The sequence below is a fragment of the Pelobates fuscus genome, chromosome 5 (genome assembly GCF_036172605.1).
Source record: "Pelobates fuscus isolate aPelFus1 chromosome 5, aPelFus1.pri, whole genome shotgun sequence".
Lineage (NCBI taxonomy): Eukaryota > Metazoa > Chordata > Amphibia > Anura > Pelobatidae > Pelobates > Pelobates fuscus.
Genome location: NC_086321.1, coordinates 121,067,708 through 121,211,886, shown reverse-complemented (window position 1 = coordinate 121,211,886; position 144,179 = coordinate 121,067,708). Strand labels below are relative to the sequence as shown.

Here is a 144,179-nt window from a genome sequence, read left to right as displayed (position 1 = left end):
ACTGAGCAATACTCTCCTTAAACTGGTATGCCCATGTTCACACAGATCCGTTGGAAAATCCTAATCATATAATAGATTACCCTCATCATACCACCTGAAGGGTATTGTAACCATGGGCACTTCCAGGAGTAGGGCCAACGATAGCCAACCCAATGAATTCCCCCGGGGATCTGATAAAAATGTATGGCATCAGCGTAGACTGGTCTCCCATACTAGTTTGAGTCAGAGCCAGTGCTGTAGTGAGAAATATATGCCATGGACAGAGAAATCATACCAGAGTAGTCTCAAGAGACCTCCAGCTGGACAGAAAAAATATATATACTGAGAAGGAGATGAATCCTAGAGCTAACTGGCACTGTAAACACCCTGTACAGAGTCTGTGTAACAGAGTTCATATACCTGTTACTCACAATAACCTGCAATATATCCCATCAGGCACTCACAAAACCTGTTAATATACACTGACAGTAAAAAACTCACAGCGATCCGTGACATACACTGTCAGCAAAACTCACATCAACCTGCGATATACACAGTCAACAGAAGCACGCAGCAATCTGTGATATACACTGACAACAAAAACCCACAGTAAACCACGATACACACTGTCGGTAAAAAACTCACAGAATCTGTGGTATCACAGTCAGCAAAGCAAACCAACATGTCATGTACACTGTCAGTAAAACAAATATGTGATATACACCGTCAGTAAAACTAATATGTGCTATAGACTGTCAGAAGACTAATATGTGTTACACACTGTCAGTAAAACTAATATGTGTTATACACTATCAGTAAAACTAATATGTGTTATACACCGTCAGTAAAACTAATATGTGTATATACTGTCAGTAAAACTAATATGTGTTATACACAGTCTATGTGATGTACACTGTGGGAAAACTAATAATGTGATACACATTGTCAGTGAAAAACCACAGCAAAACAGAATCTGTGCCAATAAAATTCACAGCAGATAAGCAATATATTCCACTAAAAGGCTCAGACTACTATATATCCGACATGAAAAATGCCCCAACACACACAGAAGCTGTGGGGTACAAGCTGTAAATAAATAGCACATAGGAAAAGGGATAGTACATTGCCTTCCGGCAAAACTGAAGGCAATCCGCCGGGGAAAAAACAGGGCAACAATAGCCGCGATCCGACCACCGTGGGCGGAGGAGGGGTCGCGAGTAAGTGCGTTCTCCTCCACCCGGTCGGCCGCCTGCAGCTCTGTGAAGAAGTTGAGCGCGGCGGTCGACCACGTGGCGGACGGGGCGGCCACGAGGGTGAGCGGAGCGGCCGCCGGGTACTCGCGTCCGACCGCGAGTACCTCGGTTGCCGGTATGAAACTAGGGGGTCGGGAAATCAGGAGGCAGCCAGAGGCTAGTCTCCTGAAACCCCTATACCGCGCAGGCAGCCCGCGGAAAATGGCGGGCAATGAGAGAGGGCAGGGAGGGAGCGGGGGGGGAGAAAGGCATGGCGAAACAGAGAAAAAAACCCAAGACTCCCCTAAAACTACCCCCTGAAAGGGAAGGAATCCCTAAGAAGACAGGGGAAGCAAATGCAAGGCGAGTAGTAAGAATGTGTAAGCAAAAGTAACACAAAATATAACCAAAAAATATAGGAGTACAGAACACAAGATACTAGATAAAAGGTACAAATAACAAATAAGAAAATATACTGAGATATCAAAATAAATCCCAATAAGTCATAATACAACCCAAAGCCACCCACTATAAGCAGGAGGCAGAGGTACTCTGACCTGTACTGGTGCGGAGCAGCAAAGAAAGAGGAAATGATGCATGGGGAGGGGAGTTTTATAGTACCTAACTTTTTTCTGATTGGTTGTTTTTTCTGTGCTGCTGTGGAGTTCTAGTAAAGAGAGACTTAAGCAAATACGAAGCCTCCTGTCATGTTATAAAATTAGATGAGGATGATGATGGGCTGCAGTTTGGCTCCACTGGTCTGGTGTAGAACAGGACCTCTGGAGGCTGTTTGCAACTGTGGTCACAAAATTCAATGTTCTGGGAGAATTGGAAGCAGCTCCATTTTTTGGTGGCCTCTTACACAGCTCAAGGTCTGGGCCCCAGGGCCTGACGGTTAGTATGCCCATAAGGTCCACTCATAAGTCCACTTATATGTTCCACCCACCCATGAGCTCGCCCACAGGGAGTGGAGTGTGTAGGGGATGTGTTATGTGTTATTTAATATGTGTGCTTATGATATGTAGTGTATAGGGATACCAGTTTGTGCAGGTGATGCAGTGTGTTTGTGTGTAGTGGAAGCAGTGTGTATTTGTGTATAAGGGATGTATTATGTGTTTCTGGTTGTGTGTGAGGGATGCATTGTGTGAATCTGTGTTTGTATGCATAAGGGATGCAAGATGTGTGTCTGTATGTGTGTGCATTGAGTGTAAGAGATGCATTGTGTTTCTGTGTGTATGTAAGAAAAACATTTGTTTGCATGTGTGTGTAAGGGTTTGCATTGTATGTTTCTGTGTATGTGTGCAAATGATGCATTGTCTTTGTGTGTAAGGGTTGCATTGTGTGTGTGTGTAATGGATGCATTGTGTGTTTCTCTGTGTGTAAGGGAAGCATGTTCTGTTTCTGTGTATGTATAGGGATGCATTGTGTGTTTCTGTGTATGTATAGGGGTGCATTGTGTGTTTCTGTGTATGTATAGGGATGCATTGTGTGTGCGTGTGTGCGCGTAGTGTTAAAGAGCTCCCTGTCTTGCCCCCTGTCCTATAGAGCTGTCCCTTCTGTCCCTTAGAGCTCTCCCCTGCCCCTTAGTGGTCTCTCCTCTCCCCCACCCTCCCCTAGCGGTCTCTTCTCACACTCACCCACCCTCCCTGTGCTCTTCTCATCCCCCCTCCACCCTCCCTGTGTTCTTCTCACTCCTCCCTCTGTGTGTTCTCACCCCCCGTGTTCTTCTTACCCCCCCTCCTCCCTGTGTTCTTCTTACCCCCCTCCTCCCTGTGTTCTTCTTACTCCCCCCTTGTTCTTCTTACCCCCTTCTTCTTATTACTCCCCCTTCTTCTTACCCCCCTTCTTCTTCTTACCCCCTTCTTCTTCTTACCCCCTTCTTCTTCTTACCCCCCTATTCTTCTTACCCCCTTCTTCTAATTACTCCCCACTCTTGTTCTTACTCCCCCTCTTCTTACTCCCCCCTCCCCTCTTCTTACTCCCCCTCCTTCTTACTCTCCCCCTCCCCTCTTCTTACTCTCCCCCTCTCCCCTCTTCTTACTCTCCCCCCTCCCCTCTTCTTACTCTCCCCCTCCCCTCTTCTTACTCTCCCCCCTCCCCTCTTCTTACTCTCCCCCTCCCCTCTTACTCTCCCCCTAACCTCTTCTTACTCTCCCCCCCTCCCCTCTTCTTACTCTCCCCCCTCCCCTCTTCTTACTCTCCCCCCTCCCCTCTTCTTACTCTCCCCCTCCCCTCTTCTTACTCTCCCCCCTCCCCTCTTTTTTACTCTCCCCCTCCCCTCTTTTTACTCTCCCCCCTTCCCCTCTTTTTACTCTCCCCCCTTCCCCTCTTCTTACTCTCCCCCTCCCCTCTTTTTACTCTCCCCCTCCCCTCTTTTTACTCTCCCCCCTCCCCTCTTTTTTTCTCTCCCCCCTCCCCTCTTTTCTACTCTCCCCCCTCCCCTCTTTTTAACTCTCCCCCTTCCCCTCTTTTTACTCTCCCCCCTTCCCCTCTTTTTACTCTCCCCCCTTCCCCTCTTTTTACTCTCCCCCCTTCCCCTCTTTTTACTCTCCCCCCCCCCTCCCCCTCTTTTTACTCTCCCCCCCTCCCCCTCTTTTTACTCTCCCCCTTCCACTCTTTTTACTCTCCCCCTCCCCTCTTTTTACTCTCCCCCCCCTCTTTTTACTCTCCCCCCCCCTCTTTTTACTCTCCCCCCCTTCCCCTCTTCTTACTCTCTCCCCTGTAGGTGGCCGAGCTGCACTCCAGTCCGCGGTCCCGGCCGGAGTGATAGGAAGGTGCTCAGTGTGCACCTTCCTGTCAGTCCGGCCGGGTACAGGAAACAGAAACTCCTGTTCCGCGCGGAACAGATGTTTCTGTTTCCTGTACCCGGCCGGACTGACAGGAAGTGCACACTCAGTGTGCACCTTCCCATCACTCCGGCCGGGACCGCGGACCGGAGTGCAGCTTGGCCACCTACAGGGGAGGGAAGGGAGGGAAAAGTAGCTGCAGCCGTCTGAGCGCTCTTTACAGAGCGCTCGGCGGCTGCAGCATTTAAAGGGCCGGCCCGCCGCGGCCGGTCCTAAAATATTTTCGGGCGGCCTGGGGGGCAATTGCCTCCCTGCCCCCCGGCCCAGCCCGCCCCTGCTCTCCTGTGAGGACAGCACTGTATCGGAGCGCTGCCATGGTAACACGCGGCAATGCTCCGACCAGCCTGCTCCAGGAGGAACACAGAGTCTCCCAGGCCCTTCCCTCCCTCTGCTGGAACTAAATGCCAGTGATGGAGATCTTTGATCTCCTCACCAGTCCAAGAGAGCTTACAGCAAGGCTGGCTCTGCATGGGCTGGTAGGAGAGATGAAATGATCTCCCCTGCTAGCCTTGGTGCATGGCTATCGAGGCCCACTGGGCATCTTCTGCAGAACGCACCACCTGAAATCTCAAACTTCCCACTAATGGGCAGTAGGGACCAGGTTGACTACCCATAATATACATGTACATTACACACATGCACAAACCATGTTATAAATACAAATTCACACATTGTTACACTCACACTCGAATACTTAGACACAGGCAAACTTCTACACATACTCACAGATACACATGGCTTACCCAAAGTCTTCTGTCCAGTGCTGGACAACTCTGCCCGCAAACGTCCATTGCACTTCAAGTCTTCAAACCGCTCCACCCACACCCCTCCCCTGCCGACGTCAGCCGACGGGGAGGCCTAATGCGCATGCAATGCTTTCCTATGGGGAAAATCTGACACTGGAGGTCCATGAGGACGACCAGCGTCAGATAACGGACAAAAAGTCTGTGTGGATTCTGGAAACCCTCTAGTGGCTGTCTGTTACAAGACCATCACCAACCAGCTTGGTGAAAAGGTGACAACAGTTGGTGCGATTATTCACAAATTGAAGAAACACAAAATAATTTTAGTCCCCCTCGGTCTGGTGCTCCATGCAAGATTTCACCTTGTGGAGTTTCAATGATGATAACAGTGAGGAATCAGCCCAGAACTACGCAGGGGGGTCTTTTTAATGATCTCAAGGCAGCTGGAACCATAGTTACCAAGATAACAATTGATAACACACTACGCCATGAAGGACTGAAATCCTGCAGTGCCCACAAGGTCCACCTGCTCAAGAAAGCACATGTACAGGCCCGTCTGAAGTTTGCCAATGAACATCTGAATGATTCAGAGGAGAACTGGGTGAAAGTGTTGTGGTCAGATGAGACCAAAATTGAGCTCTTTGGCATCAACTCAACTAGCCGTGTTTGGAGTAGGAGGAAAGCTGCCTATGACCCCAAGAACACCATCCCCACTGTCAAACATGGAGGTGGAAACATTATGCTTTGGTTGTGTGTTTCTTCTAAGGGGACAGGACAACTGCATCGCATCAAAGGGCCATGTACCGTCAAATCTTGGGTGAGAACCTCCTTACCCTCAGCCAGGGCATTGAAAAAAGGTTGTGGATGGGTATTCCAGCATGACAATGACCCAAAAAACACAGCCAAAGCAACAAAGGAGTGGCTCAAGAAGAAGCACATTAAGGTCCTGGAGTGGCCTTGCCAGTCTCCAGACCTTAATCCCATAGACAACCTATAGGGAGTTAAAGGTTTGAGTTGCCAAACATCAGCCTCGAAACCTCAATGACTTGGAGCGGATCGGCAAAGGGGAGTGGGACAAAATTCCTCCTGAGATGTGTGCCAACCTGGTGGCCAACAACAAGAAACGTCTGACCTTGATGATTGCCAACAAGGGTTTTGCTACCAAGTACTAAGTCGAAGGGGTCAAATACTTATTTCACTCATTGACATGCAAATCAATTTAAAACATTTTTGACATGCGTTTTTCTGGATTTTATTTTTTTTTTTATTCTGTCTCTCACTGTTGAGATACACCTACCATTAAAATTATAGACAAATCATTTGTTTGTCAGTGGGCAAACGTTCAAAATCAGCAGGGGATCAAATACTTTTTTCCCTCACTGTACACACACACAGACAGTGGCGGCTCTAGACTTTGTGAGGCCTTAGGCGAAACTTTTTTTAAATAGGGTTTGCATTGTGTGTAGTTGTATTTAAGGACAAGCTTGCAGCACTGGATATAGAGCTAGTCTCTGTATTCATTATTCAGAGGCTTGCAGTGTCGCAGCTCCCTGTGCCCCGGCATTGTGATCTCTCTGACTGTAGTTATGGCATAATATTCAAACTAACTTAATTTGCAATAAACTAATTTAAATAGTAATTATGCCAATAGTTTATACATGACTGAAGGGTATGGTTACATAGCCTTGCAGTCGTGCATACATAAGTGCCGGTGTGTGTATTTCTGAGTGTATCTGGTATTGTCTACCTATGTGTGACAGGATTTGGTGTGAGTGTTGCACAGTTGGAGTACAGGATTGTAAGGGTTTATGTGGTAGGGTGCGTGTGGCAGGGTGAAGGGGGTGGGTGGGACAGACTGATAGAGGAGGAGTGTGACAGTGCAAAAGAAGGTGAGTCTGACAGGGTTGATGGGGGGTTAATGCGATATGGTAGGTGTGGCAAAGCAAGGGCAGGTGAGTTTGATATGGTTGAAGTGGGTGAGAGTGACAAGGTTAGGAGGGATTATGTGAGTTTGGCTGGGTGTAGGGGGCGACAGTGTGTGGGGGCTGAAAGTGTTTGGAAATCGTGATAGTGTGTGTGTGAAAGGGGTGTCAGTGTGTGTGGTAATGATAGGGTATGGGTGGGGAATGACAAGGTGTGCGGAGGAAGGCTGTGACAGCACGTGTGTGTGTGTTCTGGGGCTGTGTCAGGGTGTGTGTGGGAAGGCTGTAATAGGGTGTGGTGGGGCTGTGACAGGGTAGTGGGGAGCTGTGACAGGGTAGGGGGAGCTGTGACAGGGTAGGGAGCTGTGAGAGGGTGGGTGGTGTGACAGGGCAGGGAGTGGTGGGGGGCTTTGACAGGGCAGGAGGTGACAGGGTAAGAGGTGGAAGGGGAGCTGTGACAGGGTAGGATGGCAAGGGGGCTGTGGCAGGGCATGGGGTGGTAGGGGGGCTGTGGATGGCAGGGGGGCTGTGACAGGGCAGGGGGTAGTAGGGGGGGCAGAGGGTGGTAGGAGGGCAGTGACAGGGTAGGGGGTGGTGGAGTGGCTCTGGCAGGGGTGGTAGGAGGGCAGTGACAGGGTAGGGGGTGGTAGGAGGGCAGCGGGTGGTAGGGTGTCTGGGGCAGGGGGGCTGTGACAGGGCAGGGGCTAATAGGGGGCAGAGGGTGGTAGGAGGGCAGTGACAGGGTAGGGGTGGTAGGAGCCTGGGGCAGGGGGTGGTAGGAGGGCAGTGACAGGGTAAGGGGTGGTAGGAGGGCAGACAGTGGTAGGGTGGTAAAGTTTTAGACTTTAAAAAAACTGACTTTTCTAAAATTAGAATATGTGTAAAGGAGTCATTATCAGACTGGAACAATTTAAATGGAGTCCAAGAGAAATGGGATTATTTAAAAGTTGCTCTGCTGAAGGAAACAGAAAATTGCATTAGGCTTGTCAGTAAAAGAAAAAAATTCAAGAAACAACTGTGGTACTCCACAGATGCGGCCAAAATAGTAAAAAACAAAAAGTTAAAATTAAGATCAAAAGAAACTGAATTGGGCTAGGCAATAAATCTGTGGAATGAGGAAAAAGAAACTAGTAAGAAGCTGCGTCACATACAGATGAGCGACTAAACTACTAAATATAATATTAAAAAAGCAAGGGTATGTGAGCGCTCCAAATGATAAATCATGACCACTTGAACACTGTACTCCAAAACAGCAGCTGCTGAGCACAACTAATATAGATCAGATAAATAACTCTGGGGTAGTTTAGATTAATGTATGTATATACAAAATTTACTTATTAAACATATAAAAACAAATGAAATCAATTAGATATGGATACAGTGATAAAAAATGTATCAAAGCAAAAATATATCCAGATCAAAGTCCAGAAATGCACAGTGTGGGGCCCCCAACACTGATACAAAATGTGTACCAATAGGAACTTTATGTGCACATAAAAATTAAAAGTATAAAGGAAATAAAAAATGAACGATACCCAGACACATATACTATCCCTGGGGGAGGGAGCTCTTAAACCTGCCAACCAATCGGGTCTAGGTTGAGGGTGTTGCTGTGAACAATCTCCCCGAGTTAGAACTCTGGGGGTAAGCCAAAGCAACTTACCCTATCCACCCGACCTTCGTGTGTCGTTAGAGGAGCACGCCAACTCCCTACCACGAGATAGGATGTGTAGGAAGATCCGATCACAACAGCTGCCGAAAATCACTCCCGGACCGTAGATGAAACCGGGCTGGAAATACAGAGGAGACGGAAAACAGATCGTCTGCGCGTTTCGTCCCCTTTGGAGGGCTTTCAAGACTAGGATCTGCTATCCACAACCTGGGTATATATACCCTACATGTAAAAAAGTGGCCATGATACTTAAATTGAGGATAATTTTACCAGGGGCAAGTAGCCTAATGAGTGCATTTAGAATGCAAATACGAAATGCAATACTGCTAAATAACAAACCCTAAATAATACTAAATTTTAATCCATCATAAAAGATAGATCTTATAATACAAAACATAATATTAATAGCCACCATCTAATCAGTGGTATAACTCTCTCAATTGAGTGATATTAAAAGGTAAGACATGTAGAATCGAAAACTGCATGCACCCAAAAAAAATGTAAGGCTTAAAAATACCCATATGATATAATTCTTTATATTTTTATATACATTCATATGAAATTAACAATAATCAAATAAAGAAAGGGTTTTTGTATGTGAGTGAGAACAATCACTACTTACACATTATTAGCTTTCGACCAACAAAAACTCTAAAAATATAAAAATAATAAAAATAAAAACGGGACTAATGTTACATGTCTATGCTTTATATCATTATGTTGCATATATACATTGTTTGTAGTCTTCATATATATCTTATGTCTTATCCTCATAATAAATAAATTTATGGTGAATAATGGATATTACATCTAATATCACTCAATTGAGAGAGTTATACCACTGATTAGATGGTATAAGGAAGGTATGTAGAAGAGGATAAAGGTCTAGCTGACTGCCTCAATTAATATTTTTGTTCAGTATTTACAGATGAAAATGAAGGAAACAGACCTTAGTTAGGAAAAAGGACAAATGAGTAATTTATTACATGTGAGTTTACAGAGGAAGAGGTTCTATTTCAACTGTCAAAAGTAAAGACAAATAAGTCAATGGGACCTGATGGAATACACCCAAAGTTATTAAAAGAGCCAGTGGTGTACTAGCAAAACCATTAACATATTTATTTAACAGGAGTAGTCCCAGAAAATTGGAAGTTAGCAAATGTTAAGCCCATTCACAAGAAAGGTTGTAGGGAGGAGTCGGGCAACTATAGGCCAGTAAGCCTTACTTCAGTAGTGGGGAAAGTAATGGAAACTATGTTAAAGGATAGGATTGTTGAACATCTAAAAACACATGGATTTCAAGATCAGAGACAACATGGGTTTACTTCAGGGAGATCATGCCAAACTAATCTTATTGATTTTTTTGATTGGGTAACTAAAATTATAGATCAGGGTGGTGCAGTAGACATTGCTTACCTAGATTTCAGTAAGGCTTTTGACACTGTTGCACATAGAAGGCTTATCAATAAATTGCAATCTTTAAGTTTGGATTCCAATATTGTTGAATGGGTAAGGCAGTGGCTGAGTGACAGGCAACAGAGGGTTGTAGTCAATGGAGTATGTTCGAAGCTTGGGCTTGTCACCGGTGGGGTACCTCAGGGATCTGTACTTGGACCCATTCTCTTTAATATTTTTATTAGTGATATTGCAGAAGGTCTTAATGGTAAGGTATGTCTTTTTGCTGATGATACTAAGATATGTAACAGGGTTGAGTTGTGGCAACTGACATTTAATGATAATGCATCTTGGACGTAACAACCCAAGGGCAGAGTACAGAATATTTGATAGAGTCCTAACCTCAACATCTGAGGAAAGGGATTTAGGGGTGATTATTTCTGATGACTTAAAGGTAGGCAGACAATGTAGAGCAGCAGGAAATGGTAGCAGAATGCTTGGTTGTATAGGGAGAGGTATTAGCAGTAGAAAGAGGGAAGTGCTCATGCCATTGTACAGAACACTGGTGAGACCTCACTTGGAGTATTGTACAGTGTACTGGAGACCATATCTCCAGAAGGAAATTGATACTTTAAAGAGAGTTCAGAGAAGGGATACTAAACTACCACAACAAGAGGACATAAGCTTAAATTAGAGGGGCAAGGGTTTAAAAATAATATCAGGAAGTATTACTTTACTGAGAGGGTAGTGGATGCATGGAGTAGCCTTCCAGCTGAATTGGTAGAGGTTAAAACAGTAAAGGAGTTTAAGCATGCATGGGATAGGCATAAGGCTATCCTAACTATAAAATAAAGCTAGGGACTAATGAAAGTATTTAGAAAAAAGATGGGTCGAATGGTTCTTATCTGCCGTCACATTCTATGTTTCTATGGTAGGGGGCAGGGAGTGCTAGGAGGGCAGTGACAGGGTAGGTGGTGGTAGGAGGGCAGAGGGTGGTAGGGTGGCTGGGCAGGGGCAGATAGGGGGCTATGATAGGGCAGGGGGTGATAGGAGGGCAGAGGGTGGCTGGGGCAAAGGGGTGTAGGAGGGCAGTGACAGGGTAGGGAGCCGAGACTGTAACAAGGCAGGCATTACCTTTATTATAAAATTATTCCCTTCCCTGGTGGTCCAGTGGGCAGGCCAGGCCGTATCCCTGGTGGTCCGGTGAGCAGGCTGTAGCCATGATGTATCCCTGGTGGTCCGGTGGGCTCCCTTTACGGTCTGCAGCTCCGCCGGGTGCAGAGCTGCAGACCACGTGGTAAGTCTAGTCTCACAATCTCAGTCTGTCAGAGCGTTGCCGTAGTAACCCATGGCAACGCTTTGATTGGCTAAGATTGCAAGACGCCCTCAGTCTGCAGCTCTGCACTCGGCGGAGCTGCAGACAGGCTGGCTCTCTCCCGGGCAGGCATAGGAGGGGCATAGAGGGCAAGCCGCCGGGCCCCCTCCTGTGTCGTGGGGAGGACCCGACATGTCACTGCCCTAAGGCGATTTAGGCGTCCGCAAGGCCCCTGACAGCGCGGTCGCCTAAATCGCCTAATTAGAGAGCCGCCTCTGCACACAGATACCAATACACAATGACACACACACAGATACTCACACTCTGACACAGATACACACATGCACTGACACACACAGATAAACATACAGACTGACACATACAGAAACACACACATTTAAGTCACATTCAAGTAATAATGTTCATATTTCAGCCACCCCCTGAGCTGAAACCTGTAATATGTATGTTGTTTATGACAAGTAAACAGTATATATGAAATTTCCATAAGCATTGGTTATAAATAATATGAATGTATTAAAATATATTTATTTATTCAATTTCACAATACATATAATTCTCCATTTGTTTCGATTAAGACTAACAGCTATAAATTAATACTGGTATGTGTAAATGAATGTATTATTGAGCTTCAGGTTTTAAAATAATTTTTTATTGCTTTAGTACTTAGATTCAATGGACTACATATTTAAGACATATACAGTCTTTAAAATTGTAATTGTGTAAAATTAGATGATATTAGGAAAAAAAGACATTATGCATACTGACCACTAGAGGGTAGTGTTAATGCACTCAAAACACAGACTGACTCATCAAGCAAAATTACAATTATAGAGTAAAAAAAAAATTGGAGGCTGTAACGGACCGTTTCAGCATGAAAGGGGAAAAATCAGTTTAGGCGATAATCCCCTTTTCTGGATACAGGCACAGCTACTGCAGAACACCACACTCCCGATCTGGATACGAAATAACACTCCGAACTGGAACAGCTGAACAAGAAAAGCATACAATCGGCTTACACTCTTGGCAGTCAGCTTACAATCCAATCCCCCCCAAGAACGAGACGACACTTCATTTTGAGGGTTAAGCAGGAACTCAAGACTGGGACACCCAGTCTGGCTTTTATTTCCAACTCACACATACAGGCCACACCCAGGGGGAGGCATAAAAGAACCAATGACATAGATGTTACCTCCCACACATCCCCTCCCCTTAGTGTGACACATAATCCCATTATGCATACAGAGTAAAATATACTTTTACACAACTTTCATAACTTTAAAACCATACATCACATTCACATAAAAATACATATCCACAATCAATCCATTCAGGGGAACAACATATTAAAAAATGGCATGAATCCGACCAGGGGTTTAAAAGTTACTAAAAGTATCTTTTGGGCCCTTGCTTGCAGCATGGCACAATCTGGCCCAAACAGAAGTAAAACATCCCCCACAATGCATCCCGGCTTCCTCCCTTCTGCCCTGGAGATAATTGGAGAAGTAATCCAATTATCTAGGACTAGAGTCAGACTCCATTAACCACATGGTTGCAAAAAGACAGTAAAAGACATAAAATTACATACTGATACATTTAACACATAAAACACACATTTCTACATATCCCCAGTTTAACTGAACACAAATACCTACATAATATTTAAGACAGTATTACTGTGATATGTTACAAAGTCTTAAAGGGACATTAGTCCCAAAATGTCCACCGCTGATTTTAAAGGGCCAGTAGCAGCAATATAAATTATACATGCCCAAATATAGTCTTTAAAGTGCAATATGTCCAGGGGCCATAGTCGCAGGGCAGGAGGCTAGCAGCCAGGCTTCTCCAGCCCACAGTGGCGAAGTTGGTTTCGCCACAATTCTCCCCTTTACCAATTAGACTAACAGGGTATCTGACCTCCTGCCGGTCAGTGCCCTGGTTAGTCCAGCAACCCACCCACAGAACAGAAGTAGTAGAGCAGCCCACCCATAATAAACAGTTACTACACCTGGGTGAGGGAGAATTTTGTCCAAGTTCAGGTGTCTCCCCACGGCTGTGGGAGAGACTGATATGCTGTCTTGGTGGGTTGCTGAGGGGGCAGAGACCAGCGGTACTCTGTCCTGTTGCCAGCACTACCACGGGAGTAGTCTGGTGGGAGCCTGGCTGCTGGAGACCGACTGTCTCCCCTTTAGGTATATCGCTCTGTGGCTGGGGGACAGGACCGACCGTCCCTACCCCTGGGGCTGTAAGTGCAGAGACTACGGTCCCATCTGCCCAGATGTGGGGCTTAACATCTCCCCTTGGTGGGTTAGGCTGCCGCTGGAGAGAGGGTGTAACAAGCTCCTCTCTCTGGACGGTAAACTGCCGCTGGGGAGGGGGGTTAGCAGGCTCCTCTCCCTGCCACTCTCTCTGCTGGTGGAAAGGGGGACCAGCTGTCTCCCCTTTCATTCTCTTGTCCGGCTGCTGGGGTGCGAGACTGACTGTCTCTGCTCCCTGCAGGACACACTGCCGCTGGGGAGGATGGACGACACCATCAGCTCCCTGGGATAGACACTGCCGCTGGGGAGGATGGACGACACCATCAGCTCCCTGGGGCACACACTGCCGCTGGGGAGGGAGGACGCTGCTCTCCTCTCCCTTCGCTTCACACTGCCTTCTTGGCATCTCACTTTGCTGCTGGGGGGCAGGAACAACAACCTCTGCCCCCTGTAACTCAGCCTGCCGCTGGGGAGGAAGGACGGCACCTTCGGCTCCCTGGGACACACACGGCTGCTGGGGAGGATGGACGACACCATCAGCTCCCTGGGGCACACACTGCCGCTGGGGAGGGAGGACGCTGCTCTCCTCTCCCTTCACTTCACACTGCCTTCTTGGCATATCACTTTGCTGCTGGGGGGCAGGAACAACAACCTCTGCCCCCTGTAACTCAGCCTGCCGCTGGGGAGGAAGGACTGCACCTTCGGCTCCCTTGGACACACACGGCTGCTGGGGAGGATGGACGACACCATCAGCTCCCTGGGGCACACATTGCCGCTGGGGAGGGAGGACGCTGCTCTCCTCTCCCTTCACTTCCCACTGCCTTCTTGGCATATCACTTTGCTGCTGGGGGGCAGGAACAACAACCTCTGCCCCCTGTAACTCAGCCTGCCGCTGGGGAGGAAGGACTGCACCTTCGGCTCCCTTGGACACACACGGCTGCTGGGGAGGATGGACGACACCATCAGCTCCCTGGGGCACCCATTGCCGCTGGGGAGGGAGGACGCTGCTCTCCTCTCCCTTCACTTCACACTGCCTTCTTGGCATCTCACTTTGCTGCTGGGGGGCAGGAACAACAACCTCTGCCCCCTGTAACTCAGCCTGCCGCTGGGGAGGAAGGACTGCACCTTCGGCTCCCTTGGACACACACGGCTGCTGGGGAGGATGGACGACACCATCAGCTCCCTGGGCCACACATTGCCGCTGGGGAGGGAGGTCTGCAAACCCCCTGGCCCACTCTGATTCCCGCGGCAAGTACTCTCGCACTGCTTTCTTCACACACTGTATTAGCTCCTCTGAGAGGTTGGGTCCGCATATAGCCAGCACCGCGGTGACCTCTCTGTCATACGCCTCTTGAGTGTAGCTGGGTGCCATGCTTGCTCTGCTGCAGTTGGTTCCTTGTAGATAGGGGCGCTGTACGGGTACTGGCGTTGCCCTCACTTTGTAATCCAGGAATGGTGTTGTCTGTAGCTGTCCCTCTGGTTGTAGGAACGATCCCGCCGCTTGCCACCAATTGTAACGGACCGTTTCAGCATGAAAGGGGAAAAATCAGTTTAGGCGATAATCCCCTTTTCTGGATACAGGCACAGCTACTGCAGAACACCACACTCCCGATCTGGATACGAAATAACACTCCGAACTGGAACAGCTGAACAAGAAAAGCATACAATCGGCTTACACTCTTGGCAGTCAGCTTACAATCCAATCCCCCCCAAGAACGAGACGACACTTCATTTTGAGGGTTAAGCAGGAACTCAAGACTGGGACACCCAGTCTGGCTTTTATTTCCAACTCACACATACAGGCCACACCCAGGGGGAGGCATAAAAGAACCAATGACATAGATGTTACCTCCCACACATCCCCTCCCCTTAGTGTGACACATAATCCCATTATGCATACAGAGTAAAATATACTTTTACACAACTTTCATAACTTTAAAACCATACATCACATTCACATAAAAATACATATCCACAATCAATCCATTCAGGGGAACAACATATTAAAAAATGGCATGAATCCGACCAGGGGTTTAAAAGTTACTAAAAGTATCTTTTGGGCCCTTGCTTGCAGCATGGCACAATCTGGCCCAAACAGAAGTAAAACATCCCCCACAATGCATCCCGGCTTCCTCCCTTCTGCCCTGGAGATAATTGGAGAAGTAATCCAATTATCTAGGACTAGAGTCAGACTCCATTAACCACATGGTTGCAAAAAGACAGTAAAAGACATAAAATTACATACTGATACATTTAACACATAAAACACACATTTCTACATATCCCCAGTTTAACTGAACACAAATACCTACATAATATTTAAGACAGTATTACTGTGATATGTTACAAAGTCTTAAAGGGACATTAGTCCCAAAATGTCCACCGCTGATTTTAAAGGGCCAGTAGCAGCAATATAAATTATACATGCCCAAATATAGTCTTTAAAGTGCAATATGTCCAGGGGCCATAGTCGCAGGGCAGGAGGCTAGCAGCCAGGCTTCTCCAGCCCACAGTGGCGAAGTTGGTTTCGCCACAGAGGCTATACAGCCAGTATTTAGTTGCCTTTCTTGACAGCTTGTTGATAACAAGACAACATTAAATATGAATTTAACCTTTATATATTCAAAAACTTCAGAGGCAGATTTACTTGAGACTTAGCACTATCTACGGTCTTAAATGGGACTATAGTCACCAAAGCAACTTTGGCTTAATGAAGCAATTTTTTCTGTATAGCTCGTGCCTCTGCTCAGTTATATGCCATTTAGGAAATGAATCACTTTTTTTTCTGTCAGCCTGTATTAATTTTTTTTAATCAGATGTTAACTTAAAGGGACACTATAGTCACCAGAACAACTACAGCTTATTGAATTTGTTCTGGTGAGTAGAATCATTACCTTCGGGGTTTTGGCTGTAAACACTGTCTTTTCAGAGAAAATGCAGTGTTTACATTACAGCCTAGTGATAACTTCACTGGCCACTCCTCAGATAGCTGTTAAAGCTGCTTTCTTGGGCATTGCTGCAGAGTAAGCAGCACTGCCATCCAGTGACACTGAACTTCCCTCATAGAGATTCATTGATTCAATTTATCTCTATGAGGAGATACTGATTGGACAAAGCTGTGTTTGACTTGTGCTGGCCCAGTCCCTGATCTGCCTCCTTGACAGTCTCAGCCAGTCCTATGTGAAAGCATTGTGATTGGCTCAGACCACCACTTCTGATGATGTCAGCAGACAGATTCAGTTCACAGGCAGAGGCAGCAGCTTCAGACTTGAATACAAGTAAGATTCTACTATATTTAGGGTGGCAAGAGTGAGCCATGGGGGGCTAGATGGTGGTTTTAACACTAAAGGATCAGGAATACATGTTTGTGTTCCTGACCCTATTGTGCTCCTTTAATTTAGAAATGTTTATATCCTTCTATATATATTGAACTTTAATCATATACAACAGGCTCCTCCAAGCACCTTCTTCCTGAGGTCCGATCCTACGCCTGCTCCTATATACTGAAAATAGATGGGCAATGAGGATGCGGGACAAACCCTTTTCCTTTCCCTCCCCCTCCTCCTCTCTTTTTTCTCTTTTCACACTCAGACACACACACACACGGACTACGGCTAGGGACTCCCACTGATTCCATACTGATCTATGTAGACATGGACACGAAGAGACAATGTTTAACTTAACTATTCATCTATTCATTAAATTAAAAATTGTTACAAAGTGAAATCTGAAAGGCAACATTTTGGCAAATATTGGCAAGTGACTATGACTTTGAGTTGTAGAGGGTTTTTTTGCTGTCAGAGGTCATCCGGGTTATTTACTAAAGTGAGAATTCAAAGAGAATTTCCCATTTAAGGCCAGAGTAGCTGAACTGGAATTATGGCTGACTCTGAGATTTATTTCTCATTTTTCAATTTCCACCTTAAATTCGAAATTCACTTTGACTTTTCCTTGAATTCTCCATTTAGTGAATAACCCTGTAAATATTTGCATTTAAGTGGATACAGCGTATTTCCAGTATTATCTATCAGTATGTTTATAATATAACCATTTTTGCTTTAATCTATATGATATTTACAAATATGAAAAAAGAAAACACATCTTAACATAAAATTAAATATTTATCAGTCAAACGTCTGAGTAAATTTTGGGGAAATTAAGTTTAAATAGGAACCTCAAACACCATAACAACGTATCTTTTTGTATTCACTGCCTCTCTTAATTCTGTAAATGAGTTGGAGAAATTCACAAACATCACTGTAGATGTACCCTACTAGGGGACATCACAGGTGGAAACTACAGCATGTTTGTGTCTGCGTGTACAGCATTGACAAGTCCTGATTTATGTAAGGATAGAAAGTCAGGTATTTTAGCAGTTCTCCTTTCTCCTCATTTAGACAGAAGCAGACCTAATCCCTAGATGGTTCATTTAATTGTAGCAGAGCACAGGTCAGTGCAGATTACATTTATTTCTACCTTTTCAATATTTTTAATGTACAGAAAAAAAGAAGCATGTTGACATTGTTTGATTTGATAAGATTAAGTTTTTATTTTATAAATTATCAAAAGAAAATGATAAATTGTAATGTTCTCTTTAACACATGCTGATGTATCACACTGCCATGTATATTTTTTTCTTTATTTTCTTCATCATATTTGACGCCAAATTGTTTTTGTTGCTTTTTTCTATTTTATTTACACATTTTTTTTATGTATTTATTTATTTTCATTGAAAAGTTTTCAGTTCATAAAGAAGCACAATGAGAGGTCAAGAAATCACATTTCATGGTGATACACAAAACAGAGCAGTGACTGACATCTTACATTATGGTCACATAACAGTACATAATGTATTACATGACATAACTTATGAAATAGAAAATTTTAAGCAATACTGGTTAAGTGATGGATTACAAAAAACAAAACAGAATAATAGCAGCTCAAACAGCTTGTGATCAGCTTTATATTTTCCGAAACTGTTATGCGTTCGTGCTCAAGGGAGCTAGTAATACAAGCAGATCTCGATAGGTACACTTTTTAGATTTTTGGTATGTAATAATCTAGCAAGGGGGCACACATTTTCTCATATTTCTAAGGATGCACAGTGTATTTTCTCCATGGTCCTAGTAGCCTCCTCCCTTCCCACCCACTGTTCCACTGTGGGAGCTTTAGTTTGTTTCCACAGAGTCATTATCTTCCCCTAGTATGATCCAGAGGAAGGCTTGTTCATGTTTATCTGGGAATGTGTTAGGCCAGCCCAGGAGGATCTGTGATTGAGAGAGACTGGTGTAAACGTGCAGATGTAGAATGTCTTTTATAGTCACAACTATTCTTGTGGTTGGAGGATTTTGCATCACAACCAGATGTGTTCTAAGGAACATGTCTTACAACAGCATCTACAACACCTATCACTTACATGCGGAAATATAGCATATAAAAGCACAGGCGTCCAATACCACCTCGCGATACTTTTATGAAAGGACTCCTGCTTTTCAAAGCTAACTGTGGAGGTTATAGCTGTATTTTATTATTGTCTTATATCTATTTGGATATGTTATTTGGAAACTACATAGATGGATTTATCTCCTCACTGTTCATTAATGGAATGTTATGAAAGAAAGAATGTTATATAAAAAAAGAACACACACTCTCTCTCAAAATTAAGCTGTATGTGAGCACTATTTAGTAATAGAAAACAAATGGAAACCCAGCAAGAGTAGACAACAAACTCAGGATAAAATGCACAAGTTGATAACCAGAAAAATAATAATTAAATATTAAATAAAACACCCTCTCACACAGGAAATACCTTGCAGGAGAATCAGGGACAACACTGAGTGATGCACACTGTATAATAACTCCTGCAGCGAGGGCCATACTGGGAACTAAAAGCAGCCCTGGAAAAAATTATTTACCAGCCCAATATGCATCGTGCTAGCACAGGCGAAAATGCAACTCCCCCTCCCCCCTCCCCCCCCCCCCCAGCACACACACACAAAAATGCATCTTCTCTTGTGTTAATCTTAAACCTCTTCAAAATTTCTTGCGTTTTTTTGTGTTTTATTCCCTCTTTTGATTTTTTTTTAACTCGTTTAGTGTATCTTGTCTCCAATTCTTCTCCTTTGTGTCTCTTGCAACCCCCCTTGTGTGTCTTTCAACTCCCCTTGTGTATCTTTTACTTCATCCCAGCCCCTGTGTGCCTCTTTTTACCATTCTCCAGCACTCTGTATGTCTCTTCCCCCAGCCCCTTTTGTGTGTGTCTGTCCCCAGGAAACCTTCTGTGTGTCTCTTTGTCTCCCCCCGTCCATCTGTGTGCCTCTTTCTTCCCGCAGACCCTCTGTGTGCCTGTTTCCCCCCCTCACTGCTCCTCTGTATGTCTCTCTTCCCCTTCTGTATCTTCCTCCCCCTCTTACTGTTTCTCTCCCTTCCCCCTCTGTCTCTTTCTCCCCCTTCCCCTGTCTCTCTCTCTTCCTCCTCTGTTTTTTTCTCCCTTCCTCCTGTGTCTCTCTATTACCCCTCTTTCGCCCGATCCCCCTTTGTCTCTCTTTCTTCTCCTCCCTGTGTCTCTCTCTTAGCCCTCTTTCTCCCCCACTCTCCCTGTCTCTCTCTTCCCCCACTAAACCTCTGTCTCACTCTTCCCCTTGTGTCTCTTTCTTCCCCCTGTGTCTCTTTCTCCCTCTCCACCGTGTCTCTCTCTTTTCCCTCTGTCTCTTTCTCCCCCCACTATTTCTCCCCTTCACCCCCTGAGGCTGACCTTGTCTAAAATCGGGTCTGGAGCTTTCCTAGAACGTCAGGAACAGCAATGTGCTGTTGTCTCTCTCTCTCCCTTGCGGTTCCCACAATTGCAAGCATGGACACATCATAGAGTAATCACTACTCTATGATGTGGCTGTGCTGGGAATTGGGGGAACCACAAGGGAGCATGATAGTCAGCTCTGCCTCACATTCTCAGTCCTCCTATGCTTTCTGACAGCTGCACAGCTGTCAGTATCAGTGAGTGTGCCGCCAGACCAGCACAATCACTACCCGGCCCGGCGGCACCACCATACACTACAGGGCCGGCCGCAAGGTAACTATTAAACGCACCTCAGAGTTTGCCACCGGACGGGCACCTGGCGGCACCTACATGCGGCCAGCGGGCACCGCTGCTGTGTTACTCAAGCTGGCCGCAGGCGGCCTTCTCTGTAAGAGGGAAGAATTAGAGCTGTGCAGCCCCCAGGTGCCGTGGCCCACCAAGATATTTCCCGGTATCCCAATGGGCCAGTCCACCCCTGCCTGCACCTGTTTAACCAGAACTGAATCTTCCTGAGGGCACACACAGACAGACACATGCTAAATGCAGCTCAGCCAGATACTTACATTGACAGACACATATGTAAATACATACAGAAACATGAGTCTCTTGCTTACATCCCCACCATCCCTTTCATACCTGACATGAAGATAATCATGTCATGTAATCTTATCTGGCTGTCATTCCTTGGCCTTACCTAGTGTAACGGATCGCCTGGCACCCCGACAGGGTACCTCCGTTAAAGGATGCTCCTAGCGTTTCCTGAGGACTCCAAGCACTCTGGCAGACACCACAATCACCGTATTGGAGAAGCATATGAATCCTCTCAAGCCTCTGAATGCTGTAGACAGTTGAATAGGGACCATATGAATATTTTTTCAATCCTAGCAGTCAAACTGGAACAGCAAATAATAAATCCTCTCCCAATAATATGATGACACTTCACTTTGAGGGTAAAACAGGAACTCTGGACTGGCACATCCAGCCTGGCTTTTATTACAAGAGTACACATACAGGCCACACCCAGGGGGAGGCATAAAATAACCAATAGTATCACGGGTGCAACCCACACATCCCCTCCCCTTAGTGTGACACATAATCCCTTTATTCATTCAGTTTAAAATATACTTTTTACACAATATTTATAACTTCAAAACCATACATCACATTCACATAAAATTACATATCCACAATCAATCCATTCAGGGGAACAACATATTAAAAAATGGCATGGATCAGACCAGGGGTTCAAAAGTTAGTAAAGTATCTTTTAAAACCCCTAGCTTTCCAGCTCAGACCGGTTTTACAGAGCCTTCTCTGTGCTGGAGAAGTAATCCAATTACCTCCCAGCACAGAGACAGACTCCATTGAGCACATGGGGACACAAAGACAGTAAAACACTTTAAAATACATACATTCACCTTTTACACATAACACACAGACATTTCACATATCCCCAGATGGCTGGGATATGAGCGCACAAAACTACAGAATAGCGCGCAGATCCTACTCACACAGTTCACTTGCCATGGAGCCTAAGTCTTTAACTACACGAATGGGCTCCATGGCATAGGTCCATAGTCCAAAGGCAAGAGGCGGGCAAGCAGCCCCCTCCAAGGACACCTGGCGAGGTCGGTTTCGCCACACCTAGCACATAGAGAGTATACTGCCAGCTACATTACACTGAACATGCCTCTCTGCCCCACAAGATTCATGGAGAGGAAGAAGAGCTCCAGTGAGACAGTGTCTGCACAGCACATGATGCCCATTGCACTCCACTGCAAGTTATGTATTTCTTGGCTTTATCACTTACAACAGCAATTTTATGGTTGGCTTTCTTTCATGGATTGCTGGTAGTAGATCAATAACAAGGACAGCTACAAGAAGCCCAGAGAGCAGCTGCCCCCGGATTTTTCAGCTTGTTCTGCTATTTTTCCTTTAGAGATTGATAGTACAGTGCAATACCGGTGCCGGCGCTGTGTGTGGAGAGAGGCAGGGATAGGAAGCTACATCCCTGCTTCTCTATCCTGACTGAATTCGCAGGGGAGCAGCACAGAGTGCAGCCAGCAACTCCCAGCCTGCAGAGACAGCCTACAGATCAGGTAAGTGAGAGATGAGGGGCAGCCTACAGATCAGGTAAGTGAGGGATGGGGGGCAGCCTACAGAAAAGGTAAGTGAGGGATGGGGGCAGCCTATAGATCAGGTAAGTGTGGGATGGCGAAGGGGGGGCAGCCTAAAGATCAGGTAAGTAAGGGATGAGGGAGCAGCCTACAGATCAGGTAAGTGAGAGATGGGGGGCAGCCTACAGATAAGGTAAGTGAGGGATGGGGGACAGCCTACAGATCAGGTAAGTTAGGGATGGGGGCAGCCTACAGATCAGGTAAGTGAGGCATGGGGGGCAGCCTACAGATCAGGTAAGTAAGGGATGAGGGAGCAGCCTACAGATCAGGTAAGTGAGCGATGGGGGCAGCTTACAGATCAGGTAAGTGAGGGATGGGGGCAGCCTACAGATCAGGTAGGTTAGGGATGGGGGCAACCTACAGATCAGGTAAGTGAGGCATGGAGGGGCAGCCTACAGATCAGGTAAGTAAGGTATGGGGTAGCAGCCTACAGATCAGGTAAGTGAGGGATGGGGGCAGCTTACAGATCAGGTAAGTGAGGGATGGGGGTCAGCCTACAGATCAGGTAAGTAAAGTATGGGGGGTCAGCCTACAGATCAGTTAAGTGAGGGATGGGGAGAGACAGCCTATAGATTAGGTAGGTGCGGGATGGAGGAGAGATAGCCTATAGATCAGGTAAGTGAGGGATGGGAGAGAGACAGCCTATATATCAGGTAAGTGAGACATGGGGGAGGGGGGAGACAGCCTATAGATCAGGTAAGTAAGAGATGGGGTGGCAGCCTATAGATCAGGTAATTGAGGGATGGGGGGCAGCTTACAGATAAGGTAAGTGAGGGATGGGGGGAAGCCTACAGATCAGGTAAGTGAGGTATGGGGGGGTCAGCTTACAGATCAGTTAAGTGAGGGATGGGGGGAGAGACAGCCTATAGATCAGGTATGTGAACGATGGGGGAGAGACAGCCTATAGATCAGGTAAGTAAGAGATGTGGTGGCAGCCTATAGATCAGGTAAGTAAGACATGGGGTGTTAACTGTTACAGTAGCCGAAAATAGTTCCATGAGATCTGGCCCTGCGGTCGGTCTCAGTTCGTGCCTCAAAAGTCCCGAAAGGCTATACCATCCATAGTTAAGTCGGTAACCGGATGAATCCCCTAGTTCGTGGGATTCATCCTACGGAATGACGGGCTGTTCGTGCGTTTCCATTGGTTCTTTCTGAAGCCCTGGAAGTCTTAGCGGTGTTCGGTTAGTTGAGTGTCTGTTTTGAGTTCCAGACACTTGACGACCAAACACTGCTGTTCGCGGGTTTAAGATGGCCGCCGCCACGTGTTCGGCTGCCGAAATGGCGGCCACCCAGGGAATATAGCAGCGTGTTCGTACGTTCAAGGGAATATAACAAGCAATCAGGGAGGTAAATTACATCCATTCTTCACATCAGGGTGGTCCGGTTGTTCGGTACTTTGTTCGTATGGTGAATATAGCCGTTCACATGCAAGCTGGTATATCCTTATACCGAACAAAGTATGGCCACATATAGTTGTAGGTAATTCTGTATAATCCAGGCACAGGAAAAACTCTGAAGTGCCAACAATAAAAATAAATAGATGGGACAGACAAAGGGGTTCTGCTACAGTGAGGGATGGGGGTGTTCAGTCTACAGATCAGGTAAGTGATAGACGGGGGATACACCTACAGATCAGGTAAGTGAGGGATGGGGGAGAGGGGACAGCCTATAGGTCAGGTAAGTGAGGGATGGAAGACAGCCTACAGGAAGGGTCAGCAAGAAGCAGGAAGGCAAAGTAATAGAAGGAGCAGAAAGGAGAAGGAACAGAAATGAGCATGAAGGGACATCAAGGAGCAGAAAGGGGCAGCAAGGAGCTGGAATGGACAGCAAGGAGCACAAAGGTAAAGTAGGAGAAGGCGCAGGAAGGAACAGAAATGAGCAGAAAGAGGCAGCAAGGAACAGGAAGAAACAGAAATTAGCAGAAAGGGTTAGCAAGGAGCAGGAAGGGTCTACAAGGAGCAGGAAGGGTCAGCAAGGAGCAGGAAGGGTCAGCAAGCAGAAGGAAGGGTCAGCAAGGAGCTGGAAGGTAAAGCAGCACAAAGGTAAAGTAGAAGGAGCAGAAAGGGTCAGCTGGAAAGGGCAACAAGGAGCAGGAAGGGACAGAAGGAGCACAAAGGTAAAGTAGGAGAAGGAGCACAAAGGAACAGCAAGAAGCAGGAAGGTAAAGTAAGAGAAGCAGCAGAAAGGAGAAGGAACAGAAATGAGCAGGAAGGGGCAGCAAGGAGCAGAAAGGCAAAGGAACAGAAAGGTAAAGTAGGAGAAGGAGCAGAAAATAACAGAAATGAGCAGGAAGGGTCTGCAAGGAGAAGGACAAGTGAAGTGATATCTCCACTTCATTCAGGACACCACATCATAAGACTTTGGTACCTGGGCCTGGCAGGGAAACTTTGGACCTTCTCATCTCCCCAGGTAAAAAAAAATATCAGTGTTAATGTGTTCACTTTTATTTACTGACTGTCAGGAAGCACAGAATGCTGCTGGGTAGGGGTGTCGCTGATTGGCTAGAGCGGTCAGCTGGCACTCTAAGCCAATCAGTAGCTCCCCATTCATAAAAAAGTTAAAGTTGGTTTCCTGGCATCATAGCATTTTCATTTAGATGAAGTTGTTATGGTGACCAGAATGTTCCTTTAATTTGCTTAAAGGAACACTATAGTGTCAGGAATACAAACATGTATTCCTGACACCATAGTTGTGAAAACGCTATTCACCCTGGCTTTATGTGATAATGACTATGCCCCTTCCCTTTCATGACACTGTCAAAAAGGGACCAAGCATGAATGTCATTACAATTATGCACCCCCTGCGGACGCCAATGGCAGCTGCTGTGGGTTCCTGAACCAACTGTCCTTTTGCCCTGTTGTAAATGCAATACAGCTGAGAGAATTAACCCATGTCCAGTAGAATTCTGTGTATCAACAGCAAAACATACAACACCAATGTTGGCTCAGGAATTGTGACAATATCATGCCCATTAACTCTTACTTAGTACTTGAATTAGGGCTTTGTAGCCGAAGAGCGGAGCATTTTGATGAGCCTAATGAGATAAATACAAAAAGAGAAGTCCTGCACTCACTCCCATCACTCCTGGGCGGCAGCAATGACCACAGTACACATCAGCCCCAATATATAGTTTAAAACCAAAGGAAAAAAAAGTTACCTGCGCTCTCTCCTTAATCCCTATGCATATTTAGACAAATGGAGGTCATTTAGTTACTCCAATGGCCATTGGAGGGAATGCCCGCCTGCCAACGTCAAGGCAGACCCCCTTAAGCGGGTAATGACCCTTCCCTTTGCTTCCTTGAGCTTCTGGCAAAGATATCTCCACTGAAACAGAGAGGGGTATTTTTTATATACACATACTTATTAACCCTTAATAGGGAACACATGGGATGGGCGGCTGCATTGTAACAACTGTGGTCATTGCTGCCACCCAGGAGTGATGGGAGTGAGCGCAGGACTTCTCTTTTTGTATTTGTATTCACTTTTTGTATCACACAGCTTTGTTACAATGCAGCCGCCCATCCCAGGGGGGTCTGCCTTGACGTTGGCAGGCGGTCATTCCCTCCAATGGCCATTGGAGTAACTAAATGACTTCCATTTGTTTAGACATAGGGATTAAGGAGAGAGCGCAGGTAACTTTTTTTTTTTTTTTTAATGAGATAAAATAAATTTATATTTTCATATTAGTTGTGGACTTCATGTGTTACATACAGTAAACCTAGTCCCCTTTGGTTCACACAGTTTCTGGACTCTTTCCTCTGAGATTAGTGTCACATATTTGGCTTTGAGGTTGTTGCCCACAATATGAAACTCAGCTTAAGTGCCCAGTAGGACATTAATAGATAAAGATAACGTGATATGAAAGGAGCACCCTGTAGTGGCAGAAGCCTATTCCATAATAACTGTAGGTGCTTTGGGCCTACATCAAATCATGGGCCTGGAACTGCCACTCCAATAGACCCTATGTTAATCTGGCCCTGCCATACCCTTTCATACAGAAATAAGAAGGGTCACGTTTCAACATCCAGTAGTTAGCAGGGAATTTAAGGGATCCTAATCACTACACAATGTGTGGGGAAGGGGTGACAGCAGAAACAGGTGTTTCTCAATATTCTATATTTCTAATGAATGCCCTGTCTATATTTTCCCTTTATTATACATTTTGTTTTGTTCAGATCAAATACGCTAATGGGACTTTTTTCTTTCTTTCTCATGACACTCTTGGTGCTTTGTTAATGGTTCTTTTATAGATAAGGCACACAAAGAAACCATGTCCGAATGTCATTCAATGTCCTTCCCCAGCTAAAACATAAACCATTCTATAATTTTATTCATAAGTGAGCAGTATGAGGCAGATATATCACTGCACTGAGTCGTTACATCGTTTGCCCTTGCCTGGCACACCTCACCACGTCAATCACGTTATTGCATATATAATATATGGCTTCTCAATTCCCTTGTGAGTGTTTGAAAATCAAGACCACACATGAGGCGCAACACACAATCTGCAATATTCCTTAACGCCTGCAGAACAAACCACAGAATGCAATCAATCACATTCTAATGTGCTTAATTGCAGAGTTAATTAAGTTAAATGATAGACCATCAACTTTCAATGCGAGGAAGAAATTAGATGAATGAATAAACAGAGAACATGAATTGTCATGGAATCGTAAATATCCTAATAGTCAAACCTGTTTTTAATCACCACATGATTAAGTACAAGCTGGTTATTATTAAATCAAGGTTAACAGTTAGACTACAGACACTGTGTTCTGAAGGCACGCCAGAAAATGTTCTAATTTTGCCTTTTGATACAAATATTAATTATGAGTATATTCATTATAATAATACATACTATTAGATTATCTAGACCTTTAGGGCATTCTTCAGATTACAGTTGTTTTCCTATCCATCTTTGTAAAGGATTATTCAGATAATGTATATTTAAGAGATAAAAACTATAATGCCCATCATTTGCCGCAAATTCTTATGTTTTGCAGCCTCATGTGCAGAGACCATTTTATTAATGAATTATTAATGAATTAGACAAGCACTTCCTCTTCACTCTGGTATAGATAGCCCATTTCTGAGATGTATTCCCAGAGACTCCTGTACAAATCAGTTGTTTTTTTTTTTTTTAAAGAACACACGTACTTGAACATGTCCATACTTCACTCTCCCATCTTATTGGAATAGGGAGACACATGTGTATTTTTATTATTGTAAATTGGTAAGTGGGAAAGCCACCCAATTCCAGATAGTGATTATTGTGCTTAGTAAGTGCTCAAACAAGAACAAGGAATTTTGTTTTGTTTATTTTATTTTGAAGCACCTGTATATTTTGCACCAAATAAATCAGGAAAACTGAGCTGGATGTGTCCTGGACTTTGATTACCCTAGAAGGCTGTGGTTACTATAAGATCTGTGACAAAATCCTACCCGTAAAAGAGGTGATTTGTTACACTGTCTACATGAAATATTGGTCAGAAACATGAAATGACAATAATAAAAACTGCACAGCAAATTACAGTTGCAAACTACAGGTATAAATAGTAACAATTCTATAGTAACACAGATAGGTTGTAGAGTGTGTGAAACTCAGGTAATAGTAGACTGTTTCTGTATAGAAGTAGGTTGTTTTCCTGCAGGGTAGAGAATCTGGCTACTCAGTGAGAAGACAGTAGTGGGCCATGAAAGTCCCAAGGTAGTGACAAAGGCATTTGCCACCGAAATATCCAAGACCTGGAGTATTTTGCCGCCATGGCGGACATTCAACCTCTGCCCTGGTCCCCATTTGTAGAATGGCAAAGGCATTTTCTCTAAAGAGCTTGGTAATGGGTCTAAGCATGTGACTCCATGCAATAGTAGAAAGGGAGAAACTCAATAAAAGGAAAGAACATAGTTCCACAAAGGCATATGTTGGAGAGGCCCAAGCTGCGGTCATAGTGGTGGTGTTGTAGTGGTGTTGTGGAGACAGGCTCAGGCACCAAGTGTAGTGGTATTATGGAGACAGGCTCAGGCACTGAGGGTAGTGGTGCTGTGGAGAAAGGCTCAGGCACTGAGGGTAGTGGTGTTGTGGAGACAGGCTCAGGCACTGAGGGTAGTGGTGTTATGAAGACAGGCTCAGGCACCAAGTGTAGTGGTGTTGTGGATACTATGGTGAGGCCTAATAGAAAGCAACAGTTGTTGGGGGATTCTATCATAAGAGGTGTGGAGCTGGACAATGGTGGTCTCGTGAGATGTCTTCCCGGAGCTACTGCTCACAGAGACAGGAGATGTATTTGTAATACTGTTAAGCGAGCAAAGCAGGATGGGGAATTGGATGTACTTGTCCAACGAGGGACAAATGACTTGGCTGCAATGAGGTTTCAGAGGTAAAGGAAGTTTTTTGTGTTTTTGCCAATGATATACGGCAGGTTGCTTCCACACTGTCATTCTCTGAAGTTCTGCCTGTGCATAACACACAGAACGACAGGCGGATGCGTATAAGGGACTTTTACTTGTGGCTTGGTGAATGGTGTCGGTAGCAAGGATTTGGCTTCATTTCTCATGGTAGGTCTGTTTGGAATGGAAATAAACTGTACAAAAAGATGGTTTGCATCTTTCTCACAAGGGAACAAATGTTCTCAGTGAGCAGTTCAGAGGTTTTGCTAGGATGTATTTAACCCTCGGTCAGGCGCAATGTGAGTAAGAACAGGATCGGGCGCATTGTGCCTAATAGGCCACTTTTACAAAACAAACTGTTTACTCAAACAAAAACAAGTTTATTATTCAATTTGCTCTACAACATTGGCGAAAGCAATTTCTGAGCATTTATTACAATAAAAAGTAGCATGTTCCATACATAATGCACGTTTACACTTGGTAGGACAAAACAACAAACATTGGCTGTGCCTGTTGGATCAGTTGCGCCTAACCGAAGGTTAAACTAGGAGGTGGGGACAAAAGGGTGATAAAACATCAATCCAATTGCCTCCCAAAACAAGGCCAGAAGGTGCCTGTAGCAAGTGTGTTAAAATTTGATAAGCTTAGAGTCATGTCTACAAATGCTCACAGTTTAGGGAATAAGATCCATGAACTTGTGGCAATAATGGCAACAGATAATGTAGATTTTGTCGCTGTTAATGAGACATGGTATAATGAGAAAAGTGACTGGGACATAGCAATACCAGGGTACTCTTTATATAGAAAATACAGGGAAGGCAAGAAAGGGGGAGGGGTGGCCCTGTATGTGAAGGATAGCATAAAATCTAGCCTAATAAAAGTTAGTGAGGCGAAAATAGAGTCCACTTGGGATACGTTAGAATTTGGTAATCACACAGTAACTCGTGTAGGTGTCATTTATAGGCCCCAGGACAAATAGAGTTAGATAATCTACTAGTTGAGTAGCTAAAATAACAATGAAGGGGGAAGTATCATCATGGGTGACTTTAATCTTCCTGATGTGAATTGGAAAACTAAAATAGCTGCTTGTGCCAGGAGCACACATATTCTAAACTCCCTACTGAGTCTGTCGTTGAGGAGCCAACTCATAAAGAGGCCATACTAGATTTAGTGTTAACAAATGGAGATTTGGTATCAGATATTACTGTAGGTGAAAGTTTAGGATCTGGTGATCATCAGTCAGTGTGGTTTAATATAAGAACAGTTGACAAAGACCGTGTAGGTCGAAACGTTGCGATGGAGTGGGTTCAATAAAATTGCCTGATTTGTACCTTGGAGTGCCTCGACTTTTTTATTTTGTTATTCAGCATTTTGGTCTCTGGTACTGAGACTGTCTGAGTTGCACCCAGCTACATACTGCTTAAAGGGATAGAGTGCAGTTCCACACCCTACCATAACTAATATAAGAACAGTGACTGAGTCACACCACACAAAAACAAAATTAGAATATGTGTAAGGGAGCCATTATCAGACTGGATGTCCCTCGGCGCTGGGTCAGGGTCCGGCCACGCTCCTCCCCCGCCAACGTAATCCGGCGGGGGAGACCTATTGCGCATGCGCATTAGACCTCCCCATAGGAAAGCATTTTTTAATGCTTTCCTATAGGGATTTCAGCGACGCTGGAGGTCCTCACATAGCGTGAGGACGTCGAGCGACGCTATAGGACACTGTAGTGTGCTATAATAACAAAAGTGCCCTTTAGTGGCTGTCTAGTAGACAGCCACTAGAGGAGGAGTTAACCCTGCAAGGTAAATATTGCAGTTTATGAAAACTGCAATAATTACACTTGCAGGGTTAAGAGTATTGGGAGTTCGCACCCAGATCACTCCAATGGGCAGAAGTGGTCTGGGTTCCTGGAGTGTCCATTTAAGCAGCAAGCCCCAGTACCTCCTTGCCCTTCTGTGGTTTCCTGTTTCCCAGAAGACTCCCTTTTTCCTGTGTGTTCCTGGTTCCTGACTGCGAGCCTTGTTCCTGACTCCGCTTCTCTCCGTTCTCCTGATCCTGGCTCATCTGACTACCCGCTCTGGTGCCTGACCCCTGCTTGCCTCCTGGACTTTGATTATTTCTTTATTTGCTATTTATAATAACATAGAAACATAGAATGTGACAGCAGATAAGAACCACTTGGCCCATCTAGTCTGCCCAATTTTCCAAATACTTTCATTAGTCCCTAGCCTTATCTTATAGTTAGGATAGCCTTATGCCTATCCCACGCATGCTTAAACTCCTTTACTGTGTTAACCTCTACCACTTCAGCTGGAAGGCTATTCCATACATTCACTACCCTCTCAGTAAAGTAATACTTTAATAATACTATTTTTAAACCTTTGCCTCTCTAATTTAAGACTATGTCCTCTTGTTGTGGTAGTTTTTCTTCTTTTAAATAGAGTCTCCTCCTTTACTGTGTTGATTCCCTTTATGTATTTAAATGTGTCTACCATATCTCCCCTGTCTCGTCTTTACTCCAAGCTATACATGTTAAAATCCTTTAACCTTTCCTGGTAAGTTTAATCCTGCAATCCATGAATAAGTTTAGTAGCCCTTCTCTGAACTCTCTCTAAAGTATCAAAAGTAAAGGTGTTATTGCATCTAAGTTCGGTCTCTGTCTGGTTCCTGGCCCCTAACACTTATCTGCTGTCACATTCTATGTCTATGTTTCTATGTCATCACAGCGGCTTGTCCGCCTCTGTGTGCTGGTGCTCTGGGAGACCTGGCCACTCAGAAGTGGTTTTCCACAGCTGTGCCATTGGCCTTAGCAGAGGTCAGTAATGAAGTCCAAAGCATCCTAAGTAAATGAGGCAACTCTGGTAGTCCTCTTATCCTAATATTCCCGTGCCAGTGCAGATCTTCCAGATGTCTTGTCACATTTAAGTCCTGTCACATAAATGTGATGCTGCTGTTGTAGTTGCTCCTCTGCAGTAGCCATGTCTTGCTGTCTGTCCCTGTAGTGGCCATCATCCTATTCGACTGCATGTATACGGCCCACCAGTGTGGTCATTGTGGAGCACCACCTGGTACCCTGACTGGGTAGTTCTGCCAAGCACGCTTGGTTGGGGTCTCGCCGTCGCTTCTCATCCTGGAACAGGGTCCTGGATCCAGGTTCAAATGATTAAAGCTCTCCTGCAGAGAGTATAGTTGCATAGTTGGTCCACTCAAACACTAGTTCCATAGCGATCATGGCTAAGTACCGCTGAGGACGGTTCATGGGTTTCTTCATGTGAACGGCTTCCAGAGAGCAAGATTTCAGTTACATTCGAATGAAGGGAAAGTGCCGAACCAGGGACACCGAGGAAAAGCTGCTAATGGCAGCTGTGTAGGGTAACTCCCGAACGGGGTCTCCAACCTGGACCATAGTCGGTGGGCAGGAGGCCAGCTTTCACACTCCTCCAGGAGTTTGTGGCAAACCTTCATGTGAAGGAGCGTTTGTCACAGTCACCTCCTCCCTCACCATTGAAACAGTGTTTTAATATCTGAGAGAAGAGCTTTAATTTCCGCCTTACTGGCTGGCAGGTTTTCGTCCCCTTTCCTGGTCCCTGTCTGGCTCCCACGAGGGCTGGAAATCATTCAAGGCATCTAGTGCACTGGCATCTGAACAATCTAAAGGGTTGAAAGGTGGACACCATTTTAGTGGAATTGGACTGCAGCTGAGATCCTGATGGAGCAGATACCCTATATTGGGGAATTTAGCGAGTGGAGTGTCTCTAGTTGTTCTGAATTGGCACCCTATAGTGACCCAGTGGATATGGAAGGACAGTTGCCTTAGTAGTCATGGAATAGGTAAGACATTCTCCATGGAACATCTGCAACATGCATCTGCTCATTTCGGTTAATGATCCTGTGTTACTAATTTGTATAAGCTAGTTGTTGATACAGTCGGCAGTGCAGGTAACATCAAGCTATTACAGCTTTGTATGTCAAAGTGACTGTTTTTTGTAAAGACATCTATAATCTTTTATACTAATCTTGCGCAAAAACTAGTTTTGGCCAGTTTGTCAAAATCAAATTACTGTTAATCCTCACCCGAACGAATAGTTCAGTACAGGATTTAACTCTGAAGCCTTACTTAATGAGCCGTACTTACTTACTTCCGACTCCATAGGTAAATTCCTGGCAAATCAGTTAGTTTGGGTGTGGATTAAAAGGATTTTACTACTCTAGAAATGCCCACTAACAAAATAAAGCTGATTATTTTCACAGACAGTCCAAAATGTAGCACTTGTCAAGGTTGAAAGGAGAGCATCAAGGACACATTAAATTATATAATTAAAAGGATAAGACAGTTATAAAACTAAAAATAAAGCTTGCAGACTCAACAGGCATATTTGGTTCAAGTAAGCATGTCAAACAACAGCCTAACAAAAGCATTCTAATTTCATTCGGGTTTCAAGTGCTTTAATGTTCTGCGGTTCCATCAGCAGCACAAATTTAGGTAAAATGTTCTGTAATGACAAATATGTAAATGAGAAAGTATGTTTTAATCTAAAAGGTAATGTAACTTTAATGGAGGCCAACATGCTAGCGTCTCTGATTTTAGGCATCATAACACGGATTGCAGATGGACAATCTTTAAGATGACGTGCCCATCATCTTCCATCTGTCTGATAGCCCAAGAGTGCCAGAGGCATTGCCAAGTTAGCATAACAGAACATTATCATTATCTGAGAAAGATTGTATTAAAAGCAGTGACAACCAGACTTTGGAAAATGCATGGAAGATGAAACCTGAAAATCTGTCGCCATCATTAATCAACTCTCAGGAATCTGGCGGTGAAAGGAGGACAGGAAGAGTGAGGCTATTGTGTTAAATAGAGGAGTAATCAGCCTTTTAGAGGAGGGAGATTTAAGTTACTGCACCATGTGTGCACATTTAACAGATAGAAATAATGATCCAGCCACTTCAAATGCCATCAATTTGGGGATCTCATTATGTCCTCTGATGCTCAAGAGACATTTAATGAATTTAACAATCATTTAATTGATGTAATTCTCATCAAGTCATTCCTAGTGTAATAAGAAAATGCTGAAAATGTTTGCTTTATGTATTTAATTTAAAAGAATATTAATTCTGTGTTTGATTGCTGGGCCAAACCTCATTCTCATATAAAAAAAAATTTAAAATCGCAATAATTACACTGATGTCACGTGACCTTTTCTTTTTATGAAGCAATATGTCCTATATGCCAAAGATGTAAGCAAGGCATATTCTATCATTGTAAACCACCTCAGTATCAAATTATCGTTCTCATCATATGTAAATTATATGTAATTTTTTTAATTAATATTTTGTGTTGCGCAAACACCTGTTAAGAAATATTGTCTAATTAGTGGCTAGTATCATACGCAGAGAAAGAGCTGTGACAACAACAACCTGAAAATATATATAGCTTATGCTTTAGTACCGAATATATCTAGTTACACACCACCTGTCTGTATCACACCTGTTGTAAATCATATTTCAAGGTGCAAGGCACATAGATAAATTAATTAATGCACAATTTAACCATTATGGGTTAAAGTGATAAAGGTTGAGCAATTGCCATAGAAAACTATGGAAAGTTCTTGCTGAAAGGACTATGTTAAGGACTTTTCACTGGTAATGTCATACTTTCTTCATAAGTATGGACTGTAGAGTACTGTGCAGTATGAAAAGTCTGGCTTTCAAATCAACAGCATACATAAAAATGTCCAATGGATACAAAGTCCAGAGGACGCAAAGAAGTCCCTATATGAAAACCATATATTATACAATATGATTAGAAATTCTGTTTATTATGCAATAATTAAAAAATAAAACAAAATCACAAAAAAAAAGGAAACTTATAAATACACACAATATATATGTATCTATATATTTATTTTTTAAACAGAAGCTAATAAGCTCTGCAATGTAAGAGGGGTAGAAAGGGTTCTGTAGCAATGAAGGCTGTTTATAAATTCTATAATTATAGGTAGGAGGAACAAAGGTTAACTAGATCCAAGTCACTCTTGCTCAAAGTGGTTATGGTGAGTGACAAATATATTGTTCACAAAAGGTTAACCAACTATTGTGAATTGCTAAGCACTATAAAACCTATACAATTTGACAATAGATTGAAATCAGTAACCATCAGGAATCCCTCTGATATATTTTACTCACAAAGGGTTAAGCAGCTGATTGTTGAGCAATATAAAACATTTGAAGTCTAGCGACAATGAGTTGAAATCAATAACCCCCCACCTGAAAGAAATCCTGGGAAATAGTCACTGAAGGTGAAAATAGCAGCTAAGCCTTCATAGAAACGTACTAAAAATGAATCGATTTCAAGGTCGCTATCTGAAAAAATTAGTAGGCTGAAGGCTACTAAATAGAAAGTAAAAAAAAAAAAAAGAAAAAGAAATCCTGACAAGGAAAAGCTGAACCTTGCATGCTAGCTAGCAAATAGCCCTTAACTAAACCCCATTAAAGAGTTTCCCTCATAGGTATTATGCAAAATCCCTCATGAACTATCCATAGTGTTAACAAAAACGTGCAGTGAATTAAAAAGTAGAGAGTGAGCCTGACGAGCGTTTCGGCACTACTATAGCGCCTTTGTCTGAGGCATTGACGAATATAGTTGTGACGAGACCAATCTCGCCACTGTGCATTGGAGGAGCCTGGTTGCCTGCCTGCTGCCTTTACACTATGGCCCCATGTTGAAACGCTTGATTTTCCCCTGCAAAGACATGAAAGTCGGGTCATTCGGTGCTTGCCCTGTTTGAGCGGTTATACCCCAGATAGCTATGCCATGGAGCCCATTCATATAATGAAAGACTATGGGAAAGACTTTGGCTCCATGGCAATTGAACTGTATGTGTGTGGTCTGAGCGCCATTCAGTAATAATGTGTGCTCAGACCTAAGCTATCTGAGGATATGTTGCATGTCTGTATTTTGTGTAATAAATGTAACCTTGTGTATTTTATTGTATTTTACTGTCTTTTTACTGCCATGTGCTTAATGGAGTTTTGCCTTTGTCCTTGGAGATAATTGGATTACTTCCCAATTATCTCCAGGATAGAAGACTCTGTGAAACTGGTTTTGGGCAGAAAAGCCATGCTTCATTTGGTCACAAAGGACTACGATCTATATTTTGAACCACTGGACCAATTTGTATGATTTTGGTGTATGTTTGTATTTGGAGTATGCTGATTCTGGAAATGTAAGTTTTATGTGAATGTGATGCATACTTTTAAAGTTATGAAGTTGCTGAGTGGAAAAACTGTATTTTTCTGTCTGTGATAATTACATTACCCATTGTGTAAGGTAATTGTATCACAGGCAGAGGGGAGGATTTTGTGTGGGAGTGTCTGAGTGTATTGTACATGTTTATTGGTTGTTTTCCAAAACCCTGTGGGTGGTACTAATGTGTATATAAGAACAATAAACCCACAGCTCTGTCTGTTCACTGCTTGACCATCAACACGTAGCTTTGTCTCGTTCTTGGGGGATTTACTGTATGCTGTTAGAGACTTATTGCCAGGAGTGTAAGCCGCTTGGGTGCTTTTCCTGTTCAGCTGCTAGCAGCTATTCGTGAGGTTCCAGTTCAGGAGTTTGGAGTGCTACTTGGTATCCTGTTCGGGAGTTTGGGGTTCTGCAGTAGCTGTGCCTGTGTCTCTGGAAAGGGAAGATCTACTAAACAGCGGTTTAACCCTTTTATGCCTGGGATGCCGTTACAATAGTAATGTCAAAATATATACCTAATACATGGAATTTCTAATCATATTGTATAATATATGGTTTTCATATACGGATGTCTTTGTGTCCTCTGGACTTTGTATCCGTTGGACATTTTTATGTATACAATTTATCTCATTCTTAGGGTTACCCCCTTTAGGTCCCTTTACACACTCCAGGCACCCCCCTCTCCAAAAGTCCATTTTAACACCTATGTTAAATGGATTATATATATTTACAGTTTAATGAAAAAAATACTTGTACCATCTTGCATTTGGGATTGTTACATGTTTTTGTCAGTTTATTTAGTTAGATCATTTTTGTGTTGCAGTAATGTTATACAGGGTGTCTGAAATACAACTGAGCACACCAAAGATTGGTGCTGGTTTTAGTTGTTTGGGATACTAGGTCATTAAGCACACAATGCATCGTCCTAAAAGTAATGTAAAGGGTCAATCTGGGAACCAAAACCACTTCACATTCTCACTTGGCAATGCTCTGTCATTTAGAAGTTAAACCACTTGATCTCCAAAGACTAGCCACGCCTTCCTTATTTCAAGCTCACACAGCCTCCTTTCACCCTTCCTGAAAAGAAGTGTTCACTTAGAAGTTATCTCACCCTATTTAAGAAGTTCTTATCCCCAGCTCTGTTAATTGACTGCAAGTGCAAAACAGCCCCCTTTGTGAGATTAGGTAAAGTCCTCACAGGAAGAAACAAGAATTCTTCCAAGAATGCAGAGTAGGGTGCTCTATCAGAGAAGTACAGTTTGTGACCTATTACAGCACAGTATTATCTCTCATTCATATGATTTGTAAAATATCCTGCATGTATTTAAAAGAAAATATCCAAGCACCACAACAACTACAGTCTGCTCTAGTGGTTATAGTTTCAGGAGTGCTCTGTAAGTAGTCAAATAGTTTGTAAATGGCTTGATATATTACCTGGTGTTTTACAGGCACCTGCTGACATTTCCTCTGGAACTGAAAGCTCCTGCAAGGAGCTTCCATTAGCTCCACTGAGTGAAGCTCTGCCACACAGGGCTGGCTCAATGACTGAGAGAATCAGTTGAAGTTCTCAGCCACTGAGCACTTATCTCCACTGCCAGGCTTAGCTCAGTGCAGAGCAGCTCAAATGGTTTGATTACTTACCCAGGAGCACATTTGCATTCTTGGCACCAAAACAAATACAATAGGCTATAAAGGTTATTTTGATAAAGCCTCTGGAGAGGCGAAACGCGTCAAGTGGGACACCCCTCTCTTTTGGACATTTGTATTTATACTTTTATATGCCATATTTTATAATAAATAGTCTATTTTATTACATTTAGACATTTATCTTTTATTATTTTTATTTGCTTTTGATGTCCTGCTGACTACCTGGTGCCATCATATCCTTAGGTGGGGATAGTACCACCCATGCTGTGATAACTAGAGCAGGTCTTGCTCTACAAATTGTAAGTACATTACTTTATCCTACTACCCTGGTTTTATAGTACTTACTACACTATCAGAGCGTTTCTCTCTTTTATCCCTATTTTGCATCTGGAGGACCAGTACCACCTTTACCATCCTGTATCCTTAGACGGGGATTATACCGTCCACGCTGAACAAAGTAGAGCTCTTATATAGCTCTACCGTATGTGAGTGTTTTTCCTATAGCTACCCAGCACAAATATTCGCACTGTTATATACTGTATTGCACTATAATTTTTTTCTGTTTTATTATTCCGAGGTATTTTACCAACTTCCCCTCGCAGAGGTGTATGTACGTATTAAACTTGGGCGCAGTATACGCCATATTTTATATTTTCTATAAAGGTTATGTTGCTTGTAATTTCTCTTTTAATAATGTGCTTACTCTTCTCTATGAGAAGCGTTTGATAGGACAATGTCCAACATAAACAGGAAAGTTAGTGCTGGGTAGTGTGCAGAAGAGTCAGTATTGTAGGGAATAAGGAAATTATTAAGAAAAATGCACTTTTTTATTTTTATTTTAACTCCTTGCATTAAAAATACACATTCACTTTAACTCATTGAGCGAGATTATTTGGGTTAGGGGTTTGCATATCACGTTAAACTTAGTTTGGAGCTGCCTACCAAATTAAAGTGCTCATCATACATGTTCTACAAGAAATATCATGCCAACTTCAAATGAAATTCATAAACATATACAGATCTGTCGACGCATTAGTTCTGAAATTAGAATCCCATTTAGTTTTTTTTGTTTCTCACATCACAAAAGATAACAAAAGATATGCGATGTTAAAACAAGAACTTGAGATGTGAGGTTTTTTTTTTTTTTTTTTATTAAATAATGAACTAAAATCAGCAGGACAATCATATAATAGACCACACAATCTGACTAAGGTAAGAAATCAAAATAAATGTTAGAAAATCACACTAATGGCATTTGCAAGAAATTGCTAAGCCTGTATGGTAAAACCTTTAGCCTATGCCTATCTGAAAGGCCTGGGCTGGAGATGTACTTGAGTAAGAAAAGAGGAACTACTGCCAAGAGCACATGCTTTATACACCCTATGTCGACAAGTCGAAGCTTGGATCAGTTCCAATAGAAGCTGGAGAGTTGGGTTAGAGTACAGATGCACCATGCTTCGCAGATACCGCCTCTATCTTCCTCCCTGGATGCGTGTCACCAAGCAGGCAACAGGTAGTCAGCAGGTCTGCCACAGCAGAAACGTGACAAAATCTAGCATAGCTGTCACCAAGTGCAGATAGAATGCTCACAGGATTGCAGGATGTCAGCAAAGTTATCAGAGAGTAAGTAAAAAAGGCTAAAATTCAGCTAGTCTACTAGAGCTCAAGCAATTTGCAACCGTTCACTGTGCCAGTCAAGCCCCTCCCCCTTTTAATGACTATAAAAAGTTTGTGTGGGAACGAAACGCATAGACTATTATCGGCAATCTTCTAGTCTACCTTGCCGAGGCACTTGTAGTTGAGTTGTAGATTCTACAATTTGTGAAGCTGACCTTTTTGCTTTTAATACATGCCACAGAGTGAATAAATTTAGCAGAGATGTTTAACCGATGAAGTTCCATTGTTACTATGATTCAAAAAAAAGATGTCATGCCAACAATCAGGCATGGTGGCAATGTCTAAATTACGGGATGTTTTTCCTAAAGAAGACCTGAAAAACTTATCATTAAAGAAACTTTGAATTCTGGGGGACATTATTAAACCATTCAAGAATGAGCTGAAGTGCTGCTGGGTAGAGCTAAAGTGTTCAAGTAAGTATACTCAAGCAGGGATATTCACTGACCACTGAATTTGAGCAAATTAAATCCAAATTGTAAAAAAAATTCTCCAACTCTGCTATAGTCACAGCTTTACTATTTTAACGTAAATTTTACAATTCAGATTTAAATTAATTCAAAAACATAATTTAGTAAATAACCCTGCAGGTGTTTATTAAGGTATGTACATACCTTTAGAAAACTGCTCATCCAGCCCTGCTTTCAGTATGAACATTGTTCATAGAATGCAAATATTTCTATAACTTTTTGACCAACATCTCACTTGCCTGGAACAGTCCTCTGCATTCCTTCACTTCTACAAACTCATATCATATACCTGTGTCTTTCTTACATTCTAACAGTAAAAGAGAAAAAAATCTCCAGGCACATTTATTGGCTCAAAAAGGTAAAGCAACGTTTCGACCTGCTAATAGATCTTTGTCAAGCTCTTAGCAGGTCAAAAAGTTGCTTTGCCTTTTTGAGCCAATAAATCTGCCTGTACTTGAACACTGAGTGCCTGGAGAGGTTCTCTCTTTTACCGTTATACCCATATCGGATTTGCTAGTCTTGCTTCAGTGCAGCCAGTGTCATGTGGAATTGAGTGTGATTCCTTTTCCTTTGCTTCTTCCTTTCTAAGTCTTATACCACTGTCACAGCCTACCTATTTAGGTTTTCTACCTCAATAAGTACTTTCTGAAACTCAAAATCCAACAGTTCATAAATGTCTTGCTTGACTGACTATCTACAGTCTACCCTTTCTTGACCTAAAAATTACCTTCCCCATAACAGTCCCATTCAATACAACTCATTTGTAAAGTGAATACACACCACAGATACTGTATTATACATCATATTAATTGTGCATGTTCGCATTAGTAAGATTTTATAGAAAATTACTCCACTTTCATTTATTTTTCCCAAAGTTCGTGATTAACATACTACAAAATGAATCACGTTACGTAGGATATTCAGTAGTCGACAAAAAGGTTTAAAATCAACTTATCTTTAATCAAAAAAAACTTCCTCTCCCTTCCCACACCTGATTAACTGGTTTCACTTCTAATTATCATAAAAATTATGATTGCAAACCTTTCTAGCTACATACTTTTCCATAAACAAAATTCATCCATTCCTTGCTTCTTGTGTCATTTTACCCCACTCCCCTTAGAATGCAAGTTCTTATGAGTAGGACCTTCAGTACCTTCTAGTCCTGTACAGTCAACGGGTCTTATTGCAACTATTTGTTTGTTAGTCCTTCTATTGTACAGCGCTGCAAAATGTCTTGTTCTTCAGAAAAAATACAGTAAAAATACAGAAAATACATTCACATCTTCAAAGGTTTTGAAGGAACTTATGTTTAATAAATACCATGATACAGAAAATAAACAACATATATTGCACCAAAGAAAAATAAAATATAAAAACTAGATACTTGATCACATTTCTTAAGTGTTCAAAAATATTTACATGATTATAATAATTATAATACCCCCACAGTTCATTCATGTGATGCTGAAACAGAGATAACAGTTTTTCCACTTAAGGTGGGTAAACTTAATATAAAAAATGAACTGTCTGGCTGATACGCTTACCCGTTATGAACTTAAACAATCACACCCTTTGTAAACTGCACTTAATGGAGATGGGTATGCAAATGTTTATTTGCAAATGATATATTACTCGTGATAATCCTGACAGCTAAATTGAGTAGTTACTCTGCCATTAGAATTTGTTCATTTTAGCTGGAAATTTAAATTGCAAATGTGAAAAGTCTGGTTTTTTTTTTGGTTTTTTTTTTTACTTCAGATTTTTTTCAATAGCTGATCATTCCTCTGTTCGACTTGAAGTTAGTGAAGGCCATCAGACACAGAGGCAATAGTTCCCACTTATTGACTGCAACGGCTACTCCGATCACATAGGAAGTAGTTCAGGAGGGCTCTCACCGTAGCAGTACTTAGCAATGGGGTTTCGATATGTGTTCTCATGTTGTACACTCTGTATGTTGACAGGAAAACAAGTTTATCTTTGTAATCTTTCCCTTGGTATCACAGTGCTTTCAAGAAGTAAATGTGTTGCTAATGTCAAAACAGATAGAAGTTGTCACTTTGTGAAAAGATAAATGGAAATCTGCATCTAATTATGCCATCTCAAAATCTTCAATAAAAAATATTTGAAAAGAAACACATTATTATTTTTTTCCCCACATAATTTTACATTTGATAGTGGACTGTTTCCACAAATTGTAAGCATTTGGCAAGAAATGCTTATGCAAAATAAATCATGTCAAGATATTTTTCCATTACCATCTGTGTACCTAAGAAATCTGAACAATGGGTATAATTGAATTGTTCCCTGAGATACTTTATTGTCCACGATGGCTAACTTAAAACCAATGTAAATCTATTCTCTGATCAAACATGGCAGTGTTAACAACTTATGGGTTAGCTTCTCCTGTCACAGCAGAAAGGACAATAATTAAAATGAATTTATAGTTGTTCCTGTCCTTCTTATCAGTTTGGAAAGAGCCTGCTTAAGCAGGCCTAGATTTTTATTTCATGTTCTCCAGCCCAATATTTTTGTAGGCACAGTCAGATTTCTGTCTCTAATTCTTGAATACCCAGCAAACAATGCAGATGTAAGAGTCGCCTCCCTGGGTACCCCCTTTAGTGGCCGGGAGTCTAACATAACCCCCTGAGATGACAGCATCCCATTGGATCCATGAGGCCAAGCCTTTTTTCCTGAAGACTCAGAAGACAGCACTTCCATAAAGGGACTACCTAGGTATACCACTTTTATGTATACCACCATGTCTAGGGTCTACTTTAAACCTTCCACATTGGTGTTGACAAATGGCATATGGGGTGCATATGGAAGCCAGGGTAAGTATGAGGCTGTTTTGTTTCTATAAGGACAAGTTTATATCTTTGGCAATTCTGCTTATTCATGTGTCTCTTGCCACAATTTATCCTGTGCCACTAGTTACCACTTTTTCATTGGTGTCCTGCCTATTACATGTCACCTACTTATGGTGATCAACAGTCTATATTATTTTGATTTTAAGGTTTCGCATAATTTGTACTATTAACAATATTTTTATATTTGAACATATGTCCTGAGGTTGTTGGCCTAAATTTCCTAATTATAATTAGTAGTTGTCACAATTTCCATGTTTCATCCTGATATTCCTTTACTACAATTTGAATGATGTTCGCCTTCCTGCCTTTGGCAAGTAATATCTACTATTTGTGTTATTGGTTTATACCTCTCCTGTAATTTATCATTACTGTATCAAACACTTGATTTACAGTGTGAGGTGAGTCCAATATTTGCAATATGTAGTCATTGTTACAATGTTTTCATAACAAATTTTCCTATTTCTCTACTAGGCTCAGTCTTTTCTTACAGGCAGATATTTATTTTGTGTTTACTCTAACTACAGGTAGGTAGTTCACAAGGCAAGATGAAGCAGTGAGAATTACGCATTTAATAAACACATATTGCCAGAGAACAGTTGGATTTTCAGACTATTTTATTCTCCCTGTTTGATAGCAGGGTATGACTGACTGTTTTTGTTCACCAGTGTCTGGAATTTCAGTGCTTGTTCCAGCCTGGTGTCTGAAAATTATGCAATTGACAAGGTTCTTATTTGAAAGATCCATCCATTGAGTATTTCTGTTTTTGCCATAATATGTTTATAATTGCCGGACCTTGTCTTTAGGTTTTAAAGCGGCACTGAATTCGTCAACTGTGGCATAGTCGTTGGGGGGCAGGTAAAGGTGAGATTAACCGTATTTATCGGCGTATAACACGCACCTCATTTTCAGAAGGAAATTCCAGGAAATTTCCCCTCATCCCATAGTATTCTCCACCCCCTCCCATAGCATTCTCCCCCCCTCCCATAGTATTCTCCCCCCCTCCTCCCCCATAGTGTCCCTCCCCTCCTCCCATAGTGTCCCCCCCTCCCCCATAGTGTTCCCCCCTCCCCCATAGTGTTCCCCCCTCATCCCATAGTGTTCCCCCCTCATCCCATAGTGTTCCCCCCTCATCCCATAGTATTCTTCCTCCCCTCCCATAGTGTTCCCCCTCTCATCCCATAGTGTCCCCCCCTTTCCATAGTATTCTTCCCCCCCCTCCCATAGTATTCTCCACCCCCTCCCATAGTGTTCCCCCCCTTTCCATAGTATTCTTCCCCCCCCCTTCCATAGTATTCTCCCCCCCCCTTCCATAGTATTCTTCCCTCCCATAGTGCCCCCTCCCATAGTGTCCCCTAGTGCACTTTCCCTCTTGTCCCATATTTACTTACCTGTCTTGAAGCGTGGGCCGGCTTCACAGCGCGCACCGCGGTACAGGAACTTAAATTTCAGGTTCCGGTTTCCGGCGGGACTGAAAGGAAGTGTGCACACAATAGTGGGCACACTTCCTTTCAGTCCCGCCGGAAACCGAAACCTGAAATTGAAGTTCCAGTACCGCGGTGCGCGCTGAACTCCGGCCCACGCTTCAAGACAGGTAAGTAAATCTGGGATATCGGCGTATAACACCCACCCATCATTTTCCCCCTATTTTCAGGGAGAAAAAGTGCGTGTTATACGCCGATAAATACGGTACTTACCTAAACCTGTACATCACGGGTGCAACTATCTTGATCCGGCAGATCCTCTTCGGGGTCATAATCACTGCTGTATTCTGGCGCATGCTCAAGATTATAACATTGATGTCTATGGAGGACATAGACGCATGCTCAAGATTATAACATTGATGTCTATGGAGGACATAGACAAAGCCAATTTCCTGCAGCCGTCAGAGGTGACTGTCTCGCTTTAAGAAGTTTCTCCTCTAATCGTTTTTATTATTCTCCATAGCAAAACAGATTCAAGACTGATCTCATTTCTGGTCTCATTTCTTACAGGAGTTTAAGTTGTATTAGTCCACACTTGTTCATTTTATAGGTTTGGTTATCAATATAATCCTCTAGTGTATTCCTTATATTTGAATACCAGGGGGTTGCAGACCAGCAGCCTCTGGGTTACAATGACTTGTCTCAGATATTATAACAATATCCTATTGTGATTTGTTTTGGCTTTTCATAAGAATTATTAGGTTTGTGCAACTCAATGTTTTTATAACTATTAGCTGTATTTGAACTCTGTCCCTCCCACAATATATATATTGCTTGGGTATTACCTATAAGTAAATACTGCCATGTTTGATCAGGAAAAAAGGGAAATTGTTTCATACTTACCGTAATTTGTTTTTTCCTGATTACTTCACATGGTAGCATTATGTTCCCACCCATCTACTTTGAGAGTTGCAAAGCTAGTTATAAAGACTGCCTAATGGAAAGTGGGTGGACCTATTTATACCAATTTCAGTATTTTCTGCAGTGAAGGAAGGAGCTAACCAATAAGTAAATGCTGCCATATATTATGATCAAGAAACCTTCTTGGGGTAAAGTAGGCTAATGAGGAAGACAGGGGGCTAATATTGGAGACATAACCGACTGGAGGGAGGAGAAGATGGAGGGTAAAAAAAGTGGCTAATCTGAAATCACTCCATTATACATTGAATACACCATTTATAATTAAGATATATGGTGTATGTAATGAAAAATATTTACTCAGTTTTCCTCCGTTCCAGCACTGCTTTGTGGGAGTTACGCTTCATGTAACACCCACCTCCTGGTCATCTTCCGCTCCTCCTGAAGTCTATTTTGATTTGCCCTGCTTGGCACGCATCCTCAAGTAGGGCAAATCTCGTCAGTGACGTTGACACGCCAACATCGGAACAGAGTTACATCATGTCACTCCATTCCTATACTCAGCTATGGCTAGGGAGTTTCCATAGCAATCACATGCACTGTGGTTGATATGGAGAAGAGCAGAGAAACCTCCTGTGGGTGGTCTTTTCTGCTCTCCCTTGTCAGACTGACAGCTAGGGGAGAAGCCTATGTGTAAATATGTTTTTCTCCCAATATATACATTTGCTAGCAAAACTGGTAGCACAATTAATAGATAGAATGTTATGCTCAATCTAGTGAGCATACGTTGTTTGGTGCATGGCACATGCCCTTAAATACAAATATGTATATTCATTTAATATAACTATGCAATCTGTCATTATCTCATGAACTGTGTTTGGGGTAGCTGCGTTTCAGCGATATCAAGTTTGTGGGTGAAAGTGAGTGACTTTTTGCTTAACCCCTTAAGGACACATGACATGACATTTTATTCCAGAAGTTTGGTTTGGTGGATTATCTCTTATATATTGCTCAGATTTAAAGCAAATTATCTGGGAACAGCAAAAAGCCTGAGTGGGTATAAAGAAAGAATACTCTCTCCACCAGGACCAAAAGTTGCAATTTCCCTAGTAAGATACTTGAACGCCTTGCTAAGTTATTTCACCCCACACTCCTTGATAGATGAATTGCCAAACTACACCAATTATTAAGCCAAGTATAGAGTATTACAAAGAAAGCCCTGGCTCCCTAAGCTTGTCCTGCAGTAAGATAGCTGTTATAAAGCAGATATGAAGTGTTAGTAATCAGGCTTCATAGAAACCCCTATAAAGTTAAAAAATAGCCTAACGGCAGCTCGACACGCGTTTCGGCGCTATGTTGCACCTTTATCGAGTGCATTAATATATTAATATTTGTAATTTTTACCTCTTTGATTGAGTTGTTCACCTTTTGTATGGGTGAATCTTTGGCGGGTTTTGAGAGTTGGTATCTGGGTTGATACTTAGGTTCTCGCTCTCAATATACCTGCTTTAAGAACTTTTCCTTTTTCTCTGAAAAGATGATTTACCTGAGTTATGCCCAATTTTACCTATTTAGTCCTCTTTTTGACTTCAGGATCAGTTTATCCTGACCTTTTTGACTTTTTTCTGCTTAACCTAATTGCCTACTGCTGTAATTTCACATAGAGCAATCACAGCAGCTAATTATTAAAAACACAAAACAAAAAAAACTATAATTAATGTTTAAAAGTTAAAATATGATGACAGTTGTCCTTTAATAGTGCACCTAAATTGTCTCAATGCTTTAATACAAAATATAAGGAGTATTACACAAAAAACAAATTTCAGTGGGGCATAGCTAGTTCGATGTGGTGGCAAGTAAATTTTAGATCCGGCTTAGGACCAGAAATTGTGAGTCCTGCAATACACCTCGACAATTAAGGAGATGAAAGAGACAAACTTGCACAAAGTTGTTATTGTTATTGCAGTATTGTGTCCATTATCACACATCGCTACAACCAATTTCAAAGCTAGGATGTTACCTGTGATGATGTCCTGCATTTGGCTAAACATAGCTCAAAATGATCTTCAACTGCCAGAAATAGGTTTTGAAAAGCCATGGCTGCACGATTTAGGAAACGCTCCAGCAGAAGTTGCTGTGAACAAAAAACAAGATTACTGCGAGTTCAAATGGCATCAAATAGATGCAAAAAATAATTATAATTCCTGATTGCAGTAATGTGTATTTAGAACTTTAAACATTAACTTAACACAATGAGTAATATATAAACATGAAAGCAAAATATTCTTATTTAAAGCCTGACTTACTATTACATATCAGATGTTATGTATTTGAACATATATGAGGACACTCAAAGCTGTGAAAGCCCCCCAGATAAAATCAAATCAACTTTTAATTACTGTGTTTATGTGTTAATTACTTTGATTTGAACACACAAAATAATTATAACAATCTGACGGGGGACCACTCACAATAACCCCAAAACTAATATATAGTATTAAATAGTATACGTGCCAACATGCAATAACATTTTTCCTTGGTGATTAGTTTAGAAAAATCTGAAAACTGCAACAAGATGCATAAAAGCTAGTAATCGGGTAGGTTACGCACATAAGTTAACGAAATCATGTTAAGTATGCAAATTGTATTCCACTCCAATGGTTGTTTGTAAAAGATGACTTTAGCATAGAGTATCAAAGGGTTATTTGCACAGAGCAGCAGGACATGTTGCCATATTTTAAAGAGATACAGTGGGCACCATAAGCACTACTGCTCATTTTAATGGTTACTGGACAAAGATTATTTTTGTTGCCACTCCTGGTTTGAAAAAAATAAAAAAAGTTGAATTACTCCTGGCACTTAAAGCCTGCCAGTAGGCCTGGTGCTGACAATTATGATGGGCCTAATTACAGAATCTTATCGACCAAAAACACTAAAACAGTCATACCTCTCAAGCGTCTTGTATCTGATGGAGATGGTGTTGGAGGGAAATTCAAAGGATGCAGCCATAAGAAAACACATACTCTATGCTAATCTCTCTCTAATTTATGCTTTCATCTTTTAAGTAAATCCATACCTCCGAACAGCAGTGTCCAATGAAGCAGGAAGTCAATGGGCGGGGTAAAAGGGTGTGCCACTGACGCGAATCACGTGACCAGAACTGCCAAAAGGGGCGAACATGCCCAAAAAGGCTAGCCTGGCATCAGTGTCCCTATGTATTACAGTGTCAGTGTCCCCACGTCGCCCAGTCCCCTTGTCTCCAAGTGTCTCAGTGTCCTCATTTCTCCCCGTGTCACCATGTCTCAGTGTTTCCCTTGTCACTGGGATACTAGGGGACACAGTGAGACATGTGGACACAGTGAGACACTGGGAGACTAGGGGACTGGGCGACACCAAGGAACACAGACACCAGGGGACACTGGGAGACATAGGGGCACTGGTGGATACAGACATTGGGGAAACTGGGAGACATGGGGACACAGACACTGGGAGACATGGGGACACAGACACTGGGAGACATGGGGACACAGAGAAACACTGGCTGGGAGGCATGGGGATACTGAGACACTTGGGGACACAGACATGGGGGCACTTGTGGACATGAGGAGACAGACACTAGGGACACTGGCTGGGAGACAGGGACACTGGGAGACATGGGGACACAGACACTAGGGACACTGGCTGGGAGACATGTGGACACTGGGAGACATATTTGGGGACACTGGGAGACATGGAGACACTGATACACTAGGGACACTGAAAGACATGGGGACACATACACTGGGAGACTAGGGGACACTGGGAGCCGTAGGGACATTAGCTGGGAGACATGGGGACACTGAGACACTAGGGTCCCTGGCTGGGAGACATGGGGACACTAGGAGACATGGAGACACTGTGTCCCTAGTGTCTCCCAGTGTCCATGTGTCTCCCAATGTCCATGTGTCTCACAGTGTCCCCTAGTGTCTCAGTGTCCCCTAGTGTCCCCATGTTTCCCTGCTGCCTTTCCCCCATCCTTCACTTCCCTGTCTTTCCCCACATCCTTCACTGGGAGACATGGGGACACAGACACTAGGGACACTGGCTGGGAGACATGTGGACACTGGGAGACAGATATTTGTGGACACTGGGAGACATGGGGACAATGAGACTCTAGGGACAGAGACATGAGGACACAGACACAGAGACATAGGGACACAGACACTGGGAGCCGTGGGGACACTGAGACACTAAGGACATTGGCTGGAAGACATGGTGTCCCTAGTGTCTCCATGCCCCAATGTGTCTCCCAGTTTCCCTATGTTTACAGTGTCCCCTAGTGTCTGTGTCCTCATGTTTACCTGCTGCCTTTCCCCCATCCTTCACTTCCCTGCCTTTCCCCACATCCTTCACTGGGAGACATGGGGCAGCTCCGTCAGCCCCTATGTTAATCCGGCCCTGGCTGTCTCTACTGTAGAATAATGCAAAGTGGTATTTCGCCATTATCCATGCAACAGCGGTGGCAGTAACAGGTAGGTGAAAAGGACATGGGGAGATTTAGCACTCGTAGCTTATCATTGCCACCTAAGGATATTAAGATAAATAATAATAATATTAGCTGTTAGCTAAAACAATACTCTACACTACAGTATAGGTACAAAACAATGTAACTCTTTAATAATGCATTTATAGTGGAGACGTTAGATCAGAGGTAAGCTGTGAACAACATACCTTGTTAGGTTGCAGGCAGCATGATACACAGTATTCATATACATTGCAGCACCCATTGGGTAGGCAGCTCTCACAGCTATAGAGTCTCGTGCTGGCAATATTGATGTTACAGCAGCCATTTGCCAGTAGCTCTTTGCGCTCACACACATAACCTGTTCAGGGGAAACCACATAGTAAGTAAACATACTTGTTAGAAAAAGCAAATCCTCTTGGTTGCTTGTTATTAAACGCGTAGCAATGACTTGTATTGGTCTACATTTTACCCCCTACAAACAAGTTTATAAGGCTTCAATAATCATGGGAAAACTACATCAACCTACAACTCTGTCAGTTAAGCTGTTCTGTTTGTGGAAATGAAATCAAGCTACCTGAGCTTATATAGCATGGAATCCTAAATGAATGCACCATACTGAAGATAATTTAGATGGCGAGACAGAACACTAGGGCTGTCCCGTCCACATCTTGACAGTTATGAGTCCTGTATGCACGAGTGTGTATGCTCATAAATTCCTTTCAACAGATCTACAACCTGAAAATTAAAGCATTACTGTGTAAAAAGAAAAAAAGAAACCACAATAACCATCATAAGAGATAGCAGACCTTACGGGTCTATTCACTAAAGTATGAATTTTCTGGAATTAAATTTGAATTTAAAATCTTTGGCCAAAATAGCCCAAAATATTTTTTTTCTTTTTTAAACTGTATTACTGCAGTCCAGTTTCAAAATAGCTTATGGCATTGTGAAGGAATCAGCCTGATATTAAATTCCAATGGCTAAAACAATATCACATGTATGTGATAAAGTCCAATAAGTGAAGAAACGGCTCTCAGAAAATTCTTTTCGAAATATTTGTAAATTAGCAGCAACTAAATCAAGTGTCAAGACTCTAAAAGAATCACAATAAACAATACAAATATAAGGTGTGCTGTGCACGGTGTCTAAGATCACACACAATTATATACATTCACCGTATAATGAGCAGGTATCCACAGAAATACGTAGACAAAGAAGGGGAAAATACACACACTGGAAAATCACAAAACAAACAAAGCAAAGCATTGGGGAAATAGCACTCACAAACAAATAGCAGATAGAATTCTGTTCAGGACAAGACGCTCAACTAAACACTCTTTTTCAAGCAGCTCATCCAGAGGTAAAGATGACGCTTTGCTGTGGGATCTATTTTATGTTATCTTAAATGTTGCTGATTAACAAAGTGAATTACTTACCTGCACATCGTTCCTGTGGACCTGTTGATCTTACTCTCTTTTTATATGCATTGCAGAGGATGCCTGCACATTAAACTGTGAGTGTGTATATAACTGATCACAGTCACATGTGTTAACAAAAAAAAGGTTTAAAGGTACAGCGCACCTTATATTTGTATTACATATTTCATTTATACCTACAGAGATATTAAAAAAAAAAAAAAACACACAAAATTCTGTATATTTAGAAAATGAACAACAGTATATTTCACAATCACATAATATAACAATCAAGGAATAAACACCATTAAGGCAGGAGAAGCTATGATTAATGGCATGAGTTGTGATAAAAAAAAAAAAAAAAATATATATATATATATATATATATATATATATATATATATATATATATATATATATTACATAGTTACATAGTTACATAGCTGAAAAGAGACTTGCGTCCATCAAGTTCAGCCTTCCTCACACCTGTTTTTTGCTGTTGATCCAAAAGGCAAAAAAAACCAAACAAAAAAAACCAGTTTGAAGCACAATTTTGCAACAAGCTAGGACAAAAAATTCCTTCTTGACCCCAGAATGGCAGTCAGATTTATCCTTGAATCAAGCACATATTACCCTACATTGAAAGAGTATATCCTTGAATATTCTGTCTTTGCAAGTATGCATCTAGTAGCTGTTTGAACATCTGTATGGACTCTGATAAAACCACTTCTTCAGGCAGAGAATTCCACATCCTGATTGTTCTTACAGTAAAAAAACCTTTCCTTTGCCTTAGACGAAATCTTCTTTCTTCCAGTCTAAACGCATGGCCTCGTGTCCTATGTAAAGTCCGGTTTGTGAATAGATTTCCACACAATGGTTTGTATTGGCCCCGAATATATTTGTATAATGTTATCATATCCCCTCTCAGGCGACGTTTTTCTAAACTAAATAGGTTTAAATTTGTTAACCTTTCTTCATAGCTGATATGTTCCATTCCTTTTATTAATTTTGTAGCCCGCCTCTGCACTTTTTCTAGTGCCATGATATCCTTCTTTAGAACAGGTGCCCAAAATTGCACAGCATATTCAATATGTGGTCTTACCAGTGATTTATAGAGAGGCAAAATGATATTCTCGTCCCGAGAATGAATGCCCTTTTTCATGCATGACAATACCTTACTGGCCTTGGCCACTGCTGATTGACATTGCACATTGTTGCATAGTTTGTTGTCTATAACAATTCCCAAGTCCTTTTCGTGTGTTGTTATCCCTAATTCACTTCCATTAAGGGTATACGTTGCTTGTGTATTCTTTACGCCGAAGTGCATAACTTTGCATTTTTCAACATTAAATTTCATCTGCCATTTGAGTGCCCAGTCCTCCAGTCTATCTAAATATATATATATATATATATATATATATCAGCAAGATATCTAATTTTTTGGAATATGCTCGGCAGATGCGCAAGAGGAGTCATTATCTGGCTGGTTAGTCCCATGTTTTGGCTGAAGAATGGCCTTATGTCATGTATTATAACTGTGAATTATAATTAGCATTATTTCATGTTGTGGTTTCATGTTCTAATTGAAGATGGACTGGGCATTTCCAGTGTTTGGAAACAATATACACCTCTTTAGCAAACAGATGCTAATGAGATCACAGTCCCCAATGGATTTATGCATACTGGATATAGTGAGAGAATGTCCTGCAGCTAAATTACTTACACTCATTATTTTAGCCTAGCTCAGCACAGAGTAAGCACTGCTTCATTGCTTTAAAAGCAGATTGTTCGATGTTTTATGGGGACTGCAAAAAGATATTCCTGAGATGCCATAACTTGGGATTTGGATCCCATAAATGCTAAAGCAATAAAGTGTAAAAATAATAATTACGGTTACTCAGCCACTATAGAATTACTTAATAATGGAAAATAACAGGGGTCAGAATTGACAACAGATTGCTTCAGTGTGACATGTTTCGAACTCTAGAATTGGGATGTTTATATAAAGCAGGCCCTAAACAGAGACTTTGAATAAAAAAGTGCCCTGTTAAAGTCTGCAGTTGAGATATATGCACAAGTTAGAGTTTGTTAGATTTCCTATATATATTAGGGCTATTTGTATTATGTCTTTGCCTTTTCAAGCTTATGTAATATATTTGAGATAAACATACAGGTCCCAAGAACAAAATTGTATATTGTTATGCAATGTACTTACCATGATGTAAAAGAGTATATGTAAAACGTAAAAAACATTTGGGGGAAATTTTCCTTTCGACACTAGCCTTCGGCAAGTGAAAATGTGTACACTTCACTATAAAAACATATCAGAAGCTTTCCATTTCAGAGTGGCTAATAAGAGGTTAAATGTACCCCTTCTTATGTGTACAACTTGCTGAAACCAAGTGGTGATGAGATATTGAGGATGGTGGATTGTGGACTCAATGCGGACAATGATTATCTTCTCACATGTTGAAGTGTTTTGATATTTTATTTTGGATTTGCCAAAGAAGAATACAAATTATCTATTATCCCTGTGTGGTTATAATTAATTAAACTGGTATTCTTCAAACAAGTGGATAACTCACATTTATTGTAACTCTGGGAAACTCACCTACTGCAGCGGCAACCCTCCTCCACGGAGTTTGAAAACACACACTCTGCATGCATGCACGCACAATGTAGTGTTTACTACCCCAGAGAAACATTTGACTTGCGGATATCGCCGAGTGCCACGCATGCAGCTTAAGTCCCCAATGCTTCTCTATGAAAAGCATAGGATTGGACCGATGTCATTACACTTACTGACTTCAAAGGGTGCAGAGACGTCAGATACACACAGGAATAAAGGTAAGTAAATATTTATTTTTATAAAAATTTGGAATATAAAGGTGGTACAATAAATATTCATAATGAAATGGACATAGAAGAATTAGAAAGAAACAGAAAAAGTTAAAATAAAATTTATTTTATACAGTGTTTCTTTAACTCAGCACTTACCACCCTGTAGCAAACAGCCATGTTTTTAGTGGAATACAACTACAGGCACCAAATGATCTACTGGTCCCAAGAGATGGACTCCATGAATATAGAACTGCACTTTTTGTCTCACACAGACATTCTAGAAATTGACCGACCTATTCTAGCAGCTTCAGTTTTGGAATACATATATATGAGGTGTATCTTTGGTAGACTTGCTGGATCCATGCACCAAAGGCTAGATAGTTGTATTGCAGCTTACAATTTCTTACAGTTCATGTATTAACATTACACCTGGTACATCTTTTCTAGGTTGCAAATGTTATATAGATGACATTTTCCTTACCAAGATCATCTGTGATGAGAAGTTTTCCCTGCACAGAATTGCGACACTGGTTGCTGACCCTGCTGCTGTTGCCCAAATTAAACTGGACCTTCCATCGAATAGCCTGGTCTTGATCATGTGCCTGAAGCAGTGTGCGATCCCTTACTATTCTTTCTTCCTAGTAAAAGGAAATTTACATATATGTTTAAACATGAATATTTGGCTTTACATCTGAAAACATGGTTGAAGAAGTCTGTATCGCTAAATGAACACTAGAGGTTTAGGAACATAAACATGTATTCCTAACACTAGAGTGCTGTTATCATTTAGATATCTGGGCCCACCTAAATTAGAGAAATAAACCAATTTGCTTATCTTTCAGCCCTCGCACCTCCGGTCTCCATTCAGCCGTCCCGCCTCCCAAGCCGAGATATTCAATCCTGATTATCTCAGCCAATCCATTGAGTAGCTGGTGAGCACCAATCAGCAACTCCACATAGAGATGCATTGAATCCCTCTAGTAGCTGTCGAAGGTGAGTTGTCAGAATGTCTCGCTAGTGGCTTTGTATTTATTTTTCTAGTCTTCAACTTATTACCCTAACTTAGATCACCATGAAGTCATATGCACAATATGCACAACCCTTATTCTGTTGGAGCGATTGTTGTATTTTTTTATTTGATGATCAGATTACTTTTCAATCGAATTTGTTAGTAGATAGTTTTCTTTTTAAGATACATTATTGTACAAAGGGTATTCAGTATGAAACAGGGATTAGTTCTTTAGCATGATGCTGTATTCGTGCAATATTTCCATTTTTGGTAAAGGAATTCCATTAATCCAAGTTAATTGAACTTGTATCTGAAGAGACAACTTGCACTTTTTCACAGGTAAAATGATATAAACATACAAACTTCAGAAAAATATATTTGTTATTCTGCAAATCTACGTACACACAATGAACAACTTACTTTAAAGGGTTATTCCAAACACCATGACCACTTCAGTGATTTGAAGTCAGTATTTGCAACTTTTCAATATGAAGCTCTGCACATACGTAGATATTTTATATTGCTTTCAGAGGAGTAACTCCACATCTGGCAGAATCATTAGAATGTCATTAGCCAGCCCTGAACAAGTTTTAGGCTGGCTTATGTCAATTCTGTGCATATTCTTTGCGCAGATGGTCTTTCATTGGCTGAGAGCGCTCAGCTGACGCTTTCAGGAAATGAATGACCGGTGGGATGGGCATCCAGCTCCTGCAGCTTTGCAGAAGCCAGATGCACATCACAGATTGTGTGGTGCCAGCTGGTACCCAGATGAGAGGGCAAACCATTGCAGTTTAAGTTGTTTAAGATATAAGCATCTGGTCAATAGGAAGCATGTCCAGTCAACTATCATGCACAATAGTTAGTTGATGGGAAACATCACAAGGGGGTTGCAGAAGCTGCTTGAAGTAATCTTGTCCACAAGACAACATAGTATCTACTTTGATATATTTTAACTGATTTGAAATGTGTATGCTAAAACACAGTTTGTATAAGTTTTTCATAAAGATTCCATCTTCATAAAAATAAAAAAAAATAAAAAATTAAATGCTGGTGTGAAAAGAGCTAAGTAAGATGGAGTTCAGGATAATGTACAGCTGCGAAAGAAAAATAATAATAATAATAATAATAATTCATGTTGCTGTAAGGTCATACATCCACAAAACAATTACAAGCACAGCACAAAACTTGCCAGAAACAAACAAGAAAACAAAAAAACACAATGCCATTTTCTTTCTCCGGATGGACAAAAACAAATTGTGAAAATGGACTTATTTTGACCAGAATGGTAATTCTCTAATTTACTAAAGCTAATTCCAGTTAGAATACAGCCATATTGAATCCATATCGAATCTGCACCAATCGGTCAGATGCATTCGGTGTCCAGTTTAAAATCAGTGCTCCTTGCACCTGAAACCTATACAAAAAGTATAGAATGTGGAATATGTACCAGACACCAATTTAAAAAAATTACATAAATAAAAATAATAATTAAAAACACAGAATTTATCTAACAGGATTCAAATACACAAATTATCGTTAACTTGCTTTTTGCATGGAAACAATAATTTAGGTACTATTTGCCTGCTGGTAGGACTAGCAGTCAGTGGGCAAATTGTTTAAAGAAAAAAAAAATTAAAACACACCTGAGCGGCACGAGGGTTGATCAGGTGGTAGCTGGCCAGCACTTGCAAGTAAAAAAATATTCCCATGAGAGATGTGACTTGCTTGTCAGGGCTCTCTGATTGGTTTCAAAGTGCAGCAATGTCTTTATATAAACTCATTCTGGTTTGTTTGTTTGTTTTTTTTTGGGGGGGGGGGTTTATTGTGTTGCATTTTTACATTTTCTGTCCATTTTTTATATTCAGGAAGCATCTGAATATGGATTACATTTTGGCCTAAATGGGGTCTAAAGAAAACAAATATTTATTATTAGGGTGGGGATGCAGGTAAGGCACTTTTATTTGAATAGGAAGTGACTAGAGGCTGGGGCACAATTTGGAGGAGGTGGGCAATGGCTTTTCCACCCCATCTATTGCATAATTAGAGCCTAGTGATAACTTCACTGGCCACTCCTCAGGTAGCCGTTATAGATCCTTCCTGGGTCATGGCTGCCTAAAATGCATCCAAACATTCAGTGCCTCCTCACTCTGCATGCAGACACTGAACTTTCCTCATAGAGATTAATTGATTCAATTCATCTCTATGAGGAGATGCTGATTGGCCAGGGCTGTGTTTGAATAATGCTGGCTCTGCCCCTGATCTGCCTCTTTGTCAGTCTCAGCCAATCCTATGGAGAAGCATTGTGATTGGAACAGGCTACCACTTCTGCTGGTCAGCAGGCAGGTCTAAAGGAAATAGAGCCAGAGCTAGCAGCTCCATACTTGAATACAAGTCAGATTTTACATTTTTAGGGAGGCATGGAAGGGACCAGGGTGGCTAAATGGTGGTTTTAACCCTATAGGGTCAGGTATACATGTTTGTGTTCCTGACCCTATAGTGCTCCTTTAACCCCTTAAGGACGCAGCTTCAAAAACTGGACTTACCCTTAAGGACACAAGCATTTTTTGCATTTTTTGCTGTTTGTGTTCAACCTCTGTTTGCATTTTTCTTATTTATTACACCAACACATGTTATATATCGTTTTTTAAAGGACAAAAAGGGCTTTAATCTGATGTGACATATACATATATAAATTCTTATTTATTATTAAAAAAATCCAAAAAAATGAAAAAGAAGTGAAATAAATTGTTTTTTTTCCCACAGTTCAGGCAATAATAACGTGTGTATAATAAGTGCAGCTTAAGGAAAGTAATTTAAAAAATATTCAATTAGTTGTTCTGATTTTCAGAGTACATAATATGTCTAGGATTTCAGCTTATTTTGAAAGTTACAGGTCACAAAATACAAGGAGTAAAAACTTTTTTTAATGTGGAGCAATTTTAGAATTTGGCATGTTTGTCTTGTAAGCTTAATAGCCATCACAGAAAGCAAAATTGCTGCACAAAAGTATATATTTATATAAAGCACACATCACAGGCTATTTACCAAAGGGTATTCTGACACTTTTTACGTAGCCATTTCGCTGTCAATCTCTGCTAAATCGTGTAGTAAAATTGTGTTTTTTTCAGATTTCTAACATACACACATAAAACAAGGATTTTTAATGTGTATTTCATAAAGTTGATATATACTACTGCTGTAGAAAACCCCATATTGTTTTCAGCCATATCAACAGAGTAAAACGATACCCCCAATCTATGTCCTTGCCACTATCCTGTGAAGTTATAGTGCCATAAAAGAGACCTGACCATTTCAGTTTTCACTGTGATAATTTTGATAGATGAATTTGATGGAGCAAGTCTCATTTTGGGGCATTGTAGCAGTTTAACTGTTGAATTTATCCCTCAATGACCTACCATTGGTGAAAGTAGACACTACAGTGTATCTCATATGGTATATATTGTGCCTTAGCGTGATGCCATTTTTTCACCAGTTTATGTCAAACTTTGTGGTAAAATATTTTTTTTTGCATTTTTTACATACACATTACATTTTGTTGGGGTCATTTTTCAAGTCTGGTATGTGCCACTGTGATCAAAACCCCATAATTATGCTCAGCAAACTCTTCTGAATAAAACAATACCCCCAATGTATGTCTTTGACACTATCCTGTGAAGCTACAGTGCCTTAAACGAGTCCTGACCATTACAGTTTTTACAATTAGAATTTTGATAAATGGATTTGGTGTGTCTATAGCACATTTTAGGGCATTGTAGCAGTTTGACAGTTAAAAGTACTCCATAAATGCATACCATTTGTGAAAGTAGACACCACGGGCTATGTCATATGGTATATTTTGAGCTTTATTATACAGTTATGTTAGCACCAATTACTTTCAAATGTTATCATATTGTTTTATTTTTGCATTTTTATACACACATGTTGTATTTTAGTAGTTAATTTTGGAATCTTGATATATGTTACTGTAAATTAAATCACAAAATTATTCTCAGCTATATTTTCTGAGTACAAAATTACCCCCTTTGTACACCTTAGCCAGGTTTTTGTGAAAACAATACAGGGCTAAAATCATACCCGGCCCATTACAGGTTTTTTTAAATGGCAAATTGACGAATGGTCATCGTTTCATTTTGGGGCATTTTAGTCGCTCATATATTTAAATAACGCCACCAATGCATACCATTTACAAAAGTGGACAACATGGGGACCCTCATATAAAATATTATAAGCTTTATTGAAGTGACATTTTGTTACCATTTTGTTTCAAAGTTTGTGGTATTCATTTTTATTTTAACATTTTTACATACACATCGTATTTCTGATGATTATTTTTTAAATATCCTGTTTCCCACTGTCATAAAATTATCTTAGCTGTACTCAGCAACATCTTCTCAGTACAAATATACCCCATATGCATATCTTTGGAAAGTAGCGATCTTAATATTAATCTAAATCTCTAATCCCAAACCAAGCCCTAATTCTAAACCAAATCCTAATCCTAAATCTAACCCTCAATCTAATAATAAACCATTACCACAATCCTAACCCATAACGTAATCCCATGTGTAACCCTAATTATAACCTTAATCCAAATCTCAATCCTACCTTTAGCAATAGTGTTAAAATGATTCCCCCTGCTGGTGTCAGCCGAGGAATTCCCTTGCTATATTCAGCAAGGGATGCCCGTGCTGACCCTAATCCTAATCTGAACCATAATCTGAATCCTAATCTGAAACATAATCCCAATACTACAATTAATTATAAACCTAATCTCAAACATAAACTTAATAATAAACCCAGTAATAAACCTGATAATAAATCTAGTACTTATGCTAAACCGAATAATAATCCTTAATTGTAATCCTTAATTTAATCTTAATCCCAAAGGTTTCCCTCTACTAATATCAGTGCTGATGTTAGTAAAGGGATTTTAAACTAAAACACAGTGGTATGTTGCTGCCATCTACTGGCTATTTTCAGTATTGCAGTCTCCCATCTCTTACATTGAAGACATTATTCCCAATGCAATGCGATCTGTGCTGGGCAACTAAAAATGCCCAGCACTGATCAGAATGGCATTTGGGCATAGAGGGTGATCCTCCAGGGTTTGTTCAGACCCTGGGGGTCTCCCAAGCACCAGATCACTTGAGAGAATGACTGTAGCTGAGCTTGATCGCTCAGCTGCAGTGTTCTTTGTGGATTTAAATGGCTACATGCAGTGCTAACTTTCAGCACTGCATGCAGCTCATCAAAATGTCTGGGGCCACTAAAAATGGCCCCAACTGACAGAGGGGTCCCCCAGGTTTCTAATGATACCTGGGTTTCCTAGTGTGAGCAGGGATTTAACCCTGCTCACACTGCATTGCTGTCTATAGGGATTTAAATCCCCATTAAAAGAGCTGCTTGCCGACCTCACTTTGAGCTCTGCATGCAGCTCATCAAAAAACCTGGGGCCACTAAAAATGGCCCCAGCTGACAGAGGGGACACCCAGGTTTCTAATTATACCTGGGTTTCCTAGTGTGAGCAGGGATTTAACCCTGCTCACACTGCATTGTGCTCTATGGGGATTTAAATCCCCATTTAAACAGCTGCATGCCGATCTCACTTTGAGCTCTGCATGCAGCTCAGCTGTCAGTCTGTGGACATTAAAAATGACCCCAACTGACAGAGGGGAGACCCAGGTTTCTAATGATACCTGGGTTTCCTGGTGTAAGCAGGGATTTAACCCTGCTTACACCACAATCTAGATATAGGCATTTAAATGCCTATTTAAGCAGATACATGCCGCGCTGACTTCCAGCACTGCATGTAACTCATCAAAAAGGCTGGGGTCACTAAAATGTCCCCAGCTGATAGAGGGGAGCCCCAGGTTTCCATTGATACCTGGAACTCCCTTGTGTTAGCAGGGATTTAACCCTGATCACACCAAATTGTAATAGTGGGGATTTAAATCCCCATTTAAATGCTTGTTTGCAGCGCTCACTTTGAGCTCTGCAAACAGAGCATCAGTCAGTCTGGGGACACTAATTCTGGCCCCAGGTGAGAGAGGGGAGCCCCAGGAATCAAATGATACCTGGGGCTCATAGTTACCAGCAAGGTAATAGACCCTGCTGGAAAAATACTGCATGACGGAAATGTTCCGTCATGCGTCCTTAAGGGTAGGACCAGCATGACGGAAAATTTCCGTCATGCGTCCTTAAGGGGTTAAGAACATGTCCTCTTGTTGTGGTAGTTTTTCTTCTTTTAAATATATTCTCAGCTTTTATTGTGTTCATTCCCTTCATGTATTTAAATGTTTCTATCATGCCTTGTCTTTCCTCCATTCTATACATGTTAAGATCCTTTAACTTTTCCTGGTAAGTTTTACTCTGCAATAATTGAACCAGTTTAGTAGCCCTTCTCTGAACTCTCTCCAAAGTATCAATATCCTTCTGGAGATACAGTCTCCAGTACTGCAAACAATACTCCAAGTGAGGTCTCTGTACAATGACATGTGCACTTACCTCTTTCTACTGCTAATACCTCTCCCTATACAACCAAGCATTCTGCTAGCATTTCCTGCTGTTCTATTACATTGTCTACAAAAATCTACTCAAGCTGCTGGATGAAAGAGTCCAGAGGCCCGAGTAAAAACTGGAACTGTAATGCCATTCGGAATGTTTGTAAAATCAAAAATTACTATTGTGCAGGAAAATACATAACGTGTACCCCTGCCTGAGTATCAGAAACCATACAAGAATTCAAATAAAGCCTGTTGGCTACCCTCCTAAATCACTGGTCCCTGAGTAGAACTATACCAAACTAACAGACACCTGACTTTAATGTTATTTAAGCAAGGTCAACGTCTGAACATTATAATGGAGTATACTCAAGGCAGACCTCAGGTACCAGTCCTAAACTACCCAAAACCTAATAGGTAATACATCTCTTGATTGATAATGCTCTGAATAAGTGAGGTGCTTCCCTGCGTAAGAAGCCCAATAATTGGTCTAAAAAATGTGACTAAATGCTAGTAAATTAGTTACAGTGCAAATACAATGTAATAGATTGCTACTGTATAATAACTGTATAATGTCAATAGCTAGACATTTAGCACACACATAAATGTAGCGAGTAGGCTATGTTGCAAAAAATAGTTAGACAAAAAATGCCAAATCTGCAATCCTTCCTATTACTAATAGATAGACTTCAGAGCATCCACAGTTAAGGCAAAGTATTAGACTGGTAAGGAGGTAAATAAAAATTAAATAAAAATTACATAGTGCTAATGTTCAGAACCATACTTAGAATGTTGGTTGCCTGCACATGGTGATAGTGCCCTGTGAGAAATAAGTGAAAAGAAAGAACCCAACGCGCGTTTCGGTGTATATTGCAATCCTGCCGATTCGTGTAATGGAATAAATCCAGCATAATGATTCGCTAGTGATAAATGAACCTGCACAGTTCTATGACTTAGTAACAGAGTCATTAACCCATCCTGTGCCATTAGCTATCACAAATGTATGGTGCTTAGAGAGCTCTAAATTGGTTAGATGCACCAATGGGTCTATGCATATTATGATAAGTGTTCCTGCTGAAAGCAGAAATATAGACAAGTGAGGCAAAGTCGATCCTAGGTGTCCCAAATTAGGTCCATAAAAAGATCATTCCAATTATCATCAAAGTGACACAGTTGCTCGTTCATGCTGTGTGCATGAAGAGCAGATCCCTTCATATGGATCCAGATAGACCGCACTATATTCCCGGTAATCAATAAACCTCATTCCTCAGAGGTTATTAAAAATTATTAATATATAAATTCATGGACCTAAAGAAAAGGGGGGGGGGGATAACTGTACATAGATCGCTAACTTGCCTTGTTTATCTCATTATCAATAATTGCAATGAGCAGGATCAGACGAAATCTTACCGTACTGACCCGGGTGGCCCAACTTCCACCAATAGGGGTCAGCAGAAGGTGCTATAACATCAATAAGTAAAGGGTGGACCGTACTGTACATATTTACAAACAAAGTGATAATTTTCTAAATACGTGCTAATTAGTTGCTGGCGTTTAATGTCTATTCAGAGATGAAGGACGTGTAAGAAAACCCCTCATTTAGGCCCGAAGGGGACAGTGTTTTAAGTTTGTAAATCCAATAACTTTCTCGTTGTAAAAGTTTTTTTTATCAATGTCCCCTTTTCTAGGGCCAGCTTAACTTTCTCTATCCCACTGAAACGTAGACCCTGTGCCGACCCACTGTGTTTCAATGTCAAATGACGTGAGATTTGTGTGTCGGTCTGTCTAGATGGATTTGCCGAGTTAATATGTTATAGAATGCGTTTTTTAAAAGGTCTAAACGTCTTGCCAACGTATTTCAGATTGTAGCTACAAGTCACAAGATATATTAGTCCGGCTGTCTGACAGTTGAATAAAGTATTCACTGTGTGAGTCTCCTATTACATTGTCTGCCTACCTTTAAGTAATCTGAAATAACAACCCTTAAATCCCTTTCCTCAGATGTTGAGGTTAGTACTGTATCAAATATTCTAAACTCTGCCCTTCGGTTTTTACACTTATCCACCTTAAATGTCAGTTGCCACAGCTCTGACTATTTTTCTAGTTTACCTAAATCACTTGCCTTTTGACTTACCCCTTCTGGAACATAAACCCTGTTGCAAATCTTTGTATCATCAGCAAAAATACATATCTTACCATCAAGACCATCTGCAATGTCACTAATCAAAATATTAAAGAGAATGGGCCCAAGTACAGATCCCTAAGGTACCCCATTGGTAACTAGATCTTGCTTTTAATATACTCCACTGACTACAACCCTCTGTTGCCTGTCACTCAGCCACTGCCTAACAATGTTGAATCCAAACTTAAAGATTGCAGTTAATTGATAAGTCTTCTATGTGTGACAAAAGCCTTACTGAAATATAGGAAAGCAATATCTACTGCACCACCCTGATTTATTATTTTAGTTACCCAATTAAAAATAAATAAATAAATAAATCAATAAGGTTAGTTTTAGGGATGCACCGAAATAAAAATTCTGGGCCCAAACCCCCAAATGATTTTTTATATATATATATATATATATATATATATATATATATATATATATATATATATATATATATATATATATATATATATATATATATATATATATATATATATATATATATATATATATAGTGTTCAAGTAGAGATTGTAGCCGTATTAGTCCAGTGATGTAGATGTAAAAAACAGATAACATTTGTATCTTGTAATACCTTTTTTATTGGACTAACATAATTTTTTAATGACAAGCTTTCGGGATAACCTCCCTTTCTCAAGTCTGAAATGCTTCAGACTTGAGAAAGGGAGGTTATCCCGAAAGCTTGTCATTAAAAAAAAATGATGTTAGTCCAATATAAAAGGTATTACAAGATACGAGTTTTATCTGTTTTCTATATATATATATATATATATATATATATATATATATATATATATATATATATATATATATATATATACACACACACACACACACACACACATGCAGAGGCTTGCACTCCTGGTGATAGTGATGGTGCCCAGTGCTGGTTTGGCACTGAAGTATGTAGATAATGGAATAAACCGCACTCCAGGGACTTAGTAGATGAAGTAAAACAACTTTTATTCAATCCATAAGAGTGTTGATGTTTCAGCTCTCACAAGGAGCTTTCATCAGGACAAATCTATTATTACTTTATTTTCTTTTTCAGACACTAAGGGGACGACTGCCTGAACACTCAGGCAGTCACCCTGCAGGCAGTCTCATAGACGTCCATCGCGATCTCATGGCCCAGGAAGGCCGGAAAGGAAGCAGGGGTACTGCCTGTCTCGAGAAGCAGTCCCCCTGGACCGGGATCGCTGGTCCAGGTAATTGTGCAGGGACAGGGGAGGTAACGATCGTTAGGGCGTACTATGCCGTCCTAATGGCGTTTAGGCTCATTAAATGCCGGGCGGCATAGTACACCCCAACGGCGTGAAAGGGTTAAGTAGCTTTATAGTAAGAAGGCATTTGAGCACAATTGGAAAAGCATGGCTAGTTTTCAGGCATGCATGCGAGATTTAAACAGCTGTGTTTACGGCATGTTAGAGTAACTACTTTGCAGCTATGATGTGGAATGAGTGTTTCCTTCCTTAGAACTTAGTATAGTTAGTTATAATTCAGTCTACTGTGAATGCTTGTTTAATCACTGTCATTATGCAGACCTAAACAATACAGACAGGTTTTATTAGTCCAGACTAGCTGTAGGGCAGGCCCAGACTGACCATCGGGCAAACCGGGCAAATGCCCAGTGGGCTGCGATGTCCATGGGCCGAGGCCGGCAGGGGAGATCACAGGATCTCCCCTGCCAGCCGCTGCAGGGCCAAAGCTATCCGAGCGCTGGCCCTGCTGTGTACCTTCATGGGCCGGTGGGGAGATCAAATATCTCCCTCACCGTCCCACAGGCACTTTACTGGGCAGCTGGGAGGGAGGAGGGAGGAGAGAGAGGACCTGGTTCTTCCTGTCGCGAGGTCGGAGCATTGCCGCGGTTACCGTGGCAACGTTCCGGATCTCGGGAGAGTAAACTCACCACCAGAACACCAGGGCTGCAATCTCCCCCCTCCCTGGGCAAAGGTAAGAAAGGAGGGGGGAATATAACTAAAAAAAAAAAAAAAAAAACAATGCACATAAGTAGCCATGTATTTAAATACATGGTTTATTTATCAAAAAAAAAATATATATATATATATATATATATATATATATATTAAGGCCTTTTGGCCTGTAATTGTGGGAGGGGCGTATGACTCACCTTCTACCTACTTAAGGGACACCCCTTACCTGGCTCCATACCGTCCGAGGTCAGCGCTGCATCCTGAATCCACTTCCGGTTCACGGACGGCGCCATCTTGCTTTCGGGAAAACACTGCGTTTCGTTGGTGTTAGCTGTGTCCAGGAACTCCTTTCAGGTCTTTCCTCCCGTCCAGCAACGCACAAAAACCCGGTCTTCATTGTTGATTGAGTCCTCAGGACTTCAAAAACGTAAGTCCGTCGCCCGGATCACTTCCCACGGCGTCGTGATTTTTCACGGCCTTACTTTACGGCCGCACGCTTTACGGCCAAGTCACAGGCGAATTAACCCTCTGGTTTCCGGAAACCTATGTACCGTGTATGTAGCAATCGTATGCATCCTTATTCAGTATTCACAGTATGTTACCATGTTTCTATTTATCCTTATAAAAATTTCTGTCAATTATCCTGGTAAATAAGCTTAATTATAGTCTTTTATTAAGTACCTCTGTATATATATTTTCATCTTGATACTTCATCTATTTTATACATACACACACACACACACAGACTGTATTTTATATACATATGATGTTTAAAGCATATCCTCCCTATTTCATGTGTTATAAATTATACTTAAGTTAGGGCTCAAGATATATTATTAAATTGGGATATATTAGTATAACATCCTGTTATACAACAGTTATGGTTAGCCTACATTACGGCTCCTTTTTCTGTCATGCTCGTACAACATACCACGAGCTCAAGGACACGGTCCTATTTTCTAAGAGTATAATGGAGATATGATGTTATTACAACCATGTACATTACGATTACATGGCACTAACTATTCAGGCCATTTCTTATCATACTCATACGAAATACCACGAGTATATAAGAACACGGTCCTACCTTCCACAGAGGGTTTCGGGTTGAATCACACGCATTGGTTCAACCACTCATACGTCACAACATTTTCTGCATAGATTGTCATTTCACATAATTTCACATGGCATTTACAAACTCAGGCCTTTTCTTGACACACTCAGACGACGTAACACGAGTATTCAAGAACACGGCATATACGTCTCACAAGACTTTCAGTTTTGAATCACACGTTCTGGTTCATACATTCATACGTTACTTTACAGCAACATTTATGATTCTGCATATTGTCATTTTCACATTAAAAAGTCCCTTACATTCCCAGATCAGTTTAGTGACATGCATATCATCTGATCACCTTCCATATATACACATTACACGGCCAATCCCCTGCTGCCAGGTATCGGACTCAGCGTAACGCTTGTCACCAAGCATGGGTAGTCATGTCACTATCCTACTCATAGACTTTTACACCTCCCACACATACTGCTAGAAGCCCTAATCCCAGCCTATACAGATTACACAGGTCTCACGGGATCCATTCTCACTCTATCCCTTTTTAGGTTTATCCAGGTTTTCATACCTGTCGATTCTCAAAACTTTATACATACTACCAGGTACGTAAGCCTGCTCACGTTGTAGTTCACATACGTTTCATTCTTCTAGGCCATAGAGTACTGGCAAGTTAGGGGTATAGGCCCAAATAGGTATCTCCCTTCTTGGCATTTCTGCCTATCGTTTAGTGGTCCGCGAGGCCAACACCCCGCCTCAACGTTTCGGAGGCAAACGCCATCGGGCCACACGTGAGTTAGCCGCCTCGCAATATTTATAGAGAGGGCCTCACCTGTCACTCCCTCCCCCTGTTTTCTTTTACTATCACCGAGAGGCCTACGATTCCTGCCACTACGACGGGTGGCCTCAATAACCCCTCGCACCAACTCATAGACAGAGCCTCTCATAGCCACTTGGCAACTAGCAGGGCCTCACCTGTCACCAAAGAACAAGATTAATGGTTTCGCCTTACCCGGCATAATTAGCCTGCCAGTACATCCCCTAGGATTTTTCCAAAGTGTCTGGCGCCTTCTCACAGTACGGGACAAGGTCCAACTGGAGCAAGATTGATACAGTTATTTTCTGCAGACACTTTGCAGGTCTGAGAACACCGGCCCGTGCATACTGCTCCTCCATGGCCATACTGCCAATTTTTGTCCTACCACTGCAAACGAACCTACTACCTCACAGGGCACTGGTTCCGCTGGTTCAGCAGAGGAAACGCCCAAAGATAAACTGGGTCGTCCTATCAAGTTTTTGGGGAAATCCCAAATATGTAATAATTTCAATGTCTGTGCATGTAATTACAGTGGATGTAGGTTATTGCATATATGTTCAAACATGCTTTAGAGCACAGGCGAAAACTATGTGTCCGAATAAAATGTACCCTAAGCAATACTTAACGGATATAAACATTTCTGTACTCACGGCATTACTGTCACAACATCCATCTAGACATCTGGTAGACTTCATCATCACTGTTCTATCACAAGGATTCCATACTGGTCTAATACACATGCCTACAGAAATCATTGAATGCCTTAATTTGCAATCTGCCCAACAAAACCCTACAGCGGTTAGCACACTTATTGCCAAAGAAGTGGCAGAGGGCTTCTTATTAGGACCCTTTCAGTCCCCTCCTTTTTCCACATGGAGGACAAATCCCATTGGTATTGTCACAGGGAAATCTTCCCACAAACAAAGACTTATCATCGATCTGTCTGCACCTCACACCTCTGCCACACCGAGTCTGAACTCCCTTATCCCCTCTGAGGAATTTTCTCTTCACTACTCCACCATAGATCACGCCATTACGGCTATCATGCAGGCAGGTGTCGGAGCACGGCTCAGCAAGACTGACATAACACATGCTTTCAAATTATTGCCTATCCACCCTACACTATGGCACCTGCATGGCATTAAGTGGGCCGGGCACTACTACTTTTTCTCACGTTTAACGTTTGGTTCAAAAGTAGTCCGGCCATTTTCGACATATTCGCCGAAACACTATGCTGGTTATTGTTAAATGTAGCCAGATGCCCTACAGTTATACACTACTGGATGATTTCTTACTGATCGAAGAGAATATTTCTCCACCCAGTAGCCTCATAGAAACCATCAGTCTTTTTAAACAGGTGGGCGTCCCAGTTTCCCCCACCAAAACCGAAGGACCAGATACAGTTATCACTTTCCTAAGAATCATACTAGACTCAGCCACAGCCAGCAAGGCAGCCTGCCACACACCAAGATAGAGAACATTCTTACCAACATCAACCTTTACTTACACCTCGGTACTTGCAACCGCAAGAATTACAATCTCTACTTGGGTCACTAAATTTTGCCATGCGCATTATACCCCAAGGCCGGGCTTTCATCTCACGACTCCTAAACATGTTCCCACTGTTTAGCATGATGCACACAGGTTACCCCTGGATACCCAGGCCACGGCAGACCTACTTATGTGGAGAAACTTTTAACCACCTGGAATGGGAAGCATGTTCCCCCCTGAATTGTCTGACTCTTCACCTACCATCTGGTCAGACGCGGGTCTACCACAGGTTTCGCAGTAATTTACGGGAATGAATGGCTTTGGGGTAGTTGGCCTCCAGAGGTTCAGGACCTGGAGAGTTTTTCAACTACTTCAGCTCTATTTGAGATATATCCCATTGTGGCAGCTGCCGTGACATGGGGGCATCTATGGGCAGGTTTGTCAGTACGTTGCTACTCAGACAACCAAGCAACGTACCACATCATAAACAAAGGTCGATCCAAATCACTGACCATTATGAGGTTCTTGAGGAAACTCACCTGGCTGGCCGCGTGTCACAATTTCTTCTTGTTTTGTGTGCATGTCCCAGGTGTATGCAACACGGCTGCTGACCATTTGTCTCGTTTAATTTACAGGCTTTTCGACAAATACTTCCGTCAGCTGCACGCACAGCCACGACCACTCCACCTTTCCACCAACTAGTCATGGACTAGACGCTATAATGCAACATAGCAGGACATTGTCACAATTAGCGCTATCCGCCAATACCCGGAAGACCTATGACAGGGCTTTCCTTCTATTCAAAAGATTTCTGTCATCACACAATATCGCACAACCTTTCATTATGACATCCTTGTTGGGTTTTGCTTCCTTTTTGCCACCTCAAACTCAAATTATCATACAACACAATCAAGCTATATCTAACAGGCATACAACATCACATGTTAACATTACAACCAAACAACACAAGTTTCATGTCCTCCTACCAGATCAAAAATATCCTTAGGGGTATTCAGAGATCCGAACCCCCACGTACTGCGCAAAGGCTACCCATAGACGTCAATATTTTCAAAGATCTATCCAAACTACTAGATTTAAAACCCTTTGCCAACAGCACAAACCTTGTTATTAAAACCGCCATCTATATGGCTTTTATGGGTTTTAAGACCAAGGGAATTTACCGCCATCTACACAACCCAGTCCACTCACATTCTGCTTCACTCACACTTAACAAAACACATGGATTACTATATCTTGCCTCTGCATCACTCCAAAACCAATCAACACGCACCTACGGTAGAGGTTAGATACTATCCTACCCACAACGAGTGGTGCCCAGTCACATTACTGGACACATATACCCAGGTTTTACAAGCATCACCATCTCAACCACTTTTGTCTACAAGGTTCGGTACTCACTACCACCACCTTCATGACCCACGTCAGGTCATTACTTACACAACTAGGCTTAAAAGCAAATAACTATTCGGGCCACTCCTTCCGCATAGGAGCAGCCACTACAGCGTCCAGTGCAAACATTCCAGTACATGTTATCAAGTCACTAGGGCGCTGGAAGTCCTCTGCATACTCTAGATACATACCTAACCCAGTACAAGAAGTTAGAAATGCCTTTCAAGATATGTCTGGTTAAAGTATGTATATTGCTCGTTTCGTAATAAATTTTGATTTTCTACTTTTGCCCTCTTTATTTACAGGTCTACCTCATCGTCGGTTCCGGCACACCACAACCGACTTGCTCTTGTAATACCATCCCACACCTAACAGTGTTTGTATCTTCTGTACTATCATTGAGGCCTTTTGGCCTGTAATTGTGGGAGGGGCGTATGACTCACCTTCTACCTACTTAAGGGACACCCCTTACCTGGCTCCATACCGTCCGAGGTCAGCGCTGCATCACCCTCTCACCCACTCCTCTTTATCAACTCCTTTTTCTTACATTTCTTCTTGGTGGGCCCTCTTTATTTACAGGTCTACCTCATCGTCGGTTCCGGCACACCACAACCGACTTGCTCTTGTAATACCATCCCACACCTAACAGTGTTTGTATCTTTTGTACTATCAGGAGCCCTTAACACAAATATATATATATACACACACACACAGCAAAAATAATCAGCTAATCAGGATTCATAAGTAAGAAAAAAAATACTTTACTCCATAGGACCATAGGACCTGGAGTGCTGATTATTTTTGCTGTATATCTATAGTGCAATTGAGCACCGGGTCTTAACATATTTTTCTATTGGTAGGAGTGCAAGGCTTTCTGTTCATTGTGTGTGTGTGTGTGTGTGTGTGTGTGTGTGTGTGTGTGTGTGTGTGTGTGTGTGTATATATATACACACACACACACACACACACACGCCTATATCTCCACCTTCACATACACACACAGTCCACCACAGACACAGTGCACCCCTCTCTCTCACACACAAATACAGTGCATCCTTTACACACACACACACACACACACACACAGTGGATTAGTCATACACACTGCACTTATCACACACACATACTGCACCACACACAAACACAGTAGTGCATCCTTCACACACACTACATTCTTTGTAAACACTCTGGATCCTCTACACACACACACACACACACACACACTAGATCCCCTATACACACTCTGGATTCTCTACACATACAAAAGATCCCCTATAGACACACAGTGCACCACACAACATGCCTTATACACACTACATCCCTTGTAAACACTTTAGGATCCTCTACACATACACACAAGAGATCCCCTATAAACACACACTGCACCACCTACACATTTCTGACATACACACTCTGGATCCCCTATGCACAGACTAGATGCTCTACACTCAAACATGCACACTACATTCTCTAAAAACACACTCTCTACAATTCATACACACACTACATCACCTACACACACACACATATATATATATATATATCCTACAGTCCCTTTGCACACATTTGTTACACCCCCTATACACACACTCTCTCTCACACTCTTCAATCCCTAGTCACACATATTACACCACAAACACATCACAACTGAAACCGACCAATTTACACAAAATGGGATAGGCCCATTTTCGGCCAAAATTTCGGTGCATGCCTAGTTAATTTGGCATGATCTCCCTGAAGTAAACCCATGTTGTCTCTGATCTTGAAATCCATGTGATTTTAGATGTTCAACAATCCTATCCTTTAACATGGTTTCCATTGCTTTCCCCACTACTGAAGTAACAATCACTGGTCTATAGTTGATAACTAGCTCATATTTTTTCCTAAACAGAGTTGAAATTATACTACCCTCCTAGAAAAAAGGGCAACAGGTGCTTATACACCCTTTGCTTCTCTAAATGCTCTGCAAAAATAAATATTTATAAAATAATTAAAAATAATATATATGCAAGATAAATCAGGGCTAAATTAAATTGTAAATATATAGGATCTCTGAACTTTTAAACTGAAATTATTAGAGGCTTATTTAAATAAAATGTCAAATACATTTACAGCTTTAAATGTGACCAAAAGATTCTAAATGATGTGTTAAAGGACCACTCTAGGCACCCAGACCACTTCAGCTTAATGAAGTGGTCTGGGTGCCAGGTCCAGCTAGGGTTAACCCATTTTTTTATAAACATAGCAGTTTCAGAGAAACTGCTATGTTTATAAATGGGTTAAGCCTTCCCCCAAATCCTCTAGTGGCTGTCTCATTGACAGCCGCTAGAGGCGCATGCGTGATTCTCACTGTGAAAATCACAGTGAGAGCACGCAAGCGTCCATAGGAAAGCATTGATAATGCTTTCCTATGCGACCGGCTGAATGCGCGCGCAGCTCTTGCCGCGCGTGCGCATTCAGCCGACGGGGCAGAACGGAGGAGGATCGGAGGCAGAGAGCTCCCCGCCCAGCGCTGGAAAAAGGTAAGTTTTACCCCTTTTCCCCTTTCCAGAGCCGGGCGGGAGGGGGACCCTGAGGGTGGAGGCACCTTCAGGGCACTATAGTGCCAGGAAAACGAGTACCGTATATACTCGAGTATAAGCAGAGTTTTTCGGCACATTATTTGTGCTGAAAACCCCCCACTCGGCTTATACTCGAGTTAATGTCTGTATTATGGCAATTTACATTGCCATAATACAGACCAGGACCGCCGGGCTCATTACAAGCCTGGCGGTCCTGTTGGGGGCTGGCAGCGAGCTGTTACTTACCTCCCAGCAGCTCCTGTCAGCTCCTCCGTGCAGCTCCCCTCGAAGCTCCGTTCTGCTCACAGAGTAAGTCTTGCGACACCCGCGGTCGTCAAAACGTTGGCACGCAAACCGCGAGACTTACTCTGTGAGCAGAACGGAGCTGACAGGGGAGCTGCACGGAGGAGCTGACAGGAGCTGCTGGGAGGCAAGTAACAGCTCGCTGCCAGCCCCCCCACTGAACAGCTAATGCCACTGGACCACCAGGGATTAACAGAGCCCCCCTCCCTGGCCAGGCAACAAGCAGGGAGGGGGGACAAAAAACAATTAAAATAAAAAATAAAAATAATAATATTAAAATAAAATAATAATATTAAAATATAATAATATTTAAATAATAATAATAATAATAATATTAAAATATAATAATAATAAAATATTAAAATTAAAATAATAAAAATGCCCTCCCCTCACCCAGTTTACACACACTACACAAACACACACACACTGCATTATATACACACAATGTATTCACACAAACACACACTGCATTATATATACACACTGCATTCACACAAACACACACTGCATTATATACACACACTGCATTCACACAGACACACACACACACTGCATTATATACACACACTGCATTCACACAAACACACACACACACACACACACACACACACACACTGCATTATATACACACACTGCATTCACACAAACACACACACACACACACTGCATTATATACACACACTGCATTCACACAAACACACTGCATTATATTCACACATTGCATTCACACAAACACACAATGTATGAATGTAGTGTGTGTATATAATGAATGCAGTGTGTATATAATGAATGCAAACACACACTGCATTCATTATATACACACACACACTACATTCATTATATACACACACTGTAAATAAATATTCAATTAATGTAATATTATTGCGATCTAATTTTTTTAGAAATGTACCAGTAGCTGCTGCATTTCCCACCCTAGGCTTATACTCGAGTCAATAAGTTTTCCCAGTTTTATGGGGTAAAATTAGGGGCCTCGGCTTATATTCGAGTATATACGGTATGTTTTCCTGGCACCATAGTGGTCCTTTAAGCAGCCAGCCCAATTTACTAGAATAGCATAAGTACCAACAAATACCAACACCATCACCATGGTGATAACAGATTATGCGGATTCAATATCAGCAACCAATTCTAGCCAAATATTTGGAAAGCTGGACTCTACAACCTATACTCTACACAACAAATACCCGGGTATTCTACAAACACAACCTCCAGCAATGTATCTAAGGAATATAAACTTCTACAGGCCTTTACAGACTTTGGATTACAAATACAATTACTACTTTTAATTTTGGATTACAATTCGTATCCGGATCTATCCAAGAATATCTTACTCTGAAACTTGGTGTTCTTTTCAATTCTTTCCCAGACAAAAGCTTTGCTCACTTTAATCAACCACCTTTACAGGTAAAGATGTCACTACGGATGTTTTACTGTTACAATAATGATCAAAGATGCTGGGAGCACAAAAAACCTAAAGACTGTTGGAGAACTTTGGTTTACTAATTTAAGGAAGAAATGCTCTACAATGCCCACAGTTTAATGGAGAGGGTGTTATGGGCAAATGAAAATATTACAAGTTTTAGAATGAAATGTTGTATTTCTTAAACTGTGTACTTTGTCTTTAAGAGATATTGCAAACTGACAAGGTGTTAGAAATGGAACATATTGTTTTTCAGAACTGTTTCTTTAAGCAATAACCTCAGTGCATAATATGTTTGCGCCATTTTGTCCCAGACGCATTACAATAACAATAATACATAAACAAGCCTCAAGGCTATGCTACGACTCTTTCAGTGCACAATATACTGTGGTAACCTTAGTAGATAAGGATGTTCAGACTTTAAATGCCATCTTGAACTAAATCAGGAAAATTTCCATGACTTATGCACCCTTTAGTTATGGCCTTGTATGTTTGCCAAATTAAGGGAGGTCCTAAAATGAATAAAGTAAAATAAGTGTAACTTGTTCATATATGAACTACGGTAACCCTAAAATGGAGACACCTAAGGTATAAATAGGTGTACTTTTAAATGTTAAGCGACAGAGGAGAGACTTGGAGACAGATGCTGCTCCATCTTAAAATGACAGAGAGGCTGACATGATGACATGTTCAGAAGGGTGTTAACCTATTAATGCAAGCATTTAGTTTAATCTTATGAACTCTGCTATAATGGATTTTATATACCGTATATACTCGAGTATAAGCCGAGTTTTTCAGCCCATTTTTTGGGCTGAAAAACCCCAACTCGGCTTATACTCGAGTCAAGGTCTGTATTATGGCAATTTGCATTGCCATAATACAGACCGGGGGAGAGGGGGGCTGGCAGAGCTGTAACTTACCTGTCCTGCAGCTCCTGTCAGCTCTCTCCTCCTCTGCGCCGTCCGGTCAGCACCTCGGTCAGCTCCCAGTGTAAATCTCGCGAGAGCCGCGGCTCTCGCGAGACTTACAGTGTAAGCTGACAGAAGAGCTGACCGGACGGCGCAGAGGAGGAGAGAGCTGACAGGAGCTGCAGGACAGGTAAGTTACAGCTCTGCCAGCCCCCCTCTCCCCCCACTAAACTGCAACTGGACCAACAGGGAAGGAGAGCCCCCCTCCCTGCTATGTATCAAGCAGGGAGGGGGGACGAAAAAAAATATATATAAATAAAATAAGAAATAATAATAACAAAAAAAGGGGTATAAGGACCACTATGGGAGGGAGGGGGGGGGGGGATAAGGACCACTATGGGAGGGAGGGGGGGGGGGATAAGGACCACTATGGGAGGGAGGGGGGGGGATAAGGACCACTATGGGAGGGAGGGGGGGGATAAGGACCACTATGGGAGGGAGGGGGGTATAAGGACCACTATGGGAGGGAGGGGGGTATAAGGACCACTATGGGGGGGGGGGGGTATAAGGACCACTATGGGAGGGTGGGGGTGGGTTAAGGACCACTATGGGAGGGAGGGGGGTATAAGGACCACTATGGGAGGGAGGGGGGTATAAGGACCACTATGGGAGGGAGGGGGGTATAAGGACCACTATGGGAGGGAGGGGGGTATAAGGACCACTATGGGAGGGAGGGGGGTATAAGGACCACTATGGGAGGGAGGGGGGTATAAGGACCACTATGGGAGGGAGGGGGGGTATAAGGACCACTATGGGAGGGATGGGGGGTATAAGGACCACTATGGGAGGGATGGGGGGGGATAAGGACCACTATGGGAGGGAGGGGGGGGATAAGGACCACTATGGGAGGGAGGGGGGGGATAAGGACCACTATGGGAGGGAGGGGGTATAAGGACCACTATGGGAGGGAGGGGGGTATGAGGACCACTATGGGAGGGAGGGGGGGGGATAAGGACCGCTATGGGAGGGAGGGGGGGTATAAGGACCGCTATGGGAGGGAGGGGGGGTATAAGGACCGCTATGGGAGGGAGGGGGGGGATAAGGACCGCTATGGGAGGGAGGGGGGGGATAAGGACCACTATGGGAGGGAGGGGGGGGATAAGGACCACTATGGGAGGGAGGGGGGGATAAGGACCACTATGGGAGGGAGGGGGGGATAAGGGCCACTATGGGAGGGAGGGGGGGATAAGGACCACTATGGGAGGGAGGGGAGGATAAGGACCACTATGGGAGGGAGGGGGGGGATAAGGACCACTATGGGAGGGAGGGGGGGATAAGGACCACTATGGGAGGGAGGGGGGTATAAGGACCACTATGGGAGGGAGGGGGGTATAAGGACCACTATGGGAGGGAGGGGGGTATAAGGACCACTATGGGAGGGAGGGGGGTATAAGGACCACTATGGGAGGGAGGGGGGGGATAAGGACCACTATTGGAGGGAGGGGGGTATAAGGACCACTATGGGAGGGAGGGGGGGTATAAGGACCACTATGGGAGGGAGGGGGGGTATAAGGACCACTATGGGAGGGAGGGGGGGTATATGGACCACTATGGGAGGGATGGGGGGTATAAGGACCACTATGGGAGGGAGGGGGGGGTATAAGGACCACTATGGGAGGGAGGGGGTGGGATAAGGACCACTATGGGAGGGAGGGGGGGATAAGGACCACTATGGGAGGGAGGGGGGGATAAGGACCACTATGGGAGGGAGGGGGGTATAAGGACCACTATGGGAGGGAGGGGGGTATAAGGACCACTATGGGAGGGATGGGGGGTATAAGGACCACTATGGGAGGGATGGGGAGGTATAAGGACCACTATGGGAGGGAGGGGGGTATAAGGACCACTATGGGAGGGAGGGGGGGGATAAGGACCACTATGGGAGGGAGGGGGGTATAAGGACCACTATGGGAGGGAGGGGGGTATAAGGACCACTATGGGAGGGAGGGGGGTATAAGGACCACTATGGGAGGGAGGGGGGGATAAGGACCGCTATGGGAGGGAGGGGGGGTATAAGGACCACTATGGGAGGGAGGGGGGGATAAGGACCACTATGGGAGGGAGGGGGGGATAAGGACCACTATGGGAGGGAGGGGGGGATAAGGACCACTATGGGAGGGAGGGGGGGGATAAGGACCACTATGGGAGGGAGGGGGGGGATAAGGACCACTATGGGAGGGAGGGGGGGATAAGGACCACTATGGGAGGGAGGGGGGGATAAGGACCACTATGGGAGGGAGGGGGGGGATAAGGACCACTATGGGAGGGAGGGGGGGATAAGGACCACTATGGGAGGGAGGGGGGGATAAGGACCACTATGGGAGGGAGGGGGGGATAAGGACCACTATGGGAGGGAGGGGGGGGATAAGGACCACTATGGGAGGGAGGGGGGGGGATAAGGACCACTATGGGAGGGAGGGGGGGGATAAGGACCACTATGGGAGGGAGGGGGTATAAGGACCACTATGGGAGGGAGGGGGGTATAAGGACCACTATGGGAGGGAGGGGGGTATAAGGACCACTATGGGAGGGAGGGGGGTATAAGGACCACTATGGGAGGGAGGGGGGGGATAAGGACCACTATGGGAGGGAGGGGGGGGATAAGGACCACTATGGGAGGGAGGGGGGGTATATGGACCACTATGGGAGGGATGGGGGGTATAAGGACCACTATGGGAGGGATGGGGGGTATAAGGACCACTATGGGAGGGAGGGGGGTATAAGGACCACTATGGGAGGGAGGGGGGTATAAGGACCACTATTGGAGGGAGGGGGGTATAAGGACCACTATGGGAGGGAGGGGGGGTATAAGGACCACTATGGGAGGGAGGGGGGGTATAAGGACCACTATGGGAGGGAGGGGGGGTATATGGACCACTATGGGAGGGATGGGGGGTATAAGGACCACTATGGGAGGGATGGGGGGTATAAGGACCACTATGGGAGGGAGGGGGGGTATATGGACCACTATGAGAGGGAGGGGGTGGGATAAGGACCACTATGGGAGGGAGGGGGGGGATAAGGACCACTATTGGAGGGTGGGGGGTATAAGGACCACTATGGGAGGGATGGGGGGTATAAGGACCACTATGGGAGGGAGGGGGGGTATATGGACCACTATGGGAGGGATGGGGGGGATAAGGAACACTATGGGAGGGAGAAGGGGGATAAGGACCACTATGAGAGGGAGGGGGTGGGATAAGGACCACTATGGGAGGGGAGGGGGAAGTAAGGACCACTAGGGGAGGGGAGGGTAAGGACCACTAGGGGAGGGGTGAGTCAGGACCACTGGGGGGTGAAGGAACACGGGGTGGGGAGGTAAGGACCACTGAGGGAGGAGGAGGGGAAGTCAGGACATATGGGGGGGGGAGGGGGCGGCAAACATTTTTTTGCCTACGGCAACAAATATCCTTGCACCGGCCCTGCACACACTGCATTCACACACTGCATTCATGCACACACTGCACTCATACACACACACATACGCACACACTGCATTCATTATACACACACTGTAAATAAATATTCAATTAATATATTTTTTTTAGGATCTAATTTTATTTAGAAATTTACCAGTAGCTGCTGCATTTCCCACCCTAGTCTTATACTCGAGTCAATAAGTTTTCCCAGTTTTTTGGGATAAAATTAGGGGCCTCGGCTTATACTCGAGTATATACGGTATCTATATTTATATTTTTATATAATAAATATCAAAAAGACAAAACTATTGCTTCCAAGACAATCCTTATTTTATTCTCAATTATTTATATATGTTAAATAGAGGATCTCTTACACTAACTATATAAAATTATGGCTAAGATATCTGTATGGTTAGCCCTACTAAGTTCTATGCTTTAAGACATTATAGTGGTAAATAAGGGAACCAGCCGCGGTTACAAGTCAAGTAGTGGGTAGGACCCCTCCATGCAAAAAGACAAGTTATTCGGTCAGGCTAGATATTTGTGAGGAGATTGTGAAAACCCATGCAGGCCTGGTGTGTACAAGAGAACGGTACCCGAGTTAGCAAGTCGGCCCATCCGGGCATGAGCAGGCTGGTTAGAGGTTCAGGGTGGGTGGGCATTTATGGAAGGAGAGTGGGGTTTAACTGATCTATTTACGTCTCAGAGTGGGAGTATGTGAAACCCTGTGTGTGGACCACCATCTGCCTATATGAGTCCCACCATAGAAATAAAAAGAAAAGCAATAAAGAGCAGAAAAAAACACACAAAGAGAAAAAAAAAAACACACATGTATCGGTAGTAGTGGTCCCATGGAGTGTTCAGTGCCAGGGTTAATAGTTCCTGCAGCGTCTCTCCCCAGTCAGCCGATTCCCTGCTGGGGGAGCACATGGCCCCATCCCGAGAGTCTCAGTGTTGGGGTTGGCTGTGCATGCAAGTGGAGGCATGTTGTAGGATGACCGGAGTAGGATCTGCGTCTAGGGGCCTGCCGGGTATTCCTCAGTGCTGTCCTGGTCCAGTATGTGAGCGGATGCAGGCTCTTCATGGAGCTAGTGTCGTGCGAAGGCCGGGAGGTGTGCTTGTACTTGCGTAATAAGGTAGCCGTGTTCGGGTGGAGCAGCGTGGGTTTTGCATGCTGGCGGGAAGTGTCGCATTCGGCGGCGCCATTTTCGTGCTTGTTTCCTTCTGTAAGATGTGCCTTTGAGATGGGAGCATGAAGGCAACGGTGATGGCGAGTACTCAGCTGGGGCGTGTGCCTTGGCCTGCCGTTCTTCAAGTTTCTTCCAGAATGCCGTGCCAGAGTGTCAGGCTCATGTGCTGTGTCGGGTGGCCCAGCGACTTTCGCCACCATTTTGGGATTAGTCAGCTCTGTCTGAGGATGCTGCCTTAGTGCCCGAAGGGGCTTTCCTGTGACCAGGATAACCCTCGCCGGTCCATTGGGAGGGGAACGATGACCCGTTTTCCAGATTTCAGACATAGAGGGCTGCAGGGGAGCGGCCGCCTCCTCCCCTCCTACGGTCGATTGATAGCTGTTTTTGGCTTATAAATAGCAATTTTTGTCTAGTAAAGCAGGAGCAGCTCTAACCTGCGTCCGCTCAGCTCAGCGGACAGGCCCCGCCCCATGTTTGTTTAGTTTTAACATTCAGGCTTTTTTGGAACCTGCTCTGTAAAATTCCAAACAATTGCACTGAACTGGAAGGTTTTGGAGTGAAATGGTGAATATTCATTCTGGGTTATCATCAGCTACAGAGACAATTGAAATGAGCAGTGTAGGACATATCGTATATATAATTATAGTTAAAGGAACACTATAGTGTTAGGAATACAAAACTATAGTGTAGTTGTTTTACATAGCAGGGTTAAAGGGACACTGTAGGCACCCAGAGTACTTCAGCTCATTGAAATGGTCTGGGTGCAAACTCCCATCACCCTTAACATGTAATTATTGCAGTTTTTATAAACCGCAATAATTACCTGCTGGGGTTAACTCCTCCTCTAGTGGTGGTCTACCAGACAAAGGGACTTCCGGGTGGATAGGAGACTTTTGGTCGCCTAAACGACGCTGGACGTCCTTATGCTATGAATAAAGACTTCCAGCGTCACTGGAATCCCCATAGGAAAGTATTAAACAGTGATTTCCTATGGTGAAATCCTAATATAAGCGCAGCCATTACCGCGCATGCGAATTAGGTCTCCCCCGCCATACGTGGGAGGGAAGAAGCGTGGGCGGAGCTGTGTCTGCGTCGAGGGACATTGGCGCTGGTCCCTGGTAAGTGACAGAAGGAGTAATTAATCTCATCTGCGCCGGGGGAGGGAGGAGAGGTATGGGTGGCCTTGACAGAGGGGAAAGCTATAGTGCCAAGAAAATGAGTTTGTTTTCCTGACACTATAGTTTCCCTTTAAGGGGACAGTGACACAGCACCTACACTACCTCACTGAGGGGAAGTGGACTAGGTGCCTAAACTGTACCTTTAATGTGTTGCTTTTTTCAAATGTGAATTATAGCACACACCACCACATATACTATACATAATATATATTATGTAAAGTAAGTCTTTCCTGCAAGTTTGAGTACACTAAAGACAAGTTTATGTTTTCCACTTATGACTAAGGATAAGTCATTGTCAAATGCGTAGAGACTTTTCCTTTTTCGAACAAGCTTTGCTTTATTTCATCTTCAGGGACACTCTACTTGATGCAACGTTTATAAATGGATATAGGGTCACCATAGTTATAACAATATTTCAGCCCATGTCACCATACAACCAAAAACACATCATTAACCTTTACTCACCTGCTTGAAAGTGCTTGTGAGAAAGTAGATGAGGGACAGCCCAAACACAATACCAAGAACCCATCTCTTGCGCAGAATTTTCCTCCACACCATAGAAAATAAGTTAACCATGGCAAATATTCCTGAATGTATGGCTACAGAGCCAAGTCTATATCTTATATTTTTATTCTCCGCCAATTACTGTTCATCTATAGCTATACAACTAATTGTAAATCACATTTACAATGGCAACCATCGGCGGTCTCCAAAAAGTAGTCATGATGCCAAATAATATATTACGCTAACCTGAGATATAATTGTTTACATTGTATTTAGCAAATCTATAATGTCCTGTGTTCCTGATAAATTATAAAGTGCGTGCATATATAAATATACACTACACTTTCTGAGCAAATATAATGTATTTAATGCCAATATTTATTATACTATTGTTCTTGAATTTCCCTTAGCACTTACATATAGCACACCTTCTATACCTATCTTTAATTATCAAGAATATATTAAAAATATATATATATATTCACAATATATCATTAACAATACTGATATCTCCTTACACCTCCCCTAAATGGAAAAAAGAAGAGACTATGACCCGGAACCTTTAAATGGTTATTGGTCATAGACCTGCCACTGGTAACTATGCAGACATTCGAACCCTGTTAGTAGCCCCGTTAGCCAACCCAAATACCCGACTGGCCCCGATGACCCGGTACAGGAATCAGCAGTGTAAGCAGCAGAGCTCTAAACACTAGAGTTTTGATGAGTCGGCCATCTTGTCGGCGTCGCAGAACCGTAGATCGCTGTAGAAGGTAGCAATGGATAGGTGTTTGTTGTGCGTAGAGCTCGGGGTACCATATGTCTATGCCGTGCTGGGCTAGATCTGATGTAGAGTTGAAGGCTGACGTCATCACCTGTGCGACGTGCGAAGCAGAGAAGGTGGGATAATTGGGGAATTATTGGTGAGAATGAAGTCAATTGTTGACATGTATGTGCTATTATGTGCTCGCTATATAGAGCTGTCCCCGAAATATAGATGTAATTCGATGTATTATTAGACTGTCTTTACAGTGGTTAACATTTAGAATGCTTGACTCTCTAAATAAACCTTTATACAAAATATATGGTATATTTGTATTGATGGACACACAATGTGCATGTAGATATAGACATGTAATTTATGTATACAATGTACAATAGCTTTTACATTTATTGAAATTGTTGTTTTTTGTTTTTTTTATTAAAATGAATAGTAATTAACTATTCTTGCCTTACAATTGTATAATGCATGAAACTACAATTTGATATAGCCAGCTATGTTGCTGTTTCTGTGGTGGTTATGCATAAAATTCTGGTGCAAAGTTATAAACAAACAAACAAAAAAAAAAGGTTCTATTTTTACATATATGCAGGAATACAATTTTGATTTATTTTTCTCTCTATATTATTATTATTTTCCAGCAAGTGAGATGAACTGCGTCTGATTTTTTTAAAAGACCCAGATGTCGACTTTCAAGTTCTTTAAATCTTACAAAGCGTACTTGGAGAAAGTTCATGTATCAAGCAACGTTGAAACTGGAAGACGTCTACCTGCTCATTTTCCCTTTTAGACAATACGTTTTAAATGTATTGTTTTAAGGTCTTGAAAACAATGCAGAGAAGACATAGCAGCCTCACAGACAACCCTCCTCCAGAGAGGTAAGCTAAGAATATTTATTAGTAACAAATAATTGGTGCACTAAGAAATATACTTAAAAGAACACTATAGTCACCTAAATTACATTAGCTAAATAAAGCAGTTTTAGTGTATAGATCATTCCCCTGCAATTTCACTACTCAATTCACTGTCATTTAGGAGTTAAATCACTTTGTTTCTGTTTATGCAGCCCTAGCCACACCTCCCCTGGCTATGATTGACAGAGCCTGCATGAAAAAAACTGGTTTCACTTTCAAACAGATGTAATTTACCTTAAATAATTGTATCTCAATCTCTAAATTGAACTTTAATCACATACAGGAGGCTCTTGCAGGGTCTAGCAAGCTATTAACATAGCAGGGGATAAGAAAATCTTAATTAAACAGAACTTGCAATAAAGAAAGCCTAAATAGGGCTCTCTTTACAGGAAGTGTTTATGGAAGGCTGTGCAAGTCACATGCAGGGAGGTGTGACTAGGGTTTATAAACAAGGGTATTTAACTCCCAAATGGCAGAGGATTGAGCAGTGAGGCTGCAGGGGCATGTTCTATACCCCTAAACTGCTTCATTAAGCTAAAGTTGTTCAGGTGACTATAGTGTCCCTTTAATATGGGTTATTTTGTGTCTTGCTTGGGTATAAATGACCTATTATGAGAAAAAAACAAATATACATTAATTAGCCTCAACATGCTTCATTGTGTAGGTCTCCCTCGTGCTACCAAAATAGCTCTGCATCAAGGCATGGACTCCTCAAGACCTCTGAATGTGTCCTGTGTTATCTGGCACCAAGACATTAGCATCAGATCCTTTAAGTCCTGCAAGGTGGGGCCTCCAGATGCAGCACATCTCACAGACGCTCAATCGAATTGTGATCTGGGGAATTTGGAGGCCCACAGCAATACTGAACTATGTTCCTCAAACCATTCCTAAACAAGTTTTTCAGTGTGACAGGGAGCATTATCCTACTGAAAGAGGCCACTGCTATCAGGGAACACCATAGGCATGAAAGGGTGTATATAGTTTGCAACAATCTCTAGGTTAGTGGTATGTGTTAAAGTAACATCCACATAAATGACAGTACCCAAAGTTTCCCGACAGAACATTGCCCAGAGCATAACCCTGTCTCCACCGGCATGCCTTCTTCCTTCAAGTGCAATGACGCACACAAACCTGTTATCCACCTAATCTAAAGAAATACCGTGATTCATCAGACCAGGCAACCAAATTCATTGTTCTACGGTTCATTTCTGACGCTGACGTCCCCATTGAAGGTGTTTTCAGTGGTGGACAGGGGTAGCAAACTGAGATGCACTATGTGTTTTTACACCTTTCTATCATGGCCAGCATTATGTGTTTCATCAATTTGAGGTACAGTTGCTCTTCTGTGTGATCGGAGCAGATGGGCAAGCCTTGGCTCCCCACTTTGGTAGATACTAACTACTGCATACTGGGAACACCCTTTAAGACTTGCCATTTTGGAAATGCTCTGACCCAGTCATCTAGCCATTACTATTTGGCCCTTGTCAAAGTCACTCAGATATTTTCGCTTGAACATTTTTCCTGCTTACAACACTGAAATCCAAGAACTGACTAATATGTACTACCCCTTGACAGGTGCCATTGTACCGATATAATCAATGTTTTTCTCTTCACTTGTCAGTGGTTTTAACGTTGTGGCTGATCAGTGTAGATCATGTGATACTGCAATTAAAATAAACCCATGTCCCTTTAAAATAGACTCACAAGATGGGAGTGATCTAGCACCACTCACACTTGCTGGCAATGGGAGGATCAGACTCTGGCTTCCAATGGACCAATGATTAACTTTCTCTCTATTGGGTGAGATATAGGGTAAAGTCGAAGTACCAATATACTTTATTTCCAAGCTGATTACAATGTGTAAAATGCTGTACCTTGCAGGGTTAAATTAAAGGGTCACTGCACCCAGACAATTTTATTGAGATGATGTGGTCTGAGTTCCTTTAGTGGTCCTTTAAATGAACATTATTTAAATGTTTACCTCTTTTAGATTAAATATTCATAGCTTTAATATGTGATATTTTAAAATGTAATATGGTTTTTCAATAAAACATTTTTAATAGTAGTATAATTATATTTTTCTTCTTAATACAGTGATAGATCTGTGACCTAATGTTTAGACCAGTATGTAAAACATTATAGAAAATTATCTTTCTTAATATGAAGAGATTCAGACGTTTAAAATACAGAGCGGCAGGCTTGTGGCTCAGCATACACCAAGTAAGAAGTCAAAATGTTCTAAACCCAACGCATTTTAGTTTTTATGGTATCTAGACTGTTCTTTTAAAGAGACTTGTCCAGTAGTGTAATATTTGATTTGAACTACTAGGGTCATATTGCACATTCGGTAGCGCAGTCAGATTGACAACCACCATTTTACAGTGCTTCCCAACAGGAAATGGTTTTATCCTTTCATTAGACATTCCGAAATTTGAACTTTGTCAGTTGTCAGTTGAAAAATCCTTTTTGAAAAGTCAGTTTGTGCAATGAGCAGTTATTGGTTTATTTGGTATCAATGGGACAATTTAACCCCTTAATGACCACTGACGTATGAGGTACGTCTGACAAAAAACTGTCCTTAAGGACCGCGGACGTACCTCACACATCCGCTGTAAATTTGAGCGTAATCGCTTCCAGATGCTCTATGGGTATTACACAATGCCTCGATATCAGGGCATCGTGGAATACCCTCCCCCCCCTACACTGCCGGGCACCCAAGTGATTGCTCCCCCTGGAGCGATCATTTCCGGGTAGCCGCATGTGGCGCCCGGAAATATAGGCAGGAGCATCCTAAGCCTTCAGGCAGGCTTCCGATGCTCTGCCTGTACTGAGTGCCTCGAGCAGTCGAGGCACTCTGTTAAAATAAAAAAAAATTAGATTAGAAAAAAAATATATATATTTTTTTAAATTAACCCCTACTCTCCCTTCCTCTCCCTCCATCTCCCTCCCTCTTCCTCCCATGTACTTGCCGATCGTCGCCGTTCCCCCGCCGGCGATCGCCTCTCCAATTTAGTATTCCCAGGGGCCATGTGACCGTTCTAAAAGTACAGGTGTCCACAGTGCTACCAGCAGGGGGACTGCCTGAATTGACAGGCAGTCCCCCTGCTGGTGAAAAAGTTTATAAATTAACAAAAAAAATAAAATAAATATATATATATATATATATATATATATATATATATATATATATATATATATATATATATATATATATATATTAGTCATACTAAGTGGTTTTTTTTATTAATATATATACATTTGTTAATATAGAAATACACAGAGTAAAATTACACACGTGTATATTTATGATAAATATAATTTTATATATATATAGTGTATATATTATTATAAATAATAATTAAAATAAACTATTTTTTTAAAATATATGTAATTTTATTCTAACTGTATTTTGATATTAATATATATTTATATCAAAATACACTTAGAATGAAATATATATATATATATATATATATCTCTATGTATATCCCCTTAATGACCTTGGACACACTAGGTACGTCTGACAAAAAGCTGTCATTAAGGACCGCGGATGTACCTAGTACGTCCGCGGCAAATAGGAGCCCTGGACTTACCTGTACCGGCGATCACGGTCGGGGAGGGACTGCCGAGACCCCAATAGTCCTCCTGCAGCAGCTCCGGCCCTCCAGGGCCATGTGATCACCATGATCACATTGCTGCAATAGGACTCTAGGAGCTGCCAGCAGGGGGAAAAAGTTTTTAAAAAAATAAATAAATATATTATACATTTACAGGTGGTCCTCATTTAGCGACCTACCTGTTTTACAACGGCTCGCACTTACGTCCAGGCGTAAATGCGAGCCGTCGTGGGGATTCCCTGCTCTGGTACGCATGTCTGTGTTAGGGGAAACATCCCCAAATATAGACGAACGCACCAGAGCAGTGAATCTCTCAAATCTGTTCGGGGAAATCTCCATTTTGAATGCCCTGGGTTGTCTACATTTGAAAATGGTATGCCATGATGGGGTTATTTCACATCTTTGGGCTACCATATGGTCTCAAAAGGCAACACAGACCCAGCAAACCAATCTGGCAAACTGAATTGGGCAAGCCCTATATTGACCCTGTAACTTTCCAGAACACCATAAAACCTTATAAACACATAAAAGGAACTGAGAATCCATGCCTAAAGTACAATGTGAGAGAAAAATAACACAAAAAAATTACTACCCAAAAGTTTGACAAGACTGGTGGTAGAATTAGTTCATGTAAAGTGTTAAAATATCACCTTTTGAAATGCCCTAGGGTGTCTACTTTTTAAAAATATATGGTGTGATGGGGGTAAATTAATTTCCGAAATAGGACATGGGTGCATGACAACCAGATGTGAAAACTGGAATGCGCACACTCTAAATAAGGTATTTTAGCTCCTAGAGAACCCAACACACCTATACATGGGGGGGGTATCACTGTACTCAGGAGATGTTGCTGAACACATATTGGGGTGTTCTTTGGTAGTAACCCTTAAAGTTCTCCGTACATGTATTTTTAAATTGCTATGTGTGTCAAAAAAATCACCAATTCTTACTATTCTTTTTTTAATTTGGCATAGATTGATGGTAAAATGGTTGCAAAAAAGGGTCAAAATACCCCAAGTTTAATACCTTAGGTTGTCTTGTTTTAAAAAATATATACATGTGAAGGGTTATTCGGGGATTCCTGACAGATATCAGTGTTACAATGTAACTTGCGTTAATTTCGAAGAAAAAAAATGGTTTGTAAATGGCAAAGTGCTACTTGTACTTATTGCCCTATAACAGTGATGGCGAACCTATGGCACGCATGGCCTCTCTGTGGGCACGCGGCCACAGGTCCGCCATCACTGCAGAGTAGGCACCTGCCTGCCCGAAACGGCAGGCGCCTACTCTGCTTCCGTGTCGGGAGGCAGGGGAGGGATCTGTGATGCTGATCCCCTGTCCTCCCGCGCGATGCTGTGTGGAGCGTTGCTGAGCGTTACCATGGCAACGCTCCACACAGCATCGCGCGGGAGGACAGGGGATCAGCATCACAGATCCCTCCCCCTGCCTTCCGACACGGAAGCACTGCCTGCCACCACCGGACCACCAGGGATGACGGTACCACCACCGGACCACCAGGGATGGCTGTGTCCCCCCCCCCCACTTCATTAAAGGTAAGAAGGAGGGAGGGGGGGGGATACTGACGCACCACCCCTACCCCCACAGCACCCCCCTACCCCTACAGCACCCCCCTACCCCCACAGCACCACCCCACCCCCACAGCACCACCCCACCCCCCAGCAGCACCCTACCCCCCCACAGAAGTACCCTTACCCCCCCAGCACCACCCCTATCTCCCCAGCACCACCCCTATCTCCCCAGCACCACCCCTATCTCCCCAGCACCACCCCTATCTCCCCAGCACCACCCCTATCTCCCCAGCACCACCCCTAACCCCCCAGCACCACCCCTACCCCCCCAGCACCCCCCCACCCCCCCAGCAGCACCCTACCCCCCCAGCAGCACCCTACCCCCCACAGCACCCCCCACCCCCCCAGCAGCACCCTACCCCCCCAGCAGCAGCCTACCCCCCACAGCACCACCCTACCCCCCCAGCAGCACCCTACCCCCCCAGCAGTACTCCTACTCCCCCACAACAGTACCCCTACCACCCCCAGCAGTACCCCTACCACCCCAGCAGTACCCCTACCACCCCAGCAGTACCCCTACCACCCCAGCAGTACCCCTACCCCCGCAGTACCCCTACCACCCCCAGCAGTACCCCTACCACCCCCAGCAGTACCCCTACCACCCCCAGCAGTACCCCTACCACCCCCAGCAGTACCCCTACCACCCCCAGCAGTACCCCTACCACCCCCAGCAGTACCTCTACCACCCCCAGCAGTACCCCTACCACCCCCAGCAGTACCCCTACCACCACGCAGTACCCCTACCCCCCCAGCAGTATCCCTACCCCCCCAGCAGTACCCCTACCACCCCCAGCAGTACCCCTACCACCCCCAGCAGTACCCCTACCACCCCCAGCAGTACCCCTACCCCCGCACACACAGCACCCCTACCCCCCCACACAGTATCCCTACCCCCCACAGCAGTACCCATACCCCGCCAGCAGTATCCCTACCACCCACACAGTACCCCTACCCCCCAGCAGTACCCCTACCCCCCCACAGCACCCCTACCCCCCCCACAGCACCCGTCTCACACACACACACACACACAGCACCCCCCTCACACACACACACAGCACCCCCCTCACACACACACACAGCACCCCCCTCACACACACACACAGCACCCCCCTCACACACACACACAGCACCCCCCTCACACACACACACAGCACCCCCCTCACACACACACAGCACCCCCCTCACACACACACACAGCACCCCCCTCACACACACACACAGCACCCCCTCACACACACACAGCACCCCCCTCACACACACACACAGCACCCCCCTCACACAGCACCCCCCTCACACACACACAGCACCCCCCTCACACACACACAGCACCCCCCTCACACACACACAGCACCCCCCTCACACACACACAGCACCCCCCTCACACACACACAGCATCCCCCCCCAAACACACAGCACCCCCACACACACACACAGCACCCCCCACACACACACACAGCACCCCCCCCCCACACACACACAGCACCCCCACACACAGCACCCCCCCACACACAGCACCCCTCATACACACACACACACACAGCACCCCTCATACACACACACACACAGCACCCCTCATACACACACACACAGCACCCCTCATACACACACACAGCACCCCTCATACACACACACACAGCACCCCTCATACACACAGCACCCCTCATACACGCACCCCCCCACACACGCACCCCCCCCCACACACGCACCCCCCACACACACGCACCCCCCACACACACGCACCCCCCACACACACGCACCCCCACACACACGCACCCCCCACACACACGCACCCCCCCACACACGCACCCCCCACACGCACGCACCCCCACACACACGCACACACACACACACGCAATTGCCGTGTTGGCACTTTAAGGAAAAAAAAGTTGGCATGCATTGCGGTTTGGGCACCCGGGCTCAAAAAGGTTCGCCATCACTGCCCTATAACTTTCCAAAAAAGCTAAGAACATGTTAACATTTGGGCGTTTCTAAACTCAGGACAAAATTTAGAAACTATTTAGCATGGGTGTTTTTTGGCGGTTGTAGATGCGTAACAGATTTGGGGGGGTCAAAGTTTTATCATATTTTATAAAAATAAATTTATAGTAAATTATTTGATATGATGAAAATAATGGTATCTTTAGAAAGATCATTTAATGGTGAGAACAACTGTATATAATATGTGTGGGTACCACTAAACACAAACATAGCAGATATGTAAAAACAGCCCTGGTCCTTAACGTTAAGAAAATTGAAAAACGGTCTGGTAACTAAGGGGTTAAAGAAATATCCCAAGCACCATAACCAGTACAGGTCGCTTTTATAATGGTTTGTTATGTTACCTGCCTGCCTGACTGTTGCTGCTTGGTCCCTCGTTCCGCTTCTACTGCTGACGTTGGCTCTCATGTTCTCAATGTAGGGCTTAGCTCAGAGAGATAGCTTAAGGCTCTCTATCGTCGGTAGTGAAGTCATTGAGTGGCATCTGGAAGTCAAACCTTTCTAAAAAATCAATTTACAATTGGAGGATGTGTTAATACGGTACTCTGATACAAAATACTGAATATTTTTGGGGGATTTTTTATTTTATTTTTTTTTACCTTTTTGGCACCTGTACTCCAGAGAAAATTCTGCTTTTAACTTAATTGCTACTTATTCAAATAAATTGGTTTTCAGGAGTCGGAACCAGAATTTGAGTTCAGATACCAATGTGGATGATGGAGTCTTTAATGGCATGAAGCAAGACGCCCCTTCCTCCCAGCATCTTTTTTCAAGTCTGGCCGGTCTCCAACCTGGGCCAATAACCGTCCAGTCTGGTTTAGTGCTTGGCTCCTCAGCTGGAGGTGGTGAGGTGTTTATACAGATGCCACCTCCTCTTCGAGAAGAGTCTGGAGTACGTTCAGAGACAAGCCCTTTCATTCACCACCACCATCATCACCGGCCACAGCCACCGTCACATCATCAGCAACATAGTTTTCAGCACCCTCATTCTCGACCCTCATTGCTGCATGCAGCTTCCGGGGAACGTCACAGAGAGGAGACTAATGAAGAGCCTGGCACGCCCGCCCCTGCTCTGTCTGAGCTCAGGGCCATTGTCTCCTGGTTGCAGAAGGGGCTCCCATTCATACTTATCCTATTGGCTAAGGTCTGCTTTCAGCATAAGCTGGGTAAGTGTACACTTAAAGGTAAATTATAGTGAGCTCCCAAACCAACAAACATAATTTATTATAAATGCTAATTATAGATTTAATTCCTTTAAGAGCAATTATATACTTATTTCCTACCTCTCTATCCAGCACTGTTGTTCTCAGGGGTCTCTGTGTTTTACTGTTAACAAGAATGTTGGCTCCTTTTCTTGAAAACATGCTTACCTGTCTAATAACCAAATGTTGTCCTGCAGGCATAGCTGTGTGCATCGGAATGGCCAGCACCTTTGCCTATGCTAACTCCTCTGTGAAACATCAGGTTTCTTTAAAGGTAAGATTATGTGTAGTGTTCTGTGAAGACAATATTTTGATATTCGAATAGGAATGTCACACTACTGTGCTAAAACTCTTATAATGCATATCTAGCTTCATAAGTTGATTGAAGATGATTGGTGGATAATCAGTATTCAAAGCTGACTATACCTGGAACAGCCTTGACCTAGGAGTTTTCATGCCAAGGAGTAGTTTTGAGAGTGTTAATTTAAACAATAAACATCATAAATAACTGCTAACCATGTTAGTCTGAGAGACGGGAAAAAAGTAAAGAAAGTATTAAAAAAAGTTCATTGCCCATTTGCTCATATGTAAAGAAAAAAATATACCGTATATTTATTTCAATATTGGCTATAGTATGCATGCTTGTGCCCATTTGCAAATTAATATGTTTAGATCTGTTAATTTGGTTTTTAAGTGGACGTAGACAACAATAAATAAAACTGAATATTTAAACTTTAATAAGGGTATAATAAGAACGTTCAGAATGTGCCTAATTTTTACAGCCAGTATGGGAAGTGGTCCGAACATGAAGCATCTATGGAAGTCTGTACTAGGTTAATAGCTTTCTGTTAATGTAGTGCTGTCATGTATGTTTTACTTTGAGTGATCAGCTTCTTAGTTTTGCACTCTAGCTTACTGTGTCATAGTAATGCTGATTTAGCTATACAGTACTTTGGTTCACAAAAGGGAACATAAATGATGCATTGAGCACCATGCTCCCATGGTAACAAATGTAACTAAAGAATACTCACAGGGTCCATTACTTTGCAACTTAAGAGCCATCAACCAGACTGCCTGAAAGGAGACAGACACTGTTTATCTAAGCATATTTGACTTTTATATACATTCCCGTTATTTTTTTTATTTTATTTTTTAACTACACCAGCAGTATTTTAAGGATGATTTATAAAGACAATTCTCAGTCCTCTCATTTTGGAAACAGTTGGTCATCTCCACAGATGGATGTAGGATATGAGTAAATATTAAGAGATATGGGCATGTTATTTCTGTTATTGGTACTCTAAACAATTTATAGTATCCATATATCCTGCAGTGTTTTAGATTTGTGCAGTTGGTAAATATGGAGCAGAAACTAACTGACAGACAAAATAATGTTGACAGTGGTGAAAAGAGCCCTTCTCAAACAAGACTTTCTCAATCATACAATTAGAAATCCTTCTTTGTCTGGTGCTCAATGTGCAGCACAGTTATCAACCACAATTCACTAGTTGGGGAATGAACCACATTCTCTCACACCAAAGTTTCTCTCTCTCTTTCTCTTTACTTTCACTTAATGTCATTAGTGTTGTTTTAAAAAGGGGGGTTTGTTTAAACTCCAGTTTCTATATCAGATGGATTGGCTGACAATGCTAGCCAACAAAGAACTCGTTGACAAAAAAAAATCTTGACTTGGAGATCATACATTCTTACTTAGGATGATACTTTCAGATCCAAGGTGAGAAGCACGTTGGAGTACACGGTGTGGTTCTCGGCAGAGGTGGTGGCGGGTCGTGACCTCCTTTGCAACACTCCTACTTGGCTGACAAGCATCTTCTCATCCAGACAACTACTTGACTTGGGAGGACTATGGGGTGACATGATGAGCTGACATCGAGTTTAGTTGTGTTTAGTGTTCTTGTTTGTACAGTTTCCCAAAAACTCAACACTAAGTGTCGTCCTCTGCACCAGTGAATTTTAAAAAGGATCCAAAGGTTGTAAACTCTACCCCTTACTAAACTTTCGATAATTGTGCTCTTACCTCTTTAGCACTACACTCGCATTTCTTTCCTTAACACAAGAAAGCATGGTATCACTGTGGTCTTGTCGGGGTATCGAACCACTTGCCGGGGGCTTTGATGGTATTCAGGTGTGAATTACATGCCAATCTGTTGCCTCAATCGGCAGTCCAATACAGAGAATGATACCACCACTTGCTATTTGGATATCCCAGCGAAGTGGTTTGATCCCTCCTTTCAGGTCTGCAAGAGATGTGCTCAATTCATACCTTTCCAGACTATTCAGGTACTCATTGTATAAATAGTGGTTAGGGTCAGACCAACAAATCTCTAACAACAATTGTTGAGATGTCACATCGACATCCTCAGATGCACCGAACAGACTGCTCATTATCAGCAACTTAGTAGGACTGGACATTTTGAGTTTTATTTTTCTATTTTTGTGGTGGCGGGAGAACAACTTATTCTCCGGTGGTTGTTCTTCCCCTACCATGGCATCAGCCCCCCTCTCCCCACCAACCTTATTTTCCACCATCCCTTCCCCTTTTTTTCTCACTTTTTTTAGTTTTGTTTTCCTATAATCAGAAACTGAAAATTAGTGTTTATTACTGTATGCTATCATCTTCGATATTTTGATTTGTATCTTTGAGGACACTTCAATATGTCTTTGTACAATGTCTACAAACATTCTCGATTAAAAACGGTTTGAGAAAAAATCCATTTTACCTGCTACAATAGTCATTTCATACTCTAGGAAAATTATATTAACCCAAAAGAAATTGTATAAAATATGCAAAGCTTTGTGGAAATCAATTATTTGTAATCATCATTATAATAGTGACCTGGTCAATACAGTCCTAGTGATTGATGTGATGAAGGTTGCCTAAACCATGCAGGAGCCAGAATAAAGTAGCAGGCAAGCGGGCGACTTTCCATTAAATGCCTTTCCTCTCCAACTCTTGTGCCTTTCCGTACTTGAAATTCATAAGATTGTCTTGAGTATAGTATGTTTCTCTAGACCTGTTATTCATTTAGACCTTGAAACAGATTATATTCTGCCTGCAATAACTATTGTACCACTACTCCTTTTACACTTTCCTTCCCTTTGATTATCATTCTCTGTTCATTTTCCCCCATCATGTTCAGTATTCAGTTTGATATTTTGTCATCTTCTTTGAAATTCATTAGCTGTTACTCATACATCACTAAGTAAACCCCACTCTAGTGACCTCCATATACCTTGTCAGACATATTATGCCAGAAAATATGAATATTATTCTATTACACACACTACAGGTCATTGTGGACATGGTCATATAATAATTAATATCCATATGAATAATTATAATTTTTACTATTGGTATGGGCAATAACATTATAAATTTTCATTAAATATTATTTTAAATATGTTGTCCCTACAACCTTTATTATTTTTGTATAGTACAATATATACAAACACTAACTTATCAAAAATTAAAATTACCATACCAACAGTACAAAATGTTTTCCCTCTTTTAATATCAGATCCCCCCACACTGCTTTCAAATTCATCTTGTTTCCCAAATCTATAAAAATCAACAAGAGGCATAAAAATCAGTTAATGTTTTATTTATTAAGCATATTTTCCAAAACACTTTTATTTTAAATAATGTAATAGTAAGACACGAGGACAGCGGCCAAAATGTATCTAGTGAATTATTACAAGTTTCTCCAAAATACAGCAAAGACGTACCTCTGCATTCACAAAAAGTCATCCTTCAGCACTCAGGAAAGGAAAAACCTCCTGTGGAGGAAACCTCTGGGGAACCATGGCTTGAAGAACTGCCCTTCCCTCTAGGCTTAAAGAGGCACATATGGAGAGTTTTATAAAAGCAGGGCTTTCTCTTTTTATGTGATATTTAAAATGATGGACATACAGAGTGTTCTAAAATGGATGGTTCAATTCCTTTATTATTTTGATCATATTATATTAAAGTGTTCTAATATGATACAGAGAGCCCACTTAAAGTATAATGAAAGAGCTGGCTAGGGAGTTTCCATAGGAACCACAGTGCATGTGCTGTGTTTCAATGCTTGGGAGAGCAGAAGAACCACCTGTGCGAGGTCATTTCTGTTGTGCCTTGCCAGTCAATAACTCAGCACACCAAGGCATTGACTAACCGCTAGGGGAAGTGCCTATTTATAAGCCTATGCAAGCTCAAACAGCTAAAAAAATAAACATTGAAAGAAAATAAACAATGACTGGCCCCACTTTAGATGATACCAATGCCCCCTTCCAACCTAGATGAATCACCCACTCTTTAATTTAGGATTTGTTGATTTCTTCTCCCCCTCTTACAGCACGTGAATCGCCTACCCTTTAATTTTGGCTAAAACCCACATAACTTTAACAGAAAGCCCTATCAGACACAATAACAAACAGCTAGCCCCTTTTTATGTGATCCCAGTTTCCACTCCCAACATAGATGAATCATCCACCTTTTAACTCAGAATTTGTTCCCACCCACCTACCAAAGCAGGTGGCCCACCCTTTAATTTGGACAAAAACCCATGTAACCTTAGTGGAAAGCCCCATCAAAAGGCAATAAACAACGGCTAGTCCCATTTTAGGTGAACCCAGTTTAACCTTCCAACATAGATAAATCGCCCACTGTTAATTGTATCAAAAACCCATGTAACCTCAACAGAAAGCCCAATCAAATGATATTGAACTTTGACTGTCCCCATTTTAGATGATCCTAATGCCCCCACCTATCCTAGATGAATTTCCCACCCTTTAACTTTGTTCCCATCACCCTTCCAAAGCAGGTAAAAAGCCCACTCATTATTTTAGGCAAAAACCCATGGAACCTCAACAGAAAACCCTATTAAACATAATAAAAAATGGCTAGCCCCTTTTTATGTGATCCCAGTTTCCCCTCCTAACGCAGATGAATCACCCACCATTTAACTTAGAATTTGTCCCCACCCACCTACCAAAGCAGGTAAATGGCCTACCCTTTAATTTAGGTAAAAGCCCATGTAATCTCAATGGAAAACCCTATCAAAAGACACTAAACAACGGTTAGCCCCATTTTAGGTGTTCCCAGTTTTCCCTCCCAACAGTGATGAATCCCTCCCTTGCCCCCCCCCCCCCTTAATTTAGGATTTGATCCCATCCCCCTCCCAAAGCCGAAAAATGTCCCACCCTTTAATTTAGGCAGAAACTCAAGTAACCTCAATAAAGCCCGATCAAAGGACATTAACCTTTGACTGTCCCCACTTTAGATGATCCCAATTCCCCCTCCCAACTTAGATGAATTTCCCACCCTTTCGCTTAGGATTTGTTCCCATCCCCCTCCCAAACCAAATGAACGGCCCACCCTTTAATGAACAATGATTGGTCCCATTTTAGATGAAACCAGTTTCCCCTCCAAACATAGATAAAACGCCCACCCTTTAATTTAGGCAAACACTCATGTAACCTCAAAAGAAAGCCGATCAAAGGACATTGAACTGTGACTGTCCCCACTGTAGATGATCCTAATGTCCCCACCCAACCTAGATTAATTTCCCACCCTTTAATCTAGGATTTGTTCCCACCCCCCTCCCAAAGCAGGAGAGTCACCTACCCTTTAGTTTAGGCAAAACCCCATGTAACATCACATAAAAGCTCTATAAAAGGGCACTGAACAATCACTGACCCACGTTAGATGATCCCAATGCCTCCTCCCAACCTAGTTGAATTTCCCATCCTTTAATTTAGGATTTGTACCAATCCTCCTCCCAAAGCAAATAAATGGCCCACTGTTTAATTTAGGCAAAAACCCATATAACCTCAACAGAAATCCAGATCAAAGGACAATGAATGTTGACTATCCCCACTTTAGATTATCCCAATGCCACCTCCCAACCTTGATCTATTTCCCATCCCCTGCTAACGCAGTGCATCACCCACCCTTTAATTTAGGCATAAGCTCATGTCACTTCAACAGAGAGCCTGCTCAAAGAACAATGAAAAATGATTGGCCCCACTTTAGTTTATCCCAATAACCCCACCCAAACTAGATAAATTACCCAACCTTCTAACTTATTGTTCCCATCCCCCTCCCAAAGCAGGTGAATAGCACACCCTTTAATTTAGGGGGGAGGGGGGGGAACATGTAACCTCAATAGAAAGCCCCATCAAAAGACCTTAAAAAACGGCTAGCCCCATTTTAGCTGATCCCAGTTTCCCCTCCCAACGTAGATAAATCACCCACCCTGTAACCTAGAATTTGCTCCCATTCCTCTCCCAAAGCAGTTGAATGGCCAACCCTTTAATTTGGTCAAAAACCCATGTAACTTTAATGGAAATCTCTATCAAAAGACAATAAACAACGGCTAGCCCCATTTTAGGTGATCAGTTTCCCTACCAACGTAGATACATCACCCACCCTTTCATTTAGGCTAAAATCCCATGTAACCTCAATAGAAAGCCTTATCAAAGGACAACAAACATTGACTGTCCCCACTTTAGATGATCCTCATGCCCGCACCCAACCTAGATGAATTTCCCGGCCTTTATTTTAGGATTTATTCTTATCCCCCTCCCAAAGCTGGTGAATGGCCCACTCTTTAATGTAGGCAAAAACCCATGTAACCTCCATGGAAAGTCCCATTAAAAGACAATAACCAACGGCTTGCCCCATTTTAGGTGATCCCAATTTCCCCTTCCAATGTAGATAAATTGCCCACCCTTTAATTGTAGGCAAAAACCCATGTAACCTCAACAGAAAGCCCAATCAAAGGACATTGAACATTGACTGTCCCCACTTTAGATGATCCTAATGCCCCCACCTATCCTAGATGAATTTCCCACCCTTTAATTTAGGATTTGTTCCCATCCCCCTTCCAAAGCAGGTAAAAAGCCCACCAATTATTTTAGGCAAAAACCCATGGAACCTCAACAGAAAGCCCGATCAAAGAATAATGAACATTGTCTGTCCCCACTTTAGATGATCCCAATGCCCCCTCCCAACCTAGATGAATTTCCCACCGTTTAACTTGGGATTTGTTCCCATCCCCCACCGAAGCAGGTGAATCGCCCACACCTTAACTCAGGCAATAACCCATCTAACCTCAGTTGATCCAGTTTTCGGTAATCCTAGTTACCCCTCTCAGCATAGATGAATCACTCACCCTTTACCTCAGGTTAAAGCCTATGTAAATTCAAACAGCTGAAAACCCCCAAAAAAGAAAATGAACAATGACTGGTCCCACTTTAGAGTATCCAAATTCCCACATCGCAACCTAGATGAATGAATTTGTTCCCATCCCCTCCCACCGCTTGGTTATAGTTTCATTCTCTACCTGTTGTGGATTCCGCTCATGTAGCCCTCTGATGCGGATTTTTCATCTGCAACCTTGATTGTCCAAATGTTCTAAACGTTGTCACATCTTTAAAAGCAGTGATGTTTGGCATCACTTGACATGTCCTTAGTTCTCTGTTGTTAGTAGAAGCATCGCGCGTCTGTCTCCTCAGCTTTTAGCCTGTCTTCAATCCCCACTAATGCAGAGCAAATTTTGCCATTTCGGTGCATATTGCAGACACAAATGTCTTTAAATCATCTCTGGTAGTCATTGCTTTTGAAATTCTAAGTTTGGATTAAGTTGCATGAAGCAGTAAGGGCTCAGTCCTAGTGGGGTTCTTATATCTCTATGCTCAGTGACATGCATGTCATTGACCCTCCATTTTGTAGATCAGATTTAGTTTACTCAATGTACAAGTATACAGGCACATATAGTTGAGACATAGATTTCTATGTCATTGAGATGGTAAAGAGGAATCTGTGTCAGAGACTTAGATCTGTCTGGGAGCAAACAGAATGTTCAAGCAGTCACAGCCATATTTGCATTATGATTTCAGTGTACATGAGGTAGAAGGGAGAAGACAGTCCTTATAAGTACAAAACTGATTTTTATTACAATGTGAAGGGAGTTTTCATAATTATATATTTTATAGCCATCTAAAAATGGTTTCTCAACTTTTATACCTTCAGAGATTTGTGTTTAATACTATATCCACATTTACGCTTTTATTTAGAACCAATTCTTTTTCTCTTCAGTCTTCATCCTGAGCCTGTTTCTGCTCTATTTTCATTCTCCTTCCCCTATACAGTGATTATCAATTTATTTCTCATCAGTTTATATTCAATAAACAGAAATTAGTCTTTAATCAAGTACATATGGGTACATTTAGGTCCAGTAAGACTTGAAAACAAATGTAACACATCTTATTTTCCACTTTCCTTTTTTTTTGGTGTAAAATGTACAACACAGTTGTGAATTAACTGCAATTTACAGTAGACAGACTTTATGGTTAGCAGATTTAAATAATTGTTTCTCTTCTTTCTACATCATTTGGGCTTTTGAGTGCTTGAAAAGTGGATCTGATCACTTAAGCTAATGCATCAGATCTGCTTTTAAGATAATGCAAATTTGGTACTTGTGTAGGACCACCTGTTTATCAGGGTCTTAAGGCTGTTGTCCTTTTTTGCTAACGACCTTGACTTTAATATTTCCTTTCTTTGTTTTGCATCTGAATCCATGAAAAACCATATGCACCCCAGTACTAACTTACAGAAGGTGGATGTGAATTATCAGCACAAGGGTTTGCTGGTCAGGTGACCTACCATTCTGACGCTATAGGATTGTAGCCATGTCTAAATGTTTTATTATTGCCTCAGATTGTGTATTGACATAACATTTGCATCAACAACAGACAGGTAAGATCGACTCATGTTGTGGTACTGGAAGGGATCAGCACTGAAGAAGTTGTGCAAAGAAGAGTGCTATGAGGATGGTTTGCTGGGAGTGCTGGGTGGGTGGGATGAGAGAGTGCTTAACCTTCCTGAAAACCTTATAGGTACAGCCATGGAAGGTTAGTTATTCTGGGAAAGAGGGCCTAACGTAGGTGACAAATGTAAGGAAGGGAGGATAATCTGAAAAAGGTTAATGTATCTTAGAAGGAAAAGTTGTCTGGGAAAGGTGACTCTTTAAAAAAGTGGTGCACAAAATGTAGTTTAAAAAAACTGGTAATGTGAAGATGTTTTGTTAATAGTGTAAATGCTGAGATCTATACAGTAGTTTGCATTGTTGCCACACAAGGTATCTTCACTGACCAAAACAAAAAATGACTATAAGCATTAGAAATAATGTCCCTGTCTGCACTTGTGCTTCATAATGAGATGCACAAGCACAAACCGAGACTTGATCATGACATTGATGCATTCATTTCTCAGAATGTGTGTTGATTCTTCTGCCCTTTTGCTTGCATGTAGTTTGTTACCCATGAGAGATTTTCTTGTTTAGTTTGGGTTATATTTGTTATCGTCATTCTGCCCTCCATTCATAGTAACCACCTCTGTACCATTAATAAGTCCATCGGTTCTTGTGACAGCATTACAAAAGAACTACCATTAAGCAGTTTTCAATGTCAATTTATCCCTTTTCAGTTTGTTTGAGAACAAAGTTAGCATGTTGGTATTATTAGCCACTGTTGGAAGGAATACAACAGAAAAAAAGTTGACACTTCAGCTATTTGAATGAAATTAGTTTTCAGTATAAAACCATGGATTTATTTTATTATAGAGGGCACTTAAGATTTTTTTTATGAATAAATGTTGTACCAGGATTGTCCTTTTTTTTTAATTTTTATTTTTTTATTAGGTTCAAAACCGTCTTTAACACTAGAGCCATTACAGCGCGAGTAGTCCACAAGAGATTTAAAAGTGATCCTGCTGAGGTTTAAAGAATGGTTATTTATCTTTATAGTGTGTTCGTGATAATGAGTGTTGGTAATCATGGAAAGTGCTGGTTTGTTTTTATTAAACAAATATAATGATTAATGTATTCGCATTAATCATAATATTTTTGCTATGGCAATTTATACGCCTTACAGCAGGGATAGCTTTTTCTTGGCTTTTTGATTTTTCTTCTTCTCTCCTTCGCAAATGAGACCACATTGATGAATATATAATTTATTTTGTGGATACAGTTTACAGGTATGAAATGCCACCTTGTGAAATGATTAATTCTTTTTTTGATGTTTTTATCTAGTAAGAGAGGTTTTCTACTGCAACCAATGTGTTAGGATGTTATAAAATCAGGGAACTATCCTAAAACATCCAGGACTTCCCTGTGAGAACATGTAAAAATGTAGTAACTAAGTTAGACAATTGAGTATACTGTATCTATCTCTGGTTGATTTCTCTCAGGATACTCAGCCAGGCTTCTGGTAAATTGTGCTCTGGCTTAGCTAAGTTAGCTGTGACTGCTTTAGTAAATGGCCAAGTTTGTAACCTATCTATTTTTACTAGTTCATTGGGTATTTGTTAAGCCAAGCTGTTTTGTGGAGTATCCCATAATGTATTGTGTTTATGCCTGTACAGAGAAAGTATCTAAGTTTAACGTGAAGATGATAATTCCCTCTTTTTTTCTTTGCCTTTTTCATTAGGAGAAGCGGTCAGTCTTAACGGTGTTTTGGATTGTGTCATTTTTGATGGGTAACACCCTGTATCTTCTATATACCTTCAGATCTCAACAACTGTACTATAGGTGAGTCTTTCAACACATGCTTCTACATTTGATTAAAGCAAACATAGCTGTTCTTCACAGGTAAAAATATGAGTACAGAGCACATCATATGGATAAAAATACACAACTGTGTAAAAGCAAATGCATAACTGACTTAAGTGCAAGGATTCAAACTGTGTATCTATTAGCTAAAAAATAAATCTCAGTGAACCCAGAGATTTACTCTTGGAGAAATATTTAGACTCCAAACATACCACATGGATGGCATTTCCCCCAGTCTCCTACCACCAAGAGTAATAGTAAACACTATAGAGAAAAGTCCAGGTATAGTGCTGTTCAAATATATTTGCACAGTAATACAAGTTTACTTGGTTTTGTCTCTATACTTTTACATGTTCTTTGAAAAGAAAGCTTAACTGTTACCTTAGATTTGAGCCTATTTACAACAATAAACCTGGGCCTTGATGCACAAGTATTCATGGGAAAATGCCTGCCTTACATAGCAACGCAAAAAAACATAGAATCACAATTCCCTCACACTTCATTCCAGTAAACCCTCCCACATTATATACTAAGACAAAAAGAGACACCTCCCCTTTAATATCTACGTAGTATTTTAAAATAGATCTGTCTTCAAGTATAGACTTTAAAATTAAACAGAGGTCCAAACATTGAGTTTAAACATCAAAACAATGGGTGTATTTATGTTTTAATCTGCATAACAATATTGATATATTGAGTATATTAAGTACTGATGCTCTATTTCCAGTCTAGCCCATCTAGTTTTTAATATATATTACAGCCAATAGAATAAAGCACTGACTACTAGTTAAGGTATTATTTTTTAAATTACATTCACAGTGGTTGCAGCCAATGTCATTGGTCCTCTCTGTACTCCCAACAGTACATTTCATAGCATTGTGATGATCAGGCAGCACTCACTTAGGGATCTGTCTTCGAAACCACACCTGATCAGGCACATCAGCAATTTTGTAATTCTGTATGGTTTAGGTCAGTCACATTGTGTGTGTGTGTGTGTGTGTGTGTGTGTGTGTGTATGAGAGGAAAAAAAAGTCCAAAAAAAAAAAACAATCATTTTTACTTTTGATTTTTTTGTTTTTTTTATAACATGTTTTCATCTTCCTCCTTTAATTATTTACTTCTATGTTTTAGGTTTTCATTTAGTCCAGTGTTGTGTGTGAGTATTATTCATTTATTTTCTCATCCTTTTCTGTTTTCAGTCACATTGTATTCCGTTTCCTTAATAGTTAAATCCATGCTTCATTTGGGAATGCATCAGGAACATGTGCATGTGGGAGAGTGGGACACAGTGACAATGAATGTCACTTTAAAATGAAGTGGTTTTTAAAGTCAGAGGTCAGCAGAGAGATATTAAGAACACGCTTGTCAGCTAGAGGTTGTACGCACTGTTCAGAGAACAAGTCTTTTTTCAGGTCTTCTGCCTTTTCCGTTCAGTAATTGGTACAATGTGTCATACGGTTCACGAAGGGAACTCATATGGTTTGTTACCCACAGAGTCAATACCAGAATTCAGATCTTGATGATATTTTTATGTTTTATTTATTTTAATAATAAAATCTATAAATTAAAGTGAATTAATTACTGTAAAATCCGATTTGAGTCGAGAGTGTGTGTTGGAGAATCTCTTGCTGTAATCAATAATTGCAAGAACTATAAAAAGTTGTTTGTTTTTCTGCTTAACTGATGTGTGGTCACAAGAGTTTGACTGTCGAGTGAGCGGTGTATGAGCGTTTGTCTGCTTGGTCTCCATATTACTTCAATTCCCAATTCATTGTTACTATTCCTTCTGTTCCGCCTATACTTTCACCTCTTCCCTCCCTGTTCAAGTGTTTTTTTTTCCAACCATGAACCCTCCGGTATTATGTACAAAAATTTAAATTTATTTTGAGTTTGATACTGGTTGGTTTTATCTGCTTTATTTTTGTTTGTTTGGTTTTTTGAATATATAATATTTCCATTTCTGCATCATCTTTTTTTTTTTTTTTATCTTTTCTTCAAATACCAAGAATCTCTAGGCAACTTATTGTCTCAAATAGTTCTCCAGAGCTGCCCTAATTTTAAGGCAAAATAACTATAAAATGTAGGATCATATTAGTTACTAGAGCAGTTATTAATGAGCATATTAAACAAAAGATTCAGTGCAATTCATCTTTTCCTGTGCTAATTATTGTTGTTTTCCTTTACATTGTTGTTCAGTCTTATTTTTCTGAAACCCAATCTCGAGGGCCTGGACTTCTTTGAACTCATCTGGATTGTGGGCATCTCAGATTTTGTCCTGAAGTATATCACAGTGTCCCTGAAGTGCCTGGTCCTCAGTCTCCCACGCATTGTCCTAGCTGTAAAATCAAAGGTAGAATCAACCACTATGTTTTGACCTCTACCAAATGTTTGTTTTAAGTATATTTTAAATATATTGTACCAACGTACAAGGACAGGTTTCTGTTTTATAAAAAAGCTTTGCTGATTTGACAAAATGTGTTGTCATGTATTTTGTGTTATGCCATCTTTCTAATAAGCAATGTAGGGTTATTTACTAAAGGGTGTATTGTTAAGAATTTAAAGTGATTTTAAAATTTTAGAAAAAATACCCAAACTATGTTTTCAGATCAGCTATGTTGAATTCCTGACAATTCATACTTTAGTGAATATCCCTGTTAATTTTAAAATTTATTCTTGTGTATCACCTATGTGTTATAAGGCAAAAGGTGTGACAGGTTTATTCAGTAAAGTGAAAATGTAACGTGATTTCAAAGCGAATTTTAAATTTAAGGTCAAAATAGCTGAACTGGATAAATTCTCTTAGTCAGCAGTACTTTCAGTTTGGCTACTCTGGCCTTAAATTTAAAATTCACTTTGAATTCTCACTTTAGTAAATAACCCGGACAGACTGCAATCAATTTTTCAGATTTGCAACCAATGCGCATGCAAGCTCCCTTATCGGTGGTAGTGTATTTTAAAGCACGGCTTTTTCGTCCAGTGCATAAGTTATGATCCAAGTGGACAAATGGCAATATATGAAAGGTCCCCCACCCCCATCATCATCATCAATATCAGATTTCTTGAACATAGCATACTTTTACAATGCTACTCTATGTACACTATGTATTTCAGTTCAAATATATATTTTTAGAAGCCAGTATTTTTGTTTGAAAAATATACCAGGAACTCACACAAATATTGATTCTGATGGCGAGCAGACAAGAGCAAATTGGCCTCGTAGCTGTCTATTTTAAAATCTCAAGACTGATTTTCCATGTCCTGGATTGCTATTCCAGGAATCTCCTACCTTTTCTGTTAGGTACTACTGAATTATTTAAAACTGTGTGAAAAATGCCATCTTTTCAATAAAGTGTAGAATCTCAAGTTTCTGTTTTATCCCCATCTACTCTATAATAAATCAAGTTGCAGCCAAATACAGCATCAACCAACTGCAGTGTGAGCTCAGATGGCACATGTGCTAAATTTATGGAGGCACTATAATATCTTATTCTGTTGCTGTTTTTTCTGCTGGCAGTATTTACTTTGGATAATTATATCTTAGCAGAGATTTAGTAGTTGTTGTAGTTGTTCCAATTATCTTATAATTCACTGTTCAGCTATTCTCAGATCCACAGCTATCCAAGGGACAGCTATTGGACAATACCTATACGTGGTTAGACTAGTTTCTCAAGGGGACGCATAATTATATAGATAAGTATTTTTAAATTGCCAACATGGGACTAGTTAATCTGAGGGTCTGCAACTCCCTCCCCCCCTCTTTTTCAGTGATTAGCGTGATTTTCTTCTCTGCCCAATTATTTTGAGTTCGTTCCTCATAGAAAAGCTGCCAGTAATCCTGTTTTCAATCTTCCTTTGATGTCAGTGTACCTTGACTGTACCTGATTGGTGAGAGAAACATTTTATCAATGAATTTTTGGATCATGGTAATCGCTAAAATGAAAAAGGAAGTGCTCCATTCATTCCACATGGAAGCCTGGTGGACTGACTAGGAATGATGAGCCTGTAATTGCCATATATTTTACTGTACCCTGGAAATAACTTGCACCCTTTAAATAATGATGGACATATCCAGAATAATCTTTTATTTATAGTTCCATTAAAAATACATTTTGCGTTGAATGTTCATTTACTAGGATCATATGAATGTACCACGTTTTCTCCTAAATTGATCTGGTTTCTAAATGTTACAGACACTTGTCAGCTGCTGCATCAAAAGTCAGCATTTATGAATACATACGGTACATTAATGTAACATTCTATATCGAGTGAACTGTTATTATTTGGAACCTATAGTCCACATTGGCACAATATGCTTAAATCTTCCCCTGTGAATCATGGAACCAGCAACATTGCAAACAAGTTAAAATAAAGTAGCATTCCACTTTAAAGATGCTGAAAATGACCCTGTTTATCATTTTTAATATAAATACTGTGTTGTAAGTAGGCCTACCCCAGTAAAGTTCATGGAGTTGGTGTTATTTGATAGGTTTGTAATTCCCATCTTATCATTGGCAGACAAGTGCCACCGGCACATCAATTAACTTTTGGCATCACAGGAATGCAGCCAGGCATCTCTTCATTTGTCCCTGGCCCTTATCCAAAATGTGCTTCCCTCCCCCTTCTCTCTTTCTTTAGCATCTTTTTGTTTTGGAGGGAATTAATATTCTGAAGCTGAACCGGCAGCAATGATCTCTCTCGAGATAAATTGCTTCATCAGAAAAGGTTCAGAGCCGCTCTGCAACTCCCCATTCCACCTACCTACAAATTGGAGCAGTCATTAATCTTTGTCATTGTGCTAGCGCATGCTAGGAAGGAAAGACACCCCAAACTCCCACTGAGGCTTTGTCTCACATGAAGAATAGAGCTTTTTAAGATTAAATTGGCCCAGGATTACAGCACCTATGATGGGCATTTTTTATTAACTCTCAACTGCATGCCACATCAGATAAATAGGTATTATGTCACTGCGCGTGGCAGTAATGCTTCGCCTCTCACTTTTAACCTGTTGTATGTGAATAAGCAGCATGTTCTCAAACCCAAAGGGTTAAAGAAAATATGCCAGCAAGAATTGGCCTTGCCAATCAAAGTAGATATAGGGTACGTTTAGCTTGATTCTCTGCTGGCATAAACTTAAGATGGTAGGTTTAGCATTTACTGGTATAGTTTGTTCAAAATAAGAATGTTCTTTTTAATCAGTGTTTGTTTCTTGTTTAGCAGCTTCTATGCAGATTAATATTGTTCTGAAGGGCTGCATATTAGAATGCACTTTGTGTTTGTCCTCTTTTGGTGTGACCTGGCAGATACAGGTTACAGCAAGGCAGGGAAGACATTATCGACATTATCTAACAATGTGTAATCATTCTGTTAATAAATATTATTCACATGGTGGCTGCAAAATACAGAGTATGTGACTGAAATCCAGATGTTTACGTTTTGCTATGTAAGCCTTAAAACTTTCCTTATCGGGTGTGTGTTTGGAGCAGTGTTTTAGATTGTTCGTACAATACCATCTCAGAGTTTTTGTTACTTTCCAGATAAGTTTGTAGGAATTATTAAGGGAAATATCTTTGTCTTTAAGCTAAAAGTAGCAAGGTGATTTTGTAAGTGTAGCAGTCCCCTAAGATATTTGCTAGGTGAGCTTACTCTTTAATTCCCTTGCAGTGCTTTGTATGTTTGGTGCTTGGGATAATGCGCAGGTAATATATTTAATCATTTTTTCTTTTTTTTTTACGTTGGGGCAACTATTGACGCCACCCAAGAGAGCCTTTTGAGTGCAGGGCTAATTTATGCATAGTACCTTTTTGTTTAGTACTTGGAGTCAGAGTATAAAATATCCTCTGCTTGAAGAGTGGTGGCGGTTTACTTACTTTGTATTAACAATTGATTCTTCTTTTTTTTTTTTTGCACAATCCATTCTGTTATTTTAGAATTAATCTTGCTACTCTTTGTTCCGTATAGAGGAGAGTGTTGAATGATAACCCAATCTGCAGCTGGTAACCCACATGCGGACACAGAGTTTCAGCTGGCCACAGGTTCCCAGGGTTGGATATCCCGACTCGTTGGAACACACAGAATATTTTTCTCACCAGGAGGAAATGGCTCATTGAATTACTAGTCAGACAATTTAGTAAGGAAATAATAGAGGTACATTCATTTTAGCCACACAAACACATCTGGTCGGCACTCGATCATAATACCGATTATTTGGGTGCCACTAGCAGAGAGCCCAGTACAGTCACAGATGCTGTTTGATGATTAAAGCTTGAGAGCTTCCAGGTTTCTGCATGGTGATTTTGGTATCCCTTTAGCCAACGGTTTGATTAATAAGTAGTCTTCAGCAGAACTGCCAGCTGACAATGTTTTGTTTGCACAGCAATTGTTTCCACTGGTACATCTTCATTTGCACTGATGGGAGAGATGATGATCACTTAGTCCTTGGCTGCAGTTATAAGCTGCTCGATTTTGCCTATTGAAAAATGACTTGAAATGTGGCATGCTGCACCTTTCCTGTCTGTTTCCTAAACTCTGATCTCATAGGCATAGTCAATCAAAAAAGACAGCTCCAAATATGCTTAGATTGGAAAACCTAGCCTGAAAAATCCATAAAGATTGCACTGCTGCAAAAAAATACATCTTTGTGATTAAAAATGCCCTAATGTAGCATAAAGAAACAAAAAGCTAAATTGTTTGCTTAAAGACAAACTTATTTATTTAAGGATTTACATGTCCTGTCAGTACGAAAGAGGTGTTGATAAATCACATTTTTATCCATTTACTTGATGCAGATTTTGTGACCTCTCTAACTCTGGAACATAAAGCAATAAATGTTTGCCCTTCAAAGGAACAGACTAGATAGAATGGGCAAAACGAGTAAGTTTATTAAAATAATGCATGAGCACAAAGATTCAGAAGTAACCACATAGCCCCAGGTATTTCAAAAGGCTTGTACCATACTTCCTAACCATCATGCCCAACTGTAAGCAGTGGTGTATTTTGGTTTTGTGCTGCCCTAGGCATGACTAAACCTGGGCACCCCCTAATCTAAATTTGTCTCACCCCACCTCTTCCTGATTAAGAACTCACCCCATTCCTGCTCCTTTTAAAGGGATACAATAGTGCCAGGAAAGTTTTCCTGGCACTATAGTGCCCTCCTCCCTCTTGCTCCTCCCACCCCCCACTCAGCACTGAAGGGGTTAAAACTCCTTCAGTCATTTACCTGAATCCAGTGCCGATATCCCTCAGCGCTGAATCGGGCTCCACCTCCGTGCTTGCATAGGAAAGCATTTTATCAATTCTTTCAAATGGGGATTTAGCAGACGCTGGATGTCCTCATGCACGGTATAAGGACGTCCAGCATCAGTTAGGCAACCGCCACCCGGAAGGAGTTAACCCCTCAAGGTAATTCTTGCAGTTTCTGAGAAACTGCAATAATTAAACTTGCAGGATTAAGGGGAGTGGGGCCTTGCACCTAGACCACTTCAATGAGCTGAAGTGGTCTGGGTGCCTATAGTGATCCTTTAAGCACACACACATTCACTGGCAGATACACACTGACCGTTACACACACACACACACACACTCAATGACAAACACACAGACGTCACTGACAGACACAGACTCGCTGATTTGACACACATAAATTCCCCAACAGACGCACTGACAGTCACACACACACACACTCAATGACAAACTCACAGACAGACACACTCATACTCACATGCACACACACACATACACTCACACTCACACACACTAATTATTATTATAATACTTTTCAATTATTCACCCAGCCTTCCTACCTGTCGTTGGGTGACCAGTGGGGCTGCTGTGAGAGCTGTGCATGCTGCTGTGTTAGATGTAGAGGCGTCGAGGCAGCTGAGATCTCTCTGCTCTACTCCCTCGTGCCTCATGGGCTGTCTACTAATACCAGGAGCCGGAATTACATCATATTCCGGCTCCCGCAGCATCGGCAAACTCTGATTCTAACACAGCTGCACACTAGGGGGTCCATAAGGTGGACAGCAGGCCACCTTATGTAACCGCCATGACAGGGGAAACACCTGGTTAGTGCCACCCAAGGCAAATGTCTAATTTGCCTTGGGCTAAATACAGCACTGACTGTAAGTATTGGCATTCGATGCTCCTGCTAACTTATATAGATTGTACGAGTCAATATGCTTTTATAGAAGCTTTCTAAGCATTGTATTCACAGTGAATGGCATTGGACATCCTCATGCATGAGGACGTCCAGTGTCTTCATAACCCCTGTAGTTCCTATGGGGAAGTTCTAACATACAAGCAACATTTGCTGTGCATGCGCATTAGGTTCCCACATCACCGTGACGTCACTAAAGGAGGAGTTCAATCCAGCACCGAGGGACCTTAGCACTGGAATCAGGTAAGTGTTAAAAGGTGTTTTAACCCTTTATTCACTGGGTCAGTTAAGAGACACTATACCATTTGGAAAGCAGTTTTGTATTGCTAACGCTGTGTCGTTCCTTTTAATTTCAAATTCACTTTGAATTTACTTCAGATTCTTTAGTGAATAACCCTGTTATTTCATCATTATGTAACATTAAAGCGGCACTTTCCTGGCTGAATGCAGGTTTGTTTTTTTAACCCTGCTCCCGACTCCACTACATCTAATTGTTCCCCTAGTCCCCCCCATATTATCTATTTTTATATCTTCATTTCGTGCCCGAACCTAGATCCTGGGCGCCGGCATCTTTGTGTGGGCAGATTAAGTCCCTGTGGGACACGTCATCTGCCCACACTAGATAGCGCTGTGAAATTCTTGCGCATGCCCAGTTAAACACTTGGGCATTCGCTATTGTTCGAAATTCGTACGGGAATTTCATCTATTCATTCGTCGTAGGGTGCGATCTACTAAGCGGCTGCATATTCAGTAAGGATGAATGAAATTTAGAACCGACCTTAAAGTATCGAATGTCGTCCTAACATGAATGAACAAACTGTTCTCATTCTGTTAGGACGAAATTTGGTAGTTTTGTCGGCGTTCTGTCTAAATGACAGGATGTTTGCGGATAGTGAAAGCGGACATCACGAGATCACGGAGGAAAGGGTGAGAGTATTGTGGGAAAATGTCTCTGACCCACAGGAAGTGGGTCAGAGCGGTTTAAGCATAGTAAAATTACATAAGAGTAGTACCTACTTTGTCTTATGTTTTAAAGTAAACTAGAGCAGATAGGAAAAAAAGAAGAACAGATCCTCAGAGAGGGAGAGAAGAGGAAGTGATTAGGGAAAGGTAAGTTTGGCATGACACTATAGTATGAGAATACAAACAAGTCTAAATAGCTGTTTAGGCACCACATACCTCCGGTTACAAAGGTGAGTTTACTCACCATTTTCCAGCACCACACAGTTCTGTCGTGGATGGCCACGCCCATATTCCGTCCCCTTTGCCGAGATCATCCAACTTAATGATCTCAGCCAATCCAATGCTTTCCCATAGGATAGCATTAGGAGGCCATCACACGTGACTAGAGTGTCCCTTTAATCATTTTATAGTGGTTTTAGTGGTTCTTGATTTTTGACTTGACTTCTATAAATTTTGCCACCACATTTCTTGGATATACAGTGATAAAGAAACATTGTATTTATAGTTGAGCTTTGCAACATTTACCTATAGATATAAATGCTACACCTGTGCCATTGAAGGGGATGTACCCTCATTGTACACACCCTATCTTTCGGTTGTTCTACACCCCCAATCCTCTCATTATATTCTAAGTCGATGTTTTATACATTACTAAACTATGCCCAACTATGCTGTTCTCCAATTGTCTGATCTATAATGCACATAGAAATTAACAAAAAAACAACAAATCCAAAATGTAAAGTGGTTTTGTTTTGTTTGTTTTTGTACTTTTTTTTTTATTATGTATTACTATTACTATTCGTTACAAAATTCTTGTACTTTGTATCCTACTTTCTATAACTGATTTGCCCACATACATTTTCTCTAATGCTGTACAGTTTGTTCAATAAAAAGTATACCAAATGGCTACATTTATGTGAAAATATTACTGGAAAAGAAATCTTACATTGTACCGTTTTCCATACTGGGCTTTTGTAGCCTAGTTTTGTAAAGTTTTGAATTTAACAAAATCCCAGTTTAGTGAATAACTCTATATTTACCCAAGATCCACTTTGATGATATTCAGACCATATCTAGATTCATTGTGTTGGGGAAAAATAACTGTAATACATTGAGTGAAGGCAGGCGTTTAGGGTTAGGAGAGCTTTGTTAGTGTTCAGACTGCTTCATTTTGCAAAAGTTAAAAAGCATTGAAGAAACATAACGTCTTTTCAATAATTTCAATAATGTATTTCAGTGTGTGTGTGTAATTGAGGAGTAAATTAAGAGCCAGGTAAATCCAACAGAGGGAGACAGAGAGTCAGGAGACAGGTTGTCATCCAGCAGATTACGTAATGCTGCTGTTTTGTGATAGCAACTAGAGGGCTCATAGTGGATTGGTGCTAATTTCAACCCTTCATCTTTTGGCATGGTTATGATTGATGTGAGCTGGGATTAGTCCAATAAAGTAGCTGAGTTATTCCAAACCATTACACTCTTTAATGCATTTACATTAACTTCAACTATTTCTGTATGTTGCCCTCATATAACCTGCAATATATCCTATTATTACTGGATCAAGCATGTCCATTTTATGCTTCTACAGCATTTGTGCCTTTTACCTGATGCATATCTGTATTCGGAAAACAGCAGCAGTTATTTAATTAATATATTAAACGTTAGATTATTATTTCTTATTACTAGTATATATATATATATATAGAGAAATGCAAAATCCTTGCACACAGGCTGTATAGAAAAATAAATAGATGCCGGGTGCACACCCTGGGACTTTAAGTATCCAAGTATAAGTAGAATAGGTAGCACTCACGGTCTTCAGGTTAAAAATCTTCTTTTATTGTGCAAGTTTAAAACATGATGCCAGGATCAACGTTTCAGTCCTCTCTCAGGACTTTCATCAGGATCATCTGTCAGGATCTATTGATCCTGATGAAAGTCCTGAGAGAGGACTGAAACGTTGATCCTGGCATCATGTTTTAAACTTGCACAATAAAAGAAGATTTTTAACCTGAAGACCGTGAGTGCTACCTATTCTACTTATACATATATATATATATATACTATTACCAGCATTTAAATAACGCCAACATATTCCACATCACTTTATAATTATAGATATTTGACAAGTAGGTGACCTACAAAAAGAGGTGGTTTTATTGCAAGACCTTTTTATCTACTCTTATATAATACTGTTCTTTTGAATTGTGTTTGTACTGATCAGTATTGCCTACCATTTGCACTCTAGGTATTTTAAGAACTACATATCCAATGACTCTTAGCCAGGTTAAAGCATGCATAACACATACCGGGATGTGGTGGTTCTCGAAATGCCTATGGGTTCCGAGGTTAGCCACCACTGATAAGGTGTATTAACTAGATCTATAGATGAGTTACCTGCAAGGTATGGGCCACCTATAGAATTTCTAGTAACAAATAGTCATGTGGAATGTGTGATTGAGAAATGCAGAGCTACACTTTAATTTCAATACCAAACAAACCATAAAGAACAGCAACACCAAAATCTACAACCCGTATTTTCAACAGCAGTAGGTGTTGGAATTCAAAAACAATTCATGAAATGGCTATTTCTCCAGCACCCAAGCAGGATGTGCCAATCTGGTTACATTGTTCTCATTCCCCAGTAAACTACTTGTAGTCTAACGACATCATAACTAACTTTGTCACTGGACTTTGGGTTCTATTGCACAGTCAGTTGTTATTAACTTCTGTTTACTCTCCATCTTTTACAATATACTAAGAGCCCTGCAGAGCAGTTTTTTTGTTGCCAGAAGCATGTACCGCCAGTATATGCAGGGATAGGATGTCTGTTACATTGCATACATTTTGCTTCGTAGTGATATAAAGGCTCAGGGGACTTTCCAGAGGTCTCTTAAGCTTGCTTTGCATTATCTTCACAACAAGAAGGTGGGCTTCAGCACAGAACACAAAAGCAGTCCTTTTAAAATGGGGAAAAAAAAAAGTTTATAAGGTTTTGAATTTTAAAATAACAAAAATGACCTCATCCAAAAAGTGAGACCGCAGACATTTAGATTACCTCATCTTTCTATTGGTAATTTAATTGTAATCATTTTAGCATATTAACATAGCACAATGTAATCTATGAACTATATGACATAATATTGACTGATGAAACACGTATTCCTCCTTTTGTTGTCATTATATAGTTTTAGCCCTTGTTGCTAGTGTTAACGTGTCCTACAGATAAACTAGTCATAAAGTAAGCATTGGCTACTTACCAATTGCTTTGCATGCATGCCAGCATTTTAGTTGGTTAAAGAGAGAGGTGCTTTAAATTTAGTGTTGTGGCCAGTAGGTGGACACATTTTAGGGAAGTTTTAAGGGACTTTGTGACCTAATGGCCCTAACAAGAAAATGTAATTTAGAATAAATTTAGACCAATATATTTTTATTTGCACAAGCTAATTTATTTACACATTTACTGTAGTTTTTTTCAATTTGACAATTTGTATTGCTTTTTACGGTGCAGAAGAGAAGAGGTGGTTAGAGGGGGGAAAGGGTTTACACAGTGATCCATAATCATTCCAGAACCCTTTAAATACATCAAATTTAGCAGATAATTTAACATTGTCCACTTTCCCAGTCTCAGTTGAGTATTGGAGGTTATTCAAGTGTAAAAGCTTTCTGGGCTAAACCTGTGATCAGTGTGGTGATATGTTGGGCCTACTTCGTTTCCCTTAAAGGCTCATAGTAGTAGCATATAGGCGGGGTCATCGATGGCTGGGTGTCATGGCTCAATGGGGAGGGATTCATTTGGTGGGAAGAAGGGAGAGTAGTTGTCTCTGCAGTTTGCTGGTGGCAATGACTATTTTGGTGTTATCTTTGCGCCTGTCTGTTGCGTGTGTTTCAATGTGTATTTATTGGGGTTGTTATGGCTGTTCCTGCCATCTTGCCTGGTTCTTGTTGGTGGTTCTTCATTATGAGAAAATACTTGTTTGTCCTGTGTTTATGGGGGGGGGGGGGGGGAGTGGAGAAGAAGGGTATGTCTCTGGGGGGCATCGGGCCATGCTTTTTGGTATGCTTGTTTATATTTCTTAGGGGGTGTTTAGTGTGATTCTGTCATTTTTGCCATGTCGTCCACGCTTCGGACAAGAATTTGGCATTTGATTGGGTGCGTCTGGCCATTTTTTTGTATTGACTGTTGGTCTCCACCACCTGTATGCATTGATCAATTGTGGGGGAAGTTGTTGCTTTCCACTGCCTACTGATAACCGTGAGGGCTGCTATGATGATGTGATAGAGGAGATAGCGTTGATACTGTTTTTCGGTAGGAGCAGGAGTAAGATTGTCTCGGGTCTGTAAGGAAGTCTTATTCCTGTGCATTTTTCTGCTAAAGCAGCCACTTCTTGCCAGTATGTAGTGATTAGAGGGCAGTGCCATCAGGTGTGGATCATTGATCCTTTGTCTGTTTTGGCATCGCCAACCTGTATCTGATGTGTTGGGGAAGCTTTGTTTAGGGAGCGTGGGGACTAGGTGCCATCGGTATAGGATTTTGCGCGATAGTACAACATGGGACATGCATAGCATCATCGGCCAATGGACTGCAAATTTACTTTCCATTGGGAGTCAGTTAAGTTGTGTGTTTTCCCATGCCTTTTTAAAATGGAATGAATTTATTCTTTGTGTTGAGTGTTCAGGGGCATATACTATTGAGATGAGTTTTTTAGGTGGCTTGAGCTTTAAACATATTTTCTCCACTTCTGTTAATTGCAGTCTTGATAGTTTTACTATCATGGATGTTGGTTGTGTTTTCATCCAAGATTGAAGTTGCATGTAGGAGAAGTGGGCTATATTAGGTAGTTTGAATTGCGCCTGGAGTTCGGTGAATTTTTTGAGGTTGGAATCTTGGAGGAGTTGGGACATAGTATATACCTCGTGTCTGCTCCAGATCAAATAGTTAAAGTCAGGAATGAGGAGTGACAAGGTGGCTAGTGGTAGGGCTGGACAGGTGTGCTGTGCTATGCCCAGGTTATTTTGGTAACTTCCATAGGGTTATGGTAAGTTTTGTTGTGGGTAGCATGTTGTGGCTCGTGGGTCGCCTATCTTTGGGTAGCCATGCCAGCTGCGTTAGGGGGATCCCTTCAGTGAAACTTCGTTCTATCTCCATCCATGCTAGCGGGTGTGTGGTGGAACGAGGATAGCAAGGGGGCGATGTGAGCAGCCCTGTAGTAGCCCGACAGGTCCGGCATTCCCATTCCGCCATGGTTGAACAGTTTGTACATTGTCGATTTTGCTACTCAAGGTTTGATGTTCCCCCATACAAATGAGTTTAGGATCTTCTGCATGTCCTGGAGATACTTTGCTGGGAGTTGCAATGGAAGTGTTCTAAATAGATATTGGATTTTTTTATAAAATACAATTTTAGCTGCCGCTATCCTGCCAGTCCGCGAGATATATTTTCCTCGCCACCCCTGGATGATATCTTTGAGTTTGCTGAAGAGTTTTGAGTAGTTGGCTTTGTGTAGTGTGTCAGTTGTAGGTGTTGTGTACTCCCAAAAATGTTATGTGGTCGCGTCTCCAATCGTATGTGAAGTTTTGTTTGAGAGAATGCGTGTCATGTTTAGGGATGTTTCTGCCTAGGGCCGGTGTTTTGGTGACATTTAGTTTGTTATAGGCACATTTGCTGTATTGGGCTATGATGTCGTGAAAATTGGGCAGGGATATGTGTGGTTGTTCTAGGGTAAGAAGGATGTCGTCCGCAAATATAGATAGCTTGTGTTCGCGGTCTTGAAGTTTGATTCCATGAATATTTGGGTTATCTCTTATCATTTGGGTTAGAGGCTCCAATGCTAGGATGTAAAGTAGGGGAGAGAGGGGGCATCCCTGTCTTGAACTGTTTAAAATAGCAAAGTGGCAATAAATAAAGCCCCCATTGAGCACTCAAGCAGTTGGGGTGGAATATAGTGCGGTTATGAGAGATGTGAATTGGGGGTGGAAATCCAAATTTTTGGAGAACTGCGAGGAGGAAGGGCCAGTACAGCCTATCATAGGCTTTTTCAGCATCCAACAAGAGCATGACATTAGGGGCCTGCCTCCCCTGCGTCCCGTATAAGATGTCAAGAAGTTTCCTTGTGCCCTCTGCCCCCTGTCTTCCCCCCACAAAGCCCACTTGGTTCTCGCCTACTAATGAGGGGATAACGGGTGCTAGTCGATTTGAAAATATTTTTGCAAGTATTTTCACATCTGTATTTAACAGAGAGATAGGCCTGAGGTTCTGGCTTCAAGTTGGAGGTATGCCTGGCTTCGGGAGGGTGGCAACATGTGCCATTTGCATGTCAGGAGCCATAGTTCCCTTGCTAATTATATGGTTGAATGTTATCGCTAGGTGAGGTGCTAATAGGGATTCGAATTGTTTGTAATACAAGTTTGATAGTCCAGCTGGAACTGGGGATTTCCCAGAAGGGAGAGCTTGAATGGTTTCTATTATTTCTTGTGTGGTTATAGGATTTTGTATGGATGTCCTTTAGGTGTCTGTTAAGGTCGGCAGGGTTGTTAATTGTAATAAGTTTGCAATTTCTTGGGTGGTCGGTTAGTGTAGGTCCTTATATTCCTTAAGGTTATAGAGCGTGTGTTAATACGCTGTCATTTCGCCATTTATATCTTGGGGGCTATGTCGTTTTTTTTGTCCGTATTAGTGATAAGATACAGGATTTTGGAGTTGGCTTGTTTTTTACCCAAAGTTTTCCCTGCCCTATTACCTTGGGAGTATGTGCTCCGTTTTAGTTTAGTTAGCATATATGTGGTTTTGTTTAAGGACAATTCGTTGATGCGGTTGGTGATTGCTGCTATAACTTTAGCATGTGTTTCCGAGGGGTGTAGGAAGTGCACATTAGTGGTGTGCCTCAATGTTCGTAACAAGGTGAGGTGTTGTTGATGTGATCTTCGTTTGAGATATGTTGCATTACTAATTAGTAGGCCTCGTATTACTGGTTTGTGAGCCTGCCAAGTGGAGAGAGTATCGACCTCCGGAATGGTGTTGAGTTCAAAATCTGTTCAAATATGGTCTGCCAAGTGTTGTAAGAAGTGATTATCATGTAGGAGAGTGTCGTTGAGGCGCCAGGGTGGTCAGTCTCTGTGCTGGTAGTGGTCCAGACTATGGTGTAGTGAGAGATATTGGGAAGGAGCGACCCAGATATTAGAATGAGATAAATTCTGGAGTATATTTTATGCACTGCGGAATAGTAAGAATATTCCCTATCAGAGGGATGTTGTGTTCTCCAGGTGTCATATAGACCATGCTCCATGAATAATTTCGTGAGTGCTTTGCAATTGGCTTTGAGGGTGGCATGTCTGTGTGAGTCATTAGGTATGGTGGTGTCTACTCGAGAGTCTAAGGTATGGGTCCCCCCAGATTATCAGGGGACTCTCAGTGGTCGCCAGTAGTTCCGCCAGGACGTTGTGCTCTGTTGTTTGTTTGGGCTGTACAGGCCCAGAATGGTGTATTGTAGATTGTTGATGACACATTGGAGTATCCATTACCTTCGCTGACTATCTTTTTTGACAGTGAGAAGTTCCACCGTTAATGAGCTGTGTAGGAGAATGGAGACCCTTCTGGATTTTGAAGAATGATTTGCATGGTATTCTGTGGGGTAGTCTCTGAGGCCAAATTTGGGAACCCTGTTTGTAACGAAGTGTGTCTCCTGCACACACACTAAATCTGTGTTGTGGGAGTATATCTTCATGTTCTGAAGGTAAGGTGTTATGTGTAATGTGGCCTTTTACTTGTGAGGGGTTGTAAGTTATCAGCTGAGGTTGGGGTTCAGGAGTTGTTGGGAAGGGGGAGGGACTGAGGGAAGGGTTATTGGGTTAGCTTGGGAGGAATATGTACAATTCGACCCCTGTTGAAGTGCTAAGTAAAATTAGGTATATATAATCAACCTCTGGTGGTTGTGGTACGAGGGTCGTACCGTGAGGTTTAGGCCTGTGGGCTCCAGCCTGGGTGTGCATATGCTGAGCATTGCCTATGTGGATCGTGGAGGTGGCTGTGCCCCACTTGGATGAGGGCGTAGGCTGTGCTGAATTGTGTGTTGTCAGGTGGCCCATTGTGCAGCACTACAGATGTTTTAGGCAGTAGAGGACATGGCCCTATTATGTCGGGGACTTTATCCTCGCTATCATTGGTGTCCACCTTCATGTCAGTTCGGTACATGGGCACTGTATTTGTTGTCCAGCATAATTAAGTAGGTTTAACAATAAAACTCTGAAAAAAACAATCGGCCATAAGCTGAGTGTAGTCAGCATATTTTAGAATCCTAATGGAGGAATATTTGCGACTTAAGTCGTTGCCATGTTGTCAGTGACATTCACATATCTATCAGACCGGTGCTAGGTCGTGATAAGTGTTATCTAATATAGCTATGTCAATATGACCTGTTTATCCTTAACAATGAAAACTTTGAAATAAACATTTAACCATAAACGGAGTGCATCTAGCAATTGAAGAAGCATAATGGAGTGATACTTGCGACTTAATAAGGTGCTGTGTATAATGCAGTTGATGTGCCTATTCTGTGCCATGCTGGTGATGAGTGGTTTGACGGGGAGGAGTGGAGGATCCCGTGGGTCTCTCAGACTTTAAGCCCCATTCACCAAGCTTTTTTGCGCCCTCCTCTGGGGTGTTGATAAAGATCGTTTCTCCGTCTTTGGTGATGAGCAGCTTCGTGGGGTACCCACACCTGTAGCGGATTCCGGAGCTCCGTCGTAATGGATTGCAAGTCTTTCCTGCACTGCAGGTTTGCTGCCGATAGATCGCCATGATGCGTACTGTGGGATATTCCTCGTGCGAGTCAGTCTTGCTTATGCAAGATCGAAAAACTAGCTCTTTGATATGAAAGTAGTGTGCCCGGAGAAGGACGTCGCAAGGTGTTGAGTCCGATAAGTATCTTGGTTTTGGAACCCTGTGGACCCTATCAACCAGCAGCATATCTGCAGGGATTCCTGGGGCATAGGCATGCATAAGGCCCCGTACACATTGGAGGTCGCACAGTAAGATTGACTCAGGGACTCGGCGCAGGTTATTTATTTGTGCCCTGTCCTCTGCGTCGGCCATGCAGGTTTCCATAGTCTCCAGTTTATGTTCCACTGCTTGTACATGATCTGCCATATCGTTGTGTGCGGAGACCATTTCCTTGCATTTATTCTCCATGTGAGATGTTCTAGTGTTCAGGTCCAGGACCTCTTTCTTTAGTTGGTCTGCTGTGGACTGCCACGAGTGTATGAGCTTAGAAGACATAGCTTCCATGGCTCGCTCAAAAATTTAATTTTGTAAGGCTTTCGGTTGTTTTGAACACATTCGGAGTTTCCATGTGGTTGCTGGCATCTAAATCTTCATCACGATCTTGCAAGGGAGCTTGTGTGGCCTCGAATGCGGAGGATGGTTTCTGGCTGAAAACGTTAATCTTTTTAGCTTTAGAGGTAGATTTTTTTTTGTCTTGTGTTGAGACATGCTGAGATGGGGAGATTCTGAGGTTTCTGCGGTGTAAATTATCGTTGGATCTGGAGCCCATGTGCCAGAGCAATTTCCTACGCAGCCATCTTGCTCAGCGGTCAGCGATATACATTTACTGTTGTTTAAAGACAGATTATTATAAGTTTTATTGCTGTGATGTTTTCATATACACTTAAACACACAAATGTTGCCATTCCTAGAGAAGAGGGATTTGAGTGTATCGACCACCATAAGGACAGCCCCTCCTTGGAAGACTTAAATCTGATGAGCATACTCTCAGATTTATAGTTTGCTTTGTTAAAAAAAACAACAAAAAACCCATTCTTTTATAGGTAGCCACTTCATTTTCATTTGCTGTTATCTTATTTATATTTTTTATCCGCCATGACCATTTTGACATTTCATTGCAATCTTTGTTTAGTTAATTTGCCCTTAGGTGTGGTTCTTAGCCATTCAAAAAATACATTGCTTTTCTTCATTGTTTAATGCCAAATCACTTGTTTACGGTTTTCAGCCGATGCCGAGATTTGTAACACGGCAACTTGTTGTGTATAGAGACACCATTACCTTAACTATCAAAACTGTTTAAAGAAAAATGAAAGCTGCTTTTTTGGGCCACTTGAAAAATGTCTAAATATGCATTTTATTAATATGTACATTACATAAAGTTAGTTATACATCTTTTGAATGGATGACTAGATGGTGATTTAGGAGAGTTTAGGTAAACAGAAAATGTGTATATCCGTAGTTTCATCTAGTAAATTATGTCTCCTTTGTAAGTGAGTGTGGATATCTCAAATATATTCATAACTGGCTTCAGCCGGGGACTTTTTTGTTTGTTTGTTTCACACCCATGGAGTTGAGCGAGGTGCTTTAAGCAGATGAGATCCCGAACTCGTTCACAGCCCACTGGAGGGCTATGAGATCATGAAAATGCCAAAGCTCTGAGCAATGCGACTTATTCCTAGCAGCGGGATTGTAAAGCAGAAGACATGCAGTATGATCTCACCTTCTTCCCTCCCCTATCCTCTAAACACTGGCGCACACACAATCTTTTTCTTACATTGTCCTTAGGGTATTAAGCGTTCTAGGATAGCTCTAATCTATTTCTGAGTCCTTAATCAGTGTAACACATGCTACGGTCTTTTCATCTGTAACACAGCAGTATATGCAGTACTGTACACTGTGTGATAGCACTAGTCCTTGTATTATGGAAACACTGTCGAGTTTTGTTTAGTGCCAAGCAAACGGCAAATCACTAGCTTACGGCTTTGAGCTGAAGCCGGGATTTGTAACACACACAGTTCATTCGGTAGTTATTGATGTCATCATTTATGAAGCACTAACAAAGACTATGAACAGTAATACTGAACAGCAGCAAGATGAGTGAAGTCTTTTGTATACCTAAACACAACTTAAAACATTATTCTCTTAGCACTTTGAGCAAGATGCTTACTGTTCCGGCATGCCAACAGTTAACGCTCTAATATCTAAAAATGTAAGAGTTTTTGTTTCCTCGTATTGGTAAATTAGTCTAACAGATTGGGAACGTATTTAATGTTTTATTGTACTTTGACTTACCGAAAGTGACATTTGTGCCTTAACTCGAAAGTTAATTACTTAACAGCTCCCTTAGCAACAAGCGTTAATGGCATGGCATAGCTGTATACTCCAGAGCTCTGGCCTCTCGGGAAATTGAAGATATTTCTCCCAAGTGCATAAAAACCTCCTTAAATCTGAAATGCTCTAACGATCACTCTTTTAACCTTTTGTTGCTGGCTACTCTTGCAATGTAAAATTAGAGAGATTGTATATGTGTGTATGCGTAATATATATTATAATGTATTACACCCACTATGAACATCAACATGTAAATCATACATTTAAATTATTAACAATAATGAACACAATTTAAGGCCAAAATACCCAAACTGGAAATGTTATCCATTTCAGCTCAACTTTCATTTCAGCTTCTGTGTCTTAAAATGTAAAATTTACAGTGCGCGGGGCCTGACTGTCATGGCGAGAGGTCTCATTTCACAAGAGCTCATACCAAAACCCTGCCTAAAGCTCATCACCCAGCTCTTGTAGCCCTCCAACTGGGGTCAACAGTATACTCCTGTACCCCCCACACTTCCTGTGGTCACTTGCTGCTGTATGGTCAAAACCTGTAATCGCCATTAGTGGGGCCTGGCGAGCACTCAGGAAGAGAGAAGAGGCCGATCCCTCTGTCAGGATTACAAGCTGATCCAGCATGTAGAATTGTATCACACCTAGGATTAAAAGGTAATGTCTTACCGGGCCTTACAAGGGCCAGACTTAACGTACCAAAGAATAGTCAGACTACTTGCCGAGGTCGGGGATAAAGAAAGAGACACAATGATGAGGGAAAGCCAAAAGTCAGGAATACCAGAAGTCAAACGAAGCCAAAGTCAAATACCAGAAATAAACACTCAGGAACACACTCTCGGACAACCACTAAGGGAAACCACTACAGGACAATGAGTAGCAGGAGTAGTTTAAATACCCTTCTTGTGGATCCGATTGGCTGTAACCAGACTTTGACCCCATAACATGCGTGTGCATTCTTTACGTGATGTCACGCACACGTCAACGTCGTCCATACCATGGGAGGACGTGGGGTTACAAATTGGTGTAGATCTGCAGCAGCCGTCGTCCATCAACATGCTGCAGGGGTCAGACATATTGACGCATGGCTGCTGAATGGCACTACCGCATTTATTGGCAAGGCAATTATATTTAGTGTCGCATGGTGAGGATGAACATGTTACACTCTCGGCCTGGCACAGACAGGACTCCACCACACTGATGCACCGCAACCCATAACCCTCCCTTTGGACCGGTGAGGGTGATCCCGGTCCCCACCCTGGAAGCTCCCCAGACCCATCTGTGCCCTGTGGTAGAGCCGCAATCACTGACAACACAGACAGAGGTACACTTAAGATGGCGGACACCACGTGTTCCCTGACCTGCCTGGGAGATATGCCTACCATGCTGTCTGGACGAAGTGTTTGCCAACTTGTGGAGGAGGCTGAGGGACCGGAGGACCGAGCACATCCAGTAAGTAGTCCACCCTCCCCTGGGCTTTCCGCTACTCACCCGCTGCCGACCTGCACCTATCACTGCACGACCAACCCACAAGAGGAGGCAGAGGTCAAACAAACAGGCGAGCTGCCGGAGGCGAGCTGCCCGACCAGCACAACGCCTGCATGGGGTCAGCGCAGCAAGATGAGGTAAGGACCAGACAACTAGAACCCCTACAAGACCAACTACCTGCACATGCAGCACCAATCCTGAGGCTCTCCACAAATCGGGAGGACTGTAACTAACCTGCTAAGGGCATTGTCAGAAGCTAGCCAGGCACCCTCAGCATCCTACTTCACCTTTATGCAGATTTTGCTTTTCTATACTTTATCAGCATTTATTTTTTTATCTATTGTGAGCCTTATTCCATAATACCCAGTGAACAGTATAGGGTGGCCCACTCTAGGTAGTTCAAAGTTCTCAAGCATGCCTAAATTACTCTTTATACCTACATTATCTAGCATGTATACTTTCATATATTATTTGACATGCACTACTCTCCAGGTCTAGTTACCCTTCTCTGAGTCACAGCAACAGTCTAACATATTAGTACCTAGATGTGTGTCCAGACTATTGAAATAATAATAAAAAATGTGTAGTATTCTAGAAATGCCCTACAAATGTTTTACCATGTCTTATGGATGTTGACAAATGCTGCTGGGGCATTGCCAGCTTGTTGTAATTCTATGCACAGTAAAAAAAGAAATTATTTTTTAAAATGTAAAAAAAATGAAATTTACTGCGAATTTTTGACAATTCTCTGTTTAATGAGTAACCCCAAAAATGATTGTATAATACCGAAAAAGGACCCCTGTTTTGATATAAGAAGTTCTCTGTGTACCTTCTGTAAAGACTTTGCTAAAACATATTAACATATAGTCTTTCTCAAAGAAGACACCATTTATACCAGCCATTTTCGCCATGTCTATCACAAATGTTCTGACTGTTGATATTCATTGTTTCACTGACGCAAAATTATTGATCCCATCTGTTAAATGACTTCTGCAGTTGTATACACACCATTTTATATCCATCTCTATCTTTCAATAAATAGTGTTAATAAAACACTTTCAGATTTTTACGTTGTGAAGCATTGTTGTTGAGGTGTAGTGCATGTGACACATACTTAATCAACTCCTTAAATCATGGCATGTTGTTGGAAACCGTAGATCTAAGGGATAGTTGGTTTGGAAAACTTGTTACTTCTGGTACATAACTTGGAAAGTGGTGAGAATGACTGGCACATATAGCCTATGTTTTTGCATTCCAGGTTGGTCCATCTGTTTTAATGTTTACAGACTGCTTTACTGTATTCACATGATCGCCAGGTGAATAGCCCAGTTTATAGCTCTGCTGTTCCTCATTTCAAATATCCATTAGAGTCTTATTATCAAAATAATCAAATGTCATGTGCTGTATAACTCTGTCTCCATAGGGTAAGTTTTACCTGCTAATCGAAGAGCTCAGCCAGCTGGTCCGTTCCCTGGTGCCTATCCAGCTGTGGTATAAATACATCATGGGCGATGATCCTTCAAGTACCTACTTCTTAGGAGGCATTCTCATCATCTTGTACAGCCTGTGTAAGGTGAGCTATCCTTGCTCTGTCTGCACGATAGCAGGTTTTGAAAAAAAGTGCAAAAACAGAATGAGCCGTAAAAAATAAAATATTTAGCTTTTTTTTTTTTTTTCCTAAATGCTTTATTCATTTAATCTATGCACTTCTATTCTATCAACCTTTCAGACAATGAATACTGTTCAAACCTAGTATGAGCTGGTATGATAATGTTGTAGTCTGAACTCCCCCTATATCAAGCCAGTTCAGAACAGAAGGACTGTTCATCCAATACAGCAGTGTAAGCGTCAAACATTTGTAAACAATTTGACAGATTACTGACAAACAGTGCCTTGGGACTCCTGGCACAATATCTAATGTAAAATGCTCTTGCTTGCTTCAAATAGCAAATACTCATGTCTGTTTAAAAAATTGTTGTTGTTTTTAAATCCAGTCCTTTGATATCTGTGGTCGTATTGGAGGCCTACGGAAAGCACTGAGGATTCTTTGCCACCCTCAGGTATTTTATTTTGATTTGATTATCTTTATTTTACATTTTTCTTATTATTTTATATATTTTTAACATACATTTTAATTGAACATAGAAAAAAAAAAGAACATTGCAAGTATTCAGTAGCATATATAGATAAGAACCGGTATAATCAAGATCTACCATTACACACAGGTGTTTGAAAGTCTGAACATTAATTCACACCACATAAAATGTATCTTGTGCACTGGAGCAGCACCCCGTAAATAGGTATCTTAAAGGGACACTACAGTCACCAAAACAACTTTGTTTAATGAAGCTGTTTTCGTGTATAGATCATGCCCCTGCAGTCTCACTGCTCAATTCTTTGCCATTTTGGAGTTGTCACTTTGTCTATGCAGCCCTAGCCACACCTCCCTGCATGTAATCTGCACAACCTTCCTAAACTCTTCCTGTATAGTGAGATCTAATGTTTATACTTCCTTTATTGCAAATTCTGTTTAATTTTCAATTTCGTATCTCTTGCACTGTTGATGGCTTGATATACCTTGCACGAGCCTCTTGTGTGCCATTAAAGTTCAGTTTAAGGATATATAAACTTCTAATGTAAGTTAACATCTGATTAAAAATTAAACCATTTTTATGCAAGCTGTCAGTCACAGCCAGGGAGGTGTGGCTATTGCTCCGTAAACAGAAACAAAAGTGATTTAAATAACAGATAATTAAGCAATGAGACTTCAGGGGTATGATCTAGGCACAAAAACTGTTTCATTAAGCTAAATTTGTTTTGGTGATTATAGTATTCCTTTGAGTACACAAAAAGTAAGAGGTGTGAAAAAAGGAATTGAAAAGAAGGTGTTGGGGATAGAAGATGGATTATTATAAATGGTGGAGCGAAAGGTTAATGTGAAGAACTATTTTTCTCTACAGAATTTACAATTTCATTGAAGCATATTCATACCAAGCAGCTCAAAGCCTAGCATTTTCTACTCTGTCAATCCATTGTTGTAATGTGACACTACATGCAGTATCCAGGCAGGGGCAATGATTTTGCACATTTAGTAAAGGATCTTTGTAATACTAGATATCGGGACGTTTGTATGATGCAAGAGCATTACATTCGGTTTGAATGGTGCTGGAATACCCACAACTGCTCAGAGTGGATAGAGTGCAAATACAGGTTGTTTTTTACTCCAAATAATCAGTTGTAATTTATTTTTTTGTATCTTATACTCATTGACCCTTGATACAACCGGTCAAAGAGTGAGATAAATGCATAGGTCATCTTCCCATTTAATCTTAGAAGGAAGCATAACCAGTTGTGGCTGCAGCACCACATGTTTCAAATACCATTTGCAATATACTTGTCTTTGTCACATATCTGTTTAAACTCTCATTTGTCTAAAGAGGTCTTGGTATAAGCATATAGGGTATGTAGTACCATCATGGCATTGCAGAATCACTCCAGCCTAGAGGATTAGCCATTTAGAAGCAGGTCCCCAGAATGCTCAACCACATTTGGTCATATAAATGTCTCAATCATTTGTGGTTTCCCCATCTTTCAAAAAACAATCAATTTGGGATCTTTTTGTGGAAATCTAAGATTCTAAATAAAATACTTGTTTTTAAAAGGTTTACCAATATAAAGCACAAAATATCGGTGAACATCCACTTAATTAAGTCATTGTAAAAACTATTGAATTTGGGAAAAAGTTATAATCATAAAGCTTATTTACATCCTGAATTAACTAAATCCCAAATACTATAAGGGGCCTACACATCAAGCAAATGGGATTGGTGATTGCAACCATTGCTTCTGGTACTGTGGCATTCAAAATCTCATTCTTGTCAGTATTGAGATTGTGTGTGGGGTTGCTCTACGAAGAACATCATCCACAAATGCAGACACTTATAGTGATAATTGTTAAATATTATAGCTGACCTGGAAGCATGGCTGACTTGGAGAGTTGTTGCAGTTTGGCTACTTTGGCCTTAAATGTAAAATTCCAAACAATTCTAAGTTTGGTAAATGACCCTGTTTACATTCTGTGTTTCCTGTGCTGGGAAATAGAGATGTTATCTTTTCTCTACATTGTGGCCATGAAGGTTTCAAGATTTTATAAGAAAGATGACAATGGTTATCATAGTCTGGTGTCTTTCCAAATATGGACTTTGGACAACAGGGTATATATTACACCCCAACCCATATGACTCAAGTTAGTATGCATAAAGCGCCAGTCTGCCTAGTCAAAAGCCTTCTACATAATCTTATATAACCGTAATGAGTGTCTATTGGGTTCTTTGAACAAATACATTTAATTTATTATTATCGCCATTTATATAGCGCCAACACATTCCGTAGCACTTTACAATATTATGAGAGGGGGGATTTAACTATAGCTAGGACAATTACAAGAAAACTTACAGGAACGATAGCTTGAAGAGGACCCTGCTCAAATCAGCTTACAGTCTATTGGAGGTGGGGTGTAAAACACAATAGGACAGGAAATCGCAATCAAATAAGGTGGGAATGAAGCAGAGCTGGATGAGAGAGTAGAGTGCTGTGCCTTAGGAGAGAGCAAGTATGTAAGGTGGAGGTTACTTGATGTTCTTATTATTTTGTCTCTTGCCTCTTGACCGGGTATAAAACCAGATTTATTTAGGTGAGCTAGGGCACAGTGACCCATCTAAATCTTTATAGTAAATGCCTTTAAAAAACTAAAAACTGTTGGTCAACATGGAGTATGGATATTGAATTAGAACAACGGGCAAGTTTCCGGTCCTTATCCTCCTTAGTATGGTTGGTAATGTGTGCAGGAGAAGTACCTCTGTGAAAAGTCCCATTCTCTTAGACTGAGTTGAGGACGAAGATTTTAACCACACAATTTAGATTATTTCAAGGTTAGAAGTATAATTAAGATTTGCAGAGCATTTCATTTCTGAATTCTATGTTTGATGCCTGGTTTCATTGCTATCACACCTGTACTGATAAAGCAAAATTTAGTGCCATGTAGTATTGGATATCATTCTCTCTTTGTTTTCTTTAAAGGAACACTATAGTCACCGAAATTACTTTAGCTAAATAAAGCAGTTTTAGTGTATAGATCATTCCCCTGCAATTTCACTGCTCAATTCACTGTCATTTAGGAGTTAAATCACTTTGTTTCTGTTTATGCAGCCCTAGCCACACCTCCCCTGGCTATGATTGACAGAGCCTGCATGAAAAAAAAAACTGGTTTCACTTTCAAACAGATGTAATTTACCTTAAATAATTGTATCTCAATCTCTAAATTGAACTTTAATCACATACAGGAGGCTCTTGCAGGGTCTAGCAAGCTATTAACATAGCAGGGGATAAGAAAATCTTAATTAAACAGAACTTGCAATAAAGAAAGCCTAAATAGGGCTCTCTTTACAGGAAGTGTTTATGGAAGGCTGTGCAAGTCACATGCAGGGAGGTGTGACTAGGGTTCATAAACAAAGGGATTTAACTCCTAAATGGCAGAGGATTGAGCAGTGAGGCTGCAGGAGCATGTTCTATACACCAAAACTGCTTCATTAAGCTAAAGTTGTTCAGGTGACTATAGTGTCCCTTTAATTTGAAACTTTGTGATATCCACACTATCCTTTGTGTGGTTCACCTTAGCACAAGATAGTGTAGTAGGTGTACATTATGATATGATGCTATATGGTGGTTAATGCCTTAGGTTCGTGTCTAAAGATACTCTATTGATTCAACCTCCTGACCTCATCTGATTACTTAAGTACATATGTTTTTGTGTATTTTCCCTACCTTAATGCCTCCAAAACACACTCAGTGTAATGGGATTATATAAATAAATAATTAGGTTTCTCTTTAACCTTTTCATGTCCAAGCAGAAGTATGGAGTTCGCGCCACCAGCCAGCAATGCAGTGAAGCAGGTGATATCTGTGCCATTTGCCAAGCAGACTTCAAAGATCCATTGATCCTGATTTGCCAGGTAATATTTATTTAGATTTGTACTTTATTTTCTGTCTACAATTCAAAGAAAATCTACATTGTAAATCCGTTATATTGTGATTAGAATGACCTTTTGCAGGCAGAGGATTGAGCAGTACATACATTGTTTGCCCCTAAAAACTTTACAATAACACTGTTTTTTAAACACATGAAAGATTCCCGTTTTGCTAGATTGTTTTTCCATGCATCCAGGCAAACGTTACTGAACATAAGATAATATTTTGTTTTATATACATTTTGCTAACTGTTTGACTGGCACAGTGTATATGTAAGATTATTAGGTACAATCACAAGTAAAGTTTATGGAAACATTTTGCTTGCATATAACTCTGTGTTTGTAGTGTACTACAAGAAACCGTTTCACTCTTTCATTCCATAACATCAGGTAACAAAGAAATGTGGGCTATTGATACACTACTACCTAGTTATTAATCCCTCGCCCCACTGCACATTGTGTGTACTAAGATGCCTTCTCTCGTTGCAATGAGAAGTTGATTCTTATTATGTCTTTAGTGGATATAAAGAGGTTTAGCAGAGACCTGCATTTTTTCTTATTTAAAGAGAGGACCAAGACGCCAGTCCTGGGAACTCCATATTTTTTATGTGTGTGCATGTATGGGAATGAGGGCTTTGTACAAAGAAAAGAAAGAAATGGAGGATGCAACAAGGAACAGAAAGGAATGGTGTACTGAACAGTGCAATAGCCTATATAAAACTTAACATTTAATGAGTTAGATAAAAAGTCCAACTAATGGACTGTAAAAAAAAACAAGATTAACCGCAAACAAAAAATGAAAAGAAAATAGTACTATAAAAAGAATATAAAAAACGACTAGGAAAAGTGTGGGCTGACACCTTGATACACTCTTGTGGGAGCAAGAGATAAACAAAATATGGATAAAGGTGTCAAACCTCTTAAATAGTTTGGTGCAGGAAATAGTTGAGATAAACCCACTCAAAATACTAGCAAATAATAGTAGAATAATGTATCAATAGCCCAAACAGATTTTGCATACAGGAGTGTATATGGCTAACCAGAGCAGATAGGGGTGGTATACATATCTCTAGTATTTAGAGTGGGTTTATCTCAACTATTTCCTGCACCAAACTATTTAAGAGGTTTGACACCTTTATCCATATTTTGTTTATCTCTTGCTCCCTCGAGAGTGTATAAAGGTGTCAGCCCACACCTTTCTAGTGGGTTAATATATGTATTTGTATGTGTGTCAATTTTTATATTCTTTTTATAGTACAATTTTTTCATTATTGTTTGCAGTTAATCTTGTTTTTTCCAGTCCATTAGTTGGACTTTTTATCTGACTCATCAAATGTTTTATATAGGCTATTGCACTGTTCAGTACGCCATTCCTTTTTGTTCCTTGTTGCATCCTCCATTTCTTATACCTACACAAAATGCAGGTTATGGTGCGTGAAGTGTTCCTTTATCAAAATGTATTACTAGTTTAAAGGAACATGACAAACACCATAACCACTACACCTGGGGTCCAAAGAGTGCCTATACCCTCTCCACTACACCTACAGAAGATTTAGACACTCCTACCTAGGAGATTCTTTTAGCTCTCCAGAGCTAAGCCTTGTACCTCCAAGCTTAGCTGAGACAGAGAGCTTTTGGCTTCCTGTAGCTGTAGTGGAGGCAAAGAAGCAGTGCCAACTGGACCCAAGATAAGAATTTACACCACTTTTATAAGTTTTAATAATTTATAATGGGGGAAGGGGGAGCCAGGCCACTCCAAGCACCATATCAAGTACAGTGTGCTGTAGTGGTTATCATGTTTGGAGTGTTCCTTTAAGCAGGGCACAGTCATTTGTACTGCTATTGGTTTCTGACTGGATAGTGACATGTATTATATGTGTTAGCCAAAAGTATAATGTTTAACCTGCTAGCAGACAAGACATATCACTTTATTTTCCCACTATATTTAGTTATACAAAACTTTGACAGCAATTTTGATGACCCAGATTTTTTTGCAACATATAGAATACTTTGAAATAATAATACAATTCTGTAATATTTCTCACTGTGGAGCCTAATGTTGAGCTTTACATAGTAAACATGGTTTATTGTGCTCGTATTTACCACTACAAGGCAGTTCATGGTCTGTTTCATGTCTTACACTGATGTCTTCAGGCTTTCTGAACAATGTCTTCTCCTTTCCCACAGCATGTGTTCTGCGAGGAATGCTTGTGCCTTTGGTTTGACAGGGAGCGAACTTGTCCTCTCTGCCGCTCTGTTGCAGTGGAAACACTTCGCTTATGGAAAGATGGCTCCACATCTGCTCACTTTCAGGTCTACTGACACTGCATGTTAATTTATGCATAAAATGCTGTATATTAAACTATCTTCTCTAACCACAAAGAGCCTAATGACCATTTCTGTGGTTTTCCATTGGTGATGAAGTTCTAATTGCCGTACTCATGAACTTTGAAGAGCTGAACCTGTGATTAAAGATCCCTAAGCCTGTTGGTCGAACTTGAGCTGTGCATATCATTATTTCTATTATATGAGTCTGTGATTTATTCTACCAGATTTTCCGGCACACATGCTAGTCATAAAAAGTTTAGTTGACTGGATCCATTGAGGAGCATTGACAATGAGTCAGGAAGTATGCGAACGCCTGTTTGTGTTGTCTCTCTGTATATCGTTATTATATGAACACTTTGCATGCATGACTTGTATCAATGAGATTAGTGGCACGGTACATTCTAATGCAGCTATCTATCCTGCAAACACTCTTTCTTCATGTAGTTGCATTTGTTAAACTCGGTGGTACCACATTTCTCAACAAATTGTTTTTGCTGTCGTGTTGAAATAAAAAAAAAAACTTACAAAAACATTCCTAACTAGATTATTAGACTCCCGCTACTGTAGAGCTATGTTTTAACACGTGCATTAAGTGACTGAGCATCATGGAAGTTTTACTGACATTAGCTAGCAAACTACTGTGCTAATATATAGGTGTAACAGAGCTAGAATGGAACATTTGAAATTAACACTGTTATGTTAAATTGGACAGAATAACATCATCTTTAATAGTGAATTAGGATATTGATTGTTGTGTTATCTAAGTGAATTAGAAATATTTCTTATTTCTCTTCTCCCATAACACAAGCCACAAGCCCATGACTGCAGCCGAACTGGAGATTTGGCCCGTTTTGCTATTTTTGTCCTATCTTTTTTTTAGTCTATTTTTTTAATTATATTCTCTTTATAAAAAAATATGTCCGGAAATATTTTTAAAAATGTATTAACAAATGGCCTTTTTTTCACTCTAGAATAAAATGTGTACCACTTTAATATCTGTATAACGCTGCCATCTATAAGTAATCCTTAATTCTGTAAACCTGAATCAAGGCCAAAAATCGACCTATTTTGCTTTTACCCTTTTTTTGTTTTTGTACTATATAGTGGTGCTGATGAATACTGTAGCCATTGCCCCTGCCCAGAAGTAGTGGGAGTTTAAGCTCAGAGCTTAAATTTGTGTATTTGAATCAATGCCAGCTTGGGGAAAAAACTCTAGGATCCTGATTAGTTTAATATTACAATCTTTGGCAGCTTTCCAGACTTGCTAAACTTTCCCACTGAAATCGATGCAGAGCCAACTTGGGACAGTTTAGTGCAGGTCAGACGATGCTTCAGCTCTTCTGGGAGTTCGGAGCACTAAATAGTTGCAATGTCTTAACTGGGCGTAATTTTGGAGGTTTGTGAATACAGCTTAGGAGATAAAAGAATACATTTTACCTCTGCAGAAATTCACTTCCGCACTTGTTCAGTTCAATGTTGCAAATGCTACATAATTGTTTACCCATCTGTGATAAACGTGCCTCCTTTTTACCAAACCTTCTCAAGTTGCTAGAGTGGAAGGGTGGAATACATTAAATTGGAGATATAATCATTTAAATCCATTCAACAGGCTTGCCCCAAGTTAGTGAAATTAAGGAGACAGTCTTCGATAGCTACATCAAAAGTCGCACTGAAATAAGATCCTTAAATGGACTGCCCTATTTGCTTTTTCAGTTTTTTTTTATTTATCACAATCTTTAAAGCAAAAACATAATTCTAAATCTCTCTGTTTATGGCACACACATCACCCCCTGGTCCAATCCAGCCCCTCTCTATGAGAAACATTAAAGCTTGCCATCATAATTCTGTGTATGATTATGGCAAATGTAAAGGCTTTTGAAAATCAAATAGTAGCTGTCTGTGTGAAAGCCACCAAAGGTGTGGTTTTAGCACTGTTTCTCAGAAATGGCGTGTTTTACATTGCCCAAGAAAATTGACATCATCTTTGCATTAAAACCACTATATTAAGATGATTTTAGTCTTAGCAATGGGGCTGTTCGATGCAGATACAATTTACAAAGTGATCATTTTAAACATAGTTACTCTCTAGCATTCTCAAACTGTTTGATAAATGTGTAGTACTTTGTTTCTAAATACCAACATATCATTTACAAAATGAGGAGAAAATAATTACATGTAAAATATTCGGGTTCAGAGTAAGAGTTTACGGCTCCAAAAATGTTCTCGCTTCATGAGAAAATGACCAAATGTTTAAAATTAAGTAGGGCAGTAATTCAGACTTGTAACCACAAGAGGTCCTTCTACATCTCTTTGTCTAAATGTCACTGCACTGTACTGAGAAGGTATTCTATTTTTTTTTTATTATTTTAGTTAAATTTTCTTAAATATTGATTTAATACATCAACATTTTAAAAAGTTTATTTTCTGAATTAACAGACCCCGTCCGTATATTTAAATTTTATAATGTTAAAGGTGGGAATATCTTTTGTCATTTGCTCATTAGCAATTCATGGAGAATACTGGAAATATTGTACATAAAACAGGCTCTCTCAAATTCACTCAGCAATAAACTGTGCCGTAGGTGAATTATTTCCCAACTTAACCTAACTGTGTAGTAATACGGTTTCTGAACAGATTTACATGTTCAAAATATGCTCTATTGCAGGGGTGCCCAAAAGGTAGATTCCCAGAAGTTTTAAAACTACAGCTTCCATGACGCTTTATCATTCTTAAGGCATGCAAAGCATTGTGGGAGTCACCCCTGCTCTATTGTATCCACAGTATGTAAAATGCTGGTTCTTTAGCTCTTTTGTACTTGCCACGATAAGCGTCCTATTCCACCTGGTTTCTCAGGGGAACTCTCACTTCCCAGGATTTGTAAGGTTTTACTTATCCCCTTTATTAACTAATGTGCACTGACGAGGTGTGCACTGACGAGGTGTGAAAAATAAATGTAGAAATCTACACCACATATCCTGCAACTGGGTACCTCCACCATGTCACCCTGTCAATAATGATCAACTCTGTTCTTTTCACCTAGCAGTCAGCATAGAGAAAGATGAGAAATCAACCTACGTTTCTATCTCTCCTCTTCATTCTCATAGTTTACCTTGTCTGAACTGCTAAGTACTTAGTATAAATGTAAGCAAGGTAAACACATCATAGGTGATTTTCAATGTTCTCTTCTGAAACACAAGTTTTAGAGAAGTGATTGTTCTACTTTAAACCATGTACCGGTAGAGGTGCTTGACTTCAAGAAGTAGCCCTTGCACAGAACGAGGGTATGTGGCAGATTTCTGTGTGCTGAGAAAAGTCAGTTTGCAGTATGCCGTGATGTTCTTATGGTCCTCTCAGTCCAAATATACCTCTTTGTTGCTTTCTCAGATGTTGCATTTCGCTTTAGGTTGCTTATGACCTCTTTCCCCTCTTCTCTAAAGTCCGTCTGTTTAGGGGCATTTAACTTGTTGAACACAGTCATTGGACATGCTACATTTATACCTTCCCCTTATATTTGTAAAATGAAGAGTAAACAGAATCTATACGCACTCGGTCACAAGAACACAGTAAAAAAAACAGTGTAGTTAGTGAATAGAGACCTATCCAAAGACAATTTATATAAAATTGATATATACACAAATTGACTCATAGTACGTAGCTAGATTCTAAGACATATCTGACATGCAGGTAAATGAAGAGGTGCTTCTATTTAACCCCTTAAGGACAGAGCTTCAGAAGCTTGACTTACGCTTAATGACACAAGCAATTTTTGCATTTTCTTGCTGTTTGCGTTCAACTGCAATTTGCATCTCTCTCATTTATTGCACCGACACATATTATATACTGTTTTTTAAAGGACAGAAAGGGCTTTAATTTGATATAACATATAAATATATAAATGCTTACTTATTATAAAAAAAATACAGAAAAATGCAAAAAAAATGAAAAATATTGTTTTTTTTTACAGTTTTTGCAATCATAATGTGTGCATAATTAGTGCAGGTTAAGGAAAGTAATTAAAAATAAATTCATTTATTTGTTCTGATTTACAGAATATATAATGTGTCTGGGATTTTAAGTTTTTTTTGGTAGTTACAGGTCACAAAGCACAAGGAGTAAAATAAAATTTTAATATGGAGCGATTTTAGAATTTGGTATGTTTGTCTTGTAAGCCTAATAGCCATAAAATAAAACAAAATTGCCACACAAAAGTATATATTTATATAAAGTAGACATCACAGGCTATTTACCTAAGGTTGTTTTGACACTTTCTACGTAGCCATTTTACCGCCAACCTCTGCTAAATATTGGAGTAAAATTGTGTTTTTGGGGGGTTTTCGCACACAAACGTATAACAAAGAACTTCTCATGTGTATTTTGTAAAGTTGTTGTGTGCTATTCCTGTACAAAGTTTTATTATGTGTTCAGTTACTTCTGCTGAGTACAACGGTACCCCCATTGTATGTCTTTGGCACTATTTTGTGAAGCTACAGTGCCATATAGGAGACCTGTCCTTTTCAGTATTCACAGTAGAATTTTGAGAGACGGATATAATGAGCCTATGCTTCCATTTGGGGTATTATAACAGTTTGACTGTTCAAAAACCCCCACAAAGGCCTACCATTTGTAAAAGTAGACACTCCAGGGTATCTCATAAGGTGCATATTGTGCCTTAACATGCCCCCATTTTTTTACCATTACATGCCAAAGTATGTGGTAAAAAATAATTGTGTGCATTTTTTACATACGGATTGCATTTTTGCTGGGCATTTTGTATATTTCATATGTGCCACTAAGTTCAAACCCCCCAAATTATGCTCAGCTAAGTCTTCTGAGTAAAAGGACACCCCCATTGTATGTCTATGGCACGATTTCGTGAAGCTACAGTGCCATACAGGAGACCTGTCCTTTTCAGTATTCACAGTAGAATTTTGAGAGACGGATTTAATGAGCCTATGCTTCCATTTGGGGTATTATAACAGTTTGACTGTTCAAAAACCCCCACAAAGACCTACCATTTGTAAAGGTAGACACTCCAGGGTATCTCATAAGGTGCATATTGTGCCTTAACATGCCCCCATTTTTTTACCATTACATGCCAAAGTATGTGGTAAAAAATAATTTTGTGCATTTTTTACATACGGATTGCATTTTTGCTGGGCATTTTGTATATTTCATATGTGGCACTAAGTTCAAACCCCCCAAATTATGCTCAGCTAAGTCTTCTGAGTAAAAGGACACCCCCATTGTATGTCTATGGCACTATTTCGTGAAGCTACAGTGCCATACAGGAGACCTGTCCTTTTCAGTATTCACAGTTGAATTTTGAGAGACGGATTTAATGAGCCTATGCTTCCATTTGGGGTATTATAACAGTTTGACTGTTCAAAAAAAACCCCACAAAGGCCTACCATTTGTAAAAGTAGACACTCCAGGGTATATCATAAGGTGCATATTGTGCCTTAGCATGCCCCCATTTATTCACCAATATATGCCAAAGTATGTGGTAAAAAATAATTTTGTGCATTTTTTGACATACGGATTGCATTTTTGCTGGGCATTTTGTATATTTCATATGTGCCACTAAGTTCAAAACCTTCAAATTATGCTCAGCTAAGTCTTCTGAGTAAAAAGACATCCCCAATGAATGTCTTTGGCACTATTTTGTGAAGCTACAGTGGCATATTGGAGACCAAGCCATATCAGTTTTTACAGAACTTTGAATTTTGACGCTGGACCTATGTGCAATTTCCAAGCATCTTCGTAAGTTTTAAATTCAAACTACCCCACAAAGGCCTACCATTTCTTAAAGTAGACACCCCAGGGTATTTCAAAAGGCATATTTTGAACCTTAGCGTGGGATAATTTTTCCGCTAGCTTGTACCAGGTGTAGTGGTAATAAGCGTTTTTTCTGCCTTTTTGACACACAAAGTGAGTTTGCACAGTATATTTTGCAAACCTTATGTGTACCACCACTCTATAATACTTTATATGTTGCTCAGCTATGTCGGCTGAGTACAAAAATACCCCCGTATGTACCTTTGCCAGGTATATGTGGACATCGGAGGGGCACATTTGGGACACAGCCATTCCATTTTTTTTCAAACTTTACATTTTTACGCTGTGCCCATGTCCCATTTTAGAGTATTTTACCAGGCTATATAATCCAAATACTCCATAAAGCCATACCATTTCTTAAAGAAGACATCCCAGGGTATTTCAAAAGGCATATTTTGAAAATTAGTGTGGGATAATTTTTCCGCTAGCTTGTACCAGGTGTAGTGGTAATAAGCGTTTTTTCTGCCTTTTTGACACACAAAGTGAGTTTGCACAGTATATTTTGCAAACCTTATGTGTACCACCACTCTATAATACTTTATATGTTGCTCAGCTATGTCGGCTGAGTACAAAAATACCCCCGTATGTACCTTTGCCAGGTATATGTGGACATCGGAGGGGCACATTTGGGACACAGCCATTCCATTTTTTTCAAACTTTAAATTTTTACGCTGTGCCCATGTCCCATTTTAGAGTATTTTACCAGGCTATATAATCCAAATACCCCATAAAGCCATACCATTTCTTAAAGAAGACATCCCAGGGTATTTCAAAAGGCATATTTTGAACCTTAGCGTGGGATCATTTTTCCGCTAGCTTGTACCAGGTGTAGTGGTAATGAGCGTTATTAATGTATTTTTTTACTTTTTAAAACAATTTTTTAAACTTTTGTTTTGCTTATTCATTTTTTAAAAGTTTCCTAAACTTTCGTAAAACTTTTTTTTACAGATTTAACATTTTTCTAAGCTTTTTCTTTTACCGTTAACCCCTAACTAGCAGTAAGCAGCACTAACAGTAAATTCCCCATTTTCCCATAACTCCCACCCACCCCAGCTAGCAAAATATTTAATTATACAATATTTGAATTAGTTAATTAAATTAATTTAACCCCTGAGGGTTAAAAAATAAATAAAAGTTAATCGTCAGGGGTTAAAAAAAAAATTAGATCACAGTATAATACTGGGATCTGTATTTTGATCACTGTAGGCAGTGATAGACTGGCAGGCAAGGGGTTAATTTTTATTTGGACTGGGTAACGGGTTTATTTTTTTTTTTTTTTTTTACTTAAACGTTATTAAAACTTTTTTTTTACTTAATTTTTTAACTTTTTAAAGCTTATTTTAAAACTTTTTTAACGTTAACCCCTAGTTAGCCTAACACTAAATCCCCCAATTCCCCACTAACTTCCACCCTCCCCAGCTAGCTAAATTTATAATTTTAAAATATTTAAATTAATTAATAAAATAAATTTAACCCCTGAGGGTTAAAAAAAAAAAGAATTAACCCTCAGGGGTTAAAAAAAAAAATCAGATCATATTAAAATGTAATCCCTGCCAATTGATCACTGTAGTCAGTGATCAATTGGCAGGGAAGGGGTTAATTTTTTATTAAAATGGGTAAAGGGGGGGGATTTTAATTTTACTTTTTTTTTTTACACCAGGGGGCAGGATCAGCACTGATCCGTCTCCCTGCACTTCACAGTGAACCCGGAAGTGCATGGAGGCGGAGGTGAGTATACAGAGCACATGTGCCCGCTCTGACATGCTGTCAGAGCGGGCACATGAGCTGGGACAGCCCGATCCGGTGCTCCCGGTCTGCCTCTAATGCAGAGGCAGACCGGAGCACCATTAACCCCACGATCGCCGCGATTGCGGCGATCTGGGGTTAATTTTACCGCGTGACGGACAAGGTCCGTCACCCGTCGTTAAGGGCATCCCCAGGATGACGGACCTCGTCCGTCACCCGTCGTGAAGGGGTTAAAGTGCCAAGTAAGAGAACGCACAACATTAACTGTCAAACCTCACAATTTAACAAGTCTGAAATAGATAAAGCACAGATTATGGTGCATTAACACCTATAATTTGTCTGCATTATATGATCAACTTTATTAAGAGTATTAAATATAGGTTACAGAATTTGAACGTTGATTTTATAAATACATATTAATGACCAAAGCTAGCTTTCTTGTTCTATGTTATAAACTAGGAATAAAGAGAAAAAAAAAACCCTTGTAAGTAACATACCTTGGCGTGTGTAGGACTCACATAGGAAGTTTTGCCTTACACTATAAAGGCCACAAGAGCAATACTAAAAAAGTTATTTAAATGTGCATATGTATTTGGCATGGTGCATAAGTAACTTTTTTTTCCTTTGGTTTTCTATTATATATAGAAACACAGGAAGTGTAACGGCAGAGAAGAACCATTCTGACCATCTAGTCTGCCCAATTTCCTAAATACTTTCATTAGTCCCTGGCTTTAAATTAAAGTTACGATAGCCTTATGCCTATCCCACGCATGCTTAAACTCCTTCACTGTGTTAACCTCTACCACTTCAGCTGGAAGGCATCCACTACCCTCTCTGTAAAGTAATACTTCCTGATATTTTTAAAACGTTGCCCCTCTAATTTAAGACTATGTCCTCTTGTTGTGTACCTGTAAAGATCCTTTACCATTTCCTTGTAAATTGGGGCTACTGTGTACTATAGTGTGTACTATAGTCATTGCTGTTGCCCAGGATCAGTGGGAGTTAAAGCGCAGGACTTACTTAATTTTGTATTTTTATATTAAATTATATCAAATCTTCAGTGAGAACTATATAAAATGTTAAAAAAGGAAGATTTATGTAAATTCCATCACCTCCTTTTGACAAATGTTATCATGTTAACGCCGTCCAAATATGTTTGTTAAAATGATCTGTGAACAAAGAAACCCGATTCTAAATAAAATAATGAAATTTAAAGTCCACATTAAGATCATTAGGAATTAAAGTGTCCAACTTATTATTTTATTGATATAGCGCCATCAAATTCCGTAACGCTGTACAATGGGTGGACTAACAGACATGTATTTGTTACTAGACAACTGGACGTACAGGAACAGAAGGGGTGGAGGGCCCTGCTCAATGAGCTTACATTCTAGAGCAGGCTTCCCCAAATTCCAGCCCTCCAGATGTTGCTGAACTACAACTCCCATGATTCTATGAATGAAATAGGCTGGGAATTATGGGAGTTGTAGTTCAGCAATATCTGGAGGGCCGGAGTTTGGGGAAGCCTGTTTTAGAGGGAGTGGGTATAATGACACAAAGGGTAAAAGTAGGGGTACGAAGTAGGTTGTTAGAAAAGTATTCACTGAGGGCTTAGTAGGTAATTTTTGACGTTTGCAGTAGAGTAGTCATGGGGGGTGGGGGATAAAAAACTGCTAACAGTTTAATTGATATGCTTTCTTGAAGAAGTGAGTTTTCAATTATTTTTTGAATGAGTGGAGACTGGGGTAAAGTCTTACAGAGAAGGGAAGGAAGTTCCACAGAAGAGGTGCAGCGCTGGAGAAATCTTGGAGGCGAGCATCAGAGATGGGAGTACGGACAGAGGGATAGGTCTTTGGCAGAGCGCAGGGGTCTCGACGGGACATACTTGTGTATTAGGGAGGATAGGTAGGTTGGAGCAGCATTATGTAGGACTTGTAGGCAAGCTCCAGAATTTTAAATTTAACCCTATATCTAACTGGAAACCAATGCAGGAACTGACAGAGCGGGGAGACGTGGGAGGTGCGAGCGGACAGGAAAATGAGCCTCGCCGCCGCATTCATTATTGATAGCAGCGGTGCAATCTGGGAACACGTAAGACCACTGAGAAGGGGATTGCAGTAGTCAAGGCGAGAGAGAACAAAAGCATGGAGCAGCAGCTTAGCCGCATCCGGCGTTAAATAGGCGCTATATTTTTTAGATGGAAGCGACAGGATTTGGCGATTGATTGGACATGAGGGGTGAAGGAGAGGTTGGAGTCAAAAAGAACACCCATACAGCGAGCCTGTGAGGTAGAGGTGATGGTAGCACCGTTGACTTGGAGGGAGACAAACACGGGAGTAGCAACTCGTGAGGGAGGAAAGACAAGAAGTTCTGTTTTGGACAGGTTGAGTTTAAGGAAGTGAGCAACCATCCAGTTGGAAATCGCAGAGAGGCAGTCAGAGACATGAGTCAAGAGGGGTGGAGAGAGATCAGGAGAGGATAGGTACATTTGCATTTCATCTGCATAGAAATTATAACGGAAGCCAAAAGAGCTGATGAGTTTACCAAGGGAGGCAGTATAGATAGAGAACAGTAGGAGACCAAGGACAGAACCTTGGCTGGACACCGACAGAGAGTGATTGGGGGGAAGAGCGCTGGGAGAGGTATTAGGAGCACCGAGAGAGCAGTATCCCGTAGACCAAAATTACGGAGAATGCGAAGAAGCTGTTGATGATCTACAGTGTCAAAGGTAGCAGAAAGATCAAGGAGAATTGGGATAGAGTAATGGTCGCGAGATTTAGCAGCAATTAAATCGTTGGATACTTTGACAGAATGACCAGTGCGGAATCAAGACTGAAGGGGATCAAGCAGAGAGAGTTGGATTCGAGAAAGTCAGTCAGTCTGGTGTACACAACTCTCTAGAGGATATTGGAGGTAAATGGCAGTAGCGAGATAGGACAGTAGTTGGATGGGGAGTTGGGGTCAAGGTTGGGCTATTTCGGAATCAGGGTTACAGTTGCCTGTTTGAAGCGTGAGGGAAATGTGCCAGATGAAAGGGAGAGATTGAAAACTTTAGTGAGAGGAAGAGCAAGAGAGGGAGACGTTCTGTCTGAGCTCCCGCTTCAGGGCCGAAAATCGGCGATAACTGGGGGCCAAATCTAACCAACGACACACTCCGGCAACTAAACTGACCCCCAGCTGTTGGGGTAAGCAAAGATGCCTCCCAAAGACCCTACCTGGTGCCAACGGTGACCCGACACAGGCCCGAAGCACGGGGGAGCTTGAGCCGGGAAGAGACAGCCGCTCTCCCGGGTCTCCAGCCGGTGGCTGACTTCCCCTCCCCCCTGGACCGGGGGGTCATCCCGGTCTACACGGACATCCATCAATGCGCCAAACCAGGCCTAAAAGAACCACCCCGCCGAGGTACCCCTCAAGATGGCCGCCACATTATTGCCACAATAGCTGGCCTACAAGAAATCTACAAGTCCGCTATCATACAGCCAGTTCCGCTTAAATTGCAAATTCCCTGTGAATTCACTTAGAATTCCCAAAAATAATTTTTAAAGCCATATTAATGTCCCTAATATGTTCCTCAATCTTGATATGCATAGGTCAATCTTTTCTCCCTATATAGTAAAAATGATGGGCAATAAAATGCCAAACATCACTTTATCTAGTGACAACTAAATTAGTTTGTCTTTCACTTTAGTTTCTTTTAAGCAAGCCTCCATACATGCTAACCATTGTCCACATCTATGAAATCCTATATCATTATTAAAATCTACGTTTATAAACCTTCTTCTTATGATTGTTAAATGTTAAGATTATTAACTGTACTGTATATGAAACGTTCATGTACCTACTCCCTCTATATCAGGCATGGGTCATCAGTATAATGATGATGGTCCATGGGGTCCATTATTCACTAACCATGGCCATATATGTATGTTTCTCCCCAGTGAGCTGTAAAGAAATTGGTATCGCTGATGGCAAACCCTATGCCCATCCTTGTCCCAGAGACCTGTCTGTAGATACAGTATATTCATCATTCCAATTGTAGTTCTATATTG

At 41.4% G+C, this 144,179-nt stretch overlaps 2 protein-coding genes across 6 annotated transcripts; one reads left to right on the top strand and one right to left on the bottom strand.

The window, feature by feature from the left end:
- Window positions 1-41,554: 41,554 nt before the first annotated feature.
- SPRING1 (SREBF pathway regulator in golgi 1) lies at window positions 41,555-82,229 on the bottom strand. Its single transcript, XM_063454208.1, has 5 exons — window positions 81,724-82,229; window positions 54,237-54,393; window positions 49,706-49,857; window positions 47,016-47,129; window positions 41,555-41,736 (listed from the first exon to the last, which is right to left on the bottom strand). Exons 1-5 carry the CDS (start codon window positions 81,832-81,834, stop codon window positions 41,653-41,655), a joined length of 618 nt encoding a protein of 205 aa, XP_063310278.1. The 5' UTR covers window positions 81,835-82,229; the 3' UTR covers window positions 41,555-41,652.
- A 247-nt stretch (window positions 82,230-82,476) lies between these two features.
- RNFT2 (ring finger protein, transmembrane 2) lies at window positions 82,477-132,717 on the top strand. 5 transcript variants are annotated; one of them, XM_063454202.1, is made up of 10 exons: window positions 82,477-82,659; window positions 83,182-83,418; window positions 91,334-91,824; window positions 92,058-92,134; window positions 102,352-102,452; window positions 104,670-104,823; window positions 125,619-125,768; window positions 126,190-126,255; window positions 130,102-130,206; window positions 132,409-132,717. In XM_063454202.1, exons 2-10 carry the CDS (start codon window positions 83,345-83,347, stop codon window positions 132,541-132,543), a joined length of 1,353 nt encoding a protein of 450 aa, XP_063310272.1. In that variant the 5' UTR covers window positions 82,477-82,659; window positions 83,182-83,344; the 3' UTR covers window positions 132,544-132,717. The 5 variants fall into 5 exon arrangements, with proteins under 5 accessions (XP_063310272.1, XP_063310277.1, XP_063310276.1 ...); XM_063454207.1 differs by lacking the exon at window positions 104,670-104,823 and adding an exon at window positions 103,605-103,629; XM_063454206.1 differs by having other exon boundaries at window positions 82,479-82,659; window positions 130,105-130,206.
- Window positions 132,718-144,179: the final 11,462 nt, after the last annotated feature.

Excerpts from the sequence above, each read along its gene's own strand:
- SPRING1 (XM_063454208.1), bottom strand. The coding sequence starts at position 81,834 with ATGGTTAACTTATTTTCTATGGTGTGGAGGAAAATTCTGCGCAAGAGA. Across the intron at positions 49,858-54,236 it reads TCTCATCACAGATGATCTTG|GTTATGTGTGTGAGCGCAAA; the intron begins GTAAGGAAAATG and ends TCCCCTGAACAG. Across the intron at positions 41,737-47,015 it reads AATGCAGGACATCATCACAG|AGTGTACAACATGAGAACAC; the intron begins GTAACATCCTAG and ends GTCAACATACAG.
- RNFT2 (XM_063454202.1), top strand. The coding sequence starts at position 83,345 with ATGTATTGTTTTAAGGTCTTGAAAACAATGCAGAGAAGACATAGCAGC. Across the intron at positions 102,453-104,669 it reads TCTCAACAACTGTACTATAG|TCTTATTTTTCTGAAACCCA; the intron begins GTGAGTCTTTCA and ends ATTGTTGTTCAG. Across the intron at positions 130,207-132,408 it reads CATTGATCCTGATTTGCCAG|CATGTGTTCTGCGAGGAATG; the intron begins GTAATATTTATT and ends CCTTTCCCACAG.